Source organism: Salvelinus fontinalis, chromosome 2, assembly GCF_029448725.1.
Source record: "Salvelinus fontinalis isolate EN_2023a chromosome 2, ASM2944872v1, whole genome shotgun sequence".
Lineage (NCBI taxonomy): Eukaryota > Metazoa > Chordata > Actinopteri > Salmoniformes > Salmonidae > Salvelinus > Salvelinus fontinalis.
In genome coordinates, this window is record NC_074666.1 from 21,584,212 (window position 1) to 21,710,030 (window position 125,819).

The window sequence follows — 125,819 nt, forward strand, 5'->3', positions numbered from 1 at the left end:
TATATTATAATGGATTCTACCAATCTACTACCACTATAGCACAGTGTGTAAACTAAAGTATGCAATCTGTCATTCAAGGAGAAATGTACATACACTAAGAATACAAAAGATTAAGAACACCTGCTCTTTCCATGACATAGACTGACCAGGTGAATCCAAGTGAAAGCTATGATCCCTTATTGATGCCTTATTAAATTCACTTCAATCAGGGTAGATGAAGGGGAGGAGACGGGTTAAAAATAAGGATTTTTAGTGTATGTGTACCATTCAGTGGGTGTAAGTGCCTTTGAACGGGGTATGGTAGTAGGTGCCAGGCGCACCGGTTTGTGTCAAGAACTGCAACGCTGCTGGGGTTTTCACGCTCAAAAGTTTCCTATGTGTATCAAGAATGGTCCACCACCCAAAGGACATCCAGCCAACTTGACACAACTGTGAGAATCACTGAGTCAACATGGGCCAGCATCCCTGTGTCTGTACACATAGAAAAGAGAGTTGCATGTCATGTAACTTCACCAAATAACTCGTTTTTTTACCCGCTTTTTCTTTTATTCAGAGAAGCAAGGACATCTGCGGTCTCTGGTTCAACTGAAAAACGTATTGAAATAGGTGACGTTCTGCTGTAACAAAGTTATTCAGCTCAGTGGTCTTGAGAATCAAGAACCTCTATTGAAACTTGCGCATGTCAATAGATTTCAAGATCTGCAAAAGGGCTACATCTACAGGGAACGACCAATGACCCTGAGGCTGTCCTGACTTACCATGCAGAGACGATACTCAGTATAGACTGCAAAATAATTGGAAAAGCAGAATTGTCCCCTCAAAACACACTTCTCATATAAAATGAGATTAATACATTTTTTCACTCGCATGTCATTTGATGACATACCTGTAAATAGGTTTATGACAGACATATTCATTAATCTACTTGTTGCAGAAATCTTTGGGTATAATCAGTGTAATAGAAAAAAGAGAAGAGTACAATCAGACTTTGATCCGTTTTTTAACTGCCTGACAGCTCAGACTCATTAAAATGATAATAAGTTGGAGTGCAATGATGTATACTGTACATTACGTTTTTTTATCGTTAAAAACTTTGCACACAAAGTCTGTCAATGTTTATAGACAATAAAGTAAATAAAAGATCCTACAAAATGTTTGAAATACTACAAAGAATGCAATGATAGCAGTTGTAGTGAATTCATCACACAGTTCGGATGTGACAAACACACCTGATGACATCACTACAGCCAGGGTGACACAGTTGAACCACCCATCGGGAGGCCACTCAGCCAATAACAATAGCCCAAGATTGCACAAATCAAAACAAACTGTTGATTTCTTAATGACTACAAGTCTCTGTCCGCTGTTATTTAGGCACTTGTACAGCCACTTGTATTATCGTCCCGTTTTGTTAGATAGAAGACGACTTGCTTATCATGAACTATTTCTGTCCCATCGTGTTGTCATGACATTTTTCCATACCTCAGAGGAGACAAACTGATTGAAAAATTGTTCAGTGTTGGAGATAACTGCTAACCTTTGCTAAAGCGTAAACACCATGCCAGTCAGTATTGCGAGGCTTAACAGTCATGCGAGGAGTACTGTGAAAGCATTCCTCCGTATCAATGCTCAGCCTGACCTCAGAGCCATACAAACATACTTTAAGTATTTCTGAGCACCTCCAAGTAGAAGGGTATAATTGCAGACAGCAATTAAGCGTGTTTTCTGATATAGGTGTTTCTTGATATCAAGTTATACCCATTAACACTCGCCATTGGTCCGTGGCTGTTTCTTTCGCGCTAACCCTTTTCCTAACCATAACCTCAGTCTCCTAACCTGTCACGCTAATTCACCTAACCTGCCACGTTAATGATTCTAACCTGCCACGTTAGTTATCCAAACCTGCCACGCTAGTTATCCTAATGTGCTATGCAAACGAATCATCTGTGTCGAGAAACCATCAGTGTCATAACACCGGAACTGACCAATTGCAGGTATCAATGGGCGCTTCCTGATATTAGGGAACACCTACATCAAGAAATCCCCCGAATTGCGGTCTGCAATTACACCATATTCCCTCCAAGATTTACAGTATGATACATACTTACTAACGTTTGAGTTACATTAGACAGAAACTAAAGTAGTGAGATTGGTCAGGGAGGATGAGTAGGCGTAATCTGCGACCATCTAACAATTCAAAGGTTGCGTGTTCGAGTCGCATCGAGGACAACTGCAGCATTTTAGCTAACCCTTCCCCTTATTCTAAACTTAACCCAATTCACCTAACCTTTGTTGTTAGTGCCCCTAACCGCCATTGTCAATTCTCCTCGTAACTCTCCTTTGTCGTTAGAGCACAACAAGCAACCTGGTCTCAGAGAAAAACCTATATGTACATATCTACCTCAATTACCTCGTCTTGGCATTCTCTCAACCAGCTTCATGAGGAATGCTTTTCCAACAGTCTTGAAGAAGTTCCCAAATATGCTGAGTACTTGTTGGCTGCGGTCCAACTCATCCCAAACCATCTAAATTGGGTTAAGGTCGGGTGATTGTGAAGGCCAGGGCATCTGATGCAGCACTTCATCACTATCCTTGGTCAAATAGTCCTTACACAGCCTGGAGGTGTGTATTGGGTCATTGTCCTGTTGAAAAACAAATTATAGCTGCACTAAGCGCAAACCAGATGGGATGGCGTATCACTGCAGAATGCTGTGGTAGCCATGCTGGTTAAGTGTGCCTTGAATTCTAAATAAATCACTGACAGTGTCACCAGCAAAGCACCCCCACACCATCACACCTCCTCCTCCATGCTTCACGGTGGGAACCACACATGCAGAGATCATCCATTTACCTACTCTGCGTCACAAAGACACAGCGGGTAGAACCAAAAAGTTCACATTTCGACTCATCAGACCAAAGGACAGATTTCCACACGTCTAATGTCCATTGCTTGTGTTTCTCGGCCCAAGCAAGTCTCCTCTTGGAAATTTGGCATCTTACATTCAAACCATGAATCCTGATCTAGGATAACTTTTAAAACATGAAATTATTTGGCTTGCTCTAAAAGGATTTGGCTAAAAGCATTGGTGTCCTTTAGTAGTGGTTTCTTTGCAGCAATTCAACCATGAAGGCCTTGATTCATACAGTCTCCACTGAACAGTTGATGGTGAGATGTGTCTGTTACTTGAACTCTGTGAAGCATTTATTTGGGCTGCAATCTGAGGTGCAGTTAACACTAATGCACTTACCCTCTGCAGCTGAGGTAACTCTGGGTCTTCCTTTCCTGTGGCGGTCCTCATGAGAGCCAGTTTCATCATAACGCTTGACGGTTGACTGACCTTCATGTCTTAAATTAATGATGGACTGTCATTTCTCTTTGCTTATTTTAACTGTTCTTGCCATAATATGAACTTTATCAAATAGGGCTATCTTCTGTATACCACCCCTACCTTGTCACAACTGATTGGCTCAAATGCATTAAGAAGAAAATAAATTCTGCAAAAGAACATATAACAAGGCACACCTGTTAATTGAAATTCCAGGTGACTACCTCATGAAGCTGGTTGAGAGAATGCCAAGAGTGTGCAAAGCTGTCATCAAGGTAAAGGGTGGCTACTTTGAAGAATCTCAAATATAAAATATATTTTGATTTGTTTAACACTTTTTTGGTTACTACATGATTCATAGGTGTTATTTCATAGTTTTGATATCTTCACTATTATTCTACAATGTAGAAAATTGTAAAAATAAAGAAAAACCCTGCAATGATTAGGTGTGTCCAAACTTTTGACTGGTACTGTAAGTACGGAGGGACTGCACTGAGCACTATGAAGGTGTCTGCCCAATGAAATGCCACTGCCCCAGAGGTTGTCGTTATGCAGCACAGCAGGTAGGCTACACCACAGAGGGCTTCATTAAAATCAGCTGTGAGATGTCAATCAATAGATAATATCTGTTTATCAAGATAATTTGAAGTTTTGTAATTGCTCTTGCAGATTTTAGATGGTGCTTATTAATTCGTTTTGAATCTAATCAAGAAATGTCACGACACATCTAATCAAGAAGTGTATTGACACACTAATGTTTATTGTTGAATATGACAACTACTGATAAGCAGAATTTGTCGGGGCATGAACTCTGCAAGGTGTCGAAAGGATTCCACAGGGATGCTAGCCAATGTTGACTCCAATGCTTCCCATAGTTGTGTCAAGATGGCTGGATGTCCTTTGGATGGTGGACCATTCAAACCGGTGCACCTGGCACCTACTAGCATATCAAAGGCACTTAAATATTTTGTCTTGCCCATTCACCCTCTAAATGGCAAACATACACAAACCATGTCTCAATTGTCTCATGGCTTAAAAACTTTAACTTGTCTCTTCCCGTTCATCTACACTGATTAAAGTGGATTTAACAAGTGACATTAATAAGGGATCATAGCTTTCACCTGGATTTACCTGGTCAGTCTGTCATTGAGAGAGCATAAATGTTTTGTAGACTCAGTGTACTGTACAGTAACCTGAAGAAAGGAAAGCGCTGTCATGGATCTATGGTCTCTGGATATACTCTGACCTCTTGTGGGACACCTGCAGCACTGCATTAGATTGTTAATGACAGTGTTATGAGTTATGATCCTTTCTAATTCCCTTTTCAGCCTGCATCACCCAACGAGATTGAGAGGTTATCCCAGAGGTTACTCTTTCCAAGAAAATACATGAATGCTGATATCCAGTGCCCTCACTCAGATGTCATAAATAAATACAAAGTTTATCCTACAAGCATAAAGAAACAGATATCACATTGTAGGTTAAAGAGAATTTAAGCTGAAAGTTGTGTGTACAAGTCTCCCATCAGCAGTGGTCCATGAACAACCAGAGAAAGCACACACGCAAATGAGTAGATAGAAGATGAGTGGAGTTGGAGTTAGTGGTCGTCAGCAGGCCGGCTGGCCCAGAGAGAGGCAGGGTGCGGTAGATAGAAGATGAGTGGAGTTGGAGTTAGTGGTCGTCAGCAGGCCGGCTGGCCCAGAGAGAGGCAGGGTGCGGTAGATAGAAGATGAGTGGAGTTGGAGTTAGTGGTCGTCAGCAGGCCGGCTGGCCCAGAGAGAGGCAGGGTGCGATAGATAGAAGATGAGTGGAGTTGGAGTTAGTGGTCGTCAGCAGGCCGGCTGGCCCAGAGAGAGGCAGGGTGCGGTAGATAGAAGATGAGTGGAGTTGGAGTTAGTGGTCGTCAGCAGGCCGGCTGGCCCAGAGAGAGGCAGGGTGCGGTAGATAGAAGATGAGTGGAGTTGGAGTTAGTGGTCGTCAGCAGGCCGGCTGGCCCAGAGAGAGGCAGGGTGCGATAGATAGAAGATGAGTGGAGTTGGAGTTAGTGGTCGTCAGCAGGCCGGCTGGCCCAGAGAGAGGCAGGGTGCGATAGATAGAAGATGAGTGGAGTTGGAGTTAGTGGTCGTCAGCAGGCCGGCTGGCCCAGAGAGAGGCAGGGTGCGGTAGATAGAAGATGAGTGGAGTTGGAGTTAGTGGTCGTCAGCAGGCCGGCTGGCCCAGAGAGAGGCAGGGTGCGAGCAGAGCCCAAGTGACATCTCCAACATGTCAGCACAGTGAGGTGGACAACACATCCCGCCCTGCCCTCTGCACCCAATCACAAGATCAACAAGGACAAAGCTGTTTTCCCTCGACCCCCACACCACCCTGTCAGCCCCGAGACAAACTGCCGTTGGATAGGGTGGAACTGTTCCGCAGGTATCCTCTGCTGAGGATCCTATTCTATTTCCATACTTGATACTCATCCTTTGGACCTGAACCTGCCTTTGACTCAGGCAGTCATGGTTACTCCAGTGTTCTCCATACTGGGCTACATCTACTCTCTGAGCCTCCTGCCTCTGCTGCTGCCTGGTTCGAGCCAGGGCAGTCCCATCATGTCACCTGAGGAGTTTCGAAGGGGCCCTGGGGCTAGAAGTCTGGTGGATACCTCCATGTTGGAGCAGAATGAAGACCTGGACATGCAGGACTTTCAGGGTCAGTTTCTGTCCACGTTGAACCTCACAGAGCTGGGCCCCCGGCCAAGGCCCCGTGCGGCCCGTAAAGAGCCACCAGAATACATGCTGGAACTGTACAACCGCTTTTCCAACGATCGCACGGCCATGCCCTCTGCCAACATAGTGCGTAGTTTCAAGAATGAAGGTACAACATGTACTTATATTTGTCTGAAGACATTGTTTTTTTAAATGTTTAACTTTTCATCATTTTGAAAAAATGTATCTTTGGGTATGATTAATTGTTTATTTAGCTAACATTATAAAGCAACTCAAATTAACTTGAGAACAATAGCACTATACAATCTATTGACCAATACAACTTAAAAAGTATATTAAAAATGTGCACTGATACTCAGCTGTTCTTTTAGAGAACTTAAGATTTGACTAACTGTAAATCACTCTTTGTTTGGATAACTGAGATTAACTTTAAATAATTCAAAGTGTTATGGAGTTTGCCTTAAATTTTGACAAAAATTAAACATGATATTTGCCCTTAAAGAAACTTTTATTAAATTGTAATTGGTTTAACAGTTACTTATTTCCTCTTCTTGAAGTCAAATTATATGATATGATTGCAATTCATTCTAACCATATAAAAAAGAGCTAAATTAAAAGCCTTATTATTGATGCATTATTTAATATAAAATTGATTAAATCCAATTTGAGTCTAAACCCAATTCAGACCTTCATTGATATTTTAATTCCAGATTCCTCCTTCTACAGTGTGACGGTCAGGGGCGTCAGGACACACCCCCTGTTGTTCAACATCTCCATCCCCCACCACGAGCACATCCTCACCGCCGAGCTCCGCCTCTACACCCTGGTTCAGAGGGATCGCAGATGCTATGCCGGCCTTGACCGCAAGGTGACCATCTACAAGATCCACGAGGGGGGGCACTGGAGGAAAGAAGAGGGGAGGGACGGAAGAAGGAATGAGCAGGAGACAGACAAAATGGAGGAAATGGAGGAGCTGGCAACCCGGCAATTCTACGGTAAAGACGATGCCTGGATTACCTTCGACCTGACCCATCAGGTCAACCTTTGGTGGAAGGCAGAGAGCTCCACCCACCGACTGGAGGTCCACATTGCAAGTCTGGGTTCTGATGGTGGGAAGACCCCCCAGGTCAGAGAAGAGGATGGAAGGAAAGAGTTGGTTGATGTGGATGTTGACATGGGCTCAGATGGTAAACACATGCCAGTGGTGATTGTGTTCTCAGATGATCAGAACAGAGACCATCGTGAGGAGGACAAGCGGGAGCTCAACCAGTTTACAGAACATGAGAATGACCTGCCGGCTGACCTGGAGCCGAGTCCACAGGCGAATTGGGGGGACCAGGCTGTGAGCGATGCTAGGAACACTGATGGAGAGGAGCTGGACGAGGAGACTCTCATGCAACTGCACTCCAACCTCATTTATGACACGCCTCCCCGAATCCGCCGCAACACCAAGGGTGACCCCTGTAAGAAAACCCCACTCTATGTGGAGTTTAAAGACATTGGCTGGGATACCTGGGTCATACAGCCCCTGGGCTATGAAGCCTACGAGTGCAATGGTGTATGCAACTACCCTATGACCTCTGAGGTCTCGCCTACCAAGCACGCCATTGTCCAGAGTCGGCTGAGCAGTAAGATTCCACAGAAGGCGTCACCAGCCTGCTGTGTTCCCACCAAGCTAGAGCCCATCTCACTCCTTTACGTCGAGGACGGAGGAGTGGTCACCTACATGCACAAGTACGAGGGCATGGTGGTGTCAGAATGCGGCTGTAGATAGTCATAGAACTGACTGTAGGTTCAGGAGAGAGGTATAGAGACTGTGGATTAACGTAGACTGAGCGGTCATCAATTTCACTATCAAGAAGAAAATCAGATCAAAAGTGCCTATTTGAAAATAATACATTTCTGCAATCATTAAGGATACTTGCTTTGTGAGCTATTAGCAGACATACAGTATAGTGTAAACAGAATGCATACAGTAAACCATATTAAGGCCATGAATAATTTCTATATCTATATTTTGCAGCATCAACTACATTGTATGACAAAGATAAACAGTGAAGGCGTAAATAGGAAGATGACAGAGCAAGAGGGTCCTGCCTGTATGTGCATTCAATTATGTACATTTGCCATTTGTAAAAGTACATTTCTTATTATATTGATATTATATAAATGCTATTTTAGAATGCCAGCAATATAATTATTTAAAACAAAAGGAAAAAAAAGTGAAATGTGAATATCATGCTGTTCTTTGTAGTTTGTGCTGATACATTTGACTTTCATTTTGGCGATATTGGTATGTACCGTCAGATATGCACAAAATGTTATTGGTTTAAGTAGCTCTTGGTTTAAATGGTTGGTCCTGTATGGCTTAGTTGGTAGAGTATGGTGCTTACCAGGTCAGTATTGTGGGTTTGATTCCTGTTTCCACCCATATGTAAAATGTATGCACGCATGACTCTTAAGTCGTGTCTGCTAAATGGCATATATTGTTATAATATATCATTATACAATGAGTGTACAAAACGTTAAGAACACTCCCTCCACACACACACACACAAAATGGTACCTATCCAGCTTCAATTCGTCAGGGCATGGACTTTACAAGGGGTCGAAAGCGTTCCACAGGGATGCTCGCCCATGTTGACTCCAATACTTCCCACAGTTGTGTCGAGTTGGCTGAATGTCCTTTGGGTGGTGGACCATTCTTGATACACACGGGAAACTGTTGAATGTGAAAAACCCAGCAGCGTTGCAGTTCTTCACACAAACCAATGCGCCTGGCATCTACTACCATACCCCGTTCAAAGACACTTAAATATTTTGTTGCCCATCCAGCCTCTGAATGGCACACATACACGATCCACGTCTCAATTGTCTCAAGGCTTAAAAATCCTTCATTAACCTGTCTCCTCCCCTTCATCTACACTGATTGAAGTGGATTTAATAAGTGTGATCAATAAAGGATCATAGCTTTCACCTGGATTCAGCTGGTCAGTCTATGTCATGGAAAGAGCAGGTGTTCATAATGTTTTGTACACTCAGTGTATATTATAAATGAAAGAAAAACTATAACAGATAACTTGTATATCCTACATGCAAAGACAAAGAGGTGTATTCTAAAGCAGAGCAGAATAAATTGTGTTTGAAGTTTATTACAAATGTGAGTGCTTTCAGGGTTGGGTAGGTTTCTTTCTAAATGTAATACATTAAAGTTACTATCAACCTGTCCAAAATTGCAGTCAGTAATGTAATGTCTAGATTACCCAAACTCAGTAACATAATCTGATTACTCTTTTATTACTTTCCCCTTAAGTGGCATTAGAAGAAGACAAAGATTATCCATCAAACACATTTGGTGTGTCATCAGAGGTCTCTGACTTGAGGTCAGACTCACTCAGGTGGAACAAACTTAAACTTGCGTCTTTTTCCAATTCTGAATTGAATATCATTGAGAAAACAGAAAGGTGTCTTTTTTTATTTAACTAGGCAAGTCAGTTAAGAACAAATTCTTATTTTCAATGACAGCCTACTGTATTGTAAAAAAAATATAATAATCCGCAAACACCCTTTCTGAATGTAAAAGTAATCCAAGAAGTGATCTAGTTTTTCAAAAGTATCTGTAATCAGATTACAATATGTTTGCTTGTAACGTAACTGATTACGGTTACCATTTCTTTGTAATCAGATTACATGTAATCGATTATACGCAATCAGTTACTCCCCAACCCTGTGTGCTTCCATGATTGACTAGACATAGCCTAGTGAAATGTGTTAGAGATTACACTTTGTTTGAGGTTCTCCATTAAAGGCATGCAGACAAGCCAAGAATACAAGTGCACTACAGCAGAAGTGAACCTGAAATTAATATTGCTTTGAATAGAGTGGCATTGTGCAAAAAGGGCACTGAACAATGAACTTGCTATATGGACAACATTTCAAGAGTGTTAAGACAGAGAAGAGAATGTGAAAGCAAAGAAAAACAATACAAAAGTGTCATTACTTTTCTTTATTGCAGATCACATTTGTCTCTGTAATACATCAAACCTCTCCAATTGTAGAAAACAGAAGCAGAAAGGTACAGATAATGCACAGAGCCATAGATTAAGTTTGTTTGCTAAATGTTATTTTTCCTGAATACATAATACTGTCCATGTCCATAGAACCAAATGGTTGTTTCAAATCCATTCTATCCACTTATTTGTGGGGTAATCTATTTGCCCCAGTCTGACTCACACTCCCTCCCACCCCACAATCACACTTCCTTCTAAAGCCACATGCCACGCGAGCCGCTTTCTCCCCCTCCCCACCTCAATTTGATGGTGATAAAGAGGTGTCAGGGCCTGGAGACTTGTAGACCATCACTCAGGATGAGACGACCATTCCAAGTGGTGAGCAGTTGGGAGAGGGTGCTGTCAGATTCCTGGGCCCCAACACCAACAATCTCTATGGACAATCCACCCCCCAGCCAGCCTCTCTGTATTGGACGTTCTCTCTCTACCCACCACTGCCTTCCACCTCCCTTGTCTGACATGACCACTCGGCAGACCTAATCATGGCTTTGTCTACAGGACAGATGGAAAAACACATGTCACATCATTACCCAGTTTCTGTTGTTAGTGAACTGAAGGAGAGACAACTATGGAATAACGCTGAATGACTGAGTCCAGATTTGCACTTCACTGCCATGCATTTGTGAATCACAACTATACTATACTTACCTAAGGGGCTGTTTCAGATATTATTTCAGAGTACTCACTTTATGAATTATGATGGTTATTTATTTTGTCAATTTCATTTGACATTTAATCCTGTGGCAATTAATTATCTTCAGGAAAAATAAACTGTTTTGCAGCATGAAGACATGGTTGGCATATGGTGTTGTTGAATTAAATTCCAGATCAAATCTCCAGAGTGTTGGATATGCACATAGACCTATGGTACATTTCCTTGACTTAAAACAAATGACATACCACCCTGTATCCCACTGCTGGCTTGCCTCTGAAGCTAAGCAGGGTTGGTCCTGGATGGGAAAGCCAGTAGGAGCCTCTCTTTTCTCTGATAAATAAAACAATCCCAATGCCCCAGGTTAGTGATTGGGGACATTGCCCTGTGTAGGCTGCTTTGGATGGGTGTTAAATGGGTGTCCTGAATCTCTGTGGTCACTAAAGATCCAATGGCACTTATTGTAGGGGTGTTAACCCTGGTGTCCTGGCTAAATTCCCAATCTCACCCTTAAACCATCATGGCCACCTAAAAACCCCTAGCTTCCAATTGGCTCATTCATCCTCCTCCTCCTCCTCCTCCTCCCCCCTGTAACTATTCACTAGGCTGTTGCTGTAAATGAGAATGTGTTCTGAGTCAATTTACCTGGTAAAAAAGGGAAAAATATACATTTCTGGGCTATACACAACCAGGAGCAGAACTGATGCCGGCATTTCTTTGTTTTTAACATACCTCACAGGACTAAACACTTATAAATGAGTTTGTAGACAGGTTTAACATTTTAAATTACATTTGTCTGTTATGAATGGAAAATCAAATGAACACATACAAACGATAAGAAACCACAACGGATCTTATCAGCCCTAGGGCCAACTTTTAGCCGACCAGCCTGGCCTCTGAGCTCGAGCAAAGCGCTCACAAAACATGCGCCCCCTGCTGCTGACATGACATGACATGAGCGGCATTGCTGGAGCGATGCACTCACTGCAGTCGCGAGGGCGTTGCAGGGAGTTTATTTTTGTAGCTGGCGCTATAGCATTGTTTACGAGTATATTGCAAACATGTTGGTTTTGTTCAGTCACTGGCACAATTGAAAAACGTAAAATACAGTCGCATAATATCTCATAACCAGAAGATAATTGAGTATTGGCTCGAAATTCGATTCAGAAAACACTGGTTTTGTTGACGACTAACGTTACCGTTAGCAAGCTTTAGCTATCGCTAAAGTAACTAGCTATGTGCTAATCGGCTGTACTAAACACTGGAGACCCAGGTAAGAAATGTGCGTATTTTTAAGTCCGATAAATAGATAGCTATAACCTATTTGTTGCTTGTATGTAGTTTCCACTGACTATTACAATTTAACCACACGGGGCACATCATCCTTGGATTTGTAAACGACTAACGTTAGCCTACTTAGCTAGCTGTTAGGAAATGTGTCAAGATGTAATATTTTTTTTTAGCCTTTATTTATTTAACTAGGCAAGCCAGTTAAGAACAAATTCTTTATTTACCGGGAAACAGTGGGTTAACTGCCTTGTTCAGGGGCAGAACGACAGCGTTTTACCTTGTCAGCTCGGGGATTCGATCCAGCAACTTTTCGGTTACTGGCCCAACGCTCTAACCACTAAGCGACCCGTCGCCCCAAAATGACAATTACGTTAGCTTACTACTGATAGGTATAGTCCCTTAGACACGATTTGACGCGTTTTATGCAACGTTCATTTGTTTTTGTAGCTAAGTAATAAAACTTAAGGTTTTGTAGAAAAGTAGCTAGCTAACGTTTTGTCGGCATCATTAATTTGCTGTCAGGCAATGCTTTTCTGCATTGATGTGAAATCACAGAAATAGTACCAAGCTAGAACAACTAACAATCTTTTCTGTCTCCCCTACTGCAGACTGTCCTGGACACCCCTACTTATGTAGAGTGAACAGGACACATGCCATTCTTTCTCGCCCTAGCAAAAGGCTTCTGAGATTGTTTGACTCATTCCTAGAGTGAGAATTAAACATAAGATTGAACTTCAAGTAATAGAGACTGTAGAACGGTGAGCAAGATGTCGATCACAAACACCCCCACAAGCAACGACGCTTGCTTGAGTATCGTGCACAGCCTGATGTGCCACAGACAGGGTGGAGAGAGCGAGACCTTCGCCAAGCGAGCCATCGAGAGCCTCGTCAAGAAACTGAAGGAGAAGAAAGACGAGCTAGATTCTCTCATCACAGCCATCACCACCAACGGAGCTCACCCCAGCAAGTGTGTCACCATACAGCGCACCTTGGATGGACGGCTGCAGGTAATGGGGTAGCAGAGTCATTTAATATTAGCGCACCAAAAAAAGTGTTTATTGGACAAGTTCAGGTAGTCCCTCCCTGTTTCAGTCCCATTGGTGCTTAATGAATACCAACTTGCTGATGGATATAAGATATTACACTCACATTACGGGCTGAACTATTTTCTCAGATGACTGCTGTGCTTAGTTCATAACACATCTTCTCTGCTCTCAGGTCGCAGGGCGTAAAGGCTTCCCCCATGTGATCTATGCCAGATTGTGGCGGTGGCCTGACCTGCACAAGAATGAACTGAAGCATGTGAAATACTGCCAGTTTGCCTTTGACCTCAAAGCTGACAATGTGTGTGTTAACCCATACCACTACGAGAGGGTGGTATCACCAGGGATTGGTGAGTGGGATTTGTTTTCTCCTTTCTCTTGAATACTGTTGTTTAACCCCTCTGAATTTTAAGTTGGATCTTATTTGTGTCCCTCTACTTCTCTTCACAGACCTTTCAGGACTGACTCTTTCAAGCTCAGGTAAGGAAGGGTCTTGCCCTGTACTAGTAATTTGCAGTTCACAACAGAGGATTCAAGTGAAGTTCCCCAAAACGTTGACCCTCTCACCGTCCCTGCCCTGCCAGGCACACTCATGGTCAAAGATGAGTATGAATTTGAGAACGAGCCATCTCACTCTGGTGCGGATGGCCACCACCAGACCATCCAGCACCAGCCCTCCAGACAAGGGGGTCCCCAGGAGTTGTTCAGCAGCTCGGCTCTGCTCCCTCCCCCTGAGGGCAGCAGCTCAGCCTCTACCTCTGCCTTCTCCAGCCTCGCTGCTGGAGCCTCAAGTGAGATAATGCATTGTGTTTAACCCTCTCCTGTCTTGCAGTTCATAACTCCCCTTAAATGTAACACTTCATTTTGTGGTGAATGCGCTCCTGACATAAATACAGGATACAGTGGCTCCCTCATACCCCAGTCAGGGTCATGCTGAGAAGCTTTTTCCTTTTTCTGAGGTGTCATTCCTAATCACTTTTGTTTGTGTATCTCTGTATTGTGGAGTGTCTGGGTGTGTGTATGTTTTTCCTACCCACTCACTCTGGCCCATCCTGCTCCTGCCTCTGTAGCCCAGTCCACTAGCCTTCTGTCAGGGAGCCATAGCACTGAAGGGCTGCGGCAGCTATCCTCAAGGCCAGGCCCAGGGCCTTCACAGGGGCAGAGCGGCTTCCCCCTGGCACAGAGTGCCACATACCATCACAGTAAGCACCCACACTTGGCCCTCCACATTTCATACAATACCAAGTTTGGGGTTAATTCCATTTGCTTCTTGAATTTACCGAATTTAAATGGAATTGACCCCAGCCCTGTCAAACACCATTAAAGTGAGTGGGCACCTGCATCCAACAGCCTAAAAATAACAGCTTAGCACTCACACTGCCTATGTCACTAACAATCACATAAATTACCTGCACTTTCAAACAATCATTACAGGTAGCACTCACATTCATCTGCCCTCCATAGACCATGACAATTGAAACCTACGCTGAGTGTAACAAACATTACGAACTCTTTCCATGACATTTGCTCCCGAGTGGCGCAGCGGTCTAAGGTACTGCATCTCAGTGCAAGAGGCGTCACTACAGTCCCTGGTTCGAATTCAGGCTGTATCACATCCGGCCGTGATTGGGAGTCCCATAGGGCGGCACACAATTGGCCCAGCGTTGTCCAGGTTTGGCCGTCATTGTAAATAAGAATTGGTTCTTAACTGACTTGCCTAGTTAAATAACAAAATACAAAATAATAATAGACTGACCAGGTGAAAGCTATGATCCCTTGTTGATGTCGCCGGTTAAATCAATCAGTGTAGATGAAGGGGAGGCGACAGGTTAAAGAAGGATTTAAGCCTTGAGACATGGATTGTGTATGTGTGCCATTCAGAGGCTGAATGGGCAAGATCAAATATTTAAGTGTCTTTGCACGGGGTGTGGTAGTAGGTGCCAGGCGCAAGTTCTTGACAGCGTGTGTCAAGAACTGCAACACTGCTGGGGTTTTCATGCTCAACAGTTCCCGGTGTGTATCAAAAAGGGTCCACCACCCAAAGGCCATCCAGCCAACTTGACACAACTATGCATTGAAGTCAACATGCGCCAGCATCCCTGTGGAACGCTTTCGACACCTTGTAGAGTCCATGCTCTGACGAATTGAGGCTGTTCTGAGAGCAAAAGGGGGGGTGCAACTCAATGTTAGGTAGGTGTTCCTAATGTTTTGTACACTCTGTACTTCCGCCAGCCCACAAATTCCTTCCTTGTTGCTTTTCACCGTAACCCCATTTACTTCTCAGAATCTGGATGTTTTCTCAAAAAGCTTTTCAGCATTACCACATTGCCTCTTGGGGGTTAATTCTTCCTTCGTCAGTTATAGAATTCCTCTCAGTCCTGTGACCATAGTCCGTTGTTATAGTTGATTAGGTATGTGTTGTGTGATTGAGTTATTTTTAGCTCATGGTATTTTCTATCTGTGCTTATGGTCTGATGCAACTGGTGAATGTTCTGCTTTCAGATGCCGCCTCAGGCTGGCCGAGAAATGGGAACTTCACCCCCTCAGTGCCTCACCACCAGAATGGGCACCTGCAGCACCACCAACCCATGCCCCACACCCCACACTACTGTGAGTGGCTGTGTTATCCCCCCTCTCTGGGCATATATCTAAGGGTGCTGCCAACATCTGAGCCTTACAGATTCTATATCCCTCAAAGCAACAAGCTAACGTTGAACTAATGCAAAAATTGAGTTCTTGTAAAAGGAAAGAGCTGTTTCCCAGAAAGGATGTAAATGTGCACATATAATGTCAAATAGTCAATGTTATGTCATTCGACATTCATTTGTACTCCTTTGAGCTGAGCAGTACAAACTACACCAAACAGCACCGTTGTCTTAATTACATGACATTCTCTTCCAGGGATGGTCAACAATGAGATTGCATTCCAGCCCCCCATCTCAAATCACCCGGGTGAGTCTATGTGAAACGTTACTCAGAGAGTTAGTTCTGTATGTACGGTATGTGTCCCCATTTGATCCGGTATGTGTTGTGAAATAGTACAGACACCATGTGAATTGAATGTGGTGTTCTCGTTCTGTTCCAGCCCCTGACTACTGGTGCTCCATTGCCTACTTTGAGATGGATGTTCAGGTGGGGGAGACGTTCAAGGTTCCGGCCAGCTGCCCCACGGTGACAGTGGACGGGTACGTGGATCCCTCAGGAGGGGACCGCTTCTGTCTGGGCCAGCTCAGCAACGTCCACAGGACAGAGGCCATCGAGAGAGCTAGGTACTCTACCATATCAAAGAGGAAAGATGTATAGAACAATGAATGATTTAATGTCTTTGCTAAATGAAATGGCTAAGCAGAACATCATCCATAGTTTTGGAAAAATACACTAGCAAAATGGGAAGGCTTTTACATATTTTTTTTTTTTTACAGTTTGTTTCTGTCTTATTCTTTCCTTCCTTCCTGGCTTTAGACTTCACATTGGTAAAGGGGTGCAGCTGGAGTGTAAAGGGGAAGGTGACGTGTGGGTGCGTTGCCTTAGCGATCATGCAGTGTTTGTGCAGAGTTATTACTTGGACAGGGAGGCAGGACGGGCCCCTGGAGACGCAGTGCACAAGATCTACCCCAGCGCCTATATCAAGGTGACAGATTTTATTTCAGTATTATTCTAATGTATTCCATTGAGGTTTTGTACTTATTATTATTTATTAATAATAATATTATTATACTTATATTCTTATTGTTGTCACAAAGTTGAGAGTTGACTACTTGGGAAGGTTTATTGTTTCAAAACAGGTTAAAATCCATTAAGTTTTAGACTGTTGAACCTAGGGATGGGTACACAGTATCCAATAATGATGAAGCAAAAACAGGTTTTGACATTTTTGCAAATGTATTAAAAATAAACATATCACATTCATACCCTTTAATCAGTACTTTGTTGAAGAAAGTCTTAGATGTGGTACACCTGTATTTGGGGAGTTTCTCCCATTCTTCTCTGTAGATCCTCAAGCTCTGTCAGGTTGGATGGGGAGCATCGCTGCACAGCTATTTTCAGGTCTCTCCAGAGATGTTAGATCAGGTTTAAGTCTGGGCTCTGGCTGGACCACTCAAGGACATTGAGACTTGTCCCGAAGCCACTCCTGCATTGTCTTGGTCATGTGCTTAGGGTCGTTGTCGCGTTGAATGTGAACCTTCGCCCCAGACTGAGGTCCTGAGCGCTCTGGAGCAGGTTTTCATCAAGGATCTCTCTACTTTGCTCTGTTCATCTTTCCCTCGATCCTGACTAGTCTCCCAGTCCTTGCAGCTGAAAAACATCCCCCACAGCATGATGCTGCCACACCATGCTTCACCGTAGGGATGGTGCTAGGTTTCTTCAAAGCGTGACACTTGGCATTCAGGCCGAAGAGTTCCATCTTGGTTTCATCAGACCAGAGAATTTTGTTTCTCGAGGTCTGACAGTCCTTCAGGTTCCTTTTGGCAAACTCCAAGCAGGCTGTCATGTGCCTTTTACTGAGGAGTGGCTGCAGAGATGGTTGTCCTTCTGGAAAGTTCTCCAATCTCCACAGAGGTCACTGTGTTCTTGGGCACCTTCAATGCTGCAGAAATGTTTTGGTACCCTTCCCCAGATCTGTACCTCGACACAATCCTGTCTCGGCGCTCTACAGACAATTCCTTCGACCTTATGGCTTGGTTTTTGCTCTGACATATACTGTCAACTGTGGGACCTTTTTATAGACAGGTGTGTGCCTTTCCAAATCATGTCCAATCAATTGAATTTACCACAGGTGGACTCCAAGTTGTAGAAACATATCAATGAAAACAGGATGCACCTGAGCTCAATTTCGTGTCTCATAGCAAAGGGTCTGAATACTTCTGTAAAATAAGGTATTTCAGTTTTTTGTGTGTTTTTAAGTGTGCAAAAAATCTAAACCTGTTTTCACTTTGTCAATATGGGGTATTGTGTGTAGATTGATGAGGAACATTTAGAATAAGGCTGTAATGTAACAATGTGGGGAAAAGTCAAGGGGTCTGAATACTTTCCGAATGCACTGTAAGTATACATTTTTAGAGAAAAAAATATTGGTCTATTTCAACAATGAAAAGGCTTGGTCTAAACTAAATGATCAATTTGCCATTGTTACGTACAAGGATATACCATGGCATTTTAAATTCTGAAGTGACTACGGTTCCAGATGTTCTGGAAACTCGATTTGTCGTAGCAAAAAAATTGAGATTTCTGCGCTTGTGCAGGATTTTTTTTACGCCAGCTTTATAGCTGCAGCTCAGTGCTCCGCTGCATTTTGATTGGCGATGAAAGCCTGTCTGGTGTAGCCTACACACTTCATGTTGTAAATAAAGGACATGGTCGACATGTTCCAACTACTGCATTCCATGTCTCATTAGGCTGTTGAGCATAAGTGCGATTTCATGTTGTTTTCTCAGCAGGAATTGCAGCTATTTAATAAATGCAGCTATTTATTTACATGTTGTACACAAAAGACATGTTTGCACAAACTCGCAGATAGTTTTTTACCCAATGCAAAACTCAAGTGGGGAGTTACATACAACTATCTAGGTAGCATATCACACATAAGCAACACACACACACACACACACAGTAATTAGCGATTGAATGTTCATTTTTTCATTACCATTGCCAACATTGGCTGAGCAGGAGGCAGGCAGTCAAAGTAGTAGTGTTGTTTTTCAACAACTCTGGCTAATGGCTACAATATGACAGCAATTATAAAGATTAGCCTACATCACACAAAACGCAGATTGTTTTTTCTCTAATGTAATGTATAGGGACTGTGTCCTGCATGTGCAACTGCAATATCCGTTACAACAGACAGAAGCTTGTAGCCTCCATAATGGCCTTGAATGCTTGTTCATATCGCTGCAGGGTTTTTATTTCAGCCGTTCAGAAATATGAGGCAGAGACATACAGTAGGCTACATCATCATGGTTCAGAAGAGGTAGAGAGTAAAGAGAGAAACATGAAGGGAGGGGAAGTGAGCACAGCTACGTAGATTTTTTGTTGTGTAAAATAACAAATGCACAGAACGTGATCCGTAGCTTTGAGAAAGTGGTTTCCGGCAGGGCGGGTTGAAAACTCCCTATTCGCTGCCACAGCCTTTTAAATTCTTAAAGGTCAAATGCAGCTGTTTTTATCTCTATCAAATAATTTCTGGGTAACAATTTAAATAACTTACTGTGATTTGTTTCAAATCAAAAAATAAATAAATAAACAAATAGCTTCTTAGCAAAGAGCAATTTCTCAAGTAAGATGTTTTGCTTAGACTGTCTGGGAGTGGTCTGAGTGAGTAGTCCAGAACTCCATCCCACCAAAACAGACTGAGATTTCAGGCGGTCTTTTCAAAGTGCTCTTACACTAAAAGGGCATTATCATAATTTTCACAGTGTTATTCCAACCTCATAGTGTGGAAATATTTATAGAGCGCTGGAAAACATGTTTTTGACTGCACTGGGCCTTGAATTTAATAAAACAAACCTTTTAATGTAATTTTTATGACATGCATGCCCGGTAACTTACATACACCCGTGTTTCAAGTGTGTAGCTTGTTGTTTTGGCCGGCCAATCAAAGCTGCACTACAGTCAGAGGCTCAATGTGTAGCAAGTGAAGTGAGCGATCTTTAATCAATGCAAGATGGAATTAAAATGACTCAATTAAAAGTGAGCTAAATGAGAGGGATTAGGCCAACAGGTAGGCTGTGGGTGTTTATTTGTAGACTAGGACAGGGAGAAAGAAAGCACAGCAAAATGTAGCTAGCTGGCTAGCTTGTCTACTGTGCAGTCAAGACCAGCACTATCAGATGGGATGATAAATAACCAATGGCAGCTACAAGTCTCTCTCACTCTCTGCTTGCCCTGCTCCCCCGTCTCACACACAGCGACCCCTCCCCCGCCCACTGAAGCAGCAGCCGAGAGCCACCATCTCGCCCTCCTGCAGCAATAAGTGCTCAGGTTAAAAAACAAGTGAAAATATATTTCGGCTAGGGGGTGCTGATCTTGTCATACTCGTAATCATATCCGTTTTTATCACACTTGATACTCATCGGATTTACTTGTGATTGGATAACCCGTACGTGTGTTTTAAATGCTGGTAAAGCATATACGATACCAGTCAAGTTTGGACACACCTAGTCATTCAAGGGTTTTTCTTTATTTTTACTATGTTCTACATTGTGGAATAATAGTGAAGACATAACAATGAAATAACACATGGAATCATGTAGTAACCAAAAAAGTGTTAAACAAATAAAAACATGTGAGTTTCTTCAAAGTAGTCACCCTTTGCACGCTCTTGGCATTCTCTCAACTAGCTTCATGAGGTAGTCACCTAGAAAGCATTTCAATTAACAGATGTGCCTTGTTAAAAGTTAATTTGTGGATTAATTGTGGTTAATTTCTTTATGCGTTTGAACCAATCAGTTGTGTTGTGACAAGGTAGGGGTGGTATACAGAAGGTAGCCCTATTTGGTAAAAGATTAAGTCCATATTATGGCAAGAACAGCTCAAATAAGCAAATTGAAATGACAGTCCATCATTACTTTAAGACATGAAGGTCAGTCAATACGGAAAATTAAGATTTTTGAAAGTTTCTTCAAGTGCACTTGCAAAAACCATCAAGCGCTATGATGAAACTGGCTCTCATGAGGACCGCCACAGGAAAGGAAGACCCAGAGTTACCTCGGCTGCAGAGGATAACTAATGAAGTTACCAGACTCAGAAATTGTAACAGACAGATCTAAACATCAACTGTTCAGAGGAGACTGCGTAAATCAGAATTGCTGCAAAGAAACACTACTAAAGGACACCGATAAGAAGAAGAGATTTGCTTGGGCCAAGAAACACAAGCAATGGACATTAGACCGGTGGAAATCTGTCCTTTGGTCTGATGAGTCCAAATTTGCGATTTTTGGTTCCAACAGCTGTGTCCTTTTGAGACGCAGAGTAGATGAACGGATGATCTCCGCATGTGTGGTTCCCACCGTGAAGCAGGAAGGAGGTGGTGTGGGGGTGCTTTGCTGGTGACCCTGTCTGTGATTTATTTAGAATTCAAGGCACACTTAACCAGTATGGCTACCACAGCATTCTGCAGCGATACGCCATCCCATCTGGTTTGCGCAGGGTGACTATCATTTGTTTTTCAACAGGACAATGACCCAACACACTCCCAGGCTGTGTAAGGGCTATTTGACCAATAAAGAGAGTGATTGAGTGCTGCACCAGATGACTGGCATATGTGGGAACTCCTTCAAGTCTGTTGGAAAAGCATTTCAGGTGAAGCTATTTGAGAGAATGCCAAGAGTGTGCAAAAGCTGTCAAGGCAAAGGGTGGCTACTTTGAAGAATCTCAAATATAAAATATATTTTGATTTGTATAACAATTTTTTGGGTTACAACATGATTCCATATGTGTTATTTCATAGTTTTGGTGTTTTCACTTTTATTCCACAATGTAGAAAATAGTAAAAATAAAGAAAAACCCTTGAATGAGTAGGTGTATCCAAACTTTTGACTGGTACTGTACCTCAAGTGCGCATTACTGCTCTATCACTCAGAGCGCATCGTTGTGTTCGTTCACTCATTCACACACATTGTTCGAAGGTAAACGTTAGGCTTGGGCGGTATCCAGATTTTCATATCATCTCATGCCAGGATTTACGGTATTACCGGCAAAGCACACAAGGGGGCTTTAAAAACGCAAGTCCTCTATTACCAGAATGCTATCAAAATTAGCACAAACTAATAGCGAAATCACATAGCTAAATGCTAACACGCGGAAACGAACAAACTAATTGCAAAGACAGTCATCCAGCTCAAAGTTATACAAGCATAGCTAGTAGCTACTGAATGTCTGGACATTTACAAGCAGAAGTGAACGAGAGAAATTGTGCAAGTGAACAAAGTTGTGATGCATGCTTTTCTGAAGAAAGAGCAGCATCTGTACGCGGAGCAGAGGAAAAAGAAAATGCTAGTAGGAAGCACAGTGAAAAAATTACTCATCCAGAGCCCTTTGACTTCTGGCAGAAAGCCGTTGAAATATATCTGATGGCAAACATGATTTTAGTGTCGCCAATAGACAGAACGCTATGGACTCACCAGCTTCCGCTTTCTCCCGTTGTGCTAATTACAAACAAACAGGTGACTGGCTCAACTGTTCTGGAGAACTATGTTAAGCTTCATAATGTGACAGGTGAAATGAAGAACGCAATCTGCTTTATCTCCTTACATATTGCACAAGTTGAATGCAGGTATTAACTTTAAAAAGTAGCTACAAATATTCAAATTCATAGAGAAACATAAATAGTTTTGAAGGTATTGAAAACACATCACGTGGCTTTTTCCAAATACCCTGATAGATGGTATACCGCCCAAGCCTAGCAAACGACACAGACAGATCAAAATGCACATGATTTACTTAATTGGTCCTATTAAATTATCAACAAAATAGGCTAATAAATAGCATGGCTGGCTACTACTCCCTGCATTTATTCCAGACAGATTTAGATGAAGGTAGGCTAATTCGCTTGTCCCATATCTTGTTTCACTCTGGAGAGGAGCAAAGCTTTTCTCTCCCAACACTTATGCCACATTTGTGCGATCAAAATAAACTATCTACATTTATTTTTATTTTCTAATAATCTGCCGCTTGGTGAACATGCCTAAGCGAGAATAAATAATAGCAAGCAAGCATGGGCTTGGATCACGACATAACGACAGCAACTGCTTGTTTGCGGAGGACTACAGGAGCGAAGTAGCTACTCTTAGCAAGCAAGAAGCAAACCTACATAAACTACTGGGGAACCCACGCCCACCTACTTTTTATTTTTCTTACACCCCAGTAGCCGGACTCTGGTCTGGTGGAAGTTTCACTGCCGTGTCGGCTCTCCACAGCCGACTGGCCGGTGCTAGGCAGGGTTCCATGCCAGAATGGGTCTCCCCCTTCCCTGGAGAACAGAGCTGTTCTCGACCTAACCAGCCATGGAGGTATATCACTCGCCGTGGAAGTCAAAGAAAGCATCCTCTGGCAACGGGGGTCTCCATGGAGATGTTGAGCCCGGAACTGACACAGACCAGAAACCGCTTTGCCGCCCTGGAGTCAGAGGTTCTAGTGCCTTCGTCCTTGGTGGCTCCCCAATCAAGATCGGATCCGGTGGCTTCTACCTTCGGGTTCAGATCCTCGGAGCTCCCAGCCTCACTAGACCTCGAGGCTGCCTGAGAGACTGACCCATTCAACATCACCAGCTGTCATCATAGGCAGCTCTATGGTGAGAAACATCTCGGTCCCCAAGGCAAAAACCCTGTGCTACCCAGGAGCACGGCTAAAAGACTAGTGTAGCTCTGCTGGAGTCACTTTTATTGATAACTTTGACACCTTCTGGAAACAGAAGATACTCTACAGGAATGATGGAGTCCATCCAAATCATCTTTGCTCCTGGACTCAAGGCTGCGTTGAAACAATGACTGGTAAATGATCCAAGACCTGATCAGTTAATCCCTACCATTGTGACAATGAGTCGTCATAATGCACATGATCTTATGGGCATTGGCAAACACAATGTAAGTAATTTAATTTATGTACCCCTAATTGCACCAAATACATCTGTTTATCCTACAGCTATTGTAAGCAGTAATCATGAGCCTATAAACCAGAGTTACACTGTTAGCACTGAGGCGGTGTGCAATAGTAGGAAGACCACTTTATGCAGCTCACCCTGTACTATCAGCTCCAATGTAAATAACATAAGTCTACCTCTGATTAGCTTCCCAGTAAAGCATTAAAAACAAACAACCCAGAAAAGTGCTAAAAATAGCCCATATTAACGTATGTAGTCTAAGAAACAACGTCCATGAAGTCAATAACTTGCTTGTAACAGATGACATTCATATTCTGACTCTCTGAAACTCACTTAGATAATACCTTTGACACAGTGGTAGCAATACATGGTTATGCCAACGGGGGCGCTGTTGTGGTCTATATTCAGAACCATATTCCTGTAAAGCTTAGATGAGGAATGGAAAAATTGTATGGTTGAGAGGGATGAGGCAAAAGGTATGGAAATTAAGTCTGGCAGCCCAACTGATTGGCAAATGTACTACAAATTAAGAAACCATGTGACTAAATTAAATGAAAAGAAAAATAAACTACACTATGAAACAAAGAAATTATATAAAGAATGATAGTAAAAAGCTTTGGGGCACCTTAAATGAAATTTTTTGGGGGGGGAAGCCAACTCGGGTCATTCATTACAAAGCCCACTGATATTGCAAACTACTTAAATTACTTTTTCATTGGCAAGATAAGCAAACTTAGGGATGACATGTCACCAACAAATGCTGATGAAAGACAAGAATTGTACTTTTGAATTCTGTAAAGTCAGTGTGGAAGAGGTGAAGAAATTGTCAGCTTTTGACATTAGTGCAGCTTTTGACATTATTGATCATAGTTTGCTGCTGGAAAAACGTATGTGTTATGGCTTTACACCCCCTGCTATAATGTGGATAAAGAGTTAGACAAGTACCAGAACACAGAGGGTGTTACTTCCAGCCTCTCAAATATAGTCCAGTTAGAATCAGGAATTTCCCAGGGTAACTGTTTAGGCCCCTTGATTTTTCAATTGTTACTAACGACATGCCACTGACTTTGAGTAAAGCCAGAGTTTCTATGTATAGGGATGACTCAACGCTACACACATCAGCTACTACAGCGACTGAAATGACTGCAACACTCAACGAGCTGCAGTTAGTTTCAGAGTGGGTGGCAAGGAATAAGTTAGCCCTAAATATTTCTAAAGCTAAAAGCATTGTATTTGGAACAAAACACTCACTAAACCCTGAACCTCAACTAAACCTTGTAATAAATAATGTGGAAATTGAGCAAGTTGAGATGACTAAACTGCTTGGAGTAACCCTAGATTGTAAACTGTCATGGTCAAAACATATTGATGCAGTAGTAGCTAAGATGTGGAGAAGTCTGTCTATAATAAAGCGATGCTCTGCCTTCTTAACAACACTATCAACAAGGCAGGTTCTACAGGCCCTAGTTTTGTCGCACCTTGACTACTGTTCACTCCTGTGGTCAGGTGCCACAAAAAAGGACTTAGGAAAATTGCAATCGGTGCAGAACTGGGCAGCACGGCTGGCCCTTGGATGTACACAGAAAGCTAATATTCATTATATGCATGTCAACCGCTCCTGCTGTCTCTAGAGATTTGAAAACAGCAGGTCGGGACAAGTAGAACAGGTCAGGGTTCCATAGCCGCAGGCAGAACAGTTGAAACTGGAGCAGCAGCACGGCCAGGTGGACTGGGACAGCAAGGAGTCAACATCCCAGGTAGTCCTGAGGCATGGTCCTAGGGCTCAGGTCCTCCGAGAGAAAGAAAGAGAGAATTAGAGAGAGCATACTTAAATTCACACAGGACACCGGATAAGACAGGAGAAGTACTCCAGATATAACAGACTGACCCTAGCCCCCCGACACATAAACTACTGCAGCATAAATACTGGAGGCTGAGACAGAAGGGGCCAGGAGACACTGTGGCCCCATCCGATGATACCCCCAGACAGGGCCAAACAGGCAGGATATAACCCCACCCACTTTGCCAAAGCACAGCCCCCACACCACTAGAGGGATATCTTCAACCACCAACTTACCATCCTGAGACAAGGCCGAGTATAGCCCACAAAGATCTCCGCCATGGCACAACCCAAGAGGGGGCGCCAACCCAGACAGGAAGATCACATCAGTGACTCAACCCACTCAAGTGACGCACCTCTCCTAGGGACGGCATGGAAGAGCACCAGTAAGCCAGTGACTCAGCCCCTGTAATAGGGTTAGAGGCAGAGAATCCCAGTGGAGCGAGGGGAACCGGCCAGGCAGAGACAGCCAGGGCGGTTCGTTGCTCCAGAGCCTTTCCGTTCACCTTCACACTCCTGGGCCAGACTACACTCAATCATATGACCTACTGAAGAGATGAGTCTTCAGTAAAGACTTAAAGGTTGAGACCGAGTCTGCGTTTCTCACATGGGTAGGCAGACATGAAAATGGAGCTCTATAGGAGAAATCCCTGCCTCCAGCTGTTTGCTTAGAAATTCTAGGGACAATTAGGAGGCCTGTGTCTTTGACCGTAGTGTAGAACTAGCCAATAATTGTTTAGAGTGCCCAGCGCTTCACACTGAGTGAAAGAGATGTGTGCTGGCAGCTGAAAATTTCTTTTTTCTGAACACATAATTACCAAAAATACTCATGTCATAATCGTATTTGTAACATTCTCCATATCTGTTACCATACTTGTTTTGTCTGAGTACTCGGCACAGCCCTAATTTTGACAATCTGGATATCTGGAAAATATTTCATATGATTCGAATAGTGAAATTATTTCAGATGCCCATCCCTCGTTGAACCCCTATCCCTTCTACCCTATTGTATGTAGGCCCTAACCCTGCCTTTCCCCCTTGTGATGTGCAGGTGTTTGACCTGCGTCAGTGCCACAGGCAGATGCAGCAGCAGGCAGCTACAGCCCAGGCGGCAGCCGCAGCACAGGCAGCAGCAGTGGCTGGAAACATCCCCGGGCCGGGCTCTGTGGGAGGCATCGCCCCCGCCATTAGTGAGTCTCTCTACATACTATTCATCCTTTAACCTGTCTGCCCAGCAATATATCCATTTGTCTTGTCTCAGAGCATCTCAGGACCTCACAGAAATGGGGAAGTGTATGTACTGTCTCAGATATGAAACTCTTTATTCCCCTGAGTAGGTAGTGAATAACTGAGTGATTGTCTGATATGTAGCACTAAACTACAACCTTTAACCACTGAGTGTTTTTAACCCCCTTCCTCCAGGTATGTCTGCGGCTGCGGGTATAGGAGTGGACGACCTGCGCAGGCTGTGTATACTGAGAATGAGCTTTGTGAAGGGCTGGGGGCCTGACTACCCCCGGCAGAGCATCAAGGAGACACCGTGCTGGATTGAGATCCATCTCCACCGGGCCCTGCAGCTACTGGATGAGGTGCTGCACACCATGCCTATCGCTGACCCCCAGCCTCTGGACTGAGTTATAGAGCGGCAACACGTTCACGAACTGTCCATAGCCAGCCATCCCTTGAACTGACTGATGGACTGCCCATGCCCCGTAGGCTAGTCCATCTTAACTATCATCCCGCTATCTGCTGTGCTGAATGAGATGAGAGCAGAGGAATACATGATTTATATTTTCTACCCGCTGGCATCACAGCCAGAGTTCCCGCTCTGAAGATACCAGCTCATGAATCCGTTTTCTACTCGCCTCAATCATGATACACAGTCATGACTCATGGATGCTTTTTATTATGTTTTTTCTATTCATAAATATCTATTTTCATACCTTCCTATTCGTGTCAGTTTATATACTGTATTTTTGAGTTTGCTATGTTTTTTAAATGACATTAGCTTAAATTAGCACTTTATTGGTTTGCTTTTCATGTGCTTGTTTTCAGTATGTTGATTGTTTAGAAAATGTATTTCGGTGTGAGGTAGGTTTCCACATTTATATTTGAAAGTAGGTATGTGTGTCTCAGAATATTCAGCTTTTGTAGCAATGAGTGTGATCCAGGCCAGAGCTTTTGGAAGATGGTGTTCACATCACTGACTTAAATTAATATTTCAGATGCCTCAATGTCTAGACAGATGGCGGTTGTACATTTCAGTTTCGGTCCATTTTTTTTATCTCCACCACTATAAGTTCTGTAAACATGACTTGGAAGAATTGACTTAAGGGCTGTGATGATACCAATATCGCAATATTTTTTTCTATGGCAAAAATGATAACATGAAGCAAACCAAACTCTTTGATCCTTTTAAAAACCTGCTGTATGGAAAATATTTTGCTATAGCTTGGAGAGAAAAAATAAATTGAACTCTGGATGACAACATGTTTGTGTTCAACCATAGGGCTGTTTTCCTAAAGAAGTAAAATCTGCTTTGAGTTTTGTTTCCTTGCCATGACGCTAACGAGTATTGCGATACTGTTATCGTCCCGCCCTGGACTTGTGATGACATTACATTCCTTAGAGATATTGGAGGAAAGTCTGAAGCCATATTGATACCAAATGGACCCATATGAAAGATGTAAATGGTCATAGCAGTCATGTGAAACTTGTAAATACATGTTTTTAAGACCAGATTCTGCATTTGGTCCCCAATTATGGATTTGAGAATATTAGCAATCATGTGGGTCTGGATTACTTGTCAGTTTACAATTATAAATAACAATATTTTATACTCATTTTGCTACCTAATTATGACCATATATCATGTTTTAAAGAAAGTTATATGTAGGCTAAGGAAGCAGTGCTCATTCTTTACCTTAATACCTATTAATGGAAATAAAATGTATTATATTGAATGTGTATTATTTCTGTTTGTTTTTATTCCTTTGCTTGGTTTTATCACATAGCTGCATCACTCCCCACAGAGCAAGATTTTTGGACGTTGGTCGCATACTCAGATTATCTTTGGGTATTTTTATATTAGTCCACTGGTAAGACATAACCTGACATGCAAAACATATAGGACATATTTCAAGAAGCTAACAAAAACAACTGGGAACTCTCCGACTTCAGAGCGTTCAAAACAACTGGGAACTCAAGCTCCGACTGGGAAAAATAGTTAAGTCATCCAACTTGGGAACACTGACCTCTTTCTAGAACTCACTTTCTGACCTGAAGCTCACTGACGTCATTATTTAACCTCTTATTTCTCAGAGCTCCCAGTTGTTTTGAACACACCACAAGTGTCACTTGTCACATTAAGTATCATATCTTGAAAACTTGACTGCTGACATGCAAAACATTTTGGGACTGTATTGACTTTGGAATAATGGAAAAAAAAAAAGACCAAAAGATGGTTTGAGTAGATATTTCCTCTAAGCAACGGGTGGCTGTCCTATTGCCTCTCACCAGAAAATGTGCTGTTAATTTCCCGACAATTCTACATGTTGAATCGCCACCGTTCGCCATACAGCAGGTGATCACTAACACGCCCACTGCTTTTATCCGTTCATCTTCTCGGTGTGTCCACTCTCTATGACAACTTAATTGAGATACAACAGCCATGACAATTATTTTCAACAAGAAAAAGTTTATTAATTTAAAAGACAAGCCACAAATTTTAAGAAAACAACACTAAGCTAGCCTGAGCTCAAGTCTGAAATATTCAGAAAACCAAACTACGTGTCTTTAATAGTTCCTATATTTTCATCATTACGACAAACTAAATGTTAATATATGCCTTTATAAATATAAAAGTTTCCCAGTTTTCCTCATCTTTTATGTAAAATACACAATACAAATCACCCTACACTTATTGGTTAGCTCTTGCCAATTTAAGAAGATATAATATACTAGCTGAGAGGTAACTTGAAACAACACACAAAAAGAAAGTCACTTGAGATATACAGTATGTATATACAGGTAACTGCCAAAATAAAGGAAACATTAACATAGTGTCTTAATAGGGCGTTGGGCCACCACGAGCCAGAACAGCTTCAATGCACCTTGGCATACAGTGCCTTCAGAAAGTATTCACACCCCTTGGCTTTCTCTACAATTTGTTGTTACAAAGTGGGATTAGAATGGATTTGTCATGTTTTGTTAACAATCTACACAAAATACTCGGTCAAAGCGTAAGAAAAAAATCTAACATTTGTAAAAATAAAAATAAAATGTTTACAAAATAAAACAAATATATCTTGATTAGATAAGTTTTCAACCCCCTGAGTCAACACAGAATAACCTTCGGCAGCGATTACAGATGAGTCTTTCTAGGTAAGTCTCTAAGAGCTTTGCACACCTGGATTGTGCAACATATGTCCATTATGCTTTTAAAAAATTCTTCAAGCTCTGTCAAATTGGTTGTTGATCATTGCTAGTCAACCATTTTCAGATCTTGCCATTGATGTAAGTCAACACTAACTCAGCCATTCAGGAACATTCACTGTCTTCTTGGTAAGCAACTCCAGTGAAGATGTGGCCTGTGTTTAGGTTTATTGTCTTACTGAAATGTGAATTTATCTCCCAGTGTCTGGGGGAAAGCAGACTGAACCAGGTTTTCCTCTAATCAAATCATATCAAGCTTTATTTATACACAGCACATTTCAGACATGGAATGCAACACAATGTGCTTTACAGGAAAACATTTTTTTAAATAAAAGCTGAAATATTTACTACACAACAAACATATGATAGGATTTTGCCTGTGCTTAGCGCCATTCCGTTCCTTTTTATCCTGAAAAACTCCCCAGTCCTTAACGATTACAAGCATACCCATAACATGATGCAGCCACCCCTATGCTTGAAAATTAGATGAGTTGTACTCAGTAATGTGTTGTATTGGATTTGCCCCAAACATAACACGTTGTATTCAAGACAAAAAGCGAATTGCTTTGCCACATTTTTTGCAGCATTATTTTTTAATCTGTACAGGCTTCCTTCTTTTCACTGTCAATTAGGTTAGTATTGTGGAGTAACTACAATGTTGTTGATCCATCCTCAATTTCCTAACTGTTTTAAAGTCACCATTGGCCTGATGGTGAGTTAATTACTTCACCATGCATAAAAGGTGTCCATCTTTGTGAGGAATTGGAAAACCTCCCTAGTATTTGTGGCTGAATCCTTTGTTGGAAATTCCCTGCTCAACTGGGGGACCTTGCAGATAATTGTATGTGTGGGGTACAGAGATGAGGTAGTCATTCAAAAATCATGTTAAACACTATTATTGCACACAGAGTCCATGCAACTTGTGAGACTTGTTAAGCACATTACTACTCCTGAACTTATTTAGGCTTGCCATAAATACTTGACACAAGACATTTGCTTTTCATTTTAAATTAATTTGTAAAAATTTCTAACATTATGGGGGTATTGTGTGTAGGCCAGTGTCAAGAAAATCTCAATTTAATCAATTTTAAACTCTGTCTGTAACACAAAAACATTTGAAAAAAAATCAGGGGTGTGAATACTTTCTGAAAACACTGTAGAAGTGTCTGGAACTCTATGGGAGTGATGCAACACTATTCTTTCACGAGAAATTCCATCATTAGGTGTTTTGTTGACGGTGGAAAGCGCTGTCTCAGGCACCGCTCCAGAATCTCCCACAAGTGTTCATTTGAGTTGAGATCTGGTGACAGACGGCCATGGTATATGGTTTACATTGTTTCATGCTCATCAAAACCATTCAGGTGACCTCTCGTGCCCTGTGGATAGGGGCACAGCCATGCTAGCCAAAACAAGGGCCTGCCCAGCATTTTTATACATGATACCATGTATAAAAATGGTGGGATGTTCATTGCTTAATTTTAATTAATTCAAGAACCACACCTTTGTAGAACCACCTACTTTTTAACATACTTTGTATCCCTCATTTACTGAAGTGTTAACATTATTGTGGCAGCTACCTGTATATGAATACAATACATTATCCAAAACGAGGAAAAAGAGAAATCAATGTTTTTTTGGCTGAAATAAAACTCATCCAAAAATAACAAAACAAATATTTAAGGAGACAGTAAATAAATATCCTTTCTTCCCATTTTGTCTATATTTACATCTTGGTTACATCTGGGGAGTTTTCAACTAAAAGGTTTCCCCATAAATCCACTGCCAAATGCGTGTGCTTGCATTAGAGCGTGCTACAGCGGGCCACAACTCACTAGACTGTCAAATGGCACTTAAAATAGATCAGGAAAATATTACAAATCATACTGAATAAAGCAAACATACAGCAAATCAGTGAATATCATACAACAAAAGGAAATTATCGTGACAACAATGAAAGTGATAGTACAGTGTTGCTATTGGCAAATATCCCAGTCCAGTTATACTTCAATCTTTGTTAGTTTAGTGATACAGTAAATCTATACAATAGTAGTTCTCTCCTAATGCGCAGTCCAACAGCAAATATCTGGAGCAAGCTCCATCCATTGTAAACTGTCCTGTGTGGTCATAGGTCAGTAACAGTTGACCAGTAGTCATAGTTTGGATGAGATCAGGATCAAGGGTAGAAGTGTACGATCCCTCAGGCCCATATCCTCCTCTCACTGTGAGCAGCCATTTTCACCTCACTACCATAGAACGCCTGTCTAAAGAGCCTGTATCTGGAACCATGGAGTCAGACCAGAGACGTAGGCCCCCCTGCCTGGGCAAAATCAAAGGCACTGGGTCTCTTGTGGATCAGTGAAGCTGCCGTATTCTCACCCCTCCCAACTGACATAGTTTGAGAGGAGTTGATATGTTTTGCAGAATGTCAAGATTTTTTCCTTTTCAGTTTTTTGTTGTAGTAGCTGGATTTAACCTTTTACGTTGGAAATGGGCTCAATTATCAAGGAACCAAAAAGGAAAGGCCCTAATATTTTCAATCTTAAACAAATATAAATGTACGACTTTTTGTAAATGGTCAACTATGAATAAAACACAATTGATGTTAAAACAAGCAGGTTTGATGAGGTTACAGAGTGAATACAGCATTTACTGTCTGGCACATATAAAAAAAAATAACTAATTAGATAAACCAACAGATTCTATCAGCACAAAAAAAGGCATGCAAGACCAAAAAAAGCACTTTCAAGAATCTAAAGCACATCTGTAAGCCGTTTGCACTCCAGGCACAAATGAATACACATTTAATCTTAACATCTTCAGTATTTTTATGACAAAAAGGTCAAAGTTCAAGAGCCATATCTAACGGCATGTTGGGTGACAGTACAGTCATTAAGAAAGATCTTGTAATTTCTGTGAGGTCAGAGTTTGGCATGTAAACAAATGCCCAAAGGCCTTCAATTACCTGTAAGCAAGGTCAAAGACCTTCAGTTTAAAGTGAATGCACTTTATCTTCCGTGAAAACGAATGAAAGGCAATATAATTCTACTTGTCCTTTCTCATATACCTGTAAAGAAAATGTAGTTCATCAAATAAATCCACTTCCACTGAAAACATAATTCCAGTCCTTTTGCAGGTACATTTTGTTTCTCAGTAGTAAAATTCTTCAGAAGTTATAATTCCATTTTCAAGACTGGTTTAAGCATGGATACATGTGCATAACTTAAGAATAATTTCTCAAATAGTAAAACAAAAGCACTATGAATACTAACAAATGAAGTCGAGGCAAAGCATTGGTGCAGACAGTTCTCCAGATGAGAGTTAAAAAACAGAAAGGTAACTTCAGTAGTATCAACAACAAGATTCTTCCAGTTCAACACATTTTTCCTGTGTGTTCTCCATTTCCTAAAAGCTATCAATAACAGTTCAAGTACAAAATGTGTATCCAGTGTCATCAGAGAAGCTGGTCCCCATGCCCCCACCCATTTCACAGTCAATCAACCAATCACAGAAGAGCTACAAAAGAAACAATCACAGATGACAATCAGATCAACCACATGAAAACAAAACAAACAAAATGAATACATTGTATCATCCTTATATAGATATATATATATATCTTTAAATATCAGAAAATATCTACTTTTGGTCCACTATACAAATATGCACTTTAGAACGGATAGAATAAGGGGTGATAACGTTGTGGACTAAGAAGTGAAGGGGCTGAAATGAGTGTGTATTTTAGCTGTGTGTGGTGTAAGAGGCATGTATAATGTTAGTGTGCAGTGTTGAAGGACTAATACGGTTATGAGTATATCAGAACAAGTTTGGTGACTGTGCTGTACGTGTCAAAGGGCTGGCAACGCTGGTGTGAGGTAGGGTGACTAGTGGGTGTGCTCAAACACATGTTCAGACTCATTCATACACACAATCAACATCTCAATCAAGTCCTCCCATCTGCACATGCACACACACTTCACCCAATAGCAGAGGCCAAAGCAGGAGCAGGCCTTGAGTGTGGAAAGAGTGAGAGCAGGTACGAACAAACAAACAAAACATTTCATAGAACCAGCACAGAGAACTCAACAAGCACCTCTGAACCTGCATCTCTCCAGCCCTGCAGTAACACTGATGAGCCAGCCCAAATCCAGCCACAAGTCACCAGAGAGACAAAGTTGTTGCTGGGACAGTAACGCAGAGGAGCTGTGTGTGTTTCAGTGTCTCTGTGTGTGTGTGTCTCTCTGTGTGTGTGTGTGTGTCTCTGTGTGTGTCTCTGTGTATGTCTGTGTGTGTGTGTGTGTGTGTGTGTTTGTGCTATCCTTTCCCTCAACCACACAATCAGTCAGGACTACATGGACAGCTGCAGTAAGGGTTATTAAGGCACTACGATGAAGCCGAGGTACATAGAATCCCTGACATTCACTCTGCAACACGGCACTGTTGGGACAGGAAACAGAACACGCAGCACCCTCGCCGTGGTAACTGTGGCGGCCATGACGGCTCTCTTTCACTCTGCCAGTTTCCTCTGGTTGATTGGTTTTTGGTCCATTCAGAACTCAAGAAATCTACAAAAAACACACCTACTGTACTGAGAACATATCAGTAGATAATAAGTCCAACTAATGTAATTGTCACACTATCGAGCATCTAAACCCAACCAAAACAAAGCCATAAGTCAAGCGCATCCCACACTATGCACGAAGGGCGTAGAAAAGCCAGTGTTGTAGAAGTGGTGTACTACAGCTTGTCTGTCTAACCTCGTCTCTCTGTCTCTACGTCTCTACACAGTAAAACAGCATAAATAACAGAATGTCTTCCTTCATGGGCAGAACTAACTTCATGGCTAAAAGCCATTAGTGCTTATCAGGGGATCAAGGCTACAGTTATACACTATTCAATAAATCATAGGATGCCAAACACCACATTACAAGCAATAAGCAATCATAATCCACAAAATGTCCAATCTCAACAAAGCTTCGAAAGATTCATGACTTACAAAATATTATGTCATTCAACTGAATTCTGTCTGAGCATCTGGTAGTGTAAGAGAACAGCACCTGTGTGGTGTTTAGATATATACTAAACAAGCCAATCTAAGAGAGAACCAGGTGTTTTCTGTCAATCAATGCCGTTGTTCTTCTGGGGCTGGTGGCTTGGATTTGAGCTTTTAAACATCAGGAAATATGTGAATCTCTAAGTAGAAGGACACCTTCCCTTCTACACAGCTACAGTAGGGTCAGCCAGTGTCTCACGCCTGTACAACCCCCCCCCCTCCCTGACCCAGAGGACAGCCACATGACAGACAGAGACAGCCCGTCCACATGACTCTCCCCAGCAGATCCACATTCCCGTCTAGCTCTACTCATCCCTCATCCATCCACTGCTTGTGTGACGCCAGCTGTGGTCGTGATGTTTTTCACGCTCCCCTACTGGTCAGGGTGGAGGGGGGAGGAGTGTGTCTAGATGAGTGCAGAGAAAACACAGCGTACGACAGAGGGGACAGTGCAGACGTGTGTGACAGTGAGACAGATAGAGAGACAGAGAGAAGAGAGGTTGGCCGGGGGGGGGGGGGGGGGTCAACTCCCTCTCAGACGGAGGCGTAGGTGTTGCCGGTGGCACTGCAGTGGCGGATGGTGGTGGTGGCGGCGGAGGAGGTGAGGATGTGCTCAGCATGGTTCTGGGGGGGCTGGGGCAGGGAGTGCAGGATGCCCGGCTGGAGCACCCCCACCACGGGGTTACTGCCGTCCTCCAGAGCCCCCACCTGAATCACCTGGATCACCTGGTGCTCATGTTCCACCTCAGCCTTCTCCCGCTTGGCCAGCGGCTCCCCAGACTCCTCCATGTCCTCCTCCAGGTCACTGTCCATCTCACTCACCTCGTCTGGACAGAGGGACAAGGTCAGTCAGACAGATGGGCAGGAAGACCAGAGGTACAGGAAGACCAGAGGTACAGGGTTAAAATAATGATTCTCCAGGATTCTCAGTAGTCCTGCGGGACCATTGTTTTGACAGGAAAGGCTGCACACAAAAAAACAGCTTTTCTTACTAACATTTTAATGTTACATTTAACTAAATCAATGGGTAATAATTGAAGGCGCTGCTCTTTAAGTGACAGCACGTGGAGACCAAGATAAGAGGAGTTAAGGCTCCTGAAAGCTGAATGACCCACAGCCATGCTGGACGGACATATATCAAAGATCTTAAGAACTCCATGTACTGTAGACGCAGAAACCTACAGAGACTTAGCCTGTAGACGCAGAAACCTACAGAGACTTAGCCTGTAGACGCAGAAACCTACAGAGACTTAGCCTGTAGACGCAGAAACCTACAGAGACTTAGCCTGTAGACGCAGAAACCTACAGAGACTTAGCCTGTAGACGCAGAAACCTACAGAGACTTAGCCTGTAGACGCAGAAACCTACAGAGACTTAGCCTGTAGACGCAGAAACCTACAGAGACTTAGCCTGTAGACGCAGAAACCTACAGAGACTTAGCCTGTAGACGCAGAAACCTACAGAGACTTAGCCTGTAGACGCAGAAACCTACAGAGACTTAGCCTGTAGACGCAGAAACCTACAGAGACTTAGCCTGTAGACGCAGAAACCTACAGAGACTTAGCCTGTAGACGCAGAAACCTACAGAGACTTAGCCTGTAGACGCAGAAACCTACAGAGACTTAGCCTGTAGACGCAGAAACCTACAGAGACTTAGCCTGTAGACGCAGAAACCTACAGAGACTTAGCCTGTAGACGCAGAAACCTACAGAGACTTAGCCTGTAGACGCAGAAACCTACAGAGACTTAGCCTGTAGACACAGCTTGGGGTTGGCTTACCTTTGTCTATGTTAGCAGGTGACATGGCGTTGAGGTCATCGAACTGCAATACAATAAACATCACACAGAAACCATTCTGAAACTAAGCCTAAAGGTAATGGGACTGTTACAATTATGTGTGTGTGTGTGTGTGTGTATATATATATATATTACAATTATGTGTGTGTGTGTGTGTATATACGTTTATGTATATATATATATATATATATATATATATATATATATATATATATATATATATATATATATATATAACGTGTTAATTTCTTCTGGCCCTTACTTCTCCCATGACACTGATGGGTGTCTGGCCGGTTGCCTGGGCGACGCGGTGTTCCACCAGGTAGAACATGTACTCGTCGTAGAGCAGGCGGATCAGGTGGAACGAGCCGAAACTGGCCGCGCTGCGCAGGGTCAGGTCCCGAATCACCATGGAGCTGACAAAGAGATGAACAGGAGATCCTCATCAACCACTGGAAAACTTCTAATAAGCTGACATAGCTATCTAGCTCAATGAATATGATAAACAATTCAACACACTACTTAAATTGGGTAAGAGGGCAAAAACATAGAAATTGAACATTTTTGAAAACTCACAGAACCCATTCTATTTCCATGATCTCATTCAATGTCTATGATCTCATTCTATTTCTATGGACGGTACAGTAGCTGACCTGTAGAAAGACCACTTGAGCAGGAACTGTCGTGCCGCCCTGGGGAAGCTGGGCCTGTCCTCGAAGGGCTGTAGGACCTGAGTCACCACGTTGTCCAGCCAGGCAGCCCACTGCTCTAGTGAGCTCTGCTGCTGCAGGGTGGCCTTGAAGTCCTGCTCTAACCTCTGAACCACACCCTCCTCACACTGACACACCCACGACGCCTGCTCCTAAAGAGAGAAAGGAGAGAGAGAGAGATGGGACGGGTCAGTGTGGACTTGCAAATACACAGACGCACACGCATCCTTTGATGAAATAAACAGCAAATTCAAGCAGAGAGAGGACTAACAGATGAGGACAGATGTATCCCTCTAAATAAATACACAGACAATCAAACAAAACCACAGCCAGACAGCCGGACGGAGGGACGGACAGCCAGCCAGAGGGACAGACGGACCTGCACGTTGGCGAAGTCGACGCGGTTGAGGTCACTGAGCATCTGATTGATCTGTGAGGTGTTCTGCAGCACGGCGCGGGCTGCCTGGGCCAGGTGGTTCAGACTAGTGTAGCGACGCAGCGTCTGAGCAAAGGCACTAACAGCGGCAACCTGCAGCCAATCAAACAGCAGCCAATTAGAATCAGACCAAATCGAAAGGATAAAAGAGGAAAGTCAGGATCAAAGCAAATAATACAAAAATAGGCAATTTAAGTTGATTTGCCAACATGTGTGTAAGTAAGTGAGCAAGTAGGTGTGTGTGTGTGTTTACCTTGGTCTGGATCATTCTCTGTGGAATGGTGTTCATGGCATTGTTGAGCCAGCCTTCCAGGCTTTTGGCAAAGTTGCGGATGGCTTGAGTCAAGGCACCTAGAGGGACAGATACAAAGCACAGCAGTCTATTTAATGACCAAAATGTTAATTCTGATACCCAACTAAGGACGAGTGAGAAAGTGCGTGTGTGTGACAGCCACTCACTGGGGATGGGTCTGAGGACATCAGGGATGAGGATCTCCACTAGGGCCTGGTACATCAGGTGGTCACAGGAACTCATCCACTTGAGCACAGCCTCGTTCCTACAGAGCACCAGCAGTCTGCAGCAGGGCAGACGGCCCTCAATCTCACTCACACCACTGTGGAGACAGGGTTCAAAAGTTACACATACTCTCATATACTGGATCAGATTCACCTCAATCTCACTGGCCCTACTGTCCGGGGATGGGGTTGACTTTTGACCAGCCACATTACATGTCTCCAATCAAAAGACATTTGAAACATTTCCTAATCAAAAGGATATTTGAAGCATTCAAGAGGATGAAGAGTTTAGGCTAACTATAATGAAATATGTTTCTAATGGACATCTGTTCTAATGAAGTGAACGTTATTTATAATAAGGGTTACATGGAGAAAATCAGACCTCTCTGAAATGAAAATGGATGGCCCTCCCTTCAGCTCAGCAAAATACATTTGACCTAAACCCTTCCTGAACACTTGAAAAAAAGTGACCCGACCCTATACCCAAAATAATAATTAAAACAAAGTGGATAGCAGAGAACATGTCTACTGTTTACCCTCATTTCTTGGACAGACAGACTGCCTTAGATATGCAGTTTTAAAAACGGTTCTTCGTCCTGTAAGCGTTACATGGCAAACGCAGGAATTTTGGGCTACAGTTTGGGCTACACACAAATATGACCTCTCTATGTAAAGGTGAGACTCTCACAAACATGTTGGTTTTGCTCTAAGATGCGCACAAGCATCAAGATTCGTCTGACGGTCCCCCGCTACCAGTTGAAACAATGTATGGAAATACAGTATATATGAAGACAGTTTAGTGCCAAAAATAAGGGGTTAAATACATGTAAAATATATTGTTTCCTGATCTTTCTTATCTCTCAGATATAGGACAGATCCTTCAGAACAAACTTCCTTTAGATTTTTTTGGGGGGGACTATCTGTTGTTCCATGTAGTGAATCTGTTATTCAATGCATTTCTATGGGCTAACAGCAGTAACGCCAACATTTTTTATCCATCTAATAATTTTTGGGATACTTCAAGGGGTCTTAAAATTCAAAATCAAATCGCAAAATTATCCTTGGTATAATACTGCAACAACCTTAAAACAATTCCACATAGCTTAGTAGTAACAAGGTAGTCGGTACGCAAGCCAGTGAATTTTTTGGACTATGCCTAGTCAAAGATTTTCTTTGGAAGAAGCATTTGACTCTCCTCCTGAACTGCCCCCGTAGGCCTACACAGCACAGCGATTGGTTAGACAGCCCACAAAAACGTTTTTGATCAGCAAGAGCAGAGCAGGCCGGGGCTCAGGGTTGGAATATCCATTACAGTGTGTAATGCAGCCTAGTTTAATTTACACCATTCCAGCAGCTATCTTACAAATATAACTTTGCTCTATGCTTCTCCGATCATGGACTTTGTAGCCTATAGGCTATGGATCCTTTGATTGAGACCACACTAAATAGCCTATAGGCGCACTTGATATTGGGTGCCCAGCGGAGAATCAGAGAAGAGGGGTGGCATCGGGTATACACTGAGTATACCAAACATTAGAAACACCTTCCTAATATTGAGTTGCACCCCGCCCCCCTTTTGTCCTCAGAACAGACTCGTGGGGGCATGGACTCTACAAGGTGTTGAAAGCTTTCCACAGGGATGCCATGTTGACTCCAGTGCTTCCCACAGTTGTGTCAAGTTAGCTAAATGTCCTTTGGGTGGTGGACCATTCTTGATACACACAGAAAACTGATACACACTGAGAAATATTTACATTTCATCAATTACATATTACATGACCCTCCCCTGGACTACATAATAAATAAAAAAATACTAAACCTTTCCTTTGACTGAAATTTAAAAAGCATGACCCTCTCCCATTTTCCTCCAGGTAACCATTGTGTAAATCTCGATCCATCCCTAATGGACAATGATTAATGACAACAAGAGAGAGAGAGTGAGAGAGAGTGTGTGTGAGAAACAGAGAGCGAGAGAGGGAGACGGAGAGAGAGAGAAAGCTGACCTGTTTTCTGTGATGGTGGCGCCCTCCACTGAGTCAGAAGGAGAATAGCGCCAGAAAGTCTGCCACAGCTTCTCTATTAGACTGAATTGGAGGTTGACCACCACATCCAGAATGGCCTGCAAGAGACACACGACATGGTCAACATCACACAATGCTCATTCACGGTCATTCTGATTAGCATGGATGATCTGGTGTGCATCCATATACTTACTTGTACATATTCTCATTCACCCCTTTAGATTTGTGTGTATTAGGTAGTTGTTGGGAAATTGTTAGATTACTTGTTAGATATTGCACTGTCGGAACTAGAAGCACAAGTATTTTGCTATAACATCTGCTAACCATGTGTATGTGACCAATAAAATTTGATTAGTGGAGATGAAGACTTGGAAATATCATGCATGCCAAAGAAAGCTCCCATTCATTTGCACATTTAGCATAATACAAAACTTTGATGTGAAATGTTGTTAGAGGTGATGGATAATCTCTGACCTCACAGTGCTCTCTGTAGAGTGACTGGAGAGCTTTGATGTCATCTGGGCTGACGTTGTCCACGTTAGTCTCTCCCAGGTCCAGCTCCACAAAGTCTGGCAGGGCCCGCGATGTGTCTGTCAGGAGGGACACATGGAAATCAAGGCCAACAACAACTCACGTTATCAGTCCAGTAAAAAAGCAGAGAAACAAACAGGGTAGATATTTAACAAGGAAATGCTAAAGGCTGAGAAAATGGTATCAATGTGCAGGATATAACCGACAGGGAACACTTAGGAGACTGCTTACAGAACTCAGCAGAGGAACACTTAGGAGACTGCTTACAGAACTCAGCAGAGGAACACTTAGGAGACTGCTTACAGAACTCAGCAGAGGAACACTTAGGAGACTGCTTACAAAACTCAGCAGAGGAACACTTAGGAGACTGCTTACAGAACTCAGCAGAGGAACACTTAGGAGACTGCTTACAGAACTCAGCAGAGGAACACTTAGGAGACTGCTTACAGAACTCAGCAGAGGAACACTTAGGAGACTGCTTACAGAACTCAGCAGAGGAACACTTAGGAGACTGCTTACAGAACTCAGCAGAGGAACACTTAGGAGACTGCTTACAGAACTCAGCAGAGGAACACTTATCAGACTGCTTACAGAACTCAGCAGAGGAACATAGGAGACTGCTTACAGAACTCAGCAGAGGAACACTTAGGAGACTGCTTACAGAACTCAGCAGAGGAACACTTATCAGACTGCTTACAGAACTCAGCAGAGGAACATAGGAGACTGCTTACAGAACTCAGCAGAGGAACACTTATCAGACTGCTTACAGAACTCAGCAGAGGAACACTTAGGAGACTGCTTACAGAACTCAGCAGAGGAACACTTAGGAGACTGCTTACAGAACTCAGCAGAGGAACACTTATCAGACTGCTTACAGAACTCAACAGAGGAACACTTAGGAGACTGCTTACAGAACTCAGCAGAGGAACACTTAGGAGACTGCTTACAGAATTCAACAGAGGAACACTTAGGAGACTGCTTACAGAACTCAGCAGAGGAACACTTAGGAGACTGCTTACAGAACTCAGCAGAGGAACACTTAGGAGACTGCTTACATAACTCAGCAGAGGAACACTTAGGAGACTGCTTACAGAACTCAGCAGAGGAACACTTAGGAGACTGCTTACAGAACTCAGCAGAGGAACACTTAGGAGACTGCTTACAGAACTCAGCAGAGGAACACTTAGGAGACTGCTTGCAGAACTCAGCAGAGGAACACTTAGGAGACTGCTTGCAGAACTCAGCAGAGGAACACTTAGGAGACTGCTTGCAGAACTCAGCAGAGGAACACTTAGGAGACTGCTTGCAGAACTCAGCAGAGGAACACTTAGGAGACTGCTTGCAGAACTCAGCAGAGGAACACTTAGGAGACTGCTTGCAGAACTCAGCAGAGGAACACTTAGGAGACTGCTTGCAGAACTCATCAGAGGAACACTTAGGAGACTGCTTGCAGAACTCAGCAGCGGAACACTTAGGAGACTGCTTGCAGAACTCAGCAGAGGAACACTTAGGAGACTGCTTGCAGAACTCAGCAGAGGAACACTTAGGAGACTGCTTACAGAACTCAGCAGAGGAACACTTAGGAGACTGCTTGCAGAACTGAGCAGAGGAACACTTAGGAGACTGCTTGCAGAACTCAGCAGAGGAACACTTAGGAGACTGCTTACAGAACTCAGCAGAGGAACACTTAGGAGACTGCTTACAGAACTCAGCAAGGGAACACTTACTATCAAACAAATTGTGTCAAGAAATAGACCTTCTGGGAGCATCAAACGGTATCAATCTATTGAGGCTGCAAGTCAGTTAGTAAGCATACACACTGCTCACTCACCCAGGTACTGCTGGTGGTGCTGGCTTTGTGCGATGACAGTCTGCTCCGCTGCACTGGGGGTGTGCTGGCCTCCGCCTGAGAAGTTCTCCCCAGATACACCATCAACCTTCTGCATCGGCTTAAACCTACAATAACAATGCCTCAGTCAGTACTGTATGTGTGTGTGTGTGTGTGTGTGTGTGTGTGTGTGTGTGTGTGTGTGTGTATGAAAGCCTGTATGTGTGTGTGTGTGTTGTACCTCTGTTTCTGTTGGACAGGCTGCTGTCTGAGGGCCATATACTGCATGTCCTCCTGCAGTCTGTTGAGAGGAGAGTCCGGCTTCAACCGGATCCCATAGTAGTGGTACTTCGAGTTCCCTCTGCAACATACACAGTCAGGAATGATCAGCTAACTGTTCTCAGTACTGAAGAACACTATACCAATCAAACATGCTGTAATACCAAACAAGAAATCCTAATGAGGACAGAGGGGAAAAAAATAAAGGCCAAGGAAAAGGGAAATACTCAACTGCAGGAGTTAGAGGAGATACAGAGAACAGAACTGGAGGACTGGTGACGTAGAGATAGGATAGAAGAAGAGGAGAGAGAGTAGGACTGGAGACGTAGAGATGGGATAGAAGAAGAGAAGAGCAGGATTGGAGAACTGGTGACGTAGAGATAGGATAGAAGAAGAGAAGAGAAGAGAGAGTAGGACTGGAGGACTGGTGACAGAGATTTACATTTACATTTAAGTCATTTAGCAGACGCTCTTATCCAGAGCGACTTACAAATTGGTGCGTTCACCTTATGACATCCAGTGGAACAGCCACTTAGGCAGAGATAGGATAGAAGAAGAGGAGAGAGAGTAGGACTGGAGGACTGGTCTAAATAAACTTCAGTTAGTGCTAAATACGTCTGTTAGAATCCTGACTAGAACCAAGAAATTTGATCATATTACTCCAGTGCTAGCTTCCCTACACTGGCTTCCTGTTAAGGCAAGGGCTGATTTCAAGGTTTTACTGTTAACCTATAAAGCGTTACATGGGCTTGCTCCTACCTATCTTTCCGAGTTGGTCCTGCCGTATATACCTACACGTACGCTACGGTCACAAGACGCAGGCCTCCTAATTGTCCCTAGAATTTCTAAGCAAACAGCTGGAGGCAGGGCTTTCTCCTATAGATCTGCATTTTTATGGAACGGTCTGCCTACCCATGTGAGAGACGCAGACTCGGTCTCAACCTTTAAGTCTTTACTGAAGACTTATCTCTTCAGTAGGTCATATGATTGAGTGTAGTCTGGCCCAGGAGTGTGAAGGTGAACGGAAAGGCTCTGGAGCAACGAACCGCCCTTGCTGTCTCTGCCTGGCCGGTTCCCCTCTCTCCACTGGGATTCTCTGCCTCTAACCCTATTACAGGGGCTGAGTCACTGGCTTACTGGTGCTCTTTCATGCCGTCCCTAGGAGGGGGCATCACTTGAGTGGGTTGAGTTACTGACGTGATCTTCCTGTCTGGGTTGGCGCCCCCCCTTGGTTTGTGCTGTGGTGGAGATCTTTGTGGGTTATACTCGGCCTTGTCTCAGGATTGTAAATTGGTGGTTGAAGATATCCCTCTAGTGGTGCGGTGGCTGTGCTTTGGCAAAGTGGGTGGGGTTACATCCTTCCTGTTTGGCCCTGTCCGGGGGTATCATCGGATGGGGCCACAGTGTCTCCTGACCCCTCCTGTCTCAGCCTCCAGTATTTATGCTGCAGTAGTTTATGTGTCGGGGGGCTAGGGTCAGTTGGTTATATCTGGAGTACTTCTCCTGTCTTATCCAGTGTCCTGTGTGAATTTAAGTATGCTCTCTCTAATTCTCTCCTTCTCTCTTTCTTTCTCTCTCTCGGAGAACCTGAGCCCTAGGACCATACGTCAGGACTACCGGGCATGATGACTCCTTGCTGTCCCCAGTCCACCTGGCCTTGCTGCTATTCCAGTTTCAACTGTTCTGCCTGCGGTTATGGAACCCCTACCTGTCCCAGACCTGCTGTTTTCAACTCTTAGTGATCGGCTATGAAAAGCCAACTGACATTTATTCCTGATTATTATTTGACCATTCTTGTCATTTATGAACATTTTGAAAATCTTGGCTCTCTCTAATTCTCTCCTTCTCTCTCTCGGAGGACCTGAGCCCTAGGACCATACGTCAGGACTACCGGGCATGATGACTCCTTGCTGTCCCCAGTCCACCTGGCCTTGCTGCTATTCCAGTTTCAACTGTTCTGCCTGCGGTTATGGAACCCCTACCTGTCCCAGACCTGCTGTTTTCAACTCTTAATGATCGGCTATGAAAAGCCAACTGACATTTATTCCTGATTATTATTTGACCATGCTTGTCATTTATGAACATTTTGAACATCTTGGCCATGTTCTGTTATAATCTCCACCCGGCACAGCCAGAAGAGGACTGGCCACCCCTCATAGCCTGGTTCCTCTCTAGGTTTCTTCCTAGGTTTTGGCCTTTCTAGGGAGTTTTTCCTAGCCACCGTGCTTCTACACCTGCATTGCTTGCTGTTTGGGGTTTTAGGTTGGGTTTCTGTACAGCACTTCGAGATATTAGCTGATGTACGAAGGGCTATATAAAATAAACTTGATTTGATTTGGTGACGTAGAGATAGGATAGAAGAAGAGGAGAGTAGGACTGGAGAACTGGTGACGTAGAGATAGGATAGCAGAAGAGGAGAGTAGGACTGGAGAACTGGTGATGTAGAGATAGGATAGAAGAAGAGGAGAGAGTAGGACTGGAGGACTGGAGACGTAGAGATAGGATAGAAGAAGAGAAGAGAGAGCAGGGCTCAAGACGTAGAGATAGGCTAGAAGAAGAGGAGAGAGAGAGAGGTCAATACTAGAGTGTGTCTGTTCTCTCAGTAGCTCACCGTGTGCCCAGGCGACGCGTGCGGAGCCCCATGAAGATGGAGCGGATGAGTTTCCCAAAGGAAGCAGCGTTGACCGGGTCCAACTTCTGCTCCTGGCAGTGGCGCAGGTAGTGGTTGTAGAGGGTGGAGCGAGGCAGACTCACCCCCTCCGCTGTCTCATAGTTATCCAGTAGCCACTGCAGCTTTGGGGGGGGGATTGGGGGGGGGTTTATGGTGTCAATTACACACAGGTATGTCACTAGCAGATAGTCCCATGTGTCACCCTCCCCCACTTGTCTGTAAAATACCATCACCCGCTGACCTGGCATTAAAAGCACAATTAACTAAAGGAGTGAAACATTTAAATCAGAGCACAGGAGGCATCCCCATCACCACAGAGTGAAAGAGAGGAAGAGAGAGAGAGAGAGCTGGAGATACTAGAAGAGAGAGAGAGAGAGAGAGCTGGAGATACTAGAAGAGAGAGAGAGAGAGAGAGCTGGAGATACTAGAAGAGAGAGAGAGAGAGAGAGCTGGAGATACTAGAAGAGAGAGAGAGAGAGAGAGAGCTGGAGATACTAGAAGAGAGAGAGAGAGAGAGAGAGCTGGAGATACTAGAAGAGGGGGAGAGAGATGGAGATACTAGAAGAGGGGGAGAGAGATGGAGATACTAGAAGAGGGGGAGAGAGATGGAGATACTAGAAGAGGGGGAGAGAGATGGAGATACTAGAAGAGAGAGAGAGAGAGAGCTGGATATACTAGAAGAGAGAGAGAGAGAGAGCTGGATATACTAGAAGAGAGAGAGAGAGAGAGCTGGAGATACTAGAAGAGGGGGAGAGCTGGAGATACTAGAAGAGGGGGAGAGCTGGAGATTCTAGAAGGGGGGGAGAGCTGGAGATACTAGAAGGGGGGGAGAGCTGGAGATACTAGAAGAGAGGGAGAGAGAGAGCTGGAGATACTAGAAGAGAGGGAGAGAGAGAGCTGGAGATACTAGAAGAGAGGGAGAGAGAGAGCTGGAGATACCAGAAGATGGAGAGCTAGAGATACCAGAAGAGAAGGAGAGCTAGAGATACTAGAAGAGAAGGAGAGCTGGAGATACTAGAAGGGGGGGAGAGAGAGAGCTGGAGATATTAGAAGAGGGGGAGAGAGAGAGCTGGAGATACTAGAAGAGGGGGAGAAAGAGAGCTGGATATACTAGAAGAGGGGTAGAGAGAGAGCTAGAGATACCAGAAGATGGAGAGCTAGAGATACCAGAAGAGAAGGAAAGCTAGAGATACTAGAAGAGAGGGAGAGCTAGAGATACCAGAAGAGAAGGAGAGCTGGAGATACTAGAAGAGAGGGAGCACAGCTATACAGGCAAGGTGAGGCGTTTAGAGTGGTGACTTACATGGCTGTTGAGCAGCGAGCTTCTCTGACTGGATAAACCTTCAGTCTTTTGGAGCGTCTCAATCGCCATTTCAATCTGATAGACCAAGGAGCAAAAAAAATGGAAGGAAAAACAACAAAGGACGAAGTTGCAGTAGAACAATGAAAATACTAGGTTTTCATTGTTAGGTTAGATTACTTGTTGGTTATTACTGCATTGTCGGAACTAGAAGCACAAGCATTTCGCTACACTCGCATTAGCATCTGCTAACCATGTGTATGTGACAAATAAAATTTGATTTGATGATTTTGATTTGAATACTGACACACATAGAAAATCTGAAAATCCAGGACAGATCCTAAAGCAAGCATCATCCAAATTACTCCTAAAAGCCCAGCTTGCGAAGTCAGTTTAAACTTAAATTGTGTCTGTCTGTACATGGACATACTTCTTCCTTTGAAAGTCAAGCAAAACAATGAAAAAAGTTAACACCACAATAATATAAGAAATTATCTCAGAAGCTGTGAAACTACCATATTGTGAAACTACCATATTCAGCCACCAGAAGGTAGCACAGATCCACTGCGGTGGACTGCACTCAAGTCTAAACGCTTCGCTACACAGTAAAGCAGAACCAACAAATATTATGGTGGAGATTACTATTTATTTACACCTTAGCTAAAACACAGCACAAGAGAGGAAATTCCGTTTCACAGTACTGGATGGGTAGATGACTATAGAAAACTGAAGTACTAGCTGAGAAGACCACAGGAAATAGGGAGACAACACAATTACAGACATTCTCAGACACCGACATGAAGTAGCTAAGTGGTGCTATAGTTACTGAAGAAAGGCTTCAGATATGCATTATGACAGGCAGAAGAGAGTGGCCTGACAGACAGACAGACATACAGGGACGGACGGGGACAGACAGGGACAGACAGGGACGGAGAATAGTAAGTAGAGGGGGGCCGTACACTCACAGTGGCCGGGGAGGCTCGGGTTGTCTGGGCTGCTGGGTGGGGGGCAGAGTTATCCATGGTGTTGCCCCCGATGAGGTAGGCCCCAGAGCTGCTGATGATCTGCCCCCCAGCCAGACCCATGGTCAGCCCCCCGTTCCCCCCTCCGTTGTTGGCCATGCCATGGGATGACACCACCGTGGACACCTGGGATGAGCTGCCCTGCGTGTCAAAGTAGCTCCCTCCACTGTTCTGGCTGTACAGCTGGGGCTCGGAGTACGAGTATGTCCGTCTGGGCAAAAATAGTGGAGGAAAAAGTTACACATTTCCCCCCAGAGCAATAGGTTCAGGATAATTTCCCTTTACATAAAGGCAAGTTTCAATAGAGTGCTAGAGTGCCTATTGGATGTGAATTAGCAGTACCATTCTGAGCCTTCGTGGGCATGCAATATTCCTGTGTTATTGAAAGTGGAGTTTCCATAGTTACTCAAATCACCTGAGGAGTGGCCGTGCTGACAGAGATTTCTGTGTTTGTCATTTTGACTGCAGTCACTCCATTAACCTGGCCTCTGATATAATGGCACCCTTCAGTGGCTTGACACAACTCCCTTTATGATAGCAGGTCTCAATTCAAGTGGACCAGAAACATATTCTCTCTCAACCTTTTATAAGACCTATGCCAGAACTCTGACCGTACAAAAAAAAATTGCAGTCAGAGGTCAGTATAACTGCAGTATGCTGTGTCCAAAATAACCGCTTTTATTCTGCAATTACTGCATCCAAAATAATGTTGACTGCAGTTACTGCACTTTTAAAGTTTGGGGCACTGGCATGATTCTTGTTGACAAATCATCTGAACTGTAAGAAATATCCACTGCCCTTTTTCATGTAGAAGACATTACTGTACTCTTTTCTGTCTACTTCTGTGGAGGAGACAAGAATGTGGTACTAACACACAGTTAACAGACTCAAATAGATAGTGTGTAAGTGTGTGCTCAGCTCACTTGTTCTGCCCTGAAGTGAGACTGTGTTCAGCTCGCCTGTTAGCCGGGCTGTACCCCTCCCTGAGCCCCTCCCTCAGAGACCACTGTCTGTCTGTGACCGTGTGTCTGTCACTATGGGACAGCCACAGCCTGGGCTAGTCAGTAGAGAGTGTATCCTGTCCCCCAAGCCCAGGAGAAGACTCCGTAGCACTTCTAGATAGTCCTGGTCATCTCCAGGTGACTGCACATATTCAAACACTACTTCACTGTGCTTGTACTGCCCCTGCCATGTTTGTGTGGCAGAAATGCTGCTGCAAAGTGACTTTAGCTGTTGCCATTGACTACAGAGAATACATTAAAGCAACTATGTATAGTGCCACTGCAGCAGAGTGGTGGCAAAAAATGGGTGAACAACACTAAACACTCACATATTCCCGTTGGTATAGACGCCACTGTTCTCCTCCACGTACTGCACCTGTTGTGCTGGGTATACATGCTGAACCTGTTGAACAGTCTGGGCCTGCAACAACACAGCGAAGCGTTAGATACAAATCTCACACACACACACACACACACACACACACACACACACACACACACACACACACACACACACACACACACACACACACACACACACACAGTACCTGTTGCTGGACAGGCACCTGAGAGGTCACCTGCTGGGCGGAGCCTGCAGGCTGCACAGGCACAGCGGTGTGGACAGTGGAGGCGGATTCAGCGCCTGCCTCAGGGGTCTGCATGGCGCCTGTAGGAGAGAGGACACATTGGTCAACTGGGTACGACCAGAGCCATAGACGGAGGGGACTATAGAGAACCACAAGCTCTGAACTCTGGCCTAGCACCACAGTGGCTGAACAAACTCCACTGCAACAAACCACAAACAACCTTCTTCTCAATTTGGTTTGCACACACATTACCAGAACAATTTATGAAAAGGTGTGTCTGGGAGTATAAAATCAATATTACATAAATCCTAGATGATTTGCCAATATTATTATTATATACTAATGAACAGTGATCATTCAGATCCTGGAAAGACAGTAAGTAAGCTTCTGTACCAATCATCTATGCACAGATTCAGTCACAGTGCCATAGAATTGGCAGGTAGCTTAGAGGTTAAAAAAGTGTTGGGCCAGTAACCAAAAGGTTGCTGGTTTGAGTCCCTGAGCCGACTAGGTGAAACATCTGCTGATGTGCCCTTGAGTAAGGCACTTTTATTAATTTATTTAACCCTTATTTTACCAGGTAAGTCAACTGAGAACACATTCTCATTTACAGCAACGACCTGGGGAATAGTTACAGGGGAGAGGACGGGGATGAATGAGCAAATTGTAAGCTGGGGATGATTAGGTGACCGTGATGGTATGAGGGACAGATTGTGAATTTAGCCAGGACACCGGGGTTAACACCCCTACTCAAACGATAAGTGCCATTGGAGGAGATCCCAATCAAAAGGTGTTATCACATGCTCCACTAAGGTAGATATTTATCTTATAACTTGTTCTTGTGGTAAAAATGAGGTGGGTAAAACGAAGTGCAAATTAAAAGTAAAAATCTCGGAGCATCGTAGCACCATCACGTGCAAAAACTCGACGTACCCAGTTGCGGCCCACTTTTTGGAAGCAAACCACTATATTGTCCCTACGTTATATCAGCATCGGACATGTCACCCTCCCTAGGAGAGGGGGCGACCTCGACAATTTATTGTTAAAACGAGAGGCTGCCTGGATCATTAATTTAAAAGACCCTTTGCTCCCTTCGGTCTCAAAGTAGACTTCGATCTGAAGCCATTCTTGCGATTATTGTGATTTTGATATTCATTGTAAATGTTTGTAAGCCTATTTAGCCAAATTGTATGACTATATGCTATCCATTTATGTTTTTTTTAATGTTCTATTTATATCTGTAAATCAACCAATGACATCAAGCCACACCCGGCCATGATCACAGACACCTGTGTGTCCTTTGAAACTATATACATTAGTGACCCGCAGTGTTTGTCATTATACCCTGATGAAGACAGCTTGTCTGTCCAAACGTTGGATATTAGATTACTCAATTATTGCATCTGAGCTCCTAGAATGTGCGGCTCTCCTTTTTGTTTTCATGGGTCTGGGATTTGAAAATCAATATCACTCACAGAAATCCTCAATGATTTGACAATAACTATAATATTATTATTATAATATACAGGTTGACTAATGAACAGTGGTCATTCAGATCCTGGCAAGACAGGAAGTAAGCTTCTGTGCCAATCGTCTATGCACAACATTCACTTTTACATTCACAGTACCATAAAAATTGCAGGTAGCTTAGCGGGTAAAAGTGTTGGGCCAGTAACCAATAAGGTCGCTGGTTCGAGTCCCGGAGCCGACTAGATGAACAATCTGCCAATGTACCCTTGAGTAAGGCACTTAACCCTAATTGCTCCAGTAAGTCACACGGTACTAGGAACCCATCACACTGACTGTACCTGTGATATTATAGCTGCTGCACTCATGCAACAGGCAACTGTGGCCAGCAGTACAGAATGTACTTAGGTCACTAAGGTAGTGTATGAGTCAGTGGTCCAAGCAGCGAGTTCTCGTCTCTGTGTTCATAGCAATAAAATCCAGTTAATATTTAACAGCCCTAATGAGCTGCACTTTCATTCTCTGCTCTCACAAATCTGGATTTCTTTACAACTTCCAATTGTTTTGTATCATTCAGACATCTTTTGATTTATTTATTGCCAAACACATTTCGGTTAATTTTGTGAAAATCTGGTCATGTCCACTGTCAAACCACGTGTTTTTTTACTTTTTTCTCTCACCCATGCATTGGATCACATCCATAGATGTCCCAAAATGCAGGGTAACAGTGATTTAGAATCCATCTTTATTGGCTAACGACCAAACCTTGAACACACAGAGGTATAGTGAGATGAGGACTTGGGCAGAGGGAGACATTCACAGTAACGCTGCATGTAGGCTAATCATAGAACAGCCACCTCTCCTCCTCCTCTGTCCTCCGCGGTGCCCCCACCCTCTTCTCCCTCCCTCTTCTGCTCAACTTAGTTTCCATGACCAAACCTCTCCTGGTTAATTAACCTGTCTTCTAATAGCTCTGCATCTCTGCAGGGTCTGCCTGGCCTCCACCATCTCGCTCTCTCACTCTCTGCTCATCTTCAGTGATATACCGGAGGTTAACAGGTGTTGTGGTCTGAATGCACAGAGAGCGACATCATTCCCATTCAACTCAAGAGGCTGGATTTAATAGGATTTTCCCCCATCCTTCATTGCTAAAAAACTGAAACAGTTGAACACTGATTCAGACAGGTGGTTCCATGCTGTTCACAGAAAGAACCAGAGACCTGGCAGAACATTCTGCTGCTGCTGTTCTGCCGTCAGTCACGACTTTCAAACTGAAACCTCTCAGTGGAAGGAACATAGCCTATACTTTTATGGTGCAGCAGGGGTTGAAGTATGCCCCTTGTTTCTGTAATGTATTAGCCAGTTGATACAACCCAAGGCAGAAAGACTTTCAACATGTTGAAAAGCTCTCAGCATCCGGTGAAGATGAAAATCCTATGACTTAATTCACTTATTGTTCCATCTCTGATTCGTTGATGGCCTTTTAATGTCTCTCAGTTAACTTTCCATATGTTCTGCTGATAGCCTGATAACATGGTGTAAAAAACTCCAAAAGCCCAGGCACCTGACCACAGGGCGATGCTAGGAACACAGCAGACAACAGAAACTAACTGGACAGTGACAGTCGGTGCCAGGGAGATGATGCTGACATGGCTAAGTGATGGATCCAGAGGTTACCTGCAGGTCACGCTCTCTCCTCTAGTCTCTACAGGTTCCATTTTTCTTCTGCTCCATGCACTCTGCCAAAGGAGAGCTAAAGTGCAGGGCCCTGTCTGACTATACTACACAAAGCCCACCTGCTCCCTGCAGCCTGCCCCTGACGAGACCCCTGATGATTAGGAGACAAGGAGAGGAATGACTTTCTGGATGTAAACAGGGCACCTGCCGCCCCTTACACCCCCCGAAACCCCCCCCCCCCCCATCCCTAGGCACTTTGTCAGCCTGCTCTCACTCCCCTGTGGCCCACTTAAGCGCTGTGCTCCACTGAGCAACTGCATGTTCTACAAAGCCACGTAGAAACAAAGGCCACTGAGGAGGGCAACACTCGTGTAGCCTCACCTTCACCCTTCCTGGCTCCTTCCTCCCAATTTGACTGACAGCTGAGGAAATGGGGAGGGCTATTACATCAGAGCAAGATGTCATCACATTATCAGAGCCAATAAAGGTGCAACTTGAATGGCGTAACCAAAATGAATACATTATGTTGAAGTCAAAAATTCTGATGCCTCCTATATTCATTTTCAGTATGAGACTGATAGCAAGTGGATTGTCCAAAACATAAAAATGTTTTGATGAATGACCTGAAACAACATGTTTTGGAGAGGGGATGTAACACTGTGGAAGAAAGGCAACCATCATGTTAGACCTATGTGGCAATGAGTAAGTTTCCATGCACACCAATAATCTGGTTTTAAAATGATTATGGTAGTAAACAGAGTATGGGATTAAGCACAATAAGGTGGTTAACATAACTATCTTAAATCGTCGTAAGATCATAATCAAAGGAAAGCATGCGCCGATTAAAACACCTGGTTTTCGGAGCAATCTTTCAAATGAGTAGGACACGTAAACACCTTAAAATCAGAGTTCCAGCAATGTATTATATCTGCTCATGTGCTAGCACCACCCGAGCGAGCCTCCCTCTTTCCCTTACAATTATGGAGCAGGACTACACAAGTGATACAGTACACCTTGTCATGTAAAAACACAATGAGATGACAGACAGAGGTGGGCTTATTTAAACATGTGAAGGTCTCCTGTTCGGTCAACAATGTCTGATCCACATGTAGTGTACACAGGCTGCTGTGCTGTGGATGTAGATAAGAGAACAAAACACCCAGTTTATGCTGCTAAGCTATGAAAATGGATGGATGAATAATTGAATGAATCAGCTGCTCTTTAAGTGATTGGAAACAGAACAGGATCCAGGGAACAGGTGGCATGGTCCTATTTTTGCCCTACACCTGACTTCAGGTAAGTGGTAATGTGATCTGATAACTAGCCGTTTCTGACATCCTGTCCTCTGTCCTCAGAGGTGCGTGTGTGTGTTGCCTTAAACATCTATGGAGAGGAATCGGCTGAATATAAATCAAGAGGGAGTCACACACACGACAGTGGTTGCATGTTCCTATGAAATAGGCCTAGCCTATAACTAATGGGTCCTATTTTAACAATGTAGAACAACAATAGCGTCAAAAGACAGACTTTCAGATGCTCATGATTTAGAACTATAGTCCTCAGATCACAGCAATAACTTCTAAAATCAAGGTTGTGCAAATAATCATTAAGCTAATTCGTTGTAATTTATTCATTTAAATTCATTGTTTTCCCAATGTTGCTTTTGCCAGTCTGTTCCGTTCATTTGGAATTGATGCCTGCAGAGGTTTCTTAACGCATCAGGGCCCACACAACAAATTCAGTGGAATATGACGTAACAGATTTCTTGATGTAGCTTGCAATGCTATAAAAAGGTAAGATTGAAATTATTTTATTTTGAGAAGCTACCCAAATAGGCTTGCACTGCAGTAATGATGGACAATTTAATATCTAGATTTTTTGTCACTGGCCTACACACAATAACCCATAATGTCAAAGTGGAATTATGTTTTTGAAATGTTTACAAATTAATAAAAAATGAAAATCTGAAATGTCTTGAGTAATTCCTATTCAACCTCTTTGTTGTGGCAAGCCTAAATACCTTCAGGAGTAAACAAGTCACATAATAAGTTGCATAGACACACTGTGTGCAATAATAACAACGTTTAACATGATTTTTGAATGACTACCTCATCTCTGTACCGCACACATACAATTATGTATTGAGCAGTGAATTTCAAAACACAAAGACCAGGGAAGTTTTCCAATGCCTCACAAAGGCATCTATTGGTAGATGGGTAAAAAATAAAAAAGCAGACATTGAATATTTCTTTGAGCATGGTAAAGTTATTAATTACAGAAGTTATTATCAATACACCCAGTCACTACAAAGATATAGGCGTCCTTCCTAACTCAGTTGCTGGAGAGGAAGAAAGCCACTTAGGGATATCACCATGAGGCCAATGGTGACTTTAAAACAGTGAGAGAGTTTAATGGCTGTGATAGGAGATAACTGAGGATAGATCAACAACATTGTAGTTACTCCACAATACTAACCTAGAATAAAAATATTCCAAAACATGCATCCTGTTTTCAACAAGGCAGCACTAAAGTAATACTACAAAACATGTGGCAAAGAAATTAACTTCATGTCCTGAATACAAAGTGTTATGTTTAGGGCAAATCCAATACACACTACTGAGTACCACTCTCCATATTTTCATTGTGGTGGCTGCGTCATGTTATGGGTATGCTTATCCTCGTTAAGGACTGGGGAGTTTTTCCGGATAATAAAGAAACGGAATGGAGCTAGGCAAAATCCTAGAGGAAAACCTGGTTCAGTCTGCTTCCACCAGACAGCGGGAGATGAAATCACCTTTCAGGAGGTCAATAATTTAGCAAATTGTGTTTTAGGTTATCTAAAAACATGTTTTTTCTTTGTCATTATGGGGTATTGTATGTAGATTTTCCCCCTCATTAATCTACACACAATACCCCATAATGAAAAAGAAAATGTTTGCAAATAAAAAATAAACTGAAATATCACATTTACATAAGTATTCAGACCCTTTACTCAATATTTTGTTGAAGCTCTGTCAGGTTGGATGAGGAGCATCGCTGCACAGCTAATTTCAGGTCTCTCCAGAGATGTTCGATCAGGTTCAAGTCCGGGCTCTGGCTGGACCACTCAAGGACATTCAGAGACTTGTCCCGAAGCCACTCCTGTGTTGTCTTGGTTGTGTGCTTAGGGTCATTGTCATGTTGGAAGGTGAACCTTCACCCAAGTCTGAAGTCCTGAGCGCGTTGGGGCAGGTTTTCATCAAGGATCTCTCTGTACTTTGCTCTTTTAATCTTTCCCTCGATCCGGACTAGTCTCCCAGCTACTGCAGCTGAAAAACATCCCCACAGCATGTTGCTGCCACCACCATGCTTCACTATACTGCATATCCCTAGGGATCGTGCCAGGTTTCCTCCAGACGTGACGCTTAGCATTCCAGCCAAAGAGTTCAATCTTGGGTTTCATCAGACCAGAGAATCTTGTTTCTCATGATCTGAGAGTCCTTTAGGTGCCTTTTGGCAAACTCCAAACAGGCTGTCATGTGCCTTTTACTGAGGAGTGGCTTCCATCTGGCCACTCTACCATAAAGGTCTGATTGGTGGAGTGCTGCAGAGATGGTTGTCCTTCTGGAAGGTTCTCCCATCTCCACAGAGGAATTATGGAGCTCTGTCAGTGTGACTATTGGGTTCTTGGTCACCTCCCTGACCAGGGCCCTTCTCCCCCAATTGCTCCCTTTGGCTTGGCAGCCAGCTCTATGAAGTCTTGGTGGTTCCAAACTTCTTCCATTTAAGAATGATGGAGGCCACTGTGTTCTTGGGGACCTTCAACGCTGTAGAAATGTGTTGGTACCCTTCCCTAGATCTGTGCCTTGACACAATCCTGTCTTGGAGCTCTACAGACAATTCCTTCAACCTTATGGCTTGGTTTTTGCTCTGACATGCACCATCAACTGTGGGACCTTATATAGACAGGTGTGCGCCTTTCCAAATCATGTCCAATCAATTGAATTTACCACAAGTGGACTCCAATAAAGTTGTAGAAACATCTCAAGAATGCATCCTGTTTTCATTGATCACCAGAGCTCAATTTCGAGTCTCAAAGCAAAGGATCTGAATACATGTAAATAAGGTATTTATGTATTATTTATAATACATAAAAAACCCGCTTTTGCTTTATCAAAACGGGGTATTGTGTGTAGAAGAGGGAACATATATATATATATATATATATATATATTTTTAGAATAAGGCTGTAACGTAGAAAACGTGGAAAAGGGGAAGGGGTCTGAATACTTACCAAATGCCCTGTACGTACCAAGACTGAATGTTCCTTAAAACGCAGAGTTCCAGCTTGGACTTAAATCTGACCTGAAAATGGTTGTCAAGCGATGCTTAACATACATACATACATAAATACATACATATACAGTGCCTTGCAAAAGTATTCATCCCCAGAGGCGTTTTTCCTATTTAGTTGCATTACAACCTGTAATTTAATGGATTTTTATTTGGATTTCATGTAATGGACATGCACAAAATAGTCCAAATTGAAAATGGAAAAAATTACTTGTTTCAAAAAAATTCTAAAAAATAAAAAGGAAAAGTGGTGCGTGTTTATGTATTCACCCCCTTTGCTATGAAGCCCTTAAATAAGATCTGGTCCAACCAATTACCCTCAGAAGTCACATTATTTCATTAATTAAGTTCACCTATGTGCAATCTAAGTGTCATATGATCTGTCACATGATCTCAGTATATTTATATTATAAAACACACACACCTGTTCTGAAAGGCCCCAGCGTCTGCAACACCACTAAGCAAAGGGCACCACCAAGCAAGCGGCACCATGAAAACCAAGGAGCTCTCCAAACAGGTTAGGGCCAAAGTTGTGGAGAAGAACAGATCAGGGTTAGGTTCTAAAAAAAATCTGAAACTTTGAACATCCCACAGAGCACCATTAAATCCATTATTTAAAAAATGGAAAGAATATTTCACCACAACAAACCTGCCAAGAGAGGGTCGCCCACCAAAACTCACGGACCAGGCAAGGAGGGCATTTTTTAATATTTTATTTATTTCACCTTTATTTAACCAGGTAGGCTAAATGATAACGAGTTCTCATTTACAACTGCGAACTGGCCAAGATAAAGCAAAGCAGTGCCACACAAACAACAACACAGAGTTACACATGAATAAACAAGCGTACAGTCAATAACACAATAGAAAAAAAGAAAGTCTAAATACAGTGTGTGCAAATGGCGTGAGGGGGTAAGGCAATAAATAGGCCATAGTAGCAAGTAATTATAATTTAGCAAATTAACACTGGAGTGATAGATGTGCAAGTTGAAATACTGGTGTGCAAAAGAGCAGAAAAGTAAATAAAAACAATATGGGGGGTAGGTAGATTGGATGGGCTATTTACAGATGGGCTATGTACAGCTGCAGCGATCGGTAAGCTGCTCAGATAGCTGATGTTTAAAGTTAGTGAGGGAAATATAAGACTCCAGCTTCAGCGATTTTTGCAATTCGTTCCAGTCACTGGCAGCAGAGAACTGGAAGGAAAGGCGGCCAAAGGAGGTGTTGGCTTTGGGGATGACCAGTGAGATATACCTGCTGGAGCGCATGCTACAGGTGGGTGTTGTTATCGTGACCAGTGAGCTGAGATAAGGCGGAGCTTTACCTAGCAAAGACTTATAGATGACCTTATAGATGACCTGGGTCTGGCGACGAATACGTAGCGAGGGCCAGCCGATAAGAGCATACAGGTCGCAGTGGTGGGTGGAATATTAATCAGAGAGGCAACAAGAGACCAAAAATAACCCTGAAGAAGCTGCAAAGCTCCACAGCGGAGATGGGAGTATCTGTCCGTAGGACCACTTTAAACTGTACACTCCACAGAGCTGGGCTTTACAGAAGAGTGGCCAGAAAAAAGCCATTACTTACAGAAAAAAATAAGCAAACACGTTTGGTGTTCGCCAAAAGGCATGTGGGAGACTCCCCAAACATATGCAAGAAGGTACTCTGGTCAGATGAGACTAAAATTGAGCTTTTTGGCCATCAAGGAAAACGCTCTGTCTGGCGCAAACACAACACCTCTCATCACCCCGGGAACACGATCCCCACAGTGAAGCATGGTGGTGGCAGCATCATGCTGTGGGGATGTTTTTCCTCGGCAGGGACTAGGTAACAGGTCAGAATTGAAGGAATGATGGATGGCGCTAAATACAGGGAATTCTTGAGGGAAACCTGTTTCAGTCTTCCAGAGATTTGAGACTGGGACTGAGGTTCACCTTCCAGCATGACAATGACCCTAAGCATACTGCTAAAGCAACACTCGAATGGTTTAAGGGGAAATATTTAAATGTCTTGGAATGGCCTAGTCAAAGCCCAGACCTCAATTTAATTGAGAATATGTGGTATGACTTAAAGATTGCTGTACACCAGCGGAACCCATCCAACTTGAAGGAGCTGGAGCAGTTTTTCCTTGAGGAATGGGCAAAAATACCAGTGGCTAGATGTGCCAAGCTTTTGAGACATAACCCAAGAGACTTGCAGCTGTAATTGCTGCAAAAGGTGGCTCTACAAAGTATTGACTTTGGGGAGAGGGGTGAATAGGTAAGCACGCTCAAGTTCTGTTTTTTTTTTCACACCCAAAAATATTTTGCATCTTCAAAGTGGTAGGCAAGTTGTGTACATCAAATGATACAACCCCCCCAAAAAATCTATTTTAATTCCAGGTTGTAAGGCAACAAAACAGGAAAAATGCCAAGGGGGGGTGAACATTTTTGCAAGTCACTGTACAAACCTACATATACACACAGTTGAAGTCGGAAGTTTACATACACCATAGCCAAATACATTTAAACTCAGTTTTTCACAATTCCTGACATTTAATCCTAGTAAAAATTCCCTCTCTTAAATCAGTTAGGATCACCAGTATTTTAAGAATGTGAAATGTCAGAATAATAGTAGAGAGAATGACTTATTTAAGCTTTTATTTCTTTCTTTCATCACATTCCCAGTGGGTCAGAAGTTTACATACACTCAATTAGTATTTGGGAGCATTTCCTTTAAATTGTTTAACTTGTGTCAAACGTTTCAGTAGCCTTCCACAAGCTTCCCACAATAAGTTGAGTGAATGTTGGCCGACCCTTAGTGATGGCCACTCCAATACCTTGACTTTGTTGTCCTTAAGCCATTTTTGCCACAACTCTGGAAGTATGCTTGGGGTCATTGTCCATTTGGAAGACCCATTTGCGACCAAGCTTTAACATCCTGACTGATGTCTTGAGATGTTGCTTCAATATATCCACATAATTTTTCTTTCTTCATGATGCCATCTATTTTGTGAAGTGCACCAGTCCCTCCCACAGCAAAGCACCCCCACGACATGATGCTGCCACCCCCGTGCTTCACGATTGGGATGCCTCCCCCTTTTTCCTCCAAACGATGGTCATTATGACCAAACAGTTCTATTTTTGTTTCATCAGACCAGAGGACATTTCTTCAAAAAGTATGATCTTTGTCCCCATGTGCAGTTGCAAACCATAATCTGGCTTTTTTAGGGCGGTTTTGGAGCAGTGGCTTCTTCCTTGCTTGGCGGCCTTTCAGGTTATGTCAATATAGGACTTGTTTTACTGTGGATATAGATACTTTTGTACCTTTTTTCTCCAGCATCTTCACAAGGTCCTTTGCTGTTGTTCTAGGATTGTTTTGCACTTTTCGCACCAAAGTACGTTCATCTCCAGGAGACAGAACGCGTCTCCTTCCCGAGCGGTATGACGGCTGCGTGGTCCCATGTTGTTAATACTTGCGTACTATTGTTTGTACAGATGAACGTGGTACCTTCAGGCGTTTGGAAATTGCTCCCAAGGATGAACCAGACTTGTGGAGGTCTACAATTTGTTTTCTGAGGTCTTGGATGATTTCTTTTGAGTTTCCCATGATGTCAAGCAAGGAGGTGCTGAGTTTGAAGGTAGGCCCTGAAATACATCCACAGGTACACCTCCAATTGACTCAAATTAAGTCAATTAGCCTATCAGAAGCTTCTAAATCCATGACACCATTTTCTGGAATTTTCTAAGCTGTTTAAAGGCACAGTCAACTTAGTGTATGTAAACTTCTGAACCACTGGAATTGTGATACAGTGAATTATAGGTGAAATAATCTGTCTGTAAACAATTGTTGGAAAAATTACTTGTGTTATGCACAAAGTAGATGTCCTAACCGACTTGCCAAAACGATAGTTTGTTAACAAGAAATGTGTGGAGTGGTTAAAAACCGAGTTTTAAAGACTCCATCCTAAGTGTATGTAAAATTCCGACTTCAACTGTGTGTGTGTGTGTGTGATATATATATCACACACACACTATTATTCTGTTTTACAAAGTTTAGAATTTTTCTTCCACTTTCACATTAGAGCATTTTGTGTCGATTGTTGACACAAAAAAAGACAATCAACTACATTTTAATCCCATTTTGTAATAACAAAATGTGGAAAAAGTCACGGGGTGTGAATACTCTCTGAAGGCACTATAACAGTCATTTCTTGGCTTGTTTGTCAGGAGAAGGTAATGTGAGGGAGCTCAAAAACAATTAGGGTCAGGAGACCCACCAAGACCCACTGTGCACCTGTCCCACATCTCCACACACACCTGTTCCTCTCCCCTAGCAGGACCAGAGGGCTCCGGCTGGCTGCAGAGAACTCCCAGTGGACCTGACTGTAAAGAAGGATAATGCAACATAAAGAAACCTGGTGCTTTCCCTTCCTCGCACAGGGGTCCAAATCCATCTATAATGATCATCCAAGAAGGCATAAGAGCCTCAAGATCACTAGGAGGAAACTGATAATATATATAGATCCATGTGTCTCTACACTTTCATTCACAATTTGCTGTGAACAACTATACAATAATGTAGCCTATAATTGATCAAGTAAAAAATTGTCTGTCGGTAAGGAGTAGCATGAGAGGATATTTTATGTTTTTATCTGGGCAGCAGGCCTATACACCACTCTTGACTGAGCAAACACCAAACTAGCATTCAGTGCAAAGATGGCTAGGATATTTCCATGTTGCAGATTAATAAAACGTGTGGTCCACCTTAATGCAAATTGCAGAGGTTTGAGAGAGTAAAAAGGGTGTTCAAAGCCTTTTTAATGATGCTTTGGTGGAGAGAACTGGGATATAGCCCTGATAATTACTACAAAGCCACCCAGTCTATTCCAGATACAATAATAATTCCCACTTTAAGAACCTGACTGTCTGCTGCCCCTTTCATTGTCCCAGCGACTCTATACTGCTCTCCGTTTTCAAGGAGGGTCAGAGAATGTTGGCCTAACAAAATGACACCTGAAAACCCCAGGTACAATCCCAGTTAGAATTGATTATTCAAAAGTTATGAACCTCGTATTCCGTGCCATGAATGTCTGTGAGATAAAGAGACATGACTGTCATTTGCAGTAAGTTTTAGGCCAAATTTCCCCTGCTTGGTGGAATCAGTGGGCGCCTCTGTCCAGCTGTTGCTGACATCTGCCAGATCTTACAATGGCTGGATAGGTATGTTACCTATCAGCCAACCATGTCATATGTTATAGAATTCTGTCAGTCAATGGCACAGTTGATGACAACATGCAACCATTGGCTGATGCATGCAAGGTCTGAGCAGGGGAACACTACCAGTGAGTCCAAAACGCTGCTGAAACAGGGTGGTAACACTGTCATTAACCCATCAGTTAGCTACCTACCCAACCCAACCCCACAAGTAACAACAACAACAACAACAAAAAAAACACCTGTCATCATCAGGTTCAGTTTGTTTTTAAATAGCCTAATGTAACTTGACAATTAAAGAAATTTGATAGATGACTGCATTTATTATTTGTGCTTTGTCTTCAAGACAGTATCAACTTCACTCTTCTACCTGCTCACAGCACAATTCCATCTCTCTGACACACACTACAACGGTAGCTAAATGTCAATGTGATAGCTATTGTTTCTTTTACTTTTTGCATCAGCTTAAACAATTCTAACGTTAGCTAGATAGTGCTCTGTGCCATAGCATAGGCATTTCAAACTGGCTAGCTAGCCATAGCTAGATAGGTTATGACTAATGAAATTAGCTAGCTGGTTAACGGGTAATCGATTGTGATGACACGTTCAACTAAAAACATCTGAAATTAATAGCCATTGAAAGGTTTAGCTAAAGTAGTTAGCTAACTTGGCTAGCCGCTCTCGCTTAACACAGGGTGAGCTACCGAAGCCTTTGTGGCACCTGCTCTGCAACGCTAGCTACAAAGGAAGCTAGCTGGTTAACCAAGTGTATGCTAGCAAGCAAAGACAAAAGGGAAAAGCTACTGCTAACCTCAATTAGCAATAATTACTGAATGAACATGGTAGCTCGAATTGATTTAAAATGACAAAGCAAGTAACTACCTATATTTCGTATAATATTACTGAAAATGTGCGGTATCTTGACAGCCATCATACCAGGAAGTTGGCGATGGTCATTGAAACACACAAATCAGACACCTGCTCTGACTGTATCTAGCTAGTTGCTAACTAGCGTTAGCCAAAACAAACTAGCTAGCGTTAGCTGTCATTGCACGGCCGATGAGCCACAGCAAACTCGGATAGAATAGCTAACGTTAGCAAGCTAGCAACATAAAACATTTTTTGGCGTATAAACGTTATTTATTAGCTTGCTAGTTTAGCTACTTTCGCAAATAAGCACATTGCTTTCTAACTTACCTGGAAGGAAATAACATTAACGTTATCTCAGCTAGCTAACCATGTAATAAAGGAGAGCAGATATGAATTTGCTTATGACAAAAATAGCACGGTAGACATTTTATAAAGTATAATCATTTGGCGTGAATTAGAGAAACACATCCTGGTATAAATAGTAAGTATATTCAAACCTGGGCTGAGGACTGGTTGATGAGGATGAGGATGGTGTGGTGGTAATGATGGAACGAGAGGTTGTTGTTGTTGGTGGGTTACAGTCGCCAGGACTACGGTGACTATGGCGCTGCCTCACAGGGCAACAGTTGCTATAAAACTCACCAGGCGCAACCTAACATGAGTATTCTGTAGGAGGAGCTACAATGATTGCGTGTTGGATGGATGTGCTGCTGAGAAAATACAAATATGTTACAAGAAAACCAGCTTTAGTATTATAAGCGGTATTGCAATTAATTAAGGAGGATGTTATCATAAATATAGGGAATCATCAATTTACTCATCGGCTCTGCTGCAGAGCGTGGGACGTCTAGAAACATTGAGGTGGATAGGGGTGTACTGTTCATGTTTCATTTAATCTAATGTATAAAAAATGCGGATACAAATATTGTCATAGAATAGTTCATTATGCGCACATTACAACATGGAAAACAGTATTAATAATCGCATTAGTTCATTGAATCAAGTTGTTTTCCCAAAGCGGGACTACCGTGCACCACTGGGTGATAAAGAGTGGTTGAGATAACAAAGAAAGGAGGCAACCCGCTCCCACTCTCATTGTCGCACGCACACACACACACACACATCTGTGATTTTTAAGACAAACTAAGCTTGAAAAATACAGACAGATCATGTATATAAAAAAATATTGTGTTTTAGTGGTATACATCATCTCATTAAATTATTAGACTATTAGACAATGTCTATGTTATTGGGGGACATTTTATAGTTTCTGTCTAAATAATGGTCCCTCAATGCCTTTCAATACATAATTGCTTTATTCCATCCAACCAATAAAGGGCCTTTTTTTTGTTGTTGAGATTTTAGATTTTGTTTTTACTGGGGTTACTTCTGTAATATAAATTACTTTTTAATAATTAACAATTTCTATTGTTTAGGACCAAATTAAATATGTCAGGGTTTCATCATCTGTAAAGTGGCTGTTCCACTGGATGTCATAAGGTGAATGCACCAATTTGTAAGTCGCTCTGGATAAGAGCGTCTGCTAAATGACTTAAATGTAAAATGTAAATGTAAATCTACCTGTAACGGTCCTGACCTGTTTTATGTTGTTTTTTGTATGTGTTTAGGTCAGGGCATGTGTTTTGGGTGGGCAGTCTATGTTATCTGTTTCTATGTTGGTTTTGGTTGCCTGGTATGGCTCTTAATTAGAGGCAGGTGTTTTGCGTTCTCCTCTAATTAAGAGTCATATTTAGGTAGGGTGTTCTCACTGTTTGTTTGTGGGTGATTGTCTCTCGTGTCGTCGATGTATGTACCATACGGGACTGTTTGGTTGTTCGTGCGTTTTGATGTAGTCTGTTCCTGTCCGTGAGTTTACGTTTAGTGATGTAAGTTTATGTTCAGGTTTCGTCTACGTCGTTTTCTTGTTTTGTAAATTTGAAAGTGTTTTGTTTCGTGTTGCCATCGTGTTAAAATAAAAGATGGCTTATTTCCCAAATGCTGCGTTTTGGTCTGATGATCCTCCTCTCCTCTCCTCGTCCGAGGATGAGGAGAGAGACAGCCCTTACACTACCAATGCAACTAAATGTAATAAATGACAAGCTTTCTTTTTTCCTTACACATTTATGTATAACAGTAGATAGACATGCCTTCTTACAAAAACCTCAAATATTCTCTAGGCTCAATCATAATTTTTTAAAATTAAAAAACAACAATTCAAATCAGATTCCTCAACATATTCGCACAAAAATATATTTGATTTATCGAAGGACATTGTTTCATGAAATGAATACATATGCTACGAAGAACAACACACATATGAAAAAGAACAACACACACATGCCTTCAATGTGCTTCTTATGGAATTTACATAGAATAATTCCATAAAAGAAGGGACAATATTTTGATATAACTGTACAAATGCATTCAATTAATGTAAACATAAAAACATCCTCCAAATCTCAATATCATTGGCATCCACAGAACTGCAATTCTTTTTCAGTATACAATCTTTAGGAGGCACTTTCATTGTGGGCTTAGACTCTGAGATCTGATGATACTGACTTGAATGAAGACAGCATCTAAAGATGTCAGAATTATCATGACTTGCCATGATGAAAACAATGTTCATTGACTAATATCAGTTAATAAGTGATGTGGGCATGTTCATTTTGCCTATTTAATTAAAGCTACTAAATGTCCCCTCATGTCTACAGTTCTCACCCAAGATGGGCATCACACTCAGGTCAATGTCAAGGAACATGTAGCTGAAGAACAATATAGTTGTTGTACGAGTTGTATTACAGAGTATCTGTTTTAGAAAAGAGGTAGATTTGCTGACCCCTCAGTGTAGATACAGGACAGTTGGCTAGGGCAACGGTCCACTGCACTGACATGTAAATAAGCGTCCTCTGACATCACTGGCACTGGGTTAACAAGCAGATCCTGTGATGCACCCTGCAGGTCATATACTGTGGATGCAACAATAACACACAGTCATTATTATAAGATAGATGCAAATGAATGCATGTTGATCCGTAATGTACTGTATTGTCCTTTGTGTCTCTTTATTACCTGTGAGCCCAGACAGAGCTCTTTGGGAGATGTCTAGTCTTTTCTGAGTTGTGAATGTTGGAGAAAGGCTATCATCAAACTCTTGGATCTCCATCAGGTGACAGGAGTTCGTCTGCTTGGTGGATTTATGTGTACCATTATTGTATAATGGAGAGTACACCATCTGGATCTGACCACTAAAACCTGAGGAGGAAAAGAACAGGTACTTCTTGTTATTTTAATTTCCGAATAGATGAAGGGGGAGACTGTAGTATCTGTTTTCATTCTCTGATGTTTCCCTATTTTCATCTTCATTAATTTTTATTTCTTCAGAAGCACCTTGGCTTTATTTTAATTTAATTTATACATTTGATTTGAACAGGGACAATTTACAACAAAACATAAAAGTCTCAGAAGTGAGAAGTGATGCGTTGCACCAGAGCTAACAGCTCGTTTACATAATCTACGTCCCCGGGCAGGTGAACAATAAACATGAAAACATTATATACAAACAGGCAACCTACTGGGCACAGATGTCAATTCAACGTCTATTCCACGTTGGTTCAACAACACTTTATTTAAATGACGTGGAAACAATGCTGATTCAACAAATGTGTGCCCAGTAGGAACATACATACATAGACATATTAAAACCAGAGGTCATATCTTTCTCTAAACACGGTATAGATAAAAGTAATAATAGTAATAATACTTAGTTGAAGTTCTATGAACCATTACAATCACCATGGCATCTTATTGAAGAACTATTATTCATCTGATATATAAAAACAATAGAAATGGTGCACAGCGTGCTTGTGTGAACACCTTGTCAACATTAAGTGCTGCTGTCCAGTAGGAAAAAAGTGATATCTATTTTAAGCTATGATTGATAGTGAAGCTGCTTCTTCTTTCCTACGTAGAAGAACATCAGCCACCAGCTGCACAACTGATAGAAATAAGCCAAGATCAACCTACAGAATGTCAAACCACCCACACAATTCTTTAATAGACTTTTTCATAATAAAACAAACAATAACTCTCATTGCGGAGTAGAAATTTCCCGGAGGAATTGTACCATTGTTTTCTTTCCCCAGGCACATTTCCACAGTCAATAAGCGAAGCCCCTTTGTAGGTGCAGGTGTAATTCTATGTAGATCTCTGTGATGCATTATCGAATGTCACTTTTGACATGCCAATGAAGGATATCACCAACTTAGCACATTAACACCTAATAGATGCAGCGAACATATGAGATACCTGTAGTTAGTAGGTGTCATTTACCTGGGTGTTGGTCTATGTTTACTACAGGAGTGTGACTGGGATGATTCAGGGGTGTGCTGGTCTTTAGGGATAAGACCGCAGGATGGTGAGTGTGAGGACTGGAGGGGCCAGGCAGTTGGTGTTGGTGGGACCCGGGGTTGAGTTGGTGGGTGGACCTATCAACAAACCTGAAATGTTTCAAATATATGAGTGAATATCAGGCTGTTAAAATGAGACATACAGTCAGCTACAAAAGTATTGGGACAGTCACACATTTGTTATCGTTTTGGCTCTGTACTCCAGCTTTTGGATTGGAAATTATACAATGGTTATGAGGTTAAAGTGCATACTGCCAGCTTTAATTTGAAGGTATTTTCATCCATATTGGGAGAACCGTTTAGAAATTAAAGCACTTTTTGTACATGGTCTCCCCCTTTTATTGGACCAAAAGTATTGGGACAAATTCACTTATGTGTATTAAAGTAGTAACACGTTAAGCATTTGGTCCCATATTCATAGAACGCAATGACAATATCAAGCTTGTGACTAAAATAATTGGTTGGATGCATTTGCTATTTGTTTTGGTTGTGTTTCAGATTATTTTGTGCCCAATATAAATTAATGGTAAATAATGTATGGTGTCATTTTGGAGTCACTTTTGTTGTTAATAAGAATATAATATGTTTCTAATCACTTCTACATTAATGTGGATGTTTCCATGATTAGCCTATGGATAATCTTGAATGAATCGTGAATAATGATGAGTGAGACATACTCCCGCTAAATATCATACTCCCGCTAATCATGGCAACATACACATTAATGTAGAAGTGTTTAGAAACATATTCTATTCTTATTTAAAATAATTGTGACTCAAAAAAATATCCACAAATTATAGCTGACAGTCTGCAGTTTAACCTCATAGTCATTGTATCATTTCAAATCCAAAGTGCTGGAGTACAGAGCCAAAACAACGACAAATGTGTCACTGTCCCAATACTTTTGGAGCTCACTGTAATTTCATCTGCATACCTACTGCACAATATCATGATGCTGTTAACCCTACTCTCTGCCTCAAACCACTGAAAGTTATTTTAGTCAAAAGACACACAATATCATGATGCTGTTAACCCTACTCTCTGCCTCAAACCACTGAAAGTTCTTTTAGTCAAAAGACACACAATATCATGATGCTGTTAACCCTACTCTCTGCCTCAAACCACTGAAAGTTCTTTTAGTCAAAAGACACACAATATCATGATGATGTTAACCCTACTCTCTGCCTCAAACCACTGAAAGTTCTTTTAGTCAAAAGACAAACAATATCATGATGCTGTTAACCCTAATCTCTGCCTCAAACCACTGAAAGTTCTTATAGTCAAAAGACACACAATATCATGATGCTGTTAACCCTACTCTCTGCCTCAAACCACTGACAGTTCTTTTAGTCAAAAGACACACAATATCATGATGCTGTTAACCCTACTCTCTGCCTCAAACCACTGACAGTTCTTTTAGTCAAAAGACACACAATATCATGATGCTGTTAACCCTACTCTCTGCCTCAAACCACTGACAGTTCTTTTAGTCAAAAGACACACAATATCATGATGCTGTTAACCCTACTCTCTGCCTCAAACCACTGACAGTTCTTTTAGTCAAAAGACACACAATATCATGATGCTGTTAACCCTACTCTCTGCCTCAAACCACTGACAATTCTTTCAGTCAAAAGACACTGACAAGTAGACGTCTGTTTAAAAGAGGCAGCTACTTCGTAACTGAGGCATAGTAACATAGCACACTTGCCCGACATTAAATAACCAACTTGAACTAAGCACAGATAGAAGTTTCTTATTTAGCAGACGGTATTTGAGAGAAATCTTAATGACCTGTTTTTTTTTTGTTGTTGCCCAGACTGGAAAAATATATTTCCCCAAACTAAGCATCAGAAAGTAGGAGATAAGAAAATGCTTCAGAAGGCAAAACAATGAGTTGGTTGAATGCTTTTATTGTGTAGCTGTAAACCTTTTTCATTTTTCTTACTGGCACCAGTGTAATTAAAATAATTGAGGTGTTTACAATGCAATTGATTAAGGGAATAACGATGAACAGGCTGAATGAGTGAATAACGAAATCACATAAAGGCAGTGAAGAAAATGTCAACAGGGATTTTACAATCGATTTAACATCTAGAAAGGTAATAACAGCAATTCTCTTCCCACAGCCTCTGAATGGTATTTTTCAGATTTTATGATTCACTTATTGAATTCCTGAGCCACTCAAGTTGGTGCCTATAGCTTCCACTAATGCAGGCCCTTGAGACCAATGACCAACGCTTTCAATGGCTGATTGTGTACCCAGAATCATGTGGTGAATGCTGCGGCCTACCGCTGCTGCCAGGACAATCAGTGTCAGTGAGAAGCCATGAGCATCTGGCTGCCCAAAATGACAGAAAACCCTCCTTCTCACCGCCTTTGAAGTGCATGGACGAAGTTATGTTTTTTTGTGAGCTGAACAGGCAACAGTGTTGCTGGCCATTCCCAACCTGTAAAACCTCTTATCAACAGCTCTCTTCACAGCTGAGATGCAGCGTGCCACAAAAAGCCTATTGGAGTCTTTCACAATGGGAGAAAATTGTGCTTTATTTTAATCAGATTATTCTAACTATGAGCCTACTGCCATAAATCCATGACAACCGATGTTTAAGTACTTATTTGTTGCAGATGAGAAAAAAATAGAGAAAAGGGGAGAGGCATTTGAATCAGTCATGGCTACAGGGACTGTGCCAATGGGAACTCAAAATGAATAGAAAATAGCCAGTCGCTTGCCCAACAGATGCAACTGGGCCTGCAGGTTCTCTTCACAGAAAGTAGATGTGAACACGTTTAAAAAACCTAACCACATTAACGGGATGGATGAGAAATATAACCATCTATTCACCATTGTCTGACACATTGTCAGAGAGTCAGACATTATGCAACCAGTGATGCCATTAAAACACATATCTGCCCATCAATGTCTTAGACACACTGAGACAGAAAAAAAGTATCTGCCAGGAGCCATCAATTGAGTATGTTGGAGGGACTGTAGATTTCAACAGGACTAGGTAAGGTCTGTCACTGTGTAAAGATATAATTGTCCCCTGCAGAATACCAAGAACGCTGTTAATCGGTAACCCAGTAGGGTAAAGAGCAATGATGTATATACACCCTGGATTGCTGAAGCTATGTATTGGTCAGTGAGGCTTTGAAGCCACCGGTCGGACATATTGGCACTCCCCTTGAGGAGCAGTAGAATTAATAGAATTCTACAGTATTTAAATTAAATGTTTCAAAGACTAAATTATACACTACATGACCAAAAGTATGTGAACACCTGCTCGTCGAACATCTCATTCCAAAATCATGGGCATTAATATGGAGTTCCCCCCCTTTGCTGCTATAACAGCCTCCACTCTTCTGGGAAGACTTTTCACTAGATGTTGGAACATTGCTGCAGGGACTTGCTTCCATTCAGCCACAAGAGCATTAGTGAGGTTGGGTACTGATGTTGGACGATTAGGTCTGAATTGCAGTCGGGCTTTCCAATTTATACCAAAGGTGTTTGATGGGGTTGAAGTCAGGGCTCTGTGCAGGCCAGTCAAGTTCTTCGAACACCGACAAACCATTTCTGTATGGGTCTCACTTTTTGCACGGGGGCATTGTCATGCTAAAACAGGAAAGGGCCTTCCCCAAACTGTTGCCACAAAGTTGGAAGCACAGAATCATCTAGAATGTCATTGTATGCTGTAGCGTTAAGATTTCCCTTCACTGGAACTAAGGGGCCTAGCCCAAACCATGAAAAACCCCCCCAGACCATTTTTCCTCCTCCACCAAAGTTTACAGTTTGCACTATGCATTGGGGTAGGTAGCATTCTCCTGGCATCCGCAAAACCCAGATTCGTCCGTCAGACTGCCAGATGGTGAAGCGTGATTCATCACTGCAGAGAACATGTTTCCACTGCTCCAGAGTCCAATGGCGGCAAGCTAAACACCACTCTAGCCGATGCTTGGCATTGGGCATGGTAGTCTTAGGCTTATGTGCGGCTGCTCGGCCATGGAAAGCCATTTCATGAAGCTCCTGACGAACAGTTCTTTGCTGACATTGCTTTCAGAGGCAGTTTGGAACTCGGTAATGAGTGTTGCAATCGAGGACAGATGATTTTTACGCGCTACACATTTCAGCACTAGGCAGTCCTGCTCTGTGAGCTTATGTGGCCTACCACTTCGCGGCTGAGCTGTTGTTGCTCATAGAGGTTTTCACTTCACAATAACAGCACTTACAGTTGTCCGGGGCAGCTCTAGCAACAGACATTTTGCGAACTGACTTGTTGGAAAGGTGGCATCCTATGATGGTGCCATGTTGAAAGTCACTGAGCTCTTCAGTAAGGCCATTCTACTGCCATTGTTTGTCTATGGAGATTGCATGACTTCGTGCTCAATTTTACACACCTGTCAGCGACGGGTGTGGCTGAAATAGCCGAATCCACTAATTTAAAAGGGTGTCCACATACCTTTGTATATATAGTACATTTATTTAAGTATTTTGTTGTTGTAGTGAGGACAGTTACAAAACTTTCCAAAAAATGATACTTTAAGGAAAATGTTTTAATATATGATTTTTATCTTTATGTTTATCTTACATAATATAATTTAAAAGTATGCATTAAGGTGTCTGTAATAGAATAAACGTGGCAAAAACAAATTTTGACATTAATAAATGCATTTCTATAGCTCCCAAAATGTTTTTTTTACACCGGCGATGGTGCCAAGATAGAGCTGCGAGGGCTTCAAAACAGCGCCCACTGTCAGTCATCTAGTGTATATATTAGAAACTACTTGTTTGATAGTACTGCACTGTTGGAGCCAGAAGCACAAGTATTTCGCTACACACGCAATAACATCAACTAAACATGTGCATGTGACCAATAACATTTGATTTGATTTAATAAATCCTTGGGAGTGAGACTGAAAGACAGTTCTTAAGGCAATGACTTCAGAACATTCATTAGCCAGCACTTGTCATAACTGTGAAACACATGAAATGTAAGTTCTTCAAACTTTACACAAGACCTGGAAAAATGACTGAATTCTCAGTCTTAAGGAAGGAACATTGAATGCAATTATAAACATCCTTGCATGACTCCTACTCCTATATGTTTATTACAGTGGAGGCTGTTGGGGGGAGAACGGGTCATAATAACGGCTGGAATGGAGTAAATGGAATGGTATCAAAAACATGGTTTTCATGTGTTTGATACCATTCCATTCACTCCGTTCCATCCATTAAACTCCATTCCAGTTATTATTATGAGCCGTCCTCCCCTCAGCATCATCCACTGGTTTATTATAAATTGATTATTGCATTTATGTTGAGAATACTTCATTACAGCGATATAAATATGTGACTAAATATGACTATGATGAATGGTTTAAACAGTATTCACTTTTCTAGTTCAAGACTGTCTCTTACACTTTTTTACATTTAAAACAGAATTACAGTATATTAGGCACAAATAGTTTTAATATGAAAATGGTCTCACCATCAATGTCTTAGAAAATTATTTCCACATAACCACAACGGCAACACATACTAAGTGACAGAAGTCAGGGAAGTTTAGCCAGGTCCAGGTTGTGACAGCTGCCTATGAATTGTCATAATCTAACCATAGGAAAAACACCATTGTACGAATAATAATTGTTTATCCTAAATGCAAAAGTTCCCTCCCCATATAAATGTAAAACCGGCAACGACAATAAACAAACTCTAGAATTGCCTCACAGCTGAAAAAACGTATGTGGTGAACTCAAATAGATTAGTTAAATAAAGGTTAAATAAAGGTTAAATAAAAAAATAAATAGACTAGAAGACTAATAATAATCTTTCTGCTGTGTGGCTGTATACCTATAACTGTCCTGCTGGGGGCGCAGCAGAGCCAGGTGTGAGCTGTTTGAGGAGGGTTGGCCCTGTGGAACAGCTGGAGGAAAAGGGATGGATAGAGACACACAGTGGCTAGACTGCCCACTGGTCAGCAGATCTATCAAACACAGACAACAAAGGAGAGATATGAATACACCGAACAATCCTACACACAGCATAAGCCTCTAACTCAGACTCAAACTAAGGAGTATAAGAACATACACTTCATGACCAAAAGTATGTGGACACCTGCTCGTCGAACATCTCATTCCAAAATCATGGGCATTAATATGGAGTTGGTTCCTCCTTTGCCGCTGTAACAGCCTCTACTCTTCTGGGAAGGCTTTCCCCTAGATGTTGGAACATTGCTGCGGGGACTTGCTTCCATTCAGCCACAAGAGCATTAGTGAGGTCGGACACTGACGTTGGGTGATTAGGCCTGGATCGCAGTTGCCGTTCCAATTCATCCAAAAGGTGTTTGATCGGGTTGAGGTCAGGGCTCTATGCAAGCCAGTCAAGTTCTTCCACACTGATCTCAATAAAACATTTCTGTATGGACCTCACTTTGTGCACGGGGGCATTGTCATGCTGAAACAGGAAAGGGCCTTCCCAAAACTATTGAAAAACAGCCCCAGACCATTATTTCTCCTTCACCAAACGTTACAGTTACATCCGCCAAATCCAGGTTTGTCCGCCGGACTGCCAGATGGTGAAGCGTGATTCATCACTCCAGAGAATGTGTTTCTACTGCTCCAGAGTCCAATGGAGGCGAGCTTTACACCACTCCGTTTGACGCTTGGCATTGTGCATGGTGATCTTAGGCTTGTGTGTGGCTGCTTGGCAATGGAAACTCATTTCATGACGCTCCCGACGAACAGTTCTTCTTTGGAACTCGTAGTGAGTGTTGCAACCGAGGACAGACAATTTATACAGGCTACTCGCTTCAGCACTCTATGGTTCTGTTCTGTGAGATTGTGTGGCCTACCACTTTGCAGCTGAGTAGTTGTTGACCTAAACTTTCCACTTCACAAACAGCATTTCCAGTTGACCCGGGGCTGCTCTAGCAGGGCAGAAATTAGACGAACTGACTTGTTGAAAAGGTGGCATCCTATGATGGTGCCACGTTGAACGTCACTGAGCTCTTCAGTAAGGCCATTCTATTGCCAATGTTTGTCTATTGAGATTGCATGGCTGTGTGCTCAATTTTATACAGCTGAGCTGTCAACAACGGGTGTGGCTGAAATAGCCGAATCCACTAATTTGAAGGGGTGTCCACATACTTCTGTATATACAGTGTATGAAACCATGGCTTTCATTCTAGTAAGGCTATATTTGCCAGAACTACTGTACTAAAGGCACTGTCAATGCATGTAAAAAATGCGTACCTGTGTAGAGATCTAGGGAAGGTATTGGTGATTGGCCCAGCTTGCTGTTAATCATGTCCAGAGGAGAGAGGCTGGGTAGCAGGGGTTGGATGGTTAGACAGTCCGTTAATGTCTCTTGGCTCATGTCAATTGATGACCTCAGCTTTAGACCAATCACATGGAAACAGATGTACAGAGATCAGCATAAATGCAAGCAGAGAATAAAGTAACTTGCTAATGAAAGAAGCTGTGAATGTGGGAGCGCGCATTTGTAAACTTTACTTTTTTGTTGTACAGTATCTATGGTTACATAACCTTAACTCGAATATAGAGTTAATGAGCATGTCACACCCTGTCCTTAGTATTCTTTGTTTTCATTATTATTTTTAGGTAGGTCAGGGTGTGACATGGGGAATGTTTGTGTTTTGTCGTTTTGGGTGGTTATATGGTAAAGGGGGTGTTGGGTGTAGTGTATGAGTTTGTGTTGAGTGAATGTTTCTAGGTATGTCTATGGTTGAGTGAATGTGTCTAGGTATGTCTATGGTTGCCTGAGTGGTTCTCAATCAGAGACAGATGTCTTTCATTTGTCTCTGATTGGGAGCCATATTTAAGGCAGCCATGGGCATCATGCATTTGTGGTTAATTGTCTATGTGTAGTGTTTGTGTCAGCACTATTTGTCTGTTTAGCTTCACGGTCGTCAGTTTTGTTATTTTGTTTAGTTCGTTTATAGTTGTTCATTTCTTGTTTGTTTCTCTCTTCTTAAAATAAAGAAGATGTATTTTGCACACGCTGCGCCTTGGTCCAATCTCTCACAGCAAGACGATCGTGACAGAGCATGATTTTTATCAACAGGAACTTTAATAGTCTGAATATTACAACGCAGCAAAGAAAATCAACTAACTAGTGAAGATGTATACAATATTATGTGTCGGCATAGTGTACTGTACGAGTGGATGTGTTTGTGATACAACAGAAGTGTCCCCATTACGTACAGTAAGTGGGGAAACTAAGAGGCAGTGAGAGAGAGAGTGAGAGTGTCTAAAGAGACATTGAGACTGCAGTCACACTTTGACAGCAAAGCGTGATGAAGCTGATTATCAGGTATAACTGTTAAGAGCAGAGTCCAGGCAGCTCCATACTGACCTTTTTCCTAAACTGCCTCTCTTTGGATGAATGGGATTTGATGTGCTTGCGCAGGGAGCTGGGGTCAGTGTAGCGCTTTACACAACCAGGGATCTGACACGCGTACGGCTTCTGCACAAACACACAGACACAAAATGTAAATTATGTCACAAAACCAACAACTTTCGGCTTTCGATGTGTGTTTTCAAATCAAATCAAATGTTATTTGTCACATGCGCCGAATACAACAGGTGTAGACCTTACAGTGAAATGCTGATTTATAAGCCCTTAAACACCAATGCAGTTTTAAGAAAAATAAGTGTTAAGTAAAAAATAGATAAGTAAAATATATAAAATAACAAATAATTAAATGCAGCAGTAAAATAACAGTAGCAAGGCTATATAAAGGGGGTACCGGTACAGAGTCAATGTGCGGTGGCACTGGTTAGTCAAGGTAATTGAGGTAATATGTATACTACCGTTCAAAAGTTTTGGGTCACTTGGAAATGTCCTTGTTTTTGAAAGAAAAGCATAGTTTTTGTCCATTAAAATAACATCAAATTGATCAGAATTACAGTGTAGACATTTTTAATGTTGTAAATGACTATTGTAGCTGGAAACAGCTGAATTCTTTATGGAATATCTACATAGGTGTACAGAGGCCCATTATCAGCAACCATCACTCCTGTGTTCCAATGGCACTTTGTGTTAGCTAATCCAAGTTTATCAATTTAAAAGGCTAATTGATCATTAGAAAACCCTTTTGCAATTATGTTAGCACAGCTGAAAACTGTTGTTCTGATTAAAGAAGCAATAAAACTGGCCTTCTACAGACTAGTTGAGTATCTGGAGCATCAGCAACTTCCTTCACAGAACAGTGCATTCTGGCTCTAACCAGAATAGAAAGAGGAATGGGAGGCCCCGGTGCACAACTGAGCTGTAGTACACAGCTAGTACGAAATATTCAGTTTCTTGGCAATCTTTCGCATGGAATAGCCTTAATTTCTTAGAACAAGAATAGACTGACGAGTTTCAGAAGAAAGTTCTGTTGCTGGAAATTTTGAGCCTGTAATCAAACCCACAAATGCTGATGCTCCAGATACTCAACTAGTCTAAAGTTTTATTGCTTCTTTAGTTAGCACAACAGTTTCAGCTGTGCTAACATAATTGCAAAAGGGTTTTCTAATGATCAATTAGTCTTTTAAAATTATAAACTTGGATTAGCACAGCACCCCCACAACATGATGCTGCCAACATCGTGCTTCACGGTTGGGATGGTGTTCTTTGGCTTGCAAGCCTCCCCCTTTTTCCTCCAAACAGTTCTATTTTTGTTTCATCAGACCAGAGGGCATTTTTCCAAAAAGTACGATCTTTGTCCCCATATGCAAACCGTAGTATGGCTTTTTTAGGGCGGTTTTGGAGCAGTGGTTTCTTCCTTGCTGGACGGCCTTTCAGGTTATGTCGATATAGGACTCGTTTAACTGTGGATATAGATACTTTTGTACCTGTTTCCTCCAGCATCTTCACAAGGTCCTTTGCTGTTGTTCTGGGATTGATTTGCACTTTTCGCACCAGAGGAAGTTCATCTCTAGGAGACAGAACGCGTCTCCTTCCTGAGCGGTATGACGGCTGCATGGTCGCATGGTGTTTATACTTGTGTACTATTGTTTGTACAGATGAACGTGGTACCTTCAGGCATTTGGAAATTGCTCTCAAGGATGAGCCAGACTTGTGGAGGTCTACAATATTTTTTCAGAGGTCTGGCTGATTTCTTTTGATTTTCCCATGATGCCAAGCAAAGAGGCACTGAGTTTGAAGGTAGGCCTTGCAATACATCCACAGGTACACTTCCAATTGACTCAAATCCATTAGCCTGTCAGAAGCTTTTAAAGCCATGACATAATTTTCTGGAAATTTCCAAGCTGTTTAAAGGCACAGTCAACTTAGTGTTTGTAAACTTCTGAACCACTGGAATTGTGATACAGTGAATTATAAGTGAAATAATCTGTCTGTAAACAATTGTTGGAAAAAGTACTTGTGTCATGCACAAAGTAGATGTCCTAACCGACTTTCCAAAACGATAGTTTGTTAACAAGAAATTTGTGGAGTGGTTGAAAAACGAGTTTTAATGACTCCAACCAAAGTGTATGTAAACTTCAACTGTATATAGTTTTATTTAACAAGGCAAGTCAGTTAAGAACAAATTCTTATTTACAATGACGGCCTATCCCAGCCAACCTTGGTTCAATTATGTGCAGTCCTATGGGACTCCCAATCACAGCCAGATGTGACTCAGCCTGGATTCGAACCAGGGACTGTAAAGACTCCTCTTGCACTGAGCTGCAGTGCCTTAGACCGCTGCACCACTCAGGAGCCTTGCAGTTGGAGGCCGAACAGTTGCCATACCAGCCAGTGATACAACCAGTCAGGATGCTCTTGATTGTGCAGCTGTAGAACTTTTTAAAGTTCTGAGTACCCATGACAAGTCTTTTCAGTCCCCTGAGGGGAAATAGGTGTTTGTCGTGCCCTCTTCATGACTGTCTTGGTGTGTTTAGACCATGATAGTTTGTTGGTGATGTGGACACCAAGGAACTTGAAGCTCTCAACCTGCTCCACTACAGCCACGTCAATGAGAATCGGGGTGCTCGTTCTTCCTTTTCCTGTAGTCCACAATCATCTCCTTTGTTTTGATCACGTTGAGGGAGTGGTTGTTATCCTGGCACCACACGGCCAGGTCTCTGACCTCCTCCCTATAGGCTGTCTCATCGTTGTTGGTGATCAGGTCTACCACTGTTGTGTCATCGGCAAACTTAATGATGGTGTTGGAGTCGTGCCTGGCCATGTAGTCATGAGTGAACAGGGAGTACAGGAGGGGACTGAGCACACACCCCTGGGGGCCCCCGTGTTGAGGATCAGAGTGGCGGATGTGTTGTTACCTACCCTTACCACCTGGGAGCAGCCCGTTAGAAATTCCAGGATCCAGTTGCAGAGGGAGGCATTTAGACCCAGGGTCCTTAGCTTAGTGATGAGCTTTGAGGGCACTATGGTGTTAAACCCTGAGCTGTAGTCAATGAATAGAATTCTCACATAGTTGTCCCTTTTGTCAAGGTGGGAAAGAGCAGTGTGGAGTGCAATAGAGATTGCATCATCTGTGGATCTGTTGGGGCGGTATGCAAATTGGAGTGGGTCTAGGGTTTCTGGGATAATGGTGTTGATGTGAGCCATGACCAGCCTTTCAAAGCACTTCATGGCTACAGATGTGAGTGCTACAGGTCGGTAGTCATTTAGGCAGTTTACCTTAGTGCTCTTGGGCACACGGACTATGGTGGTCTGCTTGAAACATGTTGGTATTACAGACTCAGTCAGGGACAGGTCGAAAATGTCAGTGAAGACACTTGCCAGTTGGTCCGTGCATGCTTCGAGTACACGTCCTGGTAATCCGTCTGGGAATGTTGACCTGTTTAAAGGTCTTACTCACATCGGCTACGGAGAGCGAAATCACACAATGTTTGATGGTTTGTCTGAGGGCATAGCGGTATTTCTTATAAGCTTCCGGGTTAGAGTCCCGATCCCTGAAAGCGGCAGCTCTACCCTTTAGCTCAGTGCGGAAGTTGCCTGTAATCCGTGGCTTCTGGTTGGGGTATGTACGTACGGTCACTGTGAGGACGACATCATCGATGCACTTATTAATGAACACTGGAACATATTCCAGTCTGTGCTAGCAAAACAGTCCTGTAGCTTAGCATCTGCGTCTTCTGACCACTTCTTTATTGACCGAGTCACTGGTGCTTCCTGCTTCAGTTTTATTTGTAAGCAGGAGGATAGAATTATGGTCGGATGTGCCAAATGTAGGGCGAGGGAGAGCTTTGTACGCGTCTCTGTGTGTGGAGTAAAGGTGGTCTGGAGTTTTTTCCCCTTCTGTTTGCACATTTAACATGCTGGTAGAAATGAGGTAAAATGGATTTAAGTCTGGATGAGCGTTTTCCTGTTTGCTTATGGCCGTATATAGCTCATTGAGTGCGGTCTTAGTGCCAGCATCGGTTTGTGGTGGTAAACAGACAGCTACGAAGAATATAGATGAAAACTCTCTTGGTAAATAGTGTGGTCTATAGCTTATCATGAGATCTACCTCAGGTGAGCAAAACCTTGAGGCTTCCTTACTATTAGATTTTGTGCACCAGCTGTTGTTTACAAATATACACAGACCGCCACCACTTGTCTTACCGGAGGCGGCTGTTCTATCTTGCCGATGCAGCGTAAACCCTCCAGCTGTATGTTATTCATGCCGTCGTTCAGCCACAACTCTGTGAAACATAAGATATTACAGTTTTTAATGTCCCGTTGGTTGGATATACGTGGTCGTAGTTCATCTATTTTGTTATCCAATGATTGTACGTTGGCTGATAGGACTGGTGGTAAAGGCAGATTACCCTCTCGCCGTCGGATCCTTACAAGGCAACCCGACCTACGTCCCCGATATCTCTGTCTCTTTCTCCTGCGAATGACGGGGATGAAGGCCTTGTCGGGGGTCTGAAGTATGTCCTTCACGTCCGACTCATTAAAGAAAAACTCTTCTTCCAGTACGAGGTGAGTAATCGCTGTCCTGATATCTAGAAGCTCTTTTCGGTCATAAGAGATGGTGGTAGAAACATTATGTCCAAAGTAAATTGCGAAAAAACACACACAATAACATAATTGGTTAGGAGACCGTAAAACGGCAGCCATCTCCTCCGGCGCCATTGTCACACCATATGTGTGTCTGTCTGAGTTATGCCACTCAACTCACCGTGTCCAGGTGTGTGCGCTGATGCTTGGCTCTGTCGCTGGAGTTGCTGAAGGCTTTGTGGCAGCCGGGGTGCTGGCATATATAAGGCTTCTCTCCAGTGTGGCTGCGCAGGTGGATCTTCATGTTCTCCAGCCGAGAGAAAGCCTTCTGACAGCCCTCAAACTGCAACCACACACATAGGGCACAGGGATAGAAGTGATAGTGTACAATTAGTATACCTATCATGAACCTATACTGTACATCTTGGGCCACAAATCAATGGTCCAGGCTATCTGGGATACTTGGGACGTCCCAACTCTGACAATACCCCATTGAAACGTACATTTAAAATGGTTAGGGTTAGGTTATGGTTAGGGTAGGGGTTAAGGTTAGGGTACGGACAACCCAAGGATTCCAGATAGCACTAACCACAAAACAATATCCGGGAAAAAATAACACTGACAAACACTATATAAGAGGTGAGGTTGTCAATGTAACCAGCAGGGTTCAGTATCTGTGTGTAAACAGACCTCAATGTCTGTAAAAACGATCTTGTCTCTAGGGTCTCGTAGGAGCTAAATGACAGAGTAACTCATTGTAGAAAAATGCTACCACTAACTGGTAGAAGGGCTAAGGTAGAAGAGAGGTTTGTTCCTTGCCAAAATAACTTGCTCCCTGCCCAGGTCTACTGCACTCGCTGTCACAAGCTATGAGATTCAGGAGTAGTGGATGGAGGTTAATTAAAGTCAGCAGAACTGAACAGCTCTCCTTTGTGCAGTACTACCCACCTCATTGCAATGACTTCACCCTCAAAACATCACAGTTTCTTACTGTAAGCCAAGCCTAGCACTTTGCTCTCTGCGGTCATGGTGTTTGGAATGTTCTTACTTCAGCATCAGAGTAAAGTCATGGGACCGTGACCCATTTTATTATTGTTCCTCCAGGACTGGATTCCTTGCATAGCTATACCTCTCCCTCAGTCTAAACTGACTAAATACAGTTCCTTTTATATTTGACTCATCGCATTCGTATGGGACATATTTCCCATTCCTTTAATTAATGTAATAACATAGCACTAACTTCAAACTCTATTTATCTTCTGAACTCTATCTGAATCAACATTGCTGGTATCTTCTTGCAGGACAGTATCTTGATGAAATTCACATATCTAATGTACAGTACAGGCAAAACACATACCTAACTCCAGAGACACAACACTCGCAAATGTTCTCTCTCGAAGTTGGAAAACAGCAGGCACGAACATACACCCTGCAGAGCAAAACCACAACCACCAGCAGAGTACTGTCATTATGCCAAAACTCAATTCCAGTAAAGCCATTATGACTCCTTCTGATGGGAACCATATGTTCTTAATGTCAAAGGAATGGAGTAAAGGATATATTTTATAAGCCTTAAGTAACTCAAGAGGAATCGAGGGATGCGGATATGCCTGAGAATTCTATTAGTGCTCAACCGTCTATTAGGGATAGAAAATTGATTCTGCATGACTGTATCATAGTAAATGTGTGAATTTGGGGGTATTTTCAACAGCATTTTAATGCTTACAGATGGAGTCTCCCATGCAACGATGACGATCTCTCTCCTTGTGGGTGTTTACCATGCCCTGCATGTCTGGGGACATGACCTAACAGCCATTGTGTATTACTGAAAGTGGAGAAAGCCACCAGTCTTAGTCTTACACAAGTCTTCTTCACACACAGCAGGATATTCTGTCCAAATGTTGTCTAATACAGTGGCATCCTAGGAAAGTACCCCATGACCAGACACTCAAAACAACAGTGTAGAAAAAGGGATCAGCATGGGACCATTCAGACCGGCTAGCATAAGAAAAACACAGGCCACGGAGAATGAGCAGGATAAATAGTCATTCAACCTGGGGATGGGAAAAGAACTAAGAACTAGCATCACACAAATATATTGCCAGGAGCCCAGCGGTGCCCCCCCCCCCCCCCCCCCACACACACACTCTAATAAAGCTAATAGTCCCCTTTTAGCTGCTTTGAGAGACAGAGGGTCTGAATAGATAGCAACATGGCTCCTTAGTGGACCTAAATGCCACAGCCAGCCTCCTGACAGGTCCTGGCAGCCTCCCATGCCCCGGGGAACAATGACCCGCCCACATCGTGCCAGCAGAGTCAGTCTAGTGCCTACAGTTGTGCCTTAGCCTCTCTCCACTCTCTGACATCTCCAATCTCTCTTCTCCACTCTCTTGACATATCACCTCTCACATCTCCACCCTCTCACATCTCCACTCTCTCTTACATCTCCACTCTCTTGACATATCACCTCTCACATCTCCACTCTCTCTTCTCTCTCACATCTCCACTCTCTCACATCTCTACTCTCACATCTCCACTCTCTCACATCTCCATTCTCTCACATCTCAACTCTCTCTCTTCTCCTCACTTACTTCTTCTCGCTGTTCTCTATCACATCTCACATCTTCACATGGCGTTTTTCTTACTCTTTTCTACAGCTCAACTCCCATTCCTATCCACTTCAGACTGTCATGTCTCACTTCACTCTCACATATCCTCTCCTCATTCTCAGTCAAATGATCCTCTTGTCTGCTATCATCTTCTTTAAATGTAAAAGGTTAATGCATGATATTTTTAGGTCTTAAAAGTAACTGTCCAGTGAAAATCTCACTTTTAAAAGTTAATAATCTGTTAACTCATACCCAAATAATGTTGACCCATCCTAAGTATTTGTGGCCAAAGCATGAATTAGGGAAAACACTCAAAACACCCAACCTCAAATGTGTATCTCAAACAGACCGTTTAAAAAATCCTTTCTATTTCCACATAGAACACAATGTCATGATGGCTCATTGGCTGAGATGGCCTATCAGTGGTCTACCCATGTAAATATTTTTACTGAATGGTCTACACCCACACCATTCAAACACAGAAAATCTTATTTTTTTTTACACTCAATTGCAATTTTTGGGAAGAAAAACTATTTCACACATATTGTAATTAATTTGAGGTCATATTTCATAGAACTTCGGAAACACTTCACAGTTACTTTAAAACAAGAGCTAAAAACAGTTACAGAAACTTGAGAAGAAGCTGGGTTGTTAAAATACTTTGAAGTCTGAATCGTTTTTTTGGTGCCAAGTTATTTCCCTCCTTGCGGTTGTAGAGATGCCGCTAAAAATCTTGGCAAACCAGAAATCTCACCAGGCCTGCATTCTGTGGTGGTGTGGGCAGGACTAGAATTTCAAGCTGTCCATTGTAAGGAACTAAGTGAATTAACACAGAACTACTGGAGTTTCAGTCTGAATGTCTTCTTTCAACTTAACAACTGATATGCTTAACTGCACACTGTGATTACACAAGTGAACCTATTACTCATTTGAACCTGGTGCAGAATAGAACACCCAACACTAAGAAAATGTACAATCAGATTTTTTACAGTATGAAAGGGAAATGGCATATGAATGAAGGCTTTAACTCCAGGGTAAGTCAAAATATACAGCAGTCAACATATCGAGAGCTTGGAATGATAACCCACTGGGAACACACTAGTTGAATCAATATTGTTTCCACATAATTTCGATGAAATTACATTAAACCAACGTGGAATAGACGTTGAATTGATATCTGTGCCCAGTTGGAAGGGTTCATCTGCATTTTTGCCAAAACTGAGTTATTGACACAGACTTGTTCCTTACAATGTTCTCTACCTATATAATATTCTAAATACCCCAATTCATGTTGTTAAGTTAAAAATAATACAAGAATTGGGGTAGATTTATAGGACTACTGTTCAACCTCTACTGTACACTTTTCTCACTTTCCAATATTTCAGGGACTGAACAATTGAATATGGAAACTTTCAGGATAAATCAAATCACTGTATTTTTGATTCACCAATATTATATTTGGTGCGTAAAGGCTCTCTAAACCTGTTTTTTAATCATTTATGAATACATTTCTAAACTTAAATAATATACCAGATCAAAGTTGGTTTAAATCTACCAAATGGTACTGAAAAGATGAATATCTGTATTTTTAGATGGCTATCTTTCAGTGAGTCTGTTGCGAAAATTCTAATCAAAGGTAAACCAAATTTAAAGGGGTGGCTTTAGATAAATATACTGAAAACCCTATTGAACGAAAACTCCACAAGAAAATCTATTGGCCAGCAAGTGGGAGGGTTTTCAGCGGTTGAACTACCATACCTGCAAAGCCCGTTATGCACCTACATAAGGTAAGTCTGAATACCAACTACAGAGAAGTGCGTAAGAAAGACCTGCTTATTCATTCCTGATTCAGAGACTCCTCCAACTTGGATTTCAGGAAAACCAGGGAATTTATTGAAAGTTCCCGGAATTTTGCAACCCTATTCCTGTCCATCATTCCCCACAATAAGCCAGAGTGTAAATCTTGAACAATTGGCTGGCATGGCATATAAGACCTGGTTCTCTCTCTCTGTGAGAGGCTCTGTTGTCTAAGTCTGGATCCTGTCAGGATCCTGACTTTGATTGCTTAGACTGTTTTTGTTCAGTAAGTCTGGGTTTTCTGATTGTTTCTGTCAATAATGGACTGACCATGTTCTACTTCTTTTCAGTAGGACTTTTTTTATCTTATGCTGCTGAGTCATACCTGGGATGATGGGATGGTGTACAATGGATACAGATGTATGATCTTAATTTGAGCCAGTTTGCTACAGTAGGACAATAATCCTGAAGCAACAGGAAATGTGAATTATTATGTGGATTATAGTTAATGGACATTTTTGTATGGGTTGATACATTTTTCGTAAGCTTTTTTAAACCTCAAATACATTGAAAGTTCACCAGCAACAGGGTGATAAATGTAAGATTCTACCCGTAATAACACACGGTTATAGAAACAGTATTCCACTTTTCATGTAGTCTAATTTTGGCTTGCCTAACCACTGATCAAGCAACATTATGGACTAAATGTTCAAATCCTGTTGCTGCAGGATTCTTTTTTTGCGACAATACGGGTCAAATGAAGATCCTACATCTGTACGTACAAAATGGCACTCTATTCACTAAATAGGGAATAAGGCGCCATTTCTGACACACCCAATGTCTATTCTGTTTTTGGGTAGGGGGTCAGATTACACGGTACACAGACCCAACCGACTACAGCTGCAGCCTCCATAGCAACGGGACTGGTTAGCACTAATATATGAGTGTTTGGAGCGAAAGGTCGACCACAGGTATGCATCCAGTTAATAATTGACTAACCAAGAAGCGGCGAAACAAGGAATGAGAATTATTGGTCTATTCCTTATCTGAACCTCAAGTATGTTCCCAGTGGGATTGAGAGTGTGGGGTATCTCTACAATCGTCCAGACTGTGATCTTGAGTATGAGTGTGATGTTCTCTCCTTGGAAACCTAGTTAACTCTACTCATCCAGCTCGATGATCCTAAAACAGAGCCCAAGCTCATTACTGCAACTAATGTGCATAGATGTTTTGCCGCTATGGCTCCTGAAGTATACCTTTAACTGCATTCAAACACAGTAGAACTAGGACGATTAACTGAAAATTAACGACACCGACGAAACCAATCACTTATCGCAGGCATTTTGCTGATATCGTTCAATGCAATAAGTAGCCTGTACTAGAGAAATGTAAATATGTTTGAAATAAGTTTGCTAATATGGGTGATTGTACTAGGAGAATTGATGGCAACAACCATAAAACTAGTCGTAGTAGTTTAAAGGATAATACATATTAATGTTGTAAATGTATTGTTATATCATTATCGCATCAAGTCAGGTAATTTAGGGCAAAATATGGATTTTAGTCCATATCACCCACCTCTAATATACAGTGCAGTACAACTCATCTGTCAACAGACAGAAAACAAACATCAAAAGAGACTAGTGAGACTAGTGAAGAGAACCAAAACGTGGCCTTCTTTAGCAGCACATCTAAGAGAACCACCAGCAGCAGCACTAGGCCTGGGAGCACCTATCTCGGGGGATCCAGCCAATCCTCTCATCAGAACCAGGTCCAAGGATACATGGCTTTCAGATTAACTCCATTCAACTGTCTCTCTGCTTGGCCATATAACCAGACCGATCAGAACCGGGCCAGGGGGCATCACCTTCACAGAACCCCAGCCAAGTCTGTACCTGACTTGGCACTAATAAGTCTTATTGGCTACTGACAGGCTTGGTAGAGCAAGAGAGGGAGAGAGAGAGAGGGGGGGGGGGGGGGTGGTAGACGGGGAGGGAGAGAGAGAGCAGGAGGCTTACTGACTGGTGCCCTGCCAGATCTTAAGCACTGCACTGTCTTTGTGCTGATTTAATAACTACATAATTGAGTTAACTCTCATGTCAATTTTCACAGAGCAGGCTAATTAGCCCATGGCAACAGATAAAAGGAGAAAGACCATATTTCTGACCCCAACCTTTAGCCTTCAAACATACATCAGAGCACACAAAGGCATTAAAGAGGTACAACATGCGTACTTCAAGATGTCTATTTCCCTGGCTGGTTGACTCACAGTAGACAGGAGAGACAGTCGGGAAGGGAACTGCTGCACTCACTAACCTCCTGTAACACACTTATGGAAAAAAGGATGTTAACCATTGTGCATAAGGGGGATGGTATGTAAAGCTGAGGTAAAATTGGGTTCAGGTAAAGCCAATGGATTCTGAAGTGGATGACTAAACAGATACACACTTGCATGTTAAAGACAGTTTTGAGGTCTTCACCAGAGATTGATTTGCTATGTACCGTGCACTTGTTGGGTTTCTCTCCAGAGTGGACTCTCATGTGGATGAGGAGTTTGTAGCGGGCATTGAACGGCTTGAACCTGCGTGGACACACCGCCCAGAAGCAGGTGAAGTCTTCGCCCTTCCGCTGGTCCACATGGCGCTTCTCTATGTGCCTAACCAGCTCCTTCTTTTGGTCATACACAGCACTGCAGTCCACCCAGCGGCAGCAGTGCCCCCCACTGTAGTCCTCCAGCTCCCCCTCCTCTTCCTCCTGCATGGGGAAGAGGGACAGGGGATGGGGCACGAGGCTGGTCCCATGCCCAGGGGGAGCTGGGGGGGGCTGAGAGACAGGGCCCTGGGACTGGGCCTGACCCTGGATGTGGCTAGGGGGTCTTTGGAGTTGGCGGTGCTGGTAGTGAGAGTGGTAAGGAGGTGGGGGGCCCTGCGGTGGACTATCTGATCTGATGATGGTGGCCAACTCTAGCTGAAAGTGTAGAGATGGCACCAGGTCATTAGTGTTACTGGCAGCCCTCTGTGGTGTCCCTCCCTCCTCTGGGAGACACTGCTGCTCCACCACCATATTAGCCATCTGGCTCTCCAGCGCCCCGCCCTGCTCCAGCCTCTGCATGCGGCCACACTCCAATCCAGGTTTGGGGTCACTCAGTGGGGTCAGAGCGAGCGTGGAGCCTGGTAGGCTGAGGAGGCCTGAAGTCTGAGGATAGGGGATACAGCTCCCTCTCACCCCCAGGAAGTGGCCATAGACCTCAGGCTGGAGGGGTGAAAGGGTGTGGTGGGAGGTCGGAGAGCTCCGGGAGCCATTGATGTAAGCCACCAGCGAGGTGGGCGAGGTACGGATGATGGAGTTGAAGTCAAGGCCATGGCTGTCTGACAGAGGTGAGATGGAGAGGGCCTTCTTTTTGGAGTGGGCTGAGTACTGCCGGGGGCTGTTGGCATCTCCCCCAAACAGGTAGGAGGGCAGGGAGGCAGAGTTGGAGATGCTGGTGCCCCCAGACATGGCAGTGCCAGGGGGCAGGCTGAGCAGCTCACCCCCCTTGCTGGCCTGGGTGGAACCCTGTTGTGGGCAGAGTGGAGGAAGGACCGGGTAGCCATAGGGCCACTCCTGTCTGCCACTCAGAACTGACTGGGTCTCTGCTAGGCTCAGGGTGGTGGATGCCAGGGACTCTCTGGAGAGCAAGGACCTGAAGAAAGGATAGAAGTACAAGGGAAATCTCACAAATGAGTAACACAACTGTTTAATATAGTACTGTATGTTGACTTTGTTTAGAGTACAGAAATCAGTGTAATGACAAGAGTTTGGCGGTATACTCCCTCACCTAGAGTGGTGCAGAGGTTGACTCACCTGGCATCTGTGTAAGGTACCACCAGGCCTTGTGGGGGTTGGTGGTGTGGTACCAGAGGCCCAGAGGTGTAGGCCTGACTCGTGACAGGAGACACTGAACACAGGCTCTGGACCACCATGGGACTACAGGTGACCCAGAGGTTAGCACCAGCCTGCTGGCCCAACACTTGCATACTTGGTCCTGAGACAAAGTAACCTGGTAGAGACAAGTTCACCATTAGAGGGTTGAGGGTTCACCACCAAGGTCATATTATACAGGGACATAGGAAATTAGACCATATACTTTACAAATCATAACAGTGAAAAAAAAGATGACATTTTATTGGTCGGAAAAACGCTTTCAGTGTAAACTTTAACGACTAAAACCAGATGTAAAGTATTTTTTATAATCTTTGAGAATTAACAATCACCAAAATAAACGCTAGACAGTCAGCGGGAATTGAAATTTTAAAAAACAATGAATTTAGCAGTATTGATTTTGTTATTATGTTTGAGGAAACGAACACAGAATTATTATCCACGGCAAAATGCATAGAATTGCAAAATTTTCTCGAAGCTCCATGGCAAAATTTGTAGAATTGCAGGAAATTAGCTTCAAAACTTTTTATTTTTTTATTTATCTCAGCTATATGTTGAAATGTATAGAATTGCAGGAAGTTTCCTCTAAAATTCAGCCGTGCCTGCCACGCCCATTGCCACGCTGTCAATGGTGGGTGTAGCTGGTGCATGGAAGTCAGACGCAGGAGAGCAGAGATGAATGGACAAAGCACTTTACTTAGGCAATCATAATACAGAACGCAACGCGTCACAACACAAAATGCCCAAGGAAACAAGATGAGGCAGCAAAAGTACAAAACCCAAGTACAAAGTACCGGCTGCCACAAAGCACGGGTAATAAAACAAAACCTGGCGCAAACCAGCCGGAAGCGTGCCAACCTTGACAATAAACAATACCCCACACAGACAGGAGGGAACAGAGGGTTAAATACAGATGTAATTAGTAGGAGATGTAAACAAGGTGTGCAGGAAGACAAGACAAAACAAATGGAAAATGAAAGGTGGATCGGCGATGGCTAGAAGACCGGCGACGTCGACCGGCGAACGCCGCCCGAACAAGGAGAGGATCCGGAAGTCATGAAACACGCCTCCTACAACGCTCACCACCTAAGCCCCCTTTTAATCCAGAAAAAACTCTGTATTACAAAAATCATATTGAATCAGAAGCCTATATCTGAGCACTCCAGCCTCAACATTGCAGTGTTGTTGCTTGTGCTAAAGTCTTTCAATCAACATTGTTTAACACAGCTTGAAACAAGATTAAAAATAACCACTTTTGTAAGTTAATTAATGATAGAATGAAGCTTTTCTAAGTAAATTATAGACAAGACAATATAATATATTGTCTATATAATAGAAAGAAGGTTGTGGAGAACTCTCACTGTGTGTATTTGTAGTGAGCGCTTCAACTACTGCAGTCTTCTACAATGTGGTTGTGGCATTGTCATTTGCATCCAACCATTGTCATCATACTGTATCTTAGGTCTCTCTTTATGTGGTGTTATGTTGTCTCTCTTGTCATGATGTGTGTTTTGTCCTATATTTATAATTAAAAAATATATTTTTAATTCCAGCCCCTGTGTAACGTTCGTCGTTAGGAGAAAGAGAGGAGGACCATAATGCAGCGTGATGATTATCCATTTTAATGAACACGAATAATCTAACAAAAACAACAAAACACGAGAATGAAACGAAACAGTCCTGAACGGTGAAAAATACAAAAACACAGGAACAGGAACAATCCCCCACAACCCACAATACAAAACAGGCTACCTAAATATGGCTCCCAATCAGAGACAATGAAAAACACCTGCCTCTGATTGAGAACCATATCAGGCCAAACACATAGAAACAGACAAACTAGACATACAACATAGAATGCCCACTCCTATCACACCCTGACCAAACAAAACATAGAAACATACAACGCAAACTATGGCCAGGGCGTGACACCCTGTCCCCACAGGAGGCCTTTTGCCTTTTCGTAGGTCGTCATTGTAAATAAGAATTTGTTCTTAACTTCTTGCAACTATAGGGGGTGCTGTTTCAAATTAGCATAATTGTCTCTACAGATTAAACTGCCTAGTACTCAATTCTTGCTCGTACAATATGCATATTATTGTTATTATTGGATAGAAAACACTCTCTAGTTTCTATAGCCGTTTGAATTATGTCTCTGCGTGAAACAGAACTCATTCTACAGCACTTTTCCTCCCAGTGTGTGAGATTTAGACATCTTGGCCTCTGGTTCCAGATCAGTTTTAAAAGTCTCTGTTAATCCTATGAGATACAAACACTGCCCACGCCTTCCTCTAGATGTCAGTAAGTGGTGACAATTTGAATGGAGTCGATTGCGCAATCATTGGCTCTATAAATGACAAAATACCGGAAGTAGCCTTCCTTTGAACACTGCGCTCAACGCAAGAAGGATATCTGACTGGCCTTTTTCCAAGCATTGGTTTAGCCAGTAATATAGCGTCGGTCATCTTTTTACTTGTTATAGGTGTTAGAAATATCATAATGTAGTTAATTTAAACCGTTTTATAGCAATTTATATCCGTTTAGTGCGATTTTGAGGCATTGCTTTCTAATAGACTTTGAAGCTCCGGGCACGTTTCGGGGTCCCGGTCGTACGTTAGTGGGCATTTCGACGGACAAGTGGACATCTTTCGACCAAAAGAAGATTCATTGTCCAAGATTCTGATGGGAGAACAGCTCATAGTAAGAACAATTTATGATGATAAATCGTGTTTCTGTCGATAAATGTTAAACGTTTATGCCGCCATCTTGTTTGCTATAGCTTCACTTGGCGCAACCTGTATTGAAAAGTAAGGATAATTTAAAAAATGTAATTCCGCGATTGTATTAAGAATTAAATTGTCTATCAATCGCTGTCCACCCTGTATTTTTTAGTAAAGTTTATGAGTATTTATGTATAAGACTAGATCACTGTCTAATATGGTGCAGGACATTTTCTGACCAGCTGAGCTACTTTTGTCATTGTCTAACCATGATTTTGGTGGCTAAATATGCACATTTTCGAACAAACTCTCTATGTATGTTGTAATATGATGTTACAGGAGTGTCATCTGAAGAATTCTGAGAAGGTTAGTGAAAAAATGTATATATTTTGGCGATGATTACGTTATCGCTCTCTTTGGCTAGAATCAATGCTCTGGTAATGTTTGCACATGTGGTATGCTAATATAACGATTTATTGTGTTATCGCTGTAAGACACTTAGAAAATCTGAAATATTGTCTGTATTCACAGGATCTGTGTCTTTCGATTAGTGTATGCTGTGTATTTTTACGAAATGTTTGATGATTAGTAATTAGGTAATACACGTTGCTCTATGTATTTATTCTAGTCTATCTGTGACGGTGGGTGCAATTGTAAACTATGATTTCTACCTGAAATATGCACATTTTTCTAACAAAACCTATCCTATACCATAAATATGTTATCAGACTGTCATCTGATGAGGTTTTTTCTTGGTTAGTGGCTATCAATATCTTAGTTTAGCATAATTGGTGATAGCTACTGGTGTTGAGAGAAAATGGTGGACAAAGAAAAATGGTGATTTTTGCTAACGTGTTTAGCTAATAGATTTACATATTGTATCTTCCCTGTAAAACATTTTAAAAATCTGAAATGGTGGCTTTATTCACAGGATCTGCATCTTTCATTAGGTGTCTTGGACTTGTGATTTAATGATATTTAGATGCTACTTTTTAATTGTGAGCGATGCTAAGCAGTGTGTGGGGGGGGGGGGGGGGGGGCTCCCGGACCCGGGGTAGAGGCTCGTGAAAGGTTAACTGACTTGCCTAGTTAAATAAAGGTTCAATAAAATAGATAAAATGTATCTGACATACATTTCTATTTTTTACTGGCAGTATCTGACTTTGATTGAGATGCAATGAATCCATGGTTCAGGGTCTGTTCATCTCCATCAGAGTTCACTTCACCATATTAACACAGCAACCTGTGTTTGCACACCAGGGACCCGTGAGACAGACATCTTCAACAGAAATCAAACACAAACCTAATGGTTTTTGTCGTGTTCAGTAGACCCTTACGGAAAAACCATATGAATTTCACGTGATCACATGGAAATTGTTCCAGAAACATGTTTTCCTGTGATCACATGTGCTCTTATGTGAAGTTAATGTGATCAAGATTTGAACATGTAATGCAACGTGATAACATGAAACTACACAATAAAATGTGAACACACGTGAATTATTCCAAAAACACATGTTTAATCATGTGGTTTTTCTGTAAGGGGAAGCTTATGAATCCTGAAATTCCCCCTAACAAACCTGAACAGAAACACTTTCTGCTCTGTTCATTACAGATGAGATTTATTTTCTTCCTCTTTTTCCTCCTTGGGTCATTTGGGGACAAGCTTTCTGCTTAGTTAATTATCAATAAACAGGCCAGGGGAAAAGGAGGTCTGGGGTGGAGTGGAGGTTAGGGTGGGCGGACGATATTGAGGTAAAGTGAAGTATGAAGAAGTCAATGTACAGTAAATCAGTGCTACTTTGAAGAGAGGCGAGAAGACAGGGGCTGATTGAACAACTCTGCTTACAACATATCACTGTGAGCCTGTCTTCTGTTCTAGGACATGTGCACACTGCGATCTTTCAGTTGAGAGGAAGAAGAGTTCCTCAACACAGGTCCTGTCAGAGCATATCCAAAATATCTACGTTTTAAATAATAGTTTATGGTAGGAAACCACAAGTGGTTACTTCAATAGGACACTTCAAACTTATTTGGAGTGACATCCTCATTTACAAGTGTATCAGCATTTAACATGCTGAGTGATGACCACTGCTCTAAGGTCATTAAGGTCACACTATATCCTACTGATGGGACAAAATCTGAGGCTGCTCAAGTCCATAACAGTTATCTTACATAGAAGATCAGGACATCATCATTGGCTGTTTACCCATGTGTCAATGTATTACTGTGTATTTAACGTTGTTTATTACAAGGCTTGCAAGAAATTACCTTTGCCACCACTGTCAGAGCAGTCAGACGCCAAGCGCCCCGACATATGTAAGACATTGGTGGCTGCAAGGCTGGTGGGAGTTGAAGGGTGGGAACTTTTTGCCCCGACATATGTAAGACACCTAAAATATTTGGCTGTTTCCCATTGGTCAACACCGGAGGCTCAGGGCAGGAAGCAGGACAGAACTCCCAAAGTTTGTCCTGGAGCTGAGGGGTACTGGACAGTGGCAGAATGGCATATTTTTACCTTGTCAGCTTGGGGATTTGATCTTGCAACCTTTCAGTCACTAGTCCAACACTCTAACCACTAGGCTACCTGCCGCCCCAGGTAGCCTAGTGTTGCCATATGTGACTCGTTTCAGGAAAATAGGCATATATCGCGCATCACTACTTCACAGGAGAGGCATTTGAACGTAAACTTAAAAAAAAAATCTAAGTGTGTTTTTTGTCAGAAATGCTTTCTGGAACATGTGAACTTTCATGTGCCTTAATAACAAACTTGTATGCCATCTGTAAATACGAATAACATTGTTAAATTACGAGCCTAGTTTGTTTAGCCATGAAAAAAGAGAGGAACCTTCCCGCTAGCCATGATCGGCTGAGACAATCGAATGGGCTGGATTTGCCGAGAGATGAGTTTGGATTGTTCTGCCATGTAGCACGCTTCTGTCTATAACAAAGGGCTGCTCAGTATGTGTAGGTAATAACTGCGAACGTGTTGCTCTCCACTTTCTGGAGGACTGAGTTTTGAAATCAGTGGAATGCCTGGTGGAAGCAGAGGATGATACGTAAGGAGATGGAGAAAATTCTGGCGTTTGATTGCAAATATGTGCAGGGAGTTGAAAAGAGAACAAACAGAAGGCTGTTGTGTCTCCAGATTACATCTTAAAACTAAGGGCAACCATGGCATCCGTGACTAAGGGAGAAGTGTCCATCCATGTATACGGGTAAGATAGTCTAGCTAGCTACATTTTCAGATATTATACGTTTCTGATTTAGTCAGAAAGTCATCTTCAGTTCAAGTTAAAACGTACTGTTAGCTAGCTAGCTAACGTTAGCTGGCTGGCTCGCTAGCTAATCTTACATGTATGATCTGTATAGTAATATTATTCACATCTCAGAGCCATTTGCATTGCTAATTATTGCCTAATGTTAACTAGCTAGCTAACATTGAAACTGTTTGGTTAGCTACCCGCAGATTCATGCAGGGTAGTAATGCTATGAGTTGGGATTATGGTTAATTGTTTAGCTAGCTAGCTACATGTCTAAACAAAAGACTCCACTATGCAAGTAACCATTTCATTACACCTTTTGTATCCTGTGCATGTGACAAATAACTTTGATTTTATTTGATATAGTATGTGTTTACCAGAGACGGTAATGTGAAGAATATGACCTTCACCAAAATCAAATTAGGATATAACGTCAACGAGGCAGTGTCCAAGTTCAAAATTCTCTGGTAGAATGCTCTGCTTTTATTTCGTCACACTCACAATGGTAAGCTATTTTCTGTAATTGGCTCGCTATTAACTTGTAAATAATGATCTTGTTGTGAGTTTATTTTCCTGTAATAATGAAGACAAATGAGCTAAAGTGAAGACGTTGTCAGCTATATGATATGGCCATTATTTGAACATGCTAGCTAGCTAACAAGCTAGAAATGAACCAAAACATTGTTTAGAAAGTTGCTTTTAGTTGCCTGGTTTGCTAGTTTAACATATACTAAATATATTTTTAAATTAGTGGTGCTAATTGGTGCTGAAATACACTAGCTATGCTATTTTGGACCACCAGTCTGTAGTTTTTGTGTTTATACTTTTTCATAACGATAACAACACGTTTGATGTCGGACGACAATGGAATGTTCATGATGACACTGCATCAACTGTCGATAGACGTAGTATTAACCAGCCTTTAGTCTTTAAATCTTTGGTTGTTTAGTACATGGCCTCATGTGAATCCTTAAATAGATGGGTGGGGCTAAGGCTTAAGAGGGTGTGAATAATGCTGAATGGGTGTAGACAAGAAAGAGCTCTCCAGTAGGTTTACCAAAACAATCCAGGTCCATTTTCTCAAAAGTGAGGTTACAAGTTTATCAACTTTCAAAGCAGAATTACTTTCCCCATTGTTCCTTAACTGTAGTGTTTGATATACCATTTTCTAACTCTCAGTCTCTACTTTTATCTCATGTAAAAAACACCATTTCAAATGTTGCTACATAAGACTGAATCAAGCCAGTCTAGTCTGTCACATATAGTCTACTCTATTCTCTCACCTACAAAATCAAAATATTGCATCCATTTTCAAGCATGTCCACAATGTAATACAATTATATAAATTCTAAGTTCACATATGGTGATTAGTACCAAACTGTTTATGAACAAGGATAATAACACAGGATGTTGCAAGATAAGTGTATTCAAGAGGTGATATAGGCCTAATGAATTCACTAATGCACTTTCTGTCCAACACACATGATAGGCTATGGTCAATAAAATCGTACATGTTATTTAATTAAAAACAACTTTATACAAAACCAATTGCAGTTTCAAATTACTGTTGGCTAACGTTACTTCGTTACAGAAGATGTGTAATTTGCAAAGTGTGTAATTTGGTAGATTAGCATTTATTAGCAGAGTCATTTCTAAGAAAAATTATTTTATACGTTTGTAGTATTAATACCTTACGCAGATTTAACGTTTACAGTAAAGTCAACTAAAGTATAAATGACAATGCGAAACAATTGAATAGGCAATACAGCCACTGACATTTTTACTCACCTGAAAAGTATTCACTTAAACTATCGTCTGTGAATTCGCGCGCAGTAGATTGACAAGATGAAAACTGGAAACGGCAAGGTGACGATGACTTCGATAAAATAATGTATCTAGGTTATACAATAATTTCTCAATATCACCACACTGTTGTTTAGATATATTATACCCCTCTATGTTCTCTGAGAGTTTGAGAAATTGTGAGGAAGTTAGTGGCACGCGCTCTCCTCTTGTTTGTAGTCTACGTAGGATATTCGTTTTAGTCATCATCTCCAGCAGGGACGTGTATCGGTTACCGTTTTGCCCTTGTGTGTGAGAGATATGATTCCATATTCAAGAGGACGTTCTGTAACTCTGCTATATGCAAATCCAAAAGCCGTTGGTAGTATTTTACAACTGGGCAAATTATTGACATTGTGGACAATTTGGTGAATAATAGGCTACATCATATGATTGATTGATGTGGCCTAGCCTACATTTCATATTCTTGGGAGTTCATTCACAGGTCAGATGAATATGTTTTATGAAAAAGACAAGTGGCATCTCTCTCTGTCTGTCTATCTCTCTCTCTCGCTGTATCTTTCTGTGTGTGTGTGATAGAGAGAGAGAAAGAATGATTGAAAGAAAGACAGATCTGCATGTGTACCCAGATAGTCCCTGGTTCGAATCCAGGCTGAATCACATCCGGCCGTGATTGGGAGTCCCATAGCGTGGCGCAAAATTGACCCAGTGTCGTCTGTGTTTGGCCTGGGTAGGCCATCATTGAAAATAAGAATTTGTTCTTAACTGACTTGCCTAGTTAAATAAAGGTAAAATAAAATAACTTACTATTTTTTAAGCCCGTTTATTTAGCTATAATTATAAGGACCTTAATTTCTCCGTCTAGAAATGTTCCCAGTCTACACTCGTAGAAAAAAGGGCTCCAAAAGTGTTCTTTGGCTGTCCCCTTTTTGGTTCCAGGTAGAACCATTTTCAGTTCCAGGTAGAACTATTTTGGCTTCAATGTAGAACCCTCTGGGGAAAGGGTTCCACCCGGAACCAAAAGGGTTCTGCCTGGAACCAAAAAGGGTTTTTCAAAGGGTTTTCCTATGGGGACAGCCAAAGAACACTTTTAGGTTCTAGATAGCACTTTTCTTTCGAAGTGTACCCCTCCATGGTCATGGCTATAAATGGATACAGCTTTTGTCAAATAAACATAAAAAAAATCAAATTTTTTGCATTTCTCCAACCTTAACCCTTTTCCTAACCTTAACCTAATTCTCCTAACCTGCTGCGTAAGTTCTGCTAACCTGCTACGAAAAGTCAAATCTGCCAAAAGCTGTATCCCATCTAGTCAAAACCCCCCTCCACACCAACCCAACCAACTCCAGTTCAGGCTCCATTGTTAACTACTTTTCTCCTGGCGTCTCGAGTGTTTGCCCTGTGGATCCTGCTCCGAGTTGGCATAGCAACCATTGTGTTTACTCTAGGGTGACTTGAAAGTAGTCTGCTTGGTAACCAATATAGAGGAGGAACCCTCTGGACAGGGGCAACATAGTCAATAATATTGTCAAGAGAAATGTAAGGGGAATATGAGGGGAATATACGACATATTGTGCCACTCACTGCCAAATAAATGGTTTTTCTATGTTGTGTCAGACAGGGAGCTGGTCAAAAACACTATTTTGGGGACATTGACGTATGCGGGTACCATAGATATAGAATAATTTTTGCCAAATCAGTGTGATATCAGGGAGGTTCTGAGATTCTCAGGTGTACAGGGATGTATTATGCCTTTTACGATCAGTGGGTCATCTTTCAGCCCCCATCTCCTCTCTGATTAAACCTGTTTAAGTGTCAAGAAGAAAATGCAGGTAAAGTAATGAGAGTATTACTGGGGAAATACATGTCGAATGATAACTTATATTGCATTTGCACTGTAACTCTGCATTGTGAATTTTAGGCTGTGTATTAGAGTGGAAGTGAGGCAGATTGGTAATTTTGCCTCATCAGTTCGATGTCAGCTTTCAGCAGGAAGTCAGTGTGATGAAGATATCTAGTGGAGAGTAGAAGTATGATTAATCCTCAACGAACAGGATTCCACCAGAATAGGCTGGTGGGAGGAGCTATAAGAGGATGTGCTCATTGTAATGGCAACGAAATAGAATAAATTATACAGTATCAAATACATCAAACAAATGGAAACCACATGTTTGACTCTGTTCCATTTATTACATTTCAGCCATTACAATGAGCCCATCCTCCTATAGCTCCTCCCACCAGCCTCCTGTGTATTTCACATGTCCCTTTCCCTATTCTGTCTTGCTGTCAATATGAATTAATTCCCCATTTATCATTTAATAATTAATCGCATATGAATAGTACGGTGTGTAATATTAATCAGCTCACTGGACTAACGTATGCTATGTATGATTTTCTGTTCTGTAACCTCCTCGTATGTAAAAAGTTCTCCCTCTTACCAGCAGGGGCTACTGTTAGTACACCAATGAGATGGTTTAGGAGTCTAGTAGTACAGTATTTAAGTGTCCCTTTTGGACAGACATAGCTCTTAAAATACATGAAATGGCAACATTTGCAGCCTGTGGAGGTCAACTATGTGATTGGATGTTGTTTACAAGATTATCATGATAATTCTATGTACTTTCAGGGTATGTTTCCTTCAAGCAGCAACCTTCCGCTGATCCCACTGTGATTTGGCCTCTCCTTTCCCTCTCCTTTCCTTGGCTAAGCTAGCTACGGTGGGTTTGTAAATGTCAGAGCGTGGCAGAATATAACAGCAGTAGGGCTGGGGGCAAAGCAACAACACAGACTCTCCATCTTCACTACAAACACTGATACAGCAGTAGGGCTGGGGACAGAGCAACAACACAGACTCTCCATCTTCACTACAAACACTGATACAGCAGTAGGACTGGGGACAGAGCAACAACACAGACTCTCCATCTTCACTACAAACACTGATACAGCAGTAGGGCTGGGGACAGAGCAACAACACAGACTCTCCATCTTCACTACAAACACTGATACAGCAGTAGGACTGGGGACAGAGCAACAACACAGACTCTCCATCTTCACTACAAACACTGATACAGCAGTAGGACTGGGGACAGAGCAACAACACAGACTCTCCATCTTCACTACAAACACTGATACAGCAGTAGGGCTGGGGACAGAGCAACAACGCAGACTCTCCATCTTCACTACAAACACTGATACAGCAGTAGGACTGGGGGACAGAGCAACAACACAGACTCTCCATCTTCACTACAAACACTGATACAGCAGTAGGGCTGGGGACAGAGCAACAACACAGACTCTCCATCTTCACTACAAACACTGATACAGCAGTAGGGCTGGGGACAGAGCAACAACACAGACTCTCCATCTTCACTACAAACACTGATACAGCAGTAGGACTGGGGGACAGAGCAACAACACAGACTCTCCATCTTCACTACAAACACTGATACAGCAGGAACACCACGATAGGGTTTATGTCCATTGTAGATGGTATTTACTGTTTATGTAACCCTTAGGGTAAACTCAGCATTCTTTCCAACCGTGTATTTGTGTACTGTGTACTGTAGATAGAGTAGCTTAGCGATGGTCTAGGTAAAATATTGCTGTTTTCTGTATATCACACATTAAACTGTTATTGTGAATGTAAACAGTATATACTGTAACAGTTTATGTGTAAATGAGTGTATACTTTGGTAAAGAGAGAGGGGGGGATGTAGAGAGGGGAAAGGGGTGACAACCATTTCTGGAAAGAGATCCATTTGTACTTAATGCACTTATGGGCTTTCTGACACGTACCCAATCATTCCATACTTAATGACAGTAGCAGCACTTCCAAAAGCAGCAAAGCACTGGTGTCAATGTGAAAGACTATTGGTGATTTTTCTTGAAGTTATATTAAAATAGTCACTTACTGTAATGCACATCCCGCGTGACTGCTGGCTAATTAATCCACGTTTGATTTGCTAATGACAATACAAGTCAAACACAAGGTTACTACAGGCTGACTCAACCCTTTTAGTGTAGGCAGAGCGAGACAGAGAGAATGTGTGTAGTGATTTAAAGTTATCAATTTATTTGAATCATACCTTTTATTACATTTTAAAATTACAGAGTCATTATACATTTTTTCTGGAATGCAAAATCAAGAATACATAAGAGATATTCAATAGATACGCCAACAAAAGTCCATTACATAAAGGATGGATTTTTTTATATCATGTCAGACAACCTGTAACATACAGTAATCTTTTTTACCTTTATTTAACTAGGCAGGTCAGTTAAGAACAAATTCTTATTTACAATGACGGCCTACCCGGGCCAAACCTTAACCCGAGCGACACTGGGCCAATTGTGCGCCGCCCTATGGGACTCTTTATCACGGCTGGTTGTGATACAGCCTGGAATCAAACCAGGGTCTGTAGTGATGCCTCTAGCACTGAGATGCAGTGCCTTAGACCGCTGCGCCACTCGGGAGCCCATCATGAGTGGCTTTCCACTGTAAACAACAGTGTGGAGTGGGTGTTAAAAAGTGCTGGCACTCTGAGCCTCCCTGGAAACAATGCCTCATCATCACTCTAAAGGCCATAAACTCTCTCTCTCCGCTCCTCTGAAGTATGGATGATGCCATCCACTGTGTGAATGCCAATGTAAAGGAGGAGTGTAAGGCATCCATCCTTCTGCCCTCTGAAGGCAGTCCCTCCAGGTATAATCCTCCAGACAGAGATGAGCGAAAAAGAGATGGGCCTCTAAATGTCTCTCACTTCCATCCATCAATCTTACTCTATTTCACTTATAACCTGTGCAACAGAATAACCACTAACTGAGGAAAATGTATGGATTGCAGTCAGAAGATGGATGCAGAGACATAGACAGAAGACCCTACTCTTTCATTCTGGCCATGTGTTCTTTTTCTGTTCTCACTGTTGTCTTTGAGAACAGGATGATTCTAATAAAATACTGCTGACAGAACAGCTCGTGTTGAAAACAGCCGTCGGGGCAAAGGCTTGTTTTTCATTTCAGTAGGCCTGCAGGGTCAGGCCTGGGGGTATGTGTTGTAAACTCACTTCTCTTTGGATGTTATTAACAGCACAATTATATGGGACCTCTGATATGTTGCCTAATACACTCTTAGAAAAAAGGTGCTACTGTATCTAGAACCTAAAAGTGTTCTTTGGCTGTTCCCATAGGAGAACCCTTTGAAGAAAATGTTTGGTTCCAGATAGAACCATTTTGGGTTCAATATAGAACACTTTCCACAGAGGGTTCTACTTGGAACCAAAAAGGGTTATATCTGGAACTAAAAAGGGTTCTCCCATGGGGACATCCGAAGAACCCTTTTGGAAACCTTTTTTCTAAGAGTGTGCTGGACATTCTTCAGCTCCTCGACTCCCTCTGCCAATCTGACAGGATTCCCGGGCCAGCACTACACCTAAATTAAGGCAGACAATGGAAACGAGGAGTATTTTTGTAAAACGTTATGAAAAGATACAGGACATTTGTTCTGTTTTAAAAGCTTTGAAATTGACATTTACAGCTCATGAATTTTTTCTGTATGAAAGTACTTTTTTGTATACATATGAATGGAAATCCAGGAACTTGAAACATGAAGCACAGTGTTGTTCATCATCATCTTCCACTGCAGTGGTGATCTGTGGATGTGTAAACATAAAAGAGCTGGAGCTGCAATTTACCAGAGCTATTGTGAGTTTTGAGAGTTAGTTGAGAAAATAAGCAAGGCCTGTGCCAGATGAGTTTGTGAACATCCCAGGGGGAAAAAGTATCAATAGGCTTGCTTGTGAATTAGGTAGGCCTACAGGATTTTAGATTGGATTGGATTGAATTGAACTTGGGTTGAACATAGTTCTCATTTCCAGTAGTCTCTTGCTGACTCCTCTTGATGCAGTGAGTAAATATGAGCACTCATAGGAGATGAGTCTCAACATTCCAAGTAGTTATACTTGGAATGCTGAGCTGTTGAGCATGAACTCTGAAATGACAATACAAATGCAGCATCACTTCAAACTAGAGGCGTAACCACTTCAAAAAGAGATGTCACCGTTACATAAAACTTTACACTTTTTACATCCTTATCGGACACTGTCAAACGTATTCAACCTCTTGAATAATAGACATGGCATCACATTAAATGTGACAGGCCATCAAAAGTTGTGTTTGATAAGTGTGTAGCTGATGCTCACTGAATAGTGTAAAGTCATACAGGGGCTACTCAATCTCTCTGTAACATTAGTGTACTGCTCATGTCTGATACTGATTGTATTAAGTCTTCAGGTTCCAATCTCTCTCATTAGGGAGCCTGGGCAGTGGACCCTCCACGTGTCATTAGCCCCCTGCATGGCACCTCCTGGTCAGGCCCTCCTATCTACACATTCATCTTCATTAAAGAGGTGATACTGGCCGCTCTCTGAGCAGATGGTCATTAATAGCCCCCCTCCTCCTACTTCTATTGGGACACTACCTGGAGGACACCCATCACATCACCCCTCTAATTGCACCATATAGTCATACTAGCTACCCCTCACTGGAGTGGAGGAACTCCCACGAGGCCACCTGACAATGACACTAGCTAGGCCTGTTCAAAGTTTTTTTTCAGACACATTGCATGTGATGAAGCAAACTTTTAATGACAATCTGCATCCAAGGTCATACTGTAATAACTAGTATTTGACTTGGTGAGATTGGATGTTAACATTTCTTGAATGTCTTGACGGTCCCGTGTGGCTCAGTTGGTAGAGCATGGCGCTTGCAACGCCAGGGTTGTGGGTTCATTCCCCACGGGGGGACCAGGATGAATATGTATGAACTTTCCAATTTGTAAGTCGCTCTGGATAAGAGCGTCTGCTAAATGACTTAAATGTAAATGTAAATGTTGACAGTATGACAGCATGTTTGTATGGCCATAGAATGAATTAAAACCTATTTGCAATTGACTTGGAGTTTGTAAAGTGTCAGATGGGAAATCAAATCTGTCCATACTGTGGAGACTTCTTACTGTATGTTGGAAAGAACATTCCCATAACACCGTTTTGTATGTACTGCTGATGACATCCACCTCACCTGATTAACCGAAAGCTGGGTTATCCTTTTAAGACAGTAATTAGCTACCTTTATCTCAGTATGTAACCCTGATCGTGCTTCACATCACTTTCTAACTTCAGCAGTAGAATGATGACTATGGTATATTTCTATACAGGTCTTGTCTTATAAGGCTTGATAAAGACATAGGCTATTCTTTCTCTCTTCCTCCATGTCCCATCTGTCCAGTAGAGCTGTGTGGGATGCAGGTGCAGTGGTGGACCTGCCATCTGGTATTTCTGGCAAATGCAGTAGTAGGCTTGTGTAACTTGTTATTTTTGGGGGCGCAAACTGATCATTATCTGGTTAATATTGGGGGCCTTAAAGGGGAATTTGACCTAAAATCAAACATTTCCCAACTGATTCCATACATTGGAACTCGTTAGGTGGAGTTTGCCTTCTCCCCCTCTCTTTCCTGGCATTGCTAGCTCTGCTCCATTGTCAGTCAAAGAACGATCTAGAAATCAGAGAATTGTAGACAAATCTTTGTTTTATTGAAAGCATATGGCCGATTGAACTCGGTTTTGAGTCAGGAAAGGTGTACTTTTCCACCTAAAATGATTGCAATTATTTGATATCATTAATTTATGTGGCCAACTGCAACAACAGCGGAGATGGGTAAAAACTGTGCGTGCGTGCTCTCGTGGGGCAAAGTCTGTGACGTACAGTACCAGTCCAAATTTTGGACACACTCACTCATTCAAGTGTTTTTTTTTTTTTTTTTTTTTTTACTATTTTCCACATTGTAGAATAATAGTGAAGACATCAAAACTATGAAATAACACATATGGAATCATGTAGTAACCAAAAAAGTGTTAAACAAATTCAAATATATTTTAGATTCTTCAAAGTAGCCACCCTTTGCCTTGATAACAGCTTTGCACACTCTTGGCATTCTCTCCACCGGCTTCAGCTGGAATGCTTTTCCAACAGTCTTGAAGGAGTTCCCACATATGCTGACCATTTCTATAAAATGTTGTGCACAAATTTGTCTACATCGCTGTTAGTGAGCAATTCTCCTTTGCCAAGATAATCAGCATGTCAAAAAGCTGATTAAATAGCATGATCATTACACAGATGCACCTTGTGCTGGGGACAATAAAAGGCCACTCTAAAGTGGGCAGTTTTGTCACACAATGCAATGCCACTGATGCCTCAAGTTTTGAGCGAGCGTACAATTGGCATGCTGACTGCAGGAATATTCAGGAGTTGGACAACATTCCACAGGCCATAATCAACAGCCTGATCAACTCTATGCGTCACGCTGGATGAGGCAAATGGTGGTCACACCAGATACTGACTGGTTTTCTGATCCACGTCCCTACTTTAAAAAAGTATCTGTGACCAACAGATGCATATCTGTATTCCCAGTCATGTGAAATCCATAGATTAGGGCCTAGGGCATTCATTTAAATTGACTGATTTCCTTATATGAACTATAAGTCAGTAAAATCTTAGAAATTGTTGCATGTTGTTTTTATATTTTTGTTCAGTGTAGTTTATTCAGCTGTGTTTACTAGGGATGGGGGGAAATTGTGTCTCCCTTCTGGCCCACCAGAACTGGAGTTGCTTATACCTGATATAAAATGTATACAACAAATTTTCCAACAACAGGTTTCTGTGCCAATGCACCACACAACCAATAAACAAAGCATACCGACTTCTGGTACGTCAATATCATGGTTTGCATTTTCAACACCACAATAAATAGATGTAAATCTCGACAAACCTCTCTCCCTACCTTGTAGGCTTACCCAGTATTGAAGGCTTGGCTTGACAATCTCTGAATGTCATTTTGGTTTTTGGTGTTTTGTAACAGATGACTCTTTCCATTCACCAAAGGGCTGCTGCACAGTTTGAATTGATTTATTAATTTTATTTGTCAGGGGAAAAATACATAAATATAGTACATACACAGTACAAAGATTTTTAAAAGTGACTGGGATTGAAATTAAAGTCTGGATTTATTTCCATTGTGGTCCCTATTTTTTTTACATCAATACATATAGAATTACATAGATACCAATACATGACATAGATACAGATACATTACATAGATACAGACAAGGTAAGACCCAAGGTAAGACCCAAGTGCAGACTGTGTGAAGTGACAATGTTTATTGTAACAACAGGGGCAGGCAAACGACAGGTCAAGGCAGGCAGGGGTTGATAATCCAGAGTAGGAGCAAAGGTACAGGACGGCAGGCTCAGGGTCAGGGACAGGCAGAGCGGTCAGGCGGGTGGGTACAGGGTCAGGACAGGCACGGGTCAAAAACCAGGAGGACGAGAAAAAGAGAGGCTGGAAAAAGACAGGAGCCGACAGGACAAACACTGGTAAGCTTGACAAACATTACAAACTGGCACAGACAGACAGAAAACACAGGTATAAATAACCAGGGGATAAGTGCAGAAGGTGGGCGACACCTGGAGGGGGGAGGAGACAAGCACAAGGACACGTGAAACAGATCAGGGCGTGACATAGACACATTACATCAATCAATCAATCAATCAAGTTTATTTTATATAGCCCTTCGTACATCAGCTAATGTCTCGAAGTGCTGTACAGAGACCCAGCCTAAAACCCCAAACAGCTAGAATGCAGGTGTAGAAGCACACATTACATAGATACAGACACAGTACATATATACAGAGCTGCTGGTGAATCATGTTGTGCAGGCATAATCAAAATGACACTGCACTAGCACACTTGCCAGAGTCTTTAGGGTCTCAATAGCTAGGTTTGCATCCAATTGACGACAGAATTTTACGCAAATATTCCAAAATCTGCATAAAAACAATATGCACATTTTCCCATTGTGTTTCTATCAAATGGACTTGTTGTGGATAGAAGTTTGTGCTTGAAAACGTAGTGCACATACAAATTACATTTGTGTTTAAATTCCCAAGCACCAAATAAAAAATACAAGATAAATGGGTTTCCGTAGCATTTTCAACTCTAGGCCGACTAAAAATGTTGCGTAGGGTATATCGAATATGCCCACTCTGATATTGGCACTTGCGATCTAGCCAACAGCTTGCAGATACAGTGCAGGTATAGACTACTACATGACGATTATTATGTACAAAAGTGCAAGATTATTTTTATTTGTCAAACAGCAGCGGAGCATCGATCATCACGTCACCAGAATATGACCCTCAATATTTATTGAAAGGAGCATCAAGCTCATCACCTTGCACTTTCACCACCCTGTGATGTTCATCATCATTTATTTCATCTGGTGACTGATCGATGCTTGGCTGCTGTTTGACAATTACAAATAATAACGCTCTTATCCATTATAATCTCATAATGTAGGTAGCCTTTTTTTTATCAGGGAGTGCTGCAGCATCCTCAGCACCCTACTTCCCGCAGCTATGCCTAACCCTAACCTTTTAACCATTTTATCTAACCCTTCCCCTAACCCTAACCTTTTAACCATTTTATCTAACCCTTCCCCTAACCCTAACCTTTTAACCATTTTATCTAACCCTTCCCCTAACCCTAACCTTTTAACCATTTTATCTAACCCTTCCCCTAACCCTAACCTTTTAACCATTTTATCTAACCCTTCCCCTAACCCTAACCTTTTAACCATTTTATCTAACCCTTCCCCTAACCCTAACCTTTTAACCATTTTATCTAACCCTTCCCCTAACCCTAACCTTTTAACCATTTTATCTAACCCTTCCCCTAACCCTAACCTTTTAACCATTTTATCTAACCCTTCCCCTAACCCTAACCTTTTAACCATTTTATCTAACCCTTCCCCTAACCCTAACCTTTTAACCATTTTATCTAACCCTTCCCCTAACCCTAACCTTTTAACCATTTTATCTAACCCTTCCCCTAACCCTAACCCTTTAACCATTTTATCTAACCCTTCCCCTGACCCTAACCTTAACCCTGAATTGGTGCATCTTCTTATTCCTTATTCTTATGTTTATTTCTTGTGTGTTTTTGTTCTAGCTTTTGTTATCTTTAGTTGTAAATGGATATTGATTACTGCGTTGTCAACGGTGATTTGTTGTAGATCTGGTTTTGAGTTGAAATAAGCAACATCAATGTTACTGTATCTACATCCGTGTACAGATAACTCCAGCAGTCTCAGAGATTCCCAAATGATTTCTGTAATATTCACCACCAGAGAGCAGTGTCAGTAGAGTGAATATGTTATCCATCTTCACCATCTTCATTTTCATCCAGCAGACGACACAGGTGTCCTGGCTCCACTCCCTCTAGTCCTCACCATTAGTGGGACTGAATTACACCTCTGTCCCAGGGAAGCTCCATACACTGCTGTGGTGAGGAATAAGCCTAGCTCCTCTCATTAAGAAGCTCATGAGATATACTCTTGTATTTGACAGAATGTGTTCAGTACCGTACACATAAATCACCAACAGGATGTTGTTCTATGTCTGTCAGTGAGCCTGCATTGTTTCTACAGAATGTATATGTGGTCAAAGACCATGCTCCAGAGGGGGTTTACGTTAACAGCATGTCGTATTTTGTCTCATCGTCCTCTTCTGTGGCTCTAATGAAGAGAGACAAAGTGACAGACTAGGTCGTTGTACAACCCAGGCTACACAGAGGTGACAGTAGAACGTGTCATACAGAGTGGTGGCATGTTGCGGAAACCTCAATCTATCTTACACTCACATGTACAGCAGGGTGTACAGAACAGCTTGTTTGTTACTGGCAACATTCACATGGACACACAATGAGAGACCAGGCCATCTTTATGTGTCTTGTCAATGGTCTACAGAATTCACTGAAATTGAATGAAGTGGTGCATCTGAAGCTGTTCAGACGGCTAAGTGAGGACCTTTTTAAGCAACAATGTATTTGTTTTTTATGATTCTATGATTGATGTTATGTTTTCAATCATATTTATTTTCATTATTGTATTGTGTTTATATTGCTTATATCTTGGTATGTACAGTAACTAGGTCTATGTTTTGTAACTTCCCCAGGTCGTTGCTGAAAATGAGAATGTATTCTCAGTCAACTCAACTGGTTAAATAAAGAATAATAAAACATCAAAAATGTGCCATTTGGAGACGAATGTTGCACAGAGAAACACAAGTTTGTGAAATATATTATGCACTTCAAATGGTTTTTGGTAGGATAATTTTCATATAAATTGAACAAGCTGTACAAACACACCTCCAGTCTGTTTCTGGTGGATTCTTTTATCAAGCATTTAATTTCCTCATTATGTTTACTTATGTTGCATTATGTTTCAATGCTGTTGATTAAAATACATTTATCTAATAACGCCCACACGCCCTGCCCCCTTTTCCCACAACGCACCTATTTTAATGTGTTCTGGGCATCACTTTGTCCTGGAGGTAAAATAGGAAATGTTCAAAATGCGGTGGAATATGAAAAGCAATCATATTTTCTGTATCAGTAAGCAGGTCTGCGGTAGCTGGGGGTCATTCTTGCTCTCTGATCTTGCTTGGGGAGGCATTTTGTAAGAACCCTTAGGCTCACCTAGTTAATTATCTTTTCTACTTTTACAGTAATGTACTCATTTATTTTCCTCTTCACATAGCACATGCTTTTCCCATCTGAGGAGAGACAGGAACTGTAAACCACATCCACTGCATCGTGAATTGGTGTATTTTAGGCTTGAATACCTTGAAAAAATATATATTTCTATATTTTTTTATTGATTCACTCCTGTTTTGATTTGAGTTGTTAAAACACCTGTCTGTTATGTGTTCATTCATGAGATAATGATTATTTGTGAAAAAGGGTTTTCCCTCTATTTATTATCTCACACACTAAACCCGCCAAAACAAATCAGCACTCGATTGCTGAACATGGGTTAAACTATAAACTATGAGTTCTATACAGTAGTTTTTTGTGTGTTTGTATTTTTTTATTTTAATTAGCTCTTTTGTTTTTGATAACATAGAATTTGTACTGCATATATCTGGGGTTATTGAGCCACAGATTTGCAGATTGACTGACAGGTTAACACTTTTTGGCTTGGCTAGCTAGCTGGCTAATGTACGTGTTTGAAAAGTGCATCTGGACACAGCACCAGCTTTTTTGTTTCACCTGGCTGCGCATTCCTGACCTTCTGAGAACATTATTTTAGGAGTAAAAATGATGAAGCATGAGAGGAATAGGAGACAGAGGAATACAGCAGTGTTGAGGCAGAGTGCTTCTAGTGAGGACGACTGGCTACTATTCTGAACTTTGTGTGGTGAGCTACCAGCAGCATACAGTGCCTTGCAAAAGTATTCGTCCCCCTTGGCGTTTTTCCTATTTTGTTGCATTACAACCTGTAATTTAAATTTATTTTTATTTGGATTTCATGTAATGGACATACACAAAATAGTCCAAATTGGTGAAGTGAAATTTAAAAAAATACGTTAAAAAAATTACGAAAGATTAAAAACGGAAAAGTGGTGCGTGCATATATATTCACCCAATTTGCTATGAAGCCCCCAAATAAAATCTGGTGCAACTAACTACCTTCAGAAGTCACATAATTAGTTAAATGAAGTCCACCTTTGTGCAATCTACGTGTCACATGATCTGTCACAGGATCTCAGTATATATACACCCGTTCTGAAAGGCCCCAGAGTCTGCCACACCACTAAGCAAGATGCACCACCAAGCAAGTGGCACCATGAAGACTAAGGATCTCTCTAAACAGGTCATGGACAAAGTGGTGGAGAAGTAAATATCAGAAACTTTGAACATCCCACGGAGCACCATTAAATCCATTATAAAATGATTTTAAGAATATGGCAAGGAGGGCATTGAACAGGAGGGTATTAATCAGAGAGGCAACAAAGAGACCAAAGATAACCCTGAAGGAGCTGCAAAGCTCCACATCGGAGATTGGGGTATCTGTCCACAGGACCACTTTAAGCCGTAGACTCCACAGAGCTGGGCTTTACGGAAGAGTGGCCAGAAAAAGTAATTGCTTACAGAAGAAAATAAGCAAACACATTTGTTTTTGCCAACAGGCATGTGGGAGACTCCCTAAACATATGCAAGAAGGTACTCTGGTCAGATGAGACTAAAATTGAGCTTTTTGGCCATCAAGGAAAACGCTATGTCTGGCGCAAACACAACACCTCTCATCACCCCGAGAACACCATCCTCACAGTGAAGCATGGTGGTGGCAGCATCATGTGGTGGGGATGTTTTTAGGCAGGGACTGGGAAATTGATCAGAATTGAAGGAATGATGGATGGCGGTTAATACAGGGAAATTCTTGAGGGAAACCTGTTTCAGTCTTCCAGGGATTTGAGACTGTGATGGAGTGTCACGTTCCTGACCTGTTTTCTGTTGTTTTTGTATGTGTTTAGTTGGTCAGGGCGTGAGTTGGGGTGGGCATTCTATGTTATGTGTTTCTATGTTGGGTTAAATGTGTTGCCTGATATGGTTCTCAATTAGAGGCAGGTGTTTGACGTTTCCTCTGATTGAGAACCATATTAAGGTAGGCTGTTCTCACTGTTTGTTGGTGGGTGATTGTTCCTGTGTCTGTGTCCGTTGCACCACACGGGACTATTTCGTTTGTTCATTCGTTTGGCTAGTCTTTCCTGTTCGTGCGTTCTTCATGTCTATATGTAAGTTCTTATGTTCAGGTCAGTCTACGTCGTTGGTTTGTTATTTTGTTAATTATCAAGTGTAGTTTGTGTCAGTGTTCGTCTTGTCAAATAAATTCATTATGTCTACATTCAACGCTGCATTTTGGTCCGACCCTTACTCCTCCTCCGAGGAGGAGGCATTAGACAGCCGTTACATGGAGGTTCACCTTCCAGCATGACAATGACCCTAAGCATACTGCTAAAACAACACTAGAGTGGTTTAAGGGGAAACATTTAAATGTCTTGGAATGGCCTAGTCAAAGCCCAGACCTCAATCCAATTAAGAATCTGTAGTATGACTTAAAGATTGCTTTACATCAGCGGAACCCATCCAACTTGAAGGAGCTGGAGCAGTTTTGCCTTGAAGAATGGGCAAAAATCCCAGTGGCTAGATGTGCCAAGCTTATATAGACATACCCCAAGAGATTTGCAGCTGTAATTGCTGCAAAAGGTGGCTCTACAAAGTATTGACTTTGGGGGGGTGAATAGTTAAGCACGCTCAAGTTTTCATTTTTTGTCTTATTTCTTGTTTGTTTCACAATAAAAAATATTTAACATCTTCAAAGTGGTAAGCGTTTTGTGTAAATCAAATGATACAAACCCCCCCAAAATCTATTTTAATTCCATGTTGTAAAGCAACAAAATAGGAAAAATGCCAAGGGGGTGAATACTTTCGCAAGCCACTGTTTCACCCTGCATCTCACTGCTGGCTTGCTTCTGAAGCTACGCAGGGTTGGTTCTGGTCAGTCCCTGGATGGGAGACCAGATGCTTCTGGAAGTGGTGTTGGAGGGCCAGTAGGAGGCACTCTTTCCTCTGGTCTAAAAAAATATCCCAAATGCCCCAGGGCAGTGATTGGAGACATTGCCCTGTGTAGGGTGCTGTCTTTCGGATGGGACATTCAACGTGTGTCCTGACTCTCTGTGGTCACTAAGAGATCCCATGGCACTTATTGTAAGAGTAGTTGTGTTAATCCTGGTGTCCTAGCTAAATTCCCAATCTGGCCCTCATACCATCATGGTCACCTAATCATCCCCAGCATCAAATTGGCTCATTCATTTCCTCTCCCTGTAACTATTCCCCAGGTTGTTGCTGTAAATGAGAATGTGTTCCCAGTCAACTTACTTGGTAAAATAAGGGTTAAAAATAAAATAAAATTCTCACGCCCAATGCTGGTGAGGCATCACCCAAGTGGTTGCTACACAGAGTGGAAGAGAAGTTCAGTGGCTATAAAAGTCAGGCTGGTTCCCAGACTTGCCCTCTACAAGATCACTATCATCTACCAGCTCCATTTGCTCAAGCCATGAACTGACCCTCTCCATCTTCGGAGGATGCAGCTTTCAAAGACTTGGCCTCTATTGGTTGACCTACCATGATATATTGCTTGTTTATTTTTTTGCTCTTGAAGCGCTTTGAGATTCTATGAAAAGCGATATAGAAATGTACAATTATTTGTTACGACATGACCTTAGTTATCTATATTTTCTTTATTATTTTGGTTAGGTCAGGGTGTGACGAGAGTGGGTATGCTTGTTTTGTATTGTCTAGGGTTTTTTGTATGTCTAGGGGTTTTGGTAAATCTAGGTATGTGTAAATCTGTGGTGACCTGAATTGGTTCCCAATCAGAGGCAGCTGTTTATCGTTGTCTCTGATTGGGGATCATATTTAGGTTGCCATTTTCCCTTTTGGTTTTGTGGGTTCTTGATCTATGTTTAGTTGCCTGTCTGCACAATCAATATTAGCTTCCGGTTCGTTTTGTTATTTTGTTCGTTTTGTTCAGTGTTCGTTCTTTAAATAAAGAAGAATGTACGCTTACCACGCTGCGCCTACCACGCTGCACCTAGGTCTCCTCCCTACGACAGCCGTGACATTATTATTATTATTAATATTATGTGTTCAACATGTTCCATTACCATGGATACTTGCTGACAACACTTGAAAACATATATAAAACTAAAACAAATCAGAATTAGATTGTTTGGCCAAAATTATGTTTCACAATGGATTATTGCTAGGCAACACGGCAACATGAAATATTCAGAAACAAATTGGCCCTTCACCAAGCCCCACCCCCCTTGGTTACTTTTGCAACCTCTGTCAACATTTCCCTTGGAAGCCCAATTCCTCATTCAAACCACCGGTAGAAAACCCCTTTTACAATGATTTCAAACTGTGTTTTTAATACACTATGAAACCCCCTTGCTGATCAGGAGCCTCTCGTGTATGATGTGGTGGACTTTCAAGGGGTGGAAAGGGTACTGAAATATGCAACTCAAGTAGAAGTATTGTTACTTTAATGACATTTTACTCAAGTAGAAGTTAAAATACTGGGTTAAAAAAACTATTCAAGTAAAAGTAAAAAGTAGCTCAATTAAAAAGTACTGAGTAAAAGTAATTGGGTTACCTTTAAAATAAAAACATTAACCTTGATAATTATCGAATTTCCTTAAGGTTACCTGAATGTTGTCACACATGATCTTTTCCATGCATTAAATGGAAAAATAATAATGAATGTACAGTGGGAATTAAGTGTATTTATTTTATGAGTTGCAACAAGGCATATCTGTATGTAAAAAAACAAAGGATTTGTCAAAAATATACTAATCATTTGTAGACAGATCTACGCAAACATAACTGGTGCCGTATAATCTGGCTGGAAGGAGAGGGATGAGTGGAATGGGACATTCACTCACTCACCCATTCACACTCTTACCCCCCTCTCTCACTCCTTTACCTCACTCCCTCACTCCCTCACCAGGGGTGGAAAGATAACTGAGTATCCCAGTCAATTAGAAGTAATGTTACTTTAATTACATTTTACTCAAGTAGAAGTGAAATGACTGACTTTGGCAAACTATTTCCCAGCAGCCCCAGATGATGCTTCTACATCTGTCCCCGGCATGGACGACCCCTTGGTCCTGACTCTTTCCAACCTGCACCTGCAGATCAACATCCAGGAGGAGGAGAATGCCAAGCTGAAGAAGAAGAGCTACTCCCTCCACACTGAGGTACTGAGGGATGAGAGGGCTGTTCAATGGGCAGAGCAGAGGAGTGGGTCCGCGAGAACGAAGACACCTTGGCCAAGCTGGAGAACATTCTCCTTGTGGAAAAGGAGAGACTGGGGCAGTGCACTGGCTCACTGGTGGCTGTCATTGATGAGATAGAAGAGTTCAGACTGGAGGGGGACAAGGTGTTTGACTAAGTCCAGAAGCTGCATGTCACCCTGGAGAGTCTGCGCCAGAAGGTGGAGTGCCAGAAGGTGGAGCATTCACAGGAGGTGGGGGAGGAAGAGTCACATGGGTTCACCCAGGAGTACAAGCAGCTTGGTAACCTGGAGCCTCAGCCTGAGGAAGTGCAGCAGGTTGTGGTGGTGGTCATGGAGGAGACAAAGGAGGAAGAGCCCAATGTGGAGGAGCCAGAGAAGCATCAGAAGAGGAAGGAGAACAAGGCCAAAATGAAATGCAGCTACTTCTCTTCGCTGTGGAACTAGGCCTGAGATGAACAACAGGGAACTCACTATGCAGAAGAAGTATCCTACAATATTCCTTTGACCAATTGATTTAATAAATACACAGTTTTATTTTCTTTACAAACCAACTTGCTAGGTAAGAAATACTAAATAGATCTAAATAGATAAATAAATGGAATAAATAGATATCTGTCTAAATAGATAAATAAAATAAATCTAAATAGATAATCCTGAATTATAATCATGTAATATGATTATAATAACTGATCAGAAATTATTTCTGAATAAATAAAAAACATGCTCAGTCTGTCAAAGCAAAAGATGGAGGAGGAGAGCCTGATGTAGATGTGTGTAGGAGTGGCTATTTTTATGTGCTAGAACTTAGAGAAACTTCTAAAGAGAAAACAACTTGATAACTTTGTTTCTCTCGTTGTTAACTGTGAACCCATCCACTAAGTGAGCTAACTCCCCTCCCAGCCACTCACAGGCCCATCAGTTGTAATCAGAGCAAAATTAAGGTTTGATTTTGAGTGTTGACCCCTAGTGTCAGAGCACAGGTCATTAGTTTGATGAAGTTCTGTAGAGGAACCAGCATCCTGTGGGACCCTGGCTTTAATTACTCTAATATTACATTAGAGAGAAGCGCTCAGCTCTCCCTCTCCTTGCTCTTGGCACAATCAAGATAGGCCTTTGAAGTGTTTTACTAGGAGTGCAGGCTTTGTTAAAAGACAGGGATACATAGACACCCTCTGAATTGCTAAATAAAACCTTTGGAATAAGGGGGCTGTTGAGAGGAGATAATATGTATTTTTATTAATGTAAAAAGAAAATGGTCCAATATTTTTTTCCCCAGAGACCAAATGCATTAAATCAAGGAATACTGTAATGCTTACCGTATGAATATCAGAGAGACAGTTAGAGGATACAACATTGTATCTGTTCCATTATGTCATCTGTGAGAGAATGGACAACGCCATTAAGGCCATCTACATTTTTAAGTCGTCCATTTTCTTCTTCTACTGCTTCTATGAGTTGGTAAACAAACTGAAAGGGTGCATACTGACACCTGGAGTATGTTGTTTGAACAGGTATAAAGCCAAGGTTGGGATTTACTGCCACCTGCAGTTATGGAATGTTTGCTCACAAGTTTGATTCATTGGCTGATCCGTCCTGATGACCTGGATGCAATTATGTAACTGGAATTATATTACTTCAAAATGGTGAAAGTCCTCAATGGCGCCACCCATGCTAAATCTGGCTTTTGCGCACTAGAGTCCTCTATATATCACTATGATGAATGTCAATTTCCCATCCTACCCCTGAAGCCCAAATGGTCCAACCAGCTCCGAGGAGCTTTTCCCTCTCTTCGGGCTCGCAAAATTTCACTAAAAGTCGCCAGTCAGCATCGCCCAAAGGTTCCCCGCCCACTTCGCTTCTCATCCCTTTTCTTCCATTAAAAATGAATGACTTCCGTTGTTTCATCGTCACAGATTGTCTTCAGTTAACGTGTACTGTTACTTGTGGAGTTTGCTAGTGCTAGCAGGGTTAGCTAAAATTGGAGCTTGTCTTGGGAACTTTAATAAAATATTTTTCAGTGACCTTTTTCTCAATTGAATGTAAGTAACCACTGACCTACAAAAAGCTACGTTTGATAGCATAATATTCTGCAACGTTACTGGGAGAACTGACACAGAAACTAGCCCCACAGCATCATTTGGCTGAAGTTCGCCTACCCTCCCAGCTAGCACAGTGGATCTGGGCCGATTCCGACTGAGAGTCAGACTCCGCCGACGTCATGTGGCCCAAGTCTGGGCCGCCTTAGGCAGTATTACTAATGGCTAGGATACGGGGATTGAGCTCGGGCCGATTCCGGTGTGAGTTATCTGTCCCAAATTTATTACTTGGGGCTCTGGCCGATTCCGGTGTGAGTTACCTGGCCCAAATGTATGATTTGGGGCTCGGGGCTACTCTCTGGCAGATGATTACACAGGCTGCTTTATATAATTAACATTTCATTATTCATTTTTCCATATTTTCTCATTGTTCCTGTGACCAAAAAATACAATTAACACTTCAATAAAATTCTTTAAGAGTACTGTTTAAGTAGTATTTTAGCATTTTGATACTTTGTGCACGGTAGTTGATAAGCATTAAAAACATTGTGGATGGAGCCTCCCTAGAGGCGCAGTGGTCTAAGACACTGCTTCGCAGTGCAAACTGCATTGCTTCAGAAGCTGGTTCGATACCCACGCTGTAGTGACTCCTGTGGCGGGCCAGGTGCATGCACGCTGACATGGTCACCAGGTGTATGGTGTTTCCTCCGACACCATTTTTTTTCTGGTGGATGGGTATAATTTGTATGCATACAATGTATAATAGTAATATTTAAAATGACTAAATCGGGTAATTTTATATACATTTATTTAAATTTGCATCGGGCCGCTTCTGGGCGGATTCTGGTAAGATGACGGCAAAGTCAGCTGAATTCCGGTACATCGGGCCGATTCTGGTCAGTCAATCATTTTTATTCTGGGTCGAGTCCAACACCCGATTCCGGGTCGATTCAATCAGTTCCTGCCCCCCAGAAGAGGGGCCGATTCCTCATTGCTAGTTGGTACACATATATATTATTTTTATACAATTGAGTGTGAACATACCACGGAAAAGGACTAATACTTGTGTTGATGATCCCGACTCCTGTGAGAATGTCAGCATCCATGTTTTTCTTGACAGCAGAGAGCAGATCATGACGGCATGGTAGCCTACTATTTTGGTGCTTTTGTTTTAGCCTGCTGAGGATGCAGGGTCAGCGCCGGCTGCATTTTCATCTCGTTAAACTCGATGGTGAGGCCAAAAAATAACATTCCAAGCAAACGGGCGAGTCAGAACGAACGCACTGTCTTTTCATCTTCAATCTGAGCCAGAGACCGCCTCTGCAGGAGACAGTTACCAGTGGGACATTCCCTGCACTTCACGCCAAGGGACTGGCCCGTGGGTAAAGACATTTGTCACCATCCATTGAATTTTTGTTTTTGGACATTTAGCTACTGGTTTTCATCCAAGAGTTATCAGGTATTACATCATAAAGACATGTAAAGGAGATGAAAATGGAATTTATTTATTTTCATCAGCTAATTCCTTTCATAAAATGTATTGTGAAAGTGTAGCAAAACATTTAGATCAAATGGATTGAATCGTAGAGTATGGTTCTTAGGAGATAGACTTACTTCTGAGACTTTTACCGTGAGGCAGTGACCTACCTCTCTGCTCTCTGGGAGACACTCATTACAGCTAGTAGGGATATGTGTGTGCCTGATCTGGGGCCTGTAAACCACATCCTCTGGGCTGCCTGGCAGAGGGTAGAAAGAGGACAGATAGAGGTAGTAGTCTGGCCTGTCTGGTGTATCAGAGGTGTTAACAGGTCTCACCACCAGAGGAAGGAGATCACGCATCACTCTATCAGTCACTTTGTAAAGAGAGGGAGTTTCCACCCACTCTAACCAGGGTAGGATGGGATTGGCTAACACTATTAAGTCTGTCACTCCAAAGTTGCTAAGGAAGGAAGTTCAACTTCTTACCTCCTTTCATTTTTGCGTGAAGTAATCTTATGTCTTATGTAACCATACCAAACGTAACATATCATACTAATTTGAGTGTCTATTAGACCAGGCTGGTTGTTAAGCCCTTCCTTTGAGAAGAAGGCAGCCACCCTTAGCACTGATTAATAGTAAGACGTTCTGAACTCTCATGGGAAGGCAACTGTGTTTTATGAAACTCATATATCAAAGATAATAGATTGTAAAACCAGCTTGGCTCAGCTTTCTTTTTAGCTTATGAATACAATTAATAAGCAACAACAAATGGTGAATAAATAATCAGTTGGACACCCTTGAGAATGGTTATAACCTGGTTGAAATAATTTCCCAAGCTCTCTTAATACCACAACTCACTAAGGGGAGAAGATCAGTGCACACACACACACACACAGCGATGGGTACGGCAGTGCAAGAGATTACAGCCAGAGCTGTTGATCAGGATGCCGCAGATGGGAGTAATACATCCGTTTAGCATTAATCAATGTCGCTCAGAGGTTCATTGAGCAGCGCACTCAGCAGAGCCCACATCCTACCTTTGTCTCTCCAAGCCTTTTAATATAATTGGACATTAAACTCCTGTCATTATTCCTCCTGCTCCTAGACTTATTTATGCCTTTCTAGCTTTCTTGTCTTTACCTTTTCATTACACCCTGCCATTCTACATCAGCAAACTCATTAAGGGGTATGAATCAAAGGAGAAGGCTGATGTGTGGCTGAAAAGTGTGATTTAATAAATATGCGTTAGGGGCGGCCATGGTACAAGACACATCATTCATGTTGTTTACTGGCATTTATGTTGCGCTAGGTGAGGGCGCTCTGACGATAAAGACAAAGAGGCTGAACACAAAGGCAAACAACAGTGCTGCATTCTAATCTAATGCACACTCCTACCTACTGTAAGTGACTGGATCATCATCATACCAATGGAAGGCAGCCAGCCTCATCCTAAAAATGTCACTGTTGCTGTAATTCACACCCTGCGCCAACACATGTCAGTGTAGCTGCTGCTTCTTACTACTCTACAAATAGATCCTTGATTTACATGCCCATGGTTAGTGTTGCTTGTGTTTTTCTGGCATTTTCCAACACATTTCACAACACATACTGTATCTATGTAGTTTTCAGGGATATTGTTATTATTCCTCCATGATTGACATACAGTGAGTGCATTTGGAAACCTTTTCCACATTTTGGCACTTTACAACCTTATTCTAAAATGGATTAAATTGCTTTTTCCCCTCATCAATCGACACACAACACCCCATAATGACAATGCAAAAACTGTTTTTATAAATTCCTGCAAATGCAGATGCATAAAAAAAACTGAAATATCACATTTACATAAGAATTCAGGCCATTTACTCTGTACTTTGTTGAAGCACCTTTGGCAGCCTCGAGTCTTCTTGGGTATGATGCTACAAGCTTGGCACACCCCGTATTTGGGGAGTTTCTCCCATTCTTCTCTGCAGATCCTTCAAGCTGTCAGGTTGGATGGGGAGCGTCACTGCACAACTATTTTCGGGTCTCTCCAGAGATGTTCGATTGGGTTCAAGTCCGGCTCTGGCTGGGCCACTCAAGGACATTCAGAGACTTGTCCCAAAGCCAGTCGTGCGTTGTCTTGGCTGTGTGCTTAGGGTCATTGTCCTGTTGGAAGGTGAACCTTCACCCCAGTTTGAGGTCCTGAGCACTCTGGAGCAGGTTTTCATCAAGGATCTCTCTGTACTTTGCTTCGTTCATCTTTCCTTCGATCCTGACTAGTCTCCCAGTCCCTACCGTTGAAAAACATCCCCACAGCATGATGCTGCCACCACCATGCTTCACCAGCAGGGGAGAGGAGGAAGGAGAGGTGAGAGTCTGATGGCTCCAGGATCTTAGGAGACTCCCCAGTCATCAACTGTATGCATGGCCAGGCGTAGAGCCCTTCTTCATGGGTGTTTAAGCAAGCACTTTAAATGGAAATGTACTTGACACTTTAGGAGATGTAATCATCACAGATTAGAATGCAGCTGACTTCCCCCAGAATATGCAGTGGACTTCTCTCTGTTTCTCACTCCATCCCTCTTTAATTTTCTTCATCATTTTACATCTTTGAGAAATGTTATTTGTCTGCTCTTTATAACGGAACAATTGGAAAATGTGTGGGTGGTCTCTTTGACAAGCACAGAGCCTGCTGTAGGAGGGGATGTGATAATGTGTTGACAAATCTCAGACAGTAGCTAATTAGCCGGCTCTAAGAAGTGACAAATGTGGGATGCTCTTCTTCATGCGTTTATAGACAGACAGCAGATCAGATCTGAAGGGATAAGTTTGACAGTGAAGTAAATGAAGAAGGAAAAAAACTCCACTGAAAAGAAAGGGAGATTCTTGACAGGATGCAATTAGAGTTTCGATAAAAAATGTAAAATAATCATCAAATCATAATTGTAGTGGACGTAATACATTTAGATTTTTCATAATACCTTTCGAATTTGCTTGATGGCTTGTTCTTCTCTTTGTCTCTTCTTTCTCCTCCCATCTCTCTGCCTGGTTGCCTGTACAGTACAGTGCCTCATCTCCAGGCCTTCCTTCTTAAGGGAACTGCCCTCCCATTACCACAATTACAGCCTGTGCACATTTCATTATCCTAATATGTCTATGGCTTGGCTGCTGCATCATGTGTGAACACATCACCCAGCTGGAACCCACTCTATCTCTGCTACCGACTACACTGCCACTACCACCCCCACGGCCAGCCTGCAGTGACAGACATACAGATCCACACAACAGGTGGAGAGACAGAGAAAGGAGGAGGAGAGAAAGGAGAAAAATATTAATGGAGGGATTGCAGGAGATGGAGAGAGGGAGCGCGACAGGGAGAGGTCTGAGAAATTGTGAAATAATGAGATACAGGTATTGAAAAATAAGAAAGGATGAGGTAGAGTGATAACCAAGGAGAAAGTGGATAGTGAAAGTGGATGATAACCAAGGAGAAAGTTGATAGTGAAAGTGGATGATAACCAAGGAGAAAGTGGATGGTGAAAGTGGATGCTGACAAAGGAGAAAGTGAATGGTGAGCGAAAGGAGTGTGTTATAAAAGATAGAGCGAGAGAGACAGAGAGAGATAGAAAGAATAACACCATCATGTTCTCTAGTGATTTAAAACATGTGCCAGTGAAGCGGGATGCAGATTTTGTTCCCTGTCTCTCCAGCGTGGTGAGTGAGTGGCCGTGCTGAGAAGGACTGAGAGCTGCAGGCTTTTGTTCTCTGTCTCAGATGGTCTGTCTGTCATTTACGCCCGAGCCAGCTCACTGGGAGCTGCAGTCTGCTTCATATTAACTGCCTCAGAGGTCAACCCAGTTTGATCATTATCTCCTAACAAGCAGCTGGGAATCCCCCTCCTCCTTCTGGTCCATTTATCACCACTTTGCATATTCTACTCTGTGTCACATCCTAATACTCTCTCTCTGTCTCTTCCTCGCTACCTCTCATACGATGAAAAAAAACAATGTGACATATTTCATTCTTTGACTCTTCACTATTGACTCTTCACTACACTACATTCTGTAGTATGAATGTCGCTGATATTACACATACGCACAGTGCTGAGATGGAAAATGTTAATCTCAAACTGTTTTATGGATCACTCAACTGCATCTCACTCATTTCCAATCAGTTATGGACATCTGATCTTCATGGGCAGTACAGAATGAAATAATTCCATGCGTTAGGTAATTGAACACAAGCATAAAGCTAAATAAAACCAGTCATTGATAATATCAGAAATCTATAAACCCTACTACAGGGCAAATTAGCTCGCAGTCAGACATTTCTTCCCTTAAAAAAATACATCCACTCCCCGCCTCTGCTCGCCGTGCGATGTCAATCTCACACACTTTCCATGGGAAATTAATTCCATGATTAAACATGCCACACTTCAGAAATTTCAATTACTGAGAACAGCACAAGGAGAGGAGGGGAAATGGAGAAGAGAGAAAGTAATGTACGCCCAGGCTAATGCATGAATATTGCATTAGGCCAAGAGAGTAATCAAGGCTGGTAACTCAAAAGTCAAGTGTCTCAAGGGTCCATTTCTAAACATGACTTCTGACCAGATGGCCATCAAAGACAGGTCCCTTTATGAGATGCATTTACACTGCCTTCAGAAAGTTTCACACCCCTTGACTTTTTACAAATTGTGTTGCGTTATAGCTAGAATTTAAAATTTATATAAATTCAGATTCTTTGTCATTGGCCTACACACAATATCCCATAATGTCAAAGTGGAATTATGTTTTTCAAATTTTTTACAAATGAATCAAAAATGAAAAGCTGAAATGTATTGAGTCAATAAGTATTCAGCCCCTTTGTTATGGCGAGCCTAAACAAGTTCAGGAGTAAAAATGTGCTTAGAAAATAACATAATAAGTTGCTTGGACTCACTGTGTGCAATAATAGTGTTTAACATGATTTTTGAATGACTACCTCATCTCTGTACCCACAGATATAATTATATGTAAGGTCCCTCAGTCGAGCAATGCATTTCAAACACAGATTCATCCACAAAGGCCAGGGAAGTTTTCCAATGCCTTGCAAAGAAGGGCACCTATTAGTAGATGGGTAAAATGTTTTTAAAAAGCAGACATTGAACATCCCTATGAGCATGGTGAAGTTATTAATTAGACTTTGTCTACAAAGATACAGGCCTCCTTCCTTACTCAGTGGCTGAAGAGGAAGAAAACCGCTCAGGGATTTCACCATGAGGCTAATCGTGACTTTAAAACAGTTAGAGTTTAATGGCTGTGATAGGAGATAACTGAGGATGGATCAACAACATTGTAGTTACTCCACAATGCTAACCAAATTGACAGAGGGAAAAAAGAAAGCCTGTACAGAATAACATATTTAAAAACATGCATCCTGTTAATAAAGTAATACTGCAAAAATGTGCCTACGCAATTCACTTTTTGTCCTGAATTCAAAGTGTTACATTTGGGGCAAATCCAAATCCACTCTCCATATTTTCAAGCATAGTGGTGGTTGCATCATGTTATGGGTATGCTTGTTATCATTAAGGACTGGGGAATTTTTCAGGACAAAAAAGATACTGAATAAGGTTAAGAACGGGCAAAATCCTGGAGGAAAACCTGGTTCAGTCTGCTTTCCAACAGACACTGGAAGATGAATTCACCTTTCAGCAGAACAATAAACTAAAACACAAGGCCAAATCCACACCGGGGTTGTTTATCAAGAAGACAGTGAATGTTCCTGAGTGGCAGAGTTACAGTTTTGACTTGAAAAATCTATGGCAAGACCTGAAAATGGTTGTCTAGCAATGATCAACAACCAATATGACAGAGCTCTAAGAATTTTGAAAAGAATAATGGGCAAGTGTTGCACAATCCAGGTATGGAAAGCTCTTACAGACTTACCCAGAAAGACTCACAGCTGTATTCACTGCCAAAGGTGCTTCTGCAAAGTATTGACTCAGGGGTGTGAATATTTATGTAAATTATATACAGTTGAAGTCGGAAGTTTACATACACCTTAGCCAAATACATTTAAACTCAGTTCTTCACAATTCCTGACATTTAATCCTAGCAACAAATCCCTGTCTTAGGCTAGTTAGGATCACCACTTTATTTTAACAATGTGAAATGTCAGAATAATTGTAGAGAGAATTATTTATTTCGCTTTTATTTCTTTCATCACATTCCCAGTGTGTCAGAAGTTTACATACACTCAATTAGTATTTGGTAGCATTGCCTTTAAATTGTTTAACTTGTGCCAAACGTTTCGGGTTGCCTTCCACAAGCTTCCCACAATAAGTTGGGTGAATTTTGGCCCATTCCTCCTGACAGAGCTGGTGTAGCTGAGTCAGGTTTGTAGGCCTCCTTGCTTGCACAAGCTTTTTCAGTTCTATATTTTCTATGGGATTGAAGTCACGGCATTGTGATGGCCACTCAACACCTTGACTTTGTTGTCCTTAAGCCATTTTGCCACGACTTTGGAAGTATGCTTGGGGTCATTGTCCATTTGGAAGATCCATTTGCGACCAAGTTTTAACTTCCTGACTGATGTCTTGAGATGTTGCTTCAATATATCCACATAATTTTTCTTTCCTCATGATGCCATCTATTTTGTGAAGTGCACCAGTCCCCCCTGCAGCAAAACACCCCCACAACATGATGCTGCCAGCCCCGTGCTTCACGGTTGGGATGGTGTTCTTTGGCTTGCAAGCCTTCCCCTTTTTCCTCCAAACATAACGATGGTCATTATGGCCAAACAGTTCTATTTTTGTTTCATCAGACCAGAGGACATTTCTCCCAAAAATACCATGTTTGTCCCCATGTGCAGTTGCAAACCGTAGTCTGACTTTTTTAGTGTGGTTTTGGAGCAGTGGCTTCTTCCTTGCTGGACGGCCTTTCAGGTTATGTCGATATAGGACTCGTTTTACTGTGGATATAGATACTTTTGTAGCTGTTTCCTCCAGTATCTTCACAAGGTCTTATGCTGTTGTTCTGGGATTGTTTTGCACTTTTTGCACCAAAGTAGGTTCATCTCTAGGAGACAGAACGCGTCTCCTTCCTGAGCTGTATGACGGCTGCGTGGTCCCATGATGTTTATACTTGCGTACTATTGTTTGTACAGATGAACATGGTACCTTCAGGCATTTGGAAATTGCTCCCCTAGGAGCAATGTAAACTTCTGACCCACTGGAATTGTGAAACAGTGAATTATAAGTGAAATAATCTGTCTGTAAACAATTGTTGGAAAAATTACTTGTGTCATACACGAAGTAGATGTCTTAACCAACTTGCCATAACTATAGTTTGTTAACAAGAAATTTGTGGAGTGGTAGAAAAACGAGTTTTTATGACTCCAACCTAAGTGTATGTAAACTTCCGACCCACTGGAATTGTTATACAGTGATTTATAAATGAAATAATCTGTCTGTAAACCATTGTTGGAATAATGACTTGTGTCACGCACAAAGTAGATGTCTTAACCGACTTGCCAAAGAAATTGAAAGGGTGCGTGCTGGTAGCAGGGAAGTCAGGCGCAGGAGATCGAACTTGGTATAAAACGGAGCAGTTTAAATAGTACTCAAAAACTCAGAAAACCAAAATATACAAAATAATACAAGTGGGTACAAAACCTGTCGCACACCAGAACAAAACTTGCACAATGCTTACAAACAAACAATCACCGACAAGGACAATGAGGGGGAACAGAGGGTTAAAGTCACAACATGTTTTTTATTTTATTTTATTTTACCGTTATTTTACCAGGTAAGTTGACTGAGAACACGTTCTCATTTGCAGCAACGACCTGGGGAATAGTTAC

The 125,819-nt window shown here is 42.1% G+C and overlaps 4 protein-coding genes across 7 annotated transcripts; 2 read left to right on the top strand and 2 right to left on the bottom strand.

Moving 5' to 3' along the window:
• The first annotated feature begins 5,705 nt into the window (after positions 1-5,705).
• Positions 5,706-10,382, top strand: LOC129814207 (bone morphogenetic protein 10-like). The gene is made up of 2 exons (XM_055867169.1): positions 5,706-6,182; positions 6,745-10,382. The coding sequence occupies exons 1-2, from the start codon at positions 5,825-5,827 to the stop codon at positions 7,806-7,808; spliced, it is 1,422 nt and encodes a 473-aa protein (XP_055723144.1). The 5' UTR covers positions 5,706-5,824; the 3' UTR covers positions 7,809-10,382.
• A 1,332-nt stretch (positions 10,383-11,714) lies between these two features.
• Positions 11,715-28,493, top strand: LOC129814192 (mothers against decapentaplegic homolog 4-like). 3 transcript variants are annotated; one of them, XM_055867148.1, is made up of 12 exons: positions 11,715-12,038; positions 12,655-13,053; positions 13,265-13,439; positions 13,540-13,569; positions 13,674-13,880; positions 14,160-14,291; positions 15,592-15,699; positions 15,991-16,041; positions 16,175-16,358; positions 16,552-16,720; positions 26,578-26,716; positions 26,949-28,493. In XM_055867148.1, exons 2-12 carry the CDS (start codon positions 12,814-12,816, stop codon positions 27,158-27,160), a joined length of 1,647 nt encoding a protein of 548 aa, XP_055723123.1. In that variant the 5' UTR covers positions 11,715-12,038; positions 12,655-12,813; the 3' UTR covers positions 27,161-28,493. The 3 variants fall into 3 exon arrangements, with proteins under 3 accessions (XP_055723123.1, XP_055723114.1, XP_055723132.1); XM_055867139.1 differs by having other exon boundaries at positions 11,715-12,029; XM_055867157.1 differs by lacking the exon at positions 14,160-14,291 and having other exon boundaries at positions 11,717-12,029.
• A 710-nt stretch (positions 28,494-29,203) lies between these two features.
• Positions 29,204-63,862, bottom strand: LOC129814188 (transcription factor RFX3-like). 2 transcript variants are annotated; one of them, XM_055867125.1, is made up of 17 exons: positions 63,748-63,862; positions 49,671-49,789; positions 49,452-49,543; positions 48,065-48,332; positions 47,103-47,177; positions 45,740-45,921; positions 43,091-43,210; positions 42,853-42,977; positions 40,965-41,080; positions 40,473-40,588; positions 38,413-38,567; positions 38,207-38,304; positions 37,897-38,046; positions 37,461-37,669; positions 37,070-37,223; positions 36,790-36,832; positions 29,204-35,837 (listed from the first exon to the last, which is right to left on the bottom strand). In XM_055867125.1, the coding sequence occupies exons 2-17, from the start codon at positions 49,782-49,784 to the stop codon at positions 35,545-35,547; spliced, it is 2,310 nt and encodes a 769-aa protein (XP_055723100.1). In that variant the 5' UTR covers positions 49,785-49,789; positions 63,748-63,862; the 3' UTR covers positions 29,204-35,544. The 2 variants fall into 2 exon arrangements, with proteins under 2 accessions (XP_055723100.1, XP_055723089.1); XM_055867114.1 differs by having other exon boundaries at positions 48,059-48,332.
• A 1,512-nt stretch (positions 63,863-65,374) lies between these two features.
• On the bottom strand, positions 65,375-96,996 carry LOC129814214 (zinc finger protein GLIS3-like). The gene is made up of 10 exons (XM_055867184.1): positions 96,713-96,996; positions 88,864-89,059; positions 87,523-88,702; positions 80,796-80,957; positions 76,031-76,141; positions 74,908-75,049; positions 73,508-73,640; positions 67,583-67,749; positions 66,323-66,505; positions 65,375-66,219 (listed from the first exon to the last, which is right to left on the bottom strand). The coding sequence occupies exons 2-10, from the start codon at positions 89,034-89,036 to the stop codon at positions 66,065-66,067; spliced, it is 2,406 nt and encodes an 801-aa protein (XP_055723159.1). The 5' UTR covers positions 89,037-89,059; positions 96,713-96,996; the 3' UTR covers positions 65,375-66,064.
• Positions 96,997-125,819: the final 28,823 nt, after the last annotated feature.

What these genes read in the sequence shown, in the direction of transcription:
- LOC129814207 (XM_055867169.1), top strand. Translation starts at nt 5,825, where the DNA reads ATGGTTACTCCAGTGTTCTCCATACTGGGCTACATCTACTCTCTGAGC. An exon ending in GCGTAGTTTCAAGAATGAAG is followed by an intron (nt 6,183 to 6,744) that starts GTACAACATGTA and finishes TTTTAATTCCAG; the next exon opens with ATTCCTCCTTCTACAGTGTG.
- LOC129814192 (XM_055867148.1), top strand. Translation starts at nt 12,814, where the DNA reads ATGTCGATCACAAACACCCCCACAAGCAACGACGCTTGCTTGAGTATC. An exon ending in CCTTGGATGGACGGCTGCAG is followed by an intron (nt 13,054 to 13,264) that starts GTAATGGGGTAG and finishes CTCTGCTCTCAG; the next exon opens with GTCGCAGGGCGTAAAGGCTT. An exon ending in GGTGGTATCACCAGGGATTG is followed by an intron (nt 13,440 to 13,539) that starts GTGAGTGGGATT and finishes TTCTCTTCACAG; the next exon opens with ACCTTTCAGGACTGACTCTT.
- LOC129814188 (XM_055867114.1), bottom strand. Translation starts at nt 49,784, where the DNA reads ATGCAGACCCCTGAGGCAGGCGCTGAATCCGCCTCCACTGTCCACACC. An exon ending in AGGTGCCTGTCCAGCAACAG is followed by an intron (nt 49,544 to 49,670) that starts GTACTGTGTGTG and finishes GTGTTGTTGCAG; the next exon opens with GCCCAGACTGTTCAACAGGT. An exon ending in CCTGTCCAACAGAAACAGAG is followed by an intron (nt 42,978 to 43,090) that starts GTACAACACACA and finishes TTGTTATTGTAG; the next exon opens with GTTTAAGCCGATGCAGAAGG.
- LOC129814214 (XM_055867184.1), bottom strand. Translation starts at nt 89,036, where the DNA reads ATGCAAGTGTTGGGCCAGCAGGCTGGTGCTAACCTCTGGGTCACCTGT. An exon ending in AGAAACCCAACAAGTGCACG is followed by an intron (nt 80,958 to 87,522) that starts GTACATAGCAAA and finishes GTGTGGTTGCAG; the next exon opens with TTTGAGGGCTGTCAGAAGGC. An exon ending in AGCTCTGTCTGGGCTCACAG is followed by an intron (nt 66,220 to 66,322) that starts GTAATAAAGAGA and finishes TTGCATCCACAG; the next exon opens with TATATGACCTGCAGGGTGCA.